Below are 144179 nucleotides of genomic sequence, written 5' to 3'. Positions count from 1 at the left end.
AAATGTTATTAAGATAATTCATTTATATAGGAAACCCGGCTGAAGGCCGAGCAAAAGCGGGCCGAATGCCCGCTCAAATGGTCTCTGGGTAGTGTTGTTAAACCGCTCAATTTGAGCCAATTTTTAAAACGGCTAACTCAATAATTTAGCCAGAAAAATATTGTCTAAGCCTCGAGATTTCACTAATTGATGTCCAAACTAGTATTGTTAATTGGTTGGTTGTATAAAACCAGACCTGGGGTTTGGGTCTAAAAAATCGACCAAACCAGCTCTGAGCACAGACCCGGGGTCCAGACCCGGGGTTCAGACCCGGGGCCCAGACCCGGGCTCGTGTCGTGTAACGATTTAATAAACAAGTTAATAATTAAATATTTTTTATTGCAATAATAATAATGACTGAAAGAGGGCAGGGTGGGTCTACTAGGTCTTGGGGGGTCAGGAATAATTTATCAAAACAAAATATCGATATATGGGTAAAATATAATCTTCTAAACTAAATATCTTTAGATTGATAGTATTCATTTTTTATCTTGATGGGTATGAATGACTTGGTTTTGGAGGTGGATGTGGTAGGGGGGGGGTGAAAGTGGGGGGGGGGGTGAAAATTAATATTTTTTATATGGAAATAAAAATATTTTTTGTAATGATAATAATAATGATAATGATCACTCATACAGGGCGGGTATAGGTCCTGGGGGGGGGGGGGGGTCAGGTATATTTTTATTAACACAAAATATCGATATGGGTGTTGTTTAATTGGTTGGTCTTGGTTGTGTAAATCCCAAACCCGAGGTGGGTCTAATAAAATCACTGCGATCTAAATTAGCAATATTTATATAAGAAATAAGCCAGCATTAACTCGAGTCGAACCCCATAAATAATGTTGTTTCAAATATTTTAATTAAAATTATTTATCAATAATATCGAACTTAAATAGGAAAATCCTGCAAGCAACTCAGCTTATGACTAAAAAATTTTTAATCGGGGACTCTTAGGGCTTGGAAATAATAAAAATGAATTATTATGTAGGTTTGCTTATAGATTATTTCTATACCATCCTGATCTTAGTTCAGAATTAGATACGAACTTTCTGACCGGATTTATTTAATTTCATCAACTAGATAATAAAATTAAGTATCTGTAGCTAATTTTTTTAATAAAATCCCCTATTTTCTTATGTGATAAAAAAAGTAAATTATATATTTCTATATGATTTTAAAATCTAAAATAAAGATGTGATTGATATTAACGAGTGGCTGCGTCTCTTCTATAAATATAATAAAAAAATTTATTTTACATAAAAAATTCAACATAAATATGATTAATTTAGATCTATTTAAAAATATTTCCGCCAACATTCTCGATGGAAACAGTTATAATTATAAATTTAATGAAAATTAATTTCCATTTTTTTAGATTTCGGAAGAAAAGGAAGTTTTTCGAAAAAATTTCTAAAACACATTTGTTTTCAATTATAATTTTATTCGTATTCGTAAATATCATCATCATCGTCATAGCTTTTCTTATTATGTATAATATAATTATAATAAGCATATTAAAACTGAAACAGAAAATAAAATATAAAAATAAAATCACATAATTAGTAATCACTATTTTCAAACTTCAAAGATATGTATTATATATAGATCGAATTTCCTTTTCGATATATCATATCGTATCCGTATGTGAGTTAAAGAGGCTGTGAAATATATTAAATCAAAAAAGTAGTAATTAATTACCTCAATTATATGGATCTAGTTTTGTTATTTGGTTTGAAGAAACTTTTGAAAAATAAATATTTAAGTTAAATTACAGGAAGTTTTTAAAAAATAACAAAAATTTTCTCAACAATTTCTTTCAAGTTTTTAATAGTAAATTTTATTTTATTTTTGCAATAAAAATTTTTATATAAGGGGTTTTATTTTTGATAAAATCGTCAACATATTTCATTAAACATCATATTCATAACTTAATAACCCCCACTTCAAAAATATTAAAAAAATTTGAAATTGAATAATAAAATTATTTTTCTATTTAAATAATTAATTTTAACTTCAAAAAAACAAACGGAAGTTTTATTTTTAAAAACTATATATAGAAGAATAAAAATAGTAGAATTAAAAAAATAATTATTTTAAATATTAAAGTTTTCTTCTAAAATTTTTCAAGCTTTAATCGTTTTTTACAAAACTAAATAATTTTTTATAATAAAGTAATGTGTAACATTTTAGAAGATGAGTATTGGTCTGATTCTGATTATTTTAATGGTGGACAATCAACCTCAACACCGATTTCACCTGTAAACATTCCAAGCGAGGATTTTTCATTATCTCAGTCTATTGGACAAGAATTAGTTGTTTCATTTTCTGGGGATTCTACATCATCCAATTCTGTAGATATAAAAAATTCTTTCGCACTGACTCCCAAGAAGTCGAGGAAGAGGTGCCTCTATTGCACTGCAATATACAGCCATACTACTTCACAAAGTATATTACTTTTTATTAATTTTTGGATTACCTTTATTTTCTCAAAAAACATTTTGTTACATTTTCTTATCAAAAAATATTTTGCATATCATATTTGTAGTATTTTTGACATATATTTTGGTATTATCGTTAACATTTATTAGAAATAATTTAGCCAGAAATTAAATTTTATTGTATTTATCATAAAAATCTTATTTTTGTGTATGAAATTGCACAGAATAATAAAAGAAACATTCTACATAAATTCAAAAATATTAAATAAAATATTTACATAATAATATTTTTATTTTTTGTCAAGCTAATCTTAAGAAACATCTAAAGTCCGCGCACTCAACTATATTCACTGAGTTATCACAAATAACAACAAAAGATACGATGCCCGGGATTAGAAAGCCTCTAATACATGAGAATTTAAATATGAATAAACTTATATTAAACTTTTTGATAAAAACAAATAGTCCACTAAGTTTAGTGGATAATGAATCTTTTAAAAAGATGATCTATTATGCAAATAGTAATCTGAAAGTTTGGTGTAGGCAGACCGTATCCAAAAATTTAGACAAAATTTATAATATTGCCAAAATTCAACTAATAAAAAAATTTAATAATGTTAAAAATAAATTTGCCTTAACTAGTGATATATGGACTTCCCATAATGGTTCAGCTTACTGTTCATTAACACTTCACTACATCAACGATGACTGGAATATTATAAACATTGCCCTAGATTTATTATCGTTCGCCCACCCACACACGGGGGATGATATATCATCACTTTTGATAACCTCCATGAATGGTTTCGAATTTAAAAATAATATAATATCTATAACGCATGATAATGGCGCTAACGTGGTAAAAGCCGTAGAAATAATTAAAAAGTATTATCATTTAAATTATGAGACTGTTTTATATAGTCATCGTTGTATGGCACATATCCTTAACCTAATCGTTAATGAGGGCTTCATATTTTTGGACGATAAATTGGAAAATATAATGGCTTTCGTTTCCAGGTTACATGTGTCGCCTAAGTTATTGCAAACATATCAATCCTTTAATGGGGCTACAAAAATACCTCTTCCAGTGAAAACAAGATGGAATAGCATATATCTTATGATAGCAGCCATTAATAAAGTATAAAATAAAAATATTTTTGTATATTTATAATATTATTTCTTTTTATATCTATTTATAGAATATCAAGGCAATACAACATCTCAGTGAGCTTGGATTAATTGAAACCAATTTGGCTCCTGAGAATATAGAATTCTTCTCAAATTTAGAAGAATTTCTAAAGCCTTTTTATCAAATAACAGTTGAAATAAGCTCGCAGCTCCCAACAATAGGGATGGCGATATTGTTTTTCAACGATATTCTGGAGAATTTAAAAAATCAAGAAATAGGTAATTCTGATGCTTCAATACGAGAAGCAGCAACATCTATGATAAAAAAATACGACGAATATAGCCAGCATATATTAACACCAAACAACTATGCTGCATCAATACTGGACACTAGGATTAAAAATACATTAATCACTAATTTAAAGGAAGATGCAGCAATTAAAAATATGGCTATATTCAAAGGTATTTATTCAAAATATACGACGGAGCCATTTGATGAGTACTCATTCAATAATAATAACAATCCTTCCAACCTTAAAACTATTTCATTATTGCAGGGATTGAAAAGAAGGTATATTTGTAATATAATACATTTTGATAGAATTAATTTAAGTGATATATTTTATGATTTTTATTTATTTAAAATTTATCTCTTTAGAAAAGTATCATCAAATGGCGATAGTGACAATCAAATAAACACCTATCTTCTTGAGCCGGTAGCGCCCGAGACAACTAACGTGCTAGATTGGTGGAGAGGGAATGAAAATCGATTTCCTCATTTAGCTAAGATGGCGCGAGACTTTCTATGCCAACAAACAACTTCCGTGGCATCGGAAAGAACTTTTTCTCTTGCTGGAAATACTATTACTAAATTGAGGAACAGGATGGCTCCCTCCACCCTAAAACAATGCATATCGCTATCATCTTGGGATATAAATATAATGGGCCTTCATGACGATATATGGCAATAATTTGTTAGGCATAGTAATAATTTATTTTTTACTAAATAATTATATTTTTCTAAATATATTTAATAATAATTTTATATTTTAAATATTTTTTAGGCTGGAGTCTATATCCACAAGCAAGATGAGATGCATTCGATTCGTGTTTATGAAAAAATTATATAAATATAATTAATATTGTATTTTATATTCTATTGTATATATTTTTATTTAAATCAAATTTTAAAAATAAATTTATTTCTACTAGCACTTCACCCCCATTTAGTATATATATATATATATATATATAAATATGCATGTTTCTTTCACGTGGACAAAGCCGCGAAATCAAAATAAAATATTTTTTTAAAACCAAGCTTAATAAGCTGACATTAAAATTAATAAAAAAGAAAAACTATTATACCAATCGAGGGGTAATAATGGTATATTTCTAAGAACAATTTTTTTCTACGCTCGGCCTTCCAACTCTGTCAACATATTAAATTTAGATAAAGCATGCTGATTTGATTGTTGTTAATAATTATGGCAAAGTTTAAAAATAATGTGTTCAAGAGATAATTGACGATATTATATTTATAACTAAGAAATGAAAAATAAATAAAATAAAACATTTGCAATTTATAAAAAAAATTAAATCAATTTATATAGTTTATTTTATATAATTAAAGTTAAATAACTTTTTAAATAAATGTGTTATTTATTATAATTAATTTTACAAACAAAAAAGAAAAAAGAGAATAAAAATAAAGCTTTGAATTATTAATTTAGAAGGTATAATAATATTAATTTAATTTAAGATTAGATATGAGATTTATTTTATCTTACTTTACATATATCTGAACCCCGTGTCTAGATTCCGGAATAAAAAATTTAACATATAAAATAATATGAACCTCGGGTCTGGACCCTAGGTCTGAACCCAGGGTCGACCTGAGCACAAAATTTGGTCGTAAATTTTACGACCAAGCAAATTAACAACACTATGATATAGATCGAATTTCCTATTTGATATATCATATCGTATGTGAGTTAAAGAGGCTGTGTGTGAAATATATTAAATAAAAAACTAGTAATTACCTCAATTATATGGATCTTGTTTTGTTATTTAGTTTGAAGAACCATTTGAAAAATAATTATTTAAGTTAAATTACAGGAAGTTTTTAAAAAATAACAAAAATTTTCTCAACAATTTCTTAAGTTTTTAATAGTCATTTATTTTTATAAATAAAATCGAAATCCATATTTTTTTAATAATAATAATTAATTAATCATTCTGTCATATTGTTATTTTTATGCACATTCTGTTTATAAAAGTTTGCGATAATCTCTTCAGAATCTTTTTTTAGTGAATTTGGTGATATTAATTAACTTGACAGTTAACATCGCCGTAAACGTAAATTGATTTCTGATAAATAAGTAAATTTTGGTATTTCCAATAAGAAATCTTCGATTTATTAATCTTAAATATTGTTTAAAATTTTATTCAAATTTCATATTATATATGTTTATTATTTATTATATATAGATTAATGTTACTTATTTATATAAAAGTTATTTAACAATAAAAATATTTTATATACTTTTAGAATTGCAATAGAATTGAATATAAACTATAACTGATCATTATAATATATTTAAATAACATAAAAATTAGATATGATATCGGATCGGTAATCGGTCGATATCAATTTAATATCGGATCGGATAGGCCTCCAAAAAGTGATATCGGTATACACCTACTTAAAACCCAAATTTATTAGTTATACCTTTAAAACCCGTGGTGATCCTGGATAGTTGACATCCCTTTAAAAATTATGACATATATATTATTGGGAATATAACTTTAATATAATAAAGAAAAACTTTTTATTGGCCATTATTTTATCACAAATTATAAATTTACATTTCTTTTTATTATTTATACATGCATGAATGACGTTGAATTTTTATATTGGTCCTCCACATTAAATTACAATATCAATATGTGTTAAAATAAAATTTTACTTTTTTATTTTTATTCCGTCATGCATGGGCTACTCTTTTTGATTATTTATTACATATATTTTTATTTTACCATATAAATTTTTTATCAAAAGAAAGAAAATGGTAAGAAAATAATAATAAAAAAAGCTTTATTAATTTAGAATGAATAAGATAAGAAGAATAAGATTTAATTTAAGATTAGAAAATGAAATATTTTTTTTTTACTTTTCATTTATCCGAGCCCAACCCCAAGGTGTAAGTCTGGACCCCGGGTCTGAACCCCGAGTCTGAACCCCGGGTCTGGACTCCGGGTCTGAAATCCGGTCGGATTAATTTTTAAATAATAAAATCAAATCTAAATATAATAGTTAATCGAAATTGTTCATAGGACTATCAAAAAAATTTATTTTTTAGTTGAAGAGGCCATTAAAAAAAATTTCTCTTCAGGGGGCTATACAAATTTTTTAGGGGGCTCGAGTCCGTACGCGCCCCCTCCTATTGACTCCACTGGAATAATATTTAGCATTTTAGCAATATTTAATAAATTACACAATATTTATTTTGTTTGTAATTAAATAATAACAAGTAACAAAATTATAAGAAACAATATTTATAAATTATTTATTGCATCGGTATCCCAGTTATTTTGAATTAAAAAATGTCTAAGGCTGGTACCACCCTGTTTCGCTTTTTCGTCAAAAATAAATAGCCTTGTTGAAAGCAATCTCAATCAAAACACTTGATGTTTGTCAAGAAAGTTGAGCTCAAATGCTGTATTTCATCCACCAATCTAAAGAGTTAGTTTAAGTAGATACCAAAGGTTCTTCGAGATAATCCTTATTGATGATTCAAAAATAAATTATAATATAATAAAAAAATAGACTAACAAATTGTGCCGATTATTTATTCAAATCTAAATACTACTTCACCATAATAGTACCAAGATGAGCCTCGACTCGTGACGTTCGCGTTAGCTAAGCCGACGCTCAAAATACATTCCTTTTAATAATTATATTGGTTGAATCTTCAAAAAACCTATCTAATATTATTCTATAGAGTAACTAGTAACCTTTTATGACCTAATTAGTATTAAAAATGGTAAATAGGTACTTTCAAAAGTAACATCTAGCAATACTAACAAATTAAAAATACCTAAGAACACCCTATATGTATATAGAATTATGGAATGCTCCCTTTTATGGGATTGCCTAATATGTGATACAATACGCACTATGAATAGAACTTAAATAATCTAATTTAAAATATTTTTATTATCATAATAGAATATATAATTCATGATATGTTTTTATTTGTAATATGTCAGATATGACAAGTCATGTAACAAGTTACATGGCATCATTTAGATTTTACATTTATTAATTATGGAAAATGGTAATTATTTAGCATCGCAGGAGTCGTCGAATAATTCACCTACACTAAAATATTTTAATTTTTTTTTCTTGTCATCTCAAGTGATGCATATTATAATGCTAGTTATAATTTTTATATAGATACTTGGAGTTTTAGCCGTGATTATAACTGGAGCATGGATTAGTAAATTCAAAGGTGGTTTAGCTTGGCAAAGTGATCCAAGCAAAGAGTTCAATTATCACCCATTATTTATGGTCATTGGATTTATTTTCTTGAACATGGAAGGTATCCTATGTTACATTATATTATTATTTTATTCACATATATGTTCAATTGTTGGTAAGGAAAAGACTTTAAAATTTATTAGAATAAATAAATATCATTAATTAACTTTTATTTTCTGTTTCTGAAATAATTTATAGCTGCTAATAATATTTATCTATTAACATTTTATAATAAAATCCTTATATTTTATTAAAGTTTTTAGGATAATTTTATATTAATCTATAAAAAAAAATAACATATTTATGATCAAAATAAAATTGATATATGGATTTTTAATTAATATTTCTTACAAAATTTGGGAACAACTACAGATGAAATTATTCCAGACTTTTATTAGCCTGACATTTAAAATTTGATAATTTGTGATAAAATTACTAATTTAATTCAGAAACTTCTACACTCCCTTAATACAATTATAATTTAAATAAAAGGTTTAGATTTGATAATTTATGATAAAATTACTAATTTAATTCAGAAACTTCTACACTCACTTAATACAATTATAATTTAAATAAAAGGTTTAGATTTATATCAATTAAACTTAATATCACTTTTATCATTTATGTCATTAATGAACAAACAGTACCATGATATCTTTTATCACTTCTAAAGATAACCTTTCGCCTTGACTCTTGGATATCCTTAGACCTGTGCACTGGCCGGCCATTTGGTTACGCCGGCGCACCATCGATTGTAATTTTTTAATGTCAATCAGGATTTTGATGAATTTTTATTTTCTACTATTTTAAAATCTTAATTATATTGACGTCATTATAGAATTCAATCAATCAAAAATCTAAAATTCCAAAAGTTACCATAATTTTACATATTTTTAAAATGGATGCATCTACTTTAATAATTTTAGTATCCTAACTCTGGATAATAAAAAATCCATAGTCTGGAAATTTTTTGCAAAAGAATTAAAGAAATTATTACAACTCTTAGATATAAAACTGCATAGGTTGAATTTGAATTCGAGGAATATCAAAGAAAATGCCTAAGAACAATAGATTTAACATCAGACATGTTAGATCTTGACAGCATTGATCCATACCCGGATACCCATTTTCAAATTGGCAATTCCAATGTTAATAATAACAATAATTCCACGCATATGAAAACCTTAAAATTAAATATCCCAACTCGTTGGCATAGTATATTAATTATGCTAGAAAGCATATCTGGATTAAATAAGAATTTAATTAAAAATGTTTTAAAAAGAATTGGGAAGCACTTTCTCAAATTATGAATCTGATCTGGTAGAAGAACTATAAACATTTCTTTCAAAATTTAAAGAAACTGTTGAATTTCTTTCAGCTGAATTTCTTTCAGTACAAAAAGGGCCTACTTTAAACTTGACGTTACTTTTTAAAAGTGAAATTGAAACACATTTAATATTAAATGATAGTGATAGTTCTAAAATTATTTCACTTAAGGAAAATATACTAAAAAAACTTGTGTTACGATTTCCGGTTTGTAATCTACAAGTAATATTATATAAGTATATTCTTTTATTTAAAATTATCTAGGTATTGACTTCTCTTTTAGATCCAAGATTTTAAAAAATGACAATTGTGTCAAAGTATTTAATAGAGCAAAATTGCTCAGCTTCAGAATTTATAATAAAACATCTTAAACTTATAGAGAATGATGATAATCAGGTAGTAAATATAGCTAATGAGGATGAATTATTAAATTCAAGTTATTTGACAAAATTGGCAAATAAACATTCAACAAATATAAATTATGATTCCAAGTTAGGTGACTTAGAACAAGAATGCCACAGTTTTCTTGGAAAACGACATTGACAAGATATGGACGTTCTAAATTTTTGGAGAGAAAAGAAGAGTGAACTTCCCAATCTTTCCAAGCTCGCCAAAAAATTCTTTGCATTCCGGCGACTAGCACACCTAGTGAAAGAATTTTCTCTACCGCTGGATTGACGTTAAATTCAAGGAGATCATCATTATGTCCCAAAAATTTAAATAAAATGATTTTTATACATGATAATTATAAAATTACGAAATCGATTTTGGATATAATAAGTTTTCTATTAAATGAATATTAAAAAATATGCAGAGATATCTTTAGAATAGTGTATATTTATTTTATTTTTTTTAAAATAATTAATAAGCAATTAAAAAAATTTATATATGCGCCGATTTTATTGACGGCGGCTAAAAATCGGCGCGCCGCCGGCCGTCGATTAGATTTTTTAAAAATTGCGCCGGCGGCCGATATTTCGTCGGCGCACGGGTCTAGATATCCTTAATTTTATCTGAAGCTGTTTTACCCACCATTTTAACACATCAATTAATTTTTTAATCTTAAATTTTTAAAAACACTCATTTAACCCCCCATTGGAATATATTCAACTATTACAAAATGCTGATTTTACCAGGGGCTATGAATAGTTAGATTCATTTCCAAGTTGTAATTTAGATAACCTTATCAGATGAACCAAAAGAGTTGCCATAGGCCATCAAATTGGATGTAACATAGTTCAACCACATACATGCATAAAATATAAAATATCGGTTGATTTCAAAGGAAAACAGGGTCTTAGTTAGTGTTGTTAATTGACTAAATTTTTTGACTAACAGACGACTAACTAATAGTTTTAGTCGAAAAATTTGACTAAAAATTTTATCTACTAAGCCACTAAATTAGTCTGTCGACTAAAACGACTAATTTGGTCGACTAAAGCAACTAATTTGATCGACTAAAGCGACTAATTTAGTCGACTAAGTTGATCTATTGAGTCGGCTTAGTCGACCAAATTAGTTGTCTGTTTAGTCCACTCATTTAGTCGGCTTAATCGAATAATTTAGTCATCTAAATATAATTTTTGAGGCATTCTGAACCTGCATCACTGTATAGTCAGGGTTAGTGTTGTTAATCTAGTTCTTCTGACTAGTGTTGTTAAACGACTCGTTTTGAGTCGATTTTTAAAAACGGCTAACTCAATATTTTAGCTAGAAAAATATTTCCTAAGCCTCGAGATTTCGTTGACAGGAGTCTAAACCTTTGGGTCATCTATGAACAAACTCAGCAGGCTTGTGCAATATTATTCTGGATAGTTAGCCGTTTTTAAATAGCGAGTCATTTAACAACACTACTTTCGACTACTTGAGATATCAGAGAAGATGTAAAAAAGTAAAGTGACAATTGTCATAATCGTTATTTTTAATCTTTTTTGAATTTTTTTAAAGCAAATAATAGGTATTCACCCTCTATTGTGGACATCATATTTGAATACACACACTATAAAAAAGGTATAAATTTTAATATAAAATTTTTTACAGTTTAATACACATGATGTAAAATAGATACACATATATTTTATTTATTTCTATAGTACCATTTTTATTAAGTTTAATTACTTTAAATAATTCTTAAATATTATTATATTTTATAATAATTATGAAATTAAATATGATTATTATAATATGAAATTAAATATGATTATTATAATATTCATGTTTTTTTAATAATAAAAATTATATGCTATTATGAATTTTATTAGTTGTAATTTTATAATTTTTAGATATAATTATGGTTCCCTTTTGAGAACACTATTATGAAATAAATAAATTATTCATTACGCGATTAAAATTATATAAAAATTATTCTAATCATCATGTGAGATGAGGCTGCCAATGAAGCTGATGTAATTGGCCCTGTGAATTGCTATGGCGAGTCTTTGTCTTAAGAAGAAGGAGGTTCATCTGTTAGTTTGTGGATTAGTGATCCAAGTTCCTTGAAGAAAGAAAGAGCACGATTTCCAAAGGTAGTCAAGGTAGTGGAAATGATGGGAATGAATAAGTGATCTTGGGATATCTCTGAATATTTTGCAATTTTTAGAAGCTCCTTGTTCTCCAGAATGTTAAGGGATTGATTGGGAGGAGCCAATGGATCAAAAGAGTAATCCCAGACCAAGAATTGACCTCGCTTCCAGGGAATTTGAGAGATCCCGTCAGGGCGTTTCCCATCAGATCTGAAAAGACCAGAGGGTTCGAGAATAGAAGGAATTTGAGCGGATCTCAGAGCTCTAAGAATTATAGAATTGCAAATGTTATGTCTAACGATGCGGCCTTTACATGAACGACAATATAGAATATGCCTTCCATTACTCAAAACAGCAGAACTGCAGCCGGCACAGATGTGGGGTTGGGTTACTATGCAATTTAAACGGATGCCTATTGCATGAGTTAGCTCATTTTGGGTTAATTGTTATTGTAAGTTCGCGGATGGAATGGCTTCGAGAAACTCATGTCCAGAACCATTAAGCAGAGAGGAGAATAAGGGACGGTCCAATGATTGCATACTGGAAAGGAGAGATTCGACGCAGCTTGCAATAATGGGCTTATCCCAGTCCCTCTGCTTGTTCGTTTCTGGAATTGGGTGGTCGGCAATGAATCGAGATTTCCATTCAATGATGGCACTATCAAAGGAAGGGTCAGAATTTTAAGAATTAGGATTGACTAAATTTTTGGTTAAAAGACAGCTTTATATAAAGGCAGTTAAGGCAAGATCGGAAGGGGATCTGATGCCTAGTCCTCCCATCTTGGTAGGAAGGGTGGCTTGTGTCCACGCTAATTCATGGAATTTTAGATTAAGGATACTTTCAATTAGGACTTTAATCCCATTTTCATAAATGCCTAAGGAAGTGGGAAATTTAAAAATAGGGGTAGAGCGGAGCGCGTAAAGAGTTTTTGGGATATTGAAGAAATTTTTCAGGAGAAAAAAGGTTTTTTAGAGGGGAGAAGGGAAAATAAGTCAGCCAACTCATTAAGGGTTTCGAGTGTAGATTGTAGGAAGGATGATATGGCTATGTGTCCACCAACGGGAGCACCTAAGTGAGATAATTCCTCCAGAGTAATCTGTTTTGAAATTATGAAAATTGTTTTCAGATGAATTAATTGGAATGAATTCTGATTTTTCATGGTTGATTGATAGACCAATGGATAGCCCTGCATCCTTGATTATCATTACAGCTTTATTAATTTCGTCGTTTGGACCACAAAGGATTCCATCATCGATGTACCATGCATGCAATGATAATGAACATGCCTCGTTAATAGATTTAACAATTTCATTAATCCCGAAACAGAAAAATAAAGAACCTAGAGGATCTCCCTGTTGTATGCCCTCAATCGAAGGAATTTTATAGGTATCAAATTGGAGAGTGGAAGGCTGTTGATAGCATGAATAAAAGAATTTAGTGTAACCAGGAAAGAGAATACTCGATGAGCTCAGAAAGGAATTCCGAGAAAGAGTGTTATAAGCATTGTTGAAGTCGATTTTGACTAAAGATTCGTTGGTTGGCTGGGTTTCTAGATGAACAACATACCAACACCAAGTTGGAAAGGACTTAGTATATTTGAAGCTTCATGCTTTATTCGAGAGGAAATCATTTTTGCTACTAAACGACGAAAGGTCGAGCCAATTGCAATCGGTCTTAAATCATTATTGGGTTTTTGAAGGGCTATTAGCCTGGCACCGAAAAGAATAGGGGAAACAAAGGTTGGCACATCACCTTTTAAGATTTTGTTGCAAAAGTTTGTAATTTTGGAAAGAATGGAAGTTTGAGAACATATTGAGGGGGAAGTAATGTCCTGGAGAAATATAGGACGGATTCCATCAAGGCCATGTGCTGAATCTCGATGAAAGGTAAGGATAGCTTTCCTCACTTCATCAGTGGTAAATTGTGATGCGCATGTAGAGTGAGGTTGTAGAGATATAGGGGTTATAGTTGTAGAGGGTGTTTTTTGCAGAGCTTCAAGTATGTGTCGATTGAAGGTTCGGCGAGGGAGCTTGAGTAGAAACCAATCTAAGTGCACCTTTGATGTTAAGATTGTCAATTTTTTTAGTGATTAAATTGGCCTTCAGCTCGATAGCAGAGGGTTTCATTTTATTTTTGACAACAGATGTCTTCCCGTGTTCGTATAGATGAGGGACAACTATTGAAGCAGAATCCTTGATTTGCTGGGTTAGGGATTTATGTGAAGTTTTGTCTGGCACCTTGAAAATATTATAGCCATAGAAAAGAAATTTAAGCCATTCGTTTTCATTATTAAAGTTTAGCAATAGGGATGATAGACAGTCTGTAAAGGATTTGGCCACCGTCAATCTTGCACCTTTGGGGATCCTTGAAATAATGTTAGGTTTTGGATGATCAAGGAAAAAATCTGAAAAGCTTGAATTCGAATTTTGAGGAGGTGGTTTGTCAAAAATGAAAGACAGCTATTATTATAAAAATTCTAAAATACATAGTTCAAAACTTTCGAATAGTTGCATATTTTCCATTTTATAAATTATGTCATTTCTCTTGTACAAATTTTTAAAGAACAGGAAGTTAAAAATCCTATTAAATAAAGGTAAAAGAAATGTTTTATATATAAATAGATTGTTATATTCATTAATAGTGTTTAAAATTTAAATTTTAAGGTACATACACCCAAATACATAATGCAATATGAATTTGGGCTTTTTTGATTATTTTTTTTATATTATTAAATGTTCTTTATTTTCTATCTATAGTCAAAATGTACTGTATTCCAGAAGTTAGTTCTGATTCTAACCTTAGGGGTTCATAAAATGAGGAAATTCTTGATTCAAGATCAGCAGATATTGATTCTAGTGGAAATGCATTTCAACTATTGGTACCACTACATTCCAATTTTAAATTGTGTTTTCTTAATTGGTTCTGTGGTATAGAACTTCAAGTATTACTCGCCCAAAAGGGAGTATTGCTACAGCCAGAGTTAATAGAATTTATAATTGCCAGTTTCCAACTGAAAAAAAATTCTAAAAGATGGAGCGTGGATTCATAAGATCACGTAAATGGTATCACCGTATAGGTCCATATACTTGATATGATCCTCATAAATCTTGGTTAATGTATAGGCGAGATTTTGTAGCTTTAAAAGTACCGGTAAAAGAACAGATGCCATTATTAACATTTAAAATTTCAATAATGTAACAAAAATATGAACGCTAGCGTAAAAAAACGAATATCAATTAACACCAAATATAAAGAAAAATCTAGCAAGGGGCCGACAAGTCTTATTACGCATAAAGAAATAAGACTGGATTTAATAACACCTGGGTGTAAATTGGTTACGAAAGTGATCCAAATATGGTGTATCATTATGTTTTACTACAAAAAACTATTTGTTTTAAATTATTTCATGAAAATAATATAAATTTGTTTTATTACATTATTTATCAAATATTAAAATTATATATCTTTATTTTATAATAGGTTTGAAATTGAAAAAATATGATACTTTTTACACGCATTTTGTATTTAAATACACACTAAAAAAAATTTTTTTAAAATTATTTTTAATTTATTAAGAGCCTTTTAAAGACAAAATAAGCTTTTTTAAAAAATTATATCATTTATTGATATGTCACGCAATAGAGGGTTAATATATATTGTAAAGATGTTAAGATAAAATTTTAATGAAGATGTACCATAGAAAAGTGACAATTATCATGTTATTTTTGAATTTTTTTGAATATTTTTATAGTAAATAGGTAAAAATAAATATTGTAAAGATATTAAGATGAAATATCAGTGAAGATGTACCATAGAAAGACAATTGTCATAATTGTTATTTTTTAACTTTTTTGAATTTTTCAATAGTAAATAGGTAAAAATAAATATTGTAAAGATGTTAAGATAAAATTTCAGTGAAGATATACCATAGATAAGTAACAATTGTCATAATCTTTATGAATTTTTTTAAAGCAAATAGGTATTAATATATATTGTAAAGATTTTTAATTATTAATTAAAATTTCAGTGAATAAGTACCATAGAAAAGTGACAATTGTCATAATTGTTATTTTTTAACTTTTTTGAATTTTTTAAAGCAAATAGGTAAAAAATATTTTGTAAAGATGTTATGATAAAATTTCAATAAATATGTGCCATAGAAAAGTGGCAATTGTCATAATCGTTATTTTTTAACTTTTTTGAATTTTTTTTATAGTAAATAGGTAAAAATAAATATTGTAAAGATGTTAAGATAAAATTTCAGTGGAGATGTACCATAGAAAAGTGACAATTCATAATTGTTATTTTTTAAAATTTAATATAGTAAATAGCTAAAATACAATTATGACATTTTAAAAAAATAACAATTATAAATTGTCACTTTTCTATGGTACATCTTCACTGAAATTTAATTTTATCTTAACATCTTTACAAAAATTATTTTTACCTATTTACTATAAAGATATTCAAAAAAGTTAAAAAATAACAATATGACAATTGTCACTTTTTTATGGCAGATCTTCACTGAAATTTTATCTTAACATCTTTACAATATATATTTTTACTTATTTGCTTTAAAAAAATTCAAAAAAGTTAAAAATTAACAATTATGATAATTGTCACTTTTCTATGGTAACATCTTCACTGAAATTTTATCTTAACATCTTTACAATATCTATTTTTACCTATTTACATAAAAATATTCAAAAAAGTTAAAAAATAACATTTATGACAATTGTCACTTTTCTATAGTAGATCTTCACTGAAATTTTATCTTAACATCTTTATGTCGTAAACGATACTTATTTTAATAGAAATGTCAATCAATTTTTATAAATATATATATATTAGTTTTTAATTAATGAAATGTCAGTCATTTCTGAAAAATAGGTTGTTAATTTTTGTGAAAAAGAAATCATTATTTTTTACTTGGTAATTTTTTCATGATATTTTTTGTAATGATAAAAACTATGAAATTTAAATAAAAAGTGTTTCCTTATTTTATAATTCCGAATTTAACTCTTTAATTCAGTAGTGTGTCTTTTTGAGTTTATTTTTATATTAGAATTTAGTCTCTTTTTTTTATATAATTAATATTACAAGCCATCCTTTCATAATAATAAGAATAAGAATACGACTCAAATTTCTTTATTAAAAAACACCAACAACAATATCTATACATTATCAAAAAAATTACAAATCATAAATATCTAATTATCTAATTCTTCATGTCCCAAAGGTCCATTATTAGTTCCTCTCGAATTAATCCAAACTCTTCATCCCAAAATGGATAACAAAAGACTTTACAATATATATTTTTACTTATTTGCTTTAAAAAAGTTAAAAAATAACAATTATGATAATTGTCACTTTTCTATGGTAACATCTTCACTGAAATTTTATCTTAACATCTTTACAATATCTATTTTTACCTATTTAATATAAAAATATTCAAAAAAGTTAAAAAAAACAACAATTATGACAATTATCACCTTTCTATGATACATCTTCACTGAAATTTTATCTTAACATCTTTATTACAATATATATTTTTACCTATTTACTCTAAAAAAATTCAGAAAAGTTAAAAAATAACAATTGTCACTTTTCTATGGTATATCCTTATTTAAATTTTAATTTAGCATGTTTACAACTTATAATTTACCCTATTGCTTCAAAAAAATTTAAAAAAGATTGAACATAACGATTATGACAATTGTCACTTTACTTTTGTACATATCTAATATATCAAGTAGTCGGAAGAACATTAACAACACCCGACTATACAATGATGCAGGTTCGGTAACGCCTCAAAAATTTTAATTATATTTAGACGACTAAATTGGTCGATTAACCTACTAAATGGGTTGACTAAATATACTAATTTGGTCGACTAAGCCTACTAAATAGATCATCAGTCGACTATACTAGTAGCTTTAGTCTACCAAATTAGTCGTTTTAGTCGACTGATAGACTAATTTAGTCGCTAAAGTTTTTAGTAGATTTACACGAAGAAATCGACTAATTAACAACACTAGTCTTAGTTATATATATATATAGTCAAGGCAGACCTGCAAGACATGCAGCAATTAATTCAGCTATTAGTCATTCTCTTGAGGGCCCAATTAAAAAACATACTGGAGTCTGCTAATTTATCATCAGATGATGGCCTATGCCCATATGGTTTAACTTCTGTTATTGGTCTTTAGTTATAATTTAGTCGCTAAAGTTTTTAGTCGATTTACATGAAGAAATCGACTAATTAACAACACTAGTCTTAGTTATATATATATCGTCAAGGCAGGCCTGCAAGACATGCAGCAATTAATTCAGCTATTAGTCATTCTCTTATGAGGGCCCAATTTCAAAACATACTGGAGTCTGCTAATTTATCATCAGATGATGGCCTAAGCCCATATGGTTTAACTTCTGTTATTGGTCTTTAGTTAAATCTTTAATTTGTGACTTCACATGCGTTTCTTATTTCCAAAAAATTTAAATTCTAATTTTTGATGTAACCAAGAAAAAATTATAAATGAATAAATTATGTATTTTACCAATCATCTCTTCCTTCGTCATTTATTAAGCAGAACTTTAAAATTTAAAAAAATATAAATAGCAAAATAAGAGACCTTTATATTATAACCCAAGAAGTTTTATTTATAACAAAAAATTTAAGTTATTATTTTAAAATATAATTATTTGCCTTTTTTGGGAACTTGTAGTCCCAATTTATTATATCCTTTAAAAAGGACATGCCACGGTCTTAAATAAAATAATATTTTCTTTAAAAGGGTAGGTGGCATAGTAACAATTTGCATTAAATTCTTTAACGCTATCTAATTTAAATTATTATTAAAATTAAACATCTTATTATTCATTCCATAATGGATGTAATAAATTAGATATTTCTTCTCTTTTTTACGTGTTTTTAGGAAAGCTAATTTTTTCTTCTTGAAAAATAGTTTTGAGTTAAATTTTTAATACGAGTATATTTTTGATATTATTACAAACTACTATTATTTTAAGATATAATATACCAACTCAAGGTGGTGCGACAATTATATATAAAATCTTATTTGCTTTCTTCATATCATACTGTTTCTTATTATATAGTTACAAAATGTTTCATTTCTTTTATGGCATCCTTGCCATGTAAATAACTCAAGGATTCAATATATTTGCAGAATTTCTTCTAAAGATTTTTAATGTTTTTCTGATATGAGTTAAGTTTATGTATCATTAAAAATGGAAGATAAATCTTTTAGAAATTTAATATCTCAATAATTTTCTCGGCTACTTATCTAGCTTCCATCATATCATCTAAGAGGAAGCTCTAACCCCAATATAATTTGATGATTTGGATTGGTGGTTTATATTATCTATTTAAAAGATGGGTTGATTTGTTGTATAAATTTTTCCTTATTTATCCATTCTACAAAACATTGTCTAAAATGGTAACAAAGAGTTATATTAGTTTCATGATCATATTATGTGGTTTTTAAAAACCATTATCAATTGAAGCATATGTATGAATTAATTAACTCTTTTTATCACTTGTAATTCTTTAGATGCAAAATTTTTTATATCAGCAATCGAAAATATTTTATACTGTAATAAATAGATTTTATATTAAAAAATATTATTTTTAGAAATGTCTTTATTGTTATAATTAATTATATGCTAGTTAAATTTGTTATAATATGATAAATGACAAAATATGAAATTCAGAATAATTGTTCAGAGTTAGCAAGTTTTAAAAGTTTGATATATTAATAGGGGCTATGGGGGGCGTCCCCCCATAAAAATTTTTCTAATTGATTTCTCTGAGATTGCAAAGGCTAGCGACGCCCCTGGATCAATACTTTTTTTGGGAAAAACTCGTTACAAAATGCTCTTTCCATTAATAATTTTTTTTATTCTAATGATGATTCAGTGAATATTTTTAATAATTATGTTAATTAAAAAAAACATTTATTGAATATAACACACCTTTACCATCCGCTCCTGTGGAGCGCTTGTTTAGTAAAGCTAAACATGTATTTAATGAAAAACGTGGTTGTTTAAATGATGATAATTTAGAAAAAATTTTATTATTAAAGGCTAATTTAATTATAAATAAATATATCCTAATTGTTATATTATTTAATTACAATAAATTTATACCATATTTATTTATTTTTTATATTTGCATCGATCAGAAATTTAAATAAGAAAAGGATCGTGATCGTGATCGCGATCCTTTTTTTAAAAAAAATTTCAATCCTCTTTTTTTTCAAAAGATCATGTTCGGGATTCGATCTTTTTAAAAGGATCGATTAACAAGCCTGTGAAAAATATTTGGATTGGCACAGCCCTATTATTTTGGAAGATATTTTAATAATTTGCTAAAAAAAGTAAAAATCATTTTTATTTTTAATTTGAAATAATCTGATTTTTTAATAAAGGATTTCATTTTCTCGGCTGTTTCCTTTAAATATTTTTAAAACCTTATTTTTGTCTGAATTATTTTATTCAACTGGCCGCCGATATTTTTGGCCCTGCTGAAAACGCCGCCGTTTATTAAAATCACACTGATACACATCACAATTTTTTTAAAAAAAATACCATATTTTATGCATTTTTACTATTAATTGGTCAACATCATGTTGTAAATTTTTTATGTCAATCAAGATTTTGATGAATTCTTATTTTATACCTATTTTTACATCATAATTATTTTATTTTACAATTCAATCAATCAAATCTAAAATTCCAAAAGTTATAATAATTTTTCATATTTTAAAATGGAGACGCAATGCTAGAGAGGGTATTTGATTAGGTGAATATGAATCACTTATGCTTGGGTCAAGGTTTACATAATATGGTTGCAATGGATGCTATTAAATCCCTTATGTTGAATTTCTTATCTAAAGAACAAGAGAAATTATTAGTGCTTTAAACGAGTTCCTCGCAGATTAAAGAAAATGCCTAAGTACAATTATAACATAAGATATGCTAGATATTACCACTGATCTCTACCCTGATACTCGTCTCTAATTGGTGATATTAACAATAATGCTACACGTATGAAAATGTTAAAATTGAATATCCCAACCAGGTGGCATAGTATATTATGATGTATGTTTGAAAGCATGGCTGGGGTAAACAAAAATTTATTAATAACGTTTTGAAAAGAATTGGGAAACACTATCTCAAACTACGAATCAGACCTAGTAGAAGAACTATTAGCTTTTCTTTTAAAATTTAAAGAAACAATTTAATTTCTATCTGCACAAAAGGGCCTACCTAAACTTGGCATTATATTTGAGAAGAAATTGAAACAAATTTAATAGTAAATGTAATGATAGATCAGAAACCTATTAAAATAAACTTACGTTAAGATTTCCAGTTTGTGATTTGCAAATAATATTATATAAGTATGTTCATTTTTTTAATTAATTTTTTATTTCAAAAATAATCTAAGTGTTGACTTCTCTTTTAGGCCCAAGATTTCAAAAATTAAAAATTGCGTCAATGCATATAATAGAACAGAATTACTTAGCGTCAGAATTTATTATAAAACATCTTAAACGTATAGAGTATGATGATATTCGGGTAGTAAATATAGCGATTTGGAATCAAGAAGAAATATTATTCAAATATTTTGACAAAATTAGCAATAAACATTCAACAAGTACAAATTACGATTCCACTTTAAGTGATTTAGAACAAAAATGTTATATTCTTCTCGGAAAACGCCATTCACAAGATATGGATGCTCTAAATTTCTGGAAAGAAAAGAGGATTGAGCTTCCTAATCCTTCCACATTAGCTGAAAAAATGCTCCATCTGCATTATATCCGAAAAATTTAAATAAAATTATTTTTAAACATGATAATTATAAAATTACAAAATAGATTTTGAATTTATGAGTTTTTTCTCTTCAATATAATTCTAAAAATATGCCGAGATATCTGCAGTGTGTAGTATATATTTTAATTTTATTTTTCTTAAAAAAATTCATTAGCAATTAAAAAAATAAATGGGTTATTGACACTTTCGGGGGATATTATTTTTTTTTAGTTATGTTATTTTTTAAAAAAAATTTATTATATAGTTTTTCTATATTTTGGTAGATGAAACTTTGCATTTTAAAAATTTTTTGGTGATAATAGTATAATTAAAGGAAGATATTATAAATAAATTAAAATTTAGCAACTTTAGGAAGAACTATATTTGGTGATAATGCCTACAAATTTTTTAAAGGAAGCATAAGGGGTTTTTGCTAGATGAAACTTTGCATTTTAAATTTTTTGGTGATCACATAAATAAAAATTTTTTTAGCAACTTTAGGAAAATTTCTTTTTTTGGTTATAATGCCTACAAATTTTTTAAAGGGGGCATAAGGGTAAGGTAAATTTTTGGTAGTTGAAACTTTGCTTTTTAATTTTTTTAGTGATAATACTATAATTAAAGGAAGATCCCATAAATAAATAAAATTTAAGCAACTTTAGGTAAATTAGTGTAACTTTTTTCTGGAAATAAATAATAATTTAAAATTTTATATTTATTAGGAGTAAAATTAACCCCACCTTTGAAGTTTAAGTGATTTTTTTAACCTTTGTAGTGAAGGGTTAAATCGGAATATAGTATTAAATGACGCAATTTTATTCATTAAATTGAAATATAGTATTAAAATTTATACACGAGAATGACGCAATTTTATTATTAAATTCAATTATAGTATTAAAATTTATATAAGAAATATACTATTAAATGACCCAATTTTATTCATTAAGTTGCTTATTTTCCTAAAGTTGCTTAAATTATATTTATTTATGAGATCTTCCTTTAATTATAGTATTATCACCAAAAAAAATTTAAATTGCAAAGTTTTAGATATCAAAAATTTACCTTACCCCTATGCCCCCTTTAAAAAATTTGTAGGCATTATCACCAAAAAAGTTATTTTTCTAAAGTTGCTTTTTTATTTATGGTATCTTTCTTTAATTATCTATTATCACCAAAAAAAATTGAAAATGCAAAGTTTCATCTGCCAAAAATTTTGTAGAAAAAACTATTTTAAAATATCTTAAATAAAAAATGATATATTAATTTTAAAAAAAATAACCAATAAAATTTAAAACGGTGCGCCGATTTACTCCGCCGGTCGTCGATTAGATTTTTGAAACTCGCGCTGGCCGCGGATAATTTCGTTGCACACAGATCTAGATATATCTAATTGAGTGAATGTAAAAAAGGCATCCAATAAATAAATACGCTTACGTTGAAAATTCTTTTTTTTCAAAAAAAAACAAATTTTATTCAAGAACGCATTATTCTAAAACGCTTTCGTTTGCAACACTAATTTTAAGGTATAAAAAAATAAATATTTTAATCATTACTAAATATTCTCAAATTCTAAAAGACCAAATTTAATAATTTTCACATCACATGGTCTTGATGCTGCATTAATGCGGTTAATGATGCATACCCTATCAAATTTGTATGTTTATTCTTCATTTGGATAGGCACTACCAAATTTATTTATAATATATATATCGTGAATTTTGGAAAGCGTCTGTGGCCTAGTCGGCAAGTACGTTGCTTACCAATCCGATGGTTATGGGTTCGAATCCCAGCAATGATCATATTTTTTTTTAATCTAACTTGGTGGTTCCGTCCTTGGGAGATGATATATAGGAGGCCGGACTCGACCACGTGATTCCGTTATAATATGTTAAATAATAAGGGTCTTATTACATTTTAATAAATTTTGGTATTTGGTAGTATCTATCAAATAAAAATTGTAAAATCACGATTCGCTCGGTATTGCCTTTGGTAGTAAGCATCATTAACTCATTAATGCAATTGTAATTTTTTTAGAGACAGTGAAAGTTTATTTATTTTTTGATAAATATGATGGGGATTGATGGTAATGTGTTGAAATTGACCCTTAAATATTATTTTGTGCATAGCTTTTTAGACTTAAAAATGACATGATTTTTTTAAATTTTCAGGCACACCGCCACTTTGACAGGGCATTGGGCCCAATTTCATAGCTCTAGTCCTTAGATATCGTTACAATTTTTGAAAATGTTAAATTTTTAATAAATAAATAATAAATTGTTAATTATCTTCATATCTGATTACACATAGACATAAATAGTAAAAAAAAATTTATTTTCAAATTTTAATCTCCCTTATTAATTAAACATGACTTTTAAGTTGAAAGGTTTTTTAAAAAGTTATCGAATGTTAACCCAAGCTACCAATAACATATTTAAGGTAGGATTGCCAAAACTATTTTTTTTAAATGTTATTCACCCAAAATAACACATAAAAATTGACAGAATACAAGAATCGATCCATTTTTCTGTTATTACCTAATTTAATAGGAAATATATTTAAATATTTTCTCTTTTAATTATGTGTATCTTTTATAAGATAGATTTTCAAAAAAATACTTTAAAAATTTTTGCTGTTTAGACTTTTTTAAATTAAATGGCTTCTAAAGAAACTTTATTGTATTTTGAGATATAATAACATAGGCTACAATTTCATAATTACATTTTTATATTTGAATAGATATCGATTTTATTTCATTAACCACCTAAATAATAAATATATCGATCTATAAACGATATGTTTGTATTTAATTTAATAGATATAATTTATGCATAATATCACCATAACCATTCTTTTAAAAAATTTTTTAAGAGTATTAATCATTGTGCAATTATAAAAATGATGTAACTAAAAACATGGATGGATGCGATTTAACAGAGAGAAATGTTTAAAAATTTATTTTCAAGAATTAAAAAAAAAATTTTTTGATGATAATTTATTACTGATATATTAATATATTTTGTAACTTTGCTAGATTTATAATAATGATATTTATTCCAAATATATATCCACATCAGATTTCGTAGTCTAAATTATTTTGAATATTTAGTCCTAAAATCTATTTTATGCAGAGTTGTTAAGGAGCGGCGCTACACTTTTCAAAATACCTAAAAATCAGGAGCGGGAGCTAGCTCCTTTTAAAGCTGGAGTGGAGGAGCACCGCTCCACCGCTTTTAATTTAATATATAAATTAAATTATTTTTTTAAATGAAATATTATTTTATTTAAATTTATGCAATATTAAATGTTGAGCCGAGTTTTATATTGGTTATTCATTTAATCAGTTAAAATATTACATCAAGTTTTTCTTTCTTTTTATTTGAAAATTTATTGGAAAATCTTTTAAGTCATTTTATAGATATATGATAAAAAATAATTTTTGATAATATGGATCCAGACATTAGAGTTCTGCATTGGGCGGGTTTTTGGACCATAAGCCCGCCTACCCAATGTTTTTAGAAAATTTAACCCGCCCGCCCATTAGTCTAAAATTTTTTATCCGCCCACCCATTATTTATAAAAAAAATTTTTTATTATAAAATATAATTATGGCCATTCTTTCAATTTTTTAATATCTAATAAAAAAAAAATTCAGCATTAAACCTCCACAAAAGGTTTTTAGGAAATTACTAGGGCTGTGCCGATATTAAATATAGGATCGGCACCGATATTTAGAGTTTTCCAAAAATATCGAATCGGGCCGATACCTGTAAAAAAACCATCCGATCTGATCTTTTTTTTATTTTTATTATTTTATGTTTTGTATATTTATTTTACATTATAATATTTTCTAAATATTTTTTTAAAACAATGTAAATGTACGTAACCCCCTAAATTTTTATTTTTTTAAATAGATTTATAGTATTTTAAAAGTTTTTTATAAAAATAGAAAGGAACACCCAAAGTTTTATTTTTTTTAAATATGATATCTGAATTATGGAAATATTTTACAAAAGACAAAGATAATTTTGCAAAATTCGTTATTTGCGGAATTCTAATTTCACGAGGAGGAATAATGAAAGATTCATTAATTCGATTTTTTGCATAAAAAATATTGATTTATTATTTACATTTGGTGCAAGGGAAGGGGGTGAAAAATCAATTAAATATCGGATCGGTTTTTGTTGGGTTTGGACCGATGGGTTCCCCGGTCTGAATGGGAATAATACAGTCCGTGATTGGGGGGTCCGGGATGGTCAATGACTGGATCCAGGGGGCCGGGTTTTATCGATTTAGTCAAGGAATCACTTGGACAACGTAATTTTCAAAGTTTATTCGAATAAGTGAAATTACAACAAAAAAGAAAAATTCAATTTAAAAAGCACGAAAAATAATTAATGGTGTTTTGTTTTCCACCTTTATAATTTTTAAAACAAAAGGAAAAAAGTTGTTATTTAATCGCGATATAATCATTCACGAAACTGGTAAGAACCAGTTTCAAATGCAATATAAAAATAAGTTATAATATATTAATGTCATAACAAAATTAGAAACAAAAAAAAAGAAATAAGGGGGGATAGAACATAACAGTTTTAAACCAATATCGGGAAATATCGGATCGGGGAAAATATGTGGATCGGCACAGCCCTAGAAATTACTATATTAAGCTTAAAAAAATATTCAATTTAAATTATGGATAATTTATTTGATCTTAAATAAAATATTCATGAAAATAAAATAAATATAAAATTGATACTATATGTAATTAATAATCCAAAAATAATAATGAATCGACATTTTCTGGATTTAAACACGTTCTTCTTTGTTCTAAAAACCTTCCAGCAATGCAAAATCCTCGTTCAGAAAAAGCACTAGTTGTAGGAATTGCCAATATATTTTTTGCTAATCTTGATAGCTTTGGCAAATCTCTTTCTTGTCGTTTCCACCAAAGTAGTTTTAAATATACAAAAAAGTTTATTTATTTTAAGAAAAAAGATTTTATGATACCATAAAAGGACATTTTAATTTTTAATATCCTAAAAACATAGGAACAATATTTTATTAATATTTACTTAAATGATTAAAAAATTTTGAACCCATCAGCGCATTGTTTAAATTTTTTAACCCGCCCACTTACTCGCTCATAATTTATATTTTTTAACCCGCCCGCCCACTTATATGGGCGGGCGAGCCGAAACCCCGCCCAATGCAGACCTCTACCAGACATCATAGAAGAAGAAATCGAATTTCCATTTCCATCATACAAAAAATATTTTTCTCTTCTAAATCAAAAATAAATGACAGCAGATACCAACCTCTTATAGAGTCTCTTATAAGCGGTATTAATAAAAGGTGTATAATAAAAAAAATAAATTATCTAATAACTTATTGCAGATTTTCAAATGTTTATAATAATGGAAATATCATTGCTGCTATTATCCATCCTGCATTCAAATTAAATTGAGAATGGATAAAAAATGCACAAAATATGGAATTAAAACACATTAGTTAATTTTTTAAGAAAACAAATTCTTGATTCATACCTACTAGTTCACAGGAATCCTGCAGAGATTTTTTTTGGATTCCATAAAATTGATTATCAGGAAGATAATATATTGGACAAATATTTTTTAAATTATAATTTTCCTAAATTAAAAAATATTTTTATAAAATACAATACCCCGCTTCCCTCTAGTGCTCCTGTTGAGCGACTGTTTATAAATGCTAAACAGGTTTTAGAGGAGAGGCGTGGATGGTTAGACTCAAATTTACTTTTTAAAGCTAATAAAAGATTAAAATTTGATATATCATTTAATATAAATAAAACTTTTTTGGTAAAAAAATATAATTTTATTTCGTGTACTTTTTAAAAAATGAAAATCATTCCATTACTTGGAGCGGGAGCTAGCTACCTTTAAAAAGGAGGGTTAACAACTTTGATTTTGAGTATATAATTATCATAAATATAAAAATATCTTTAAAGGATAGGTTTGTTAGAATAGATCAGAAGATGATAGTTTATTCCCAGTGGGACCAGTTTTTTTTCTGAAACCTATATTTTTAGACGTAAGAGTAAGGTTATAAAAATGTGAGAAATGTATGGGTTAATATAAATTTTAGCATAAATAAAATTTTAGGACTACATTTCTATAATATTTTTGAGTACGAAATTAGATATATATATCTTTCATTACCCTAGATTGCATCGATATCTCCTAATATAATGTATCTTCATTTTTATATATAGACATGTAAATTATCGTGTATATTTTTTTTTATCATTATACTATTGCGTTTCTATTCAAATGATACCAATTTGCTTTGGATACCATTTCACTTATGCAAAAACGACCACAATTTTTTTTAAAAATTAAAGAAATAATCTTTTTTATAAATTAAAGAAAAAAAATATAATACTAAATATTTGTTTATTTTTCGAAATTTTTTTTAGTCCGATATGTTTATTATTACCTTTTTTTTGAAACGGACTACTATCTTTAGCCTTACCAAGTAATGTTAATAATTTTATTTTTTGAATTTTAGCTGCTCTTATTTACCGTGCTTTTAGAGACATGCGTAAACCTAAATTAAAGTTGATACATGGAGCTATAAATGCCGGAGCTTTAATTTTTTCTGGAATTGGACTCAAAGCAGTTTTTGATAGCCATAATCTAAACAAACCACCCTTTCCCAATTTGTATTCACTACACTCTTGGCTAGGAATTATAACTACCATAATGTTTGGATTACAGGTAACCAACGATTTATATAACAATTAGTAAATAAATGCATTTTTTTTTCTTTAAAAAACAAGTTAACCTTATATAACCTAATCCTATATTATTATTTTACCAATAAATCTTCGTATTAATTATACTTTCTTGACACTGATTCAATATTAATATTCATAAACATATTTAAACATACCTTTCTTACGTAAAAACCATAGATTAATATTAAAAAATCAATAATTTTGTGATTATACAATATTTTGTTAATTTAATTTCTTTTAAATGTACTAAATTGTATTTGTCCTTGATAATTTAAGATAAACCAATTCATAAAGTAAAATTTCGAGTAGTAGCTTTTAATTTAATATGAAATTTTAAAGTATCTATTTTTTATAGCTAGCTAATGTCTATATAGATCTAGAAAAATAGTTATCGATGTCATAGATATAAATGAGAAACCTTTCTTTCAGTTCCGTATAATATTGATAATTATCATTTCTTAATATAAATTTCCTTCTCTGTATGAGGACATCAGCACATTATCAGCAATAATTCACCCAAAATTTAAGCTTAATCATCCTTATATCAATCTGGTATAAAATCTGCCGGTAAAAGAAAGCTTAATTACTCATTTGGAAAACCTGCAGGTTCAACCTTATGCAGATGCTTATTTAAATGACTATATGAAATTGAAACTTTCAAGGGGAAAAATTTATCGCAAGATGCATTTTTCCTTGATATTTTTTTATTCAAAACAAATATTTTTAAAACTTATGTAAATTTCAAGGGCTTCAGTTACAGGTAGTGTATTTGGGTGGGATCGAGTAGGTGCCATAATAATATTAAACTTTTATTAGGTAAAACAAATAATTAGTCCCTTTTATAGGGAAAATAAAAAAGTGCTTATAAATTAAAACAAAATTGGCCCAAAGTAATAAAAATGTTTTTGCGAAAAGGAGTTGTTAGTTTTATCTTACATAATTGGGCAGCGTCTACATGACAGGATTTTCACTGCATGCAAACCCCCTTCAAAAACCTTTGCCTACCCCCCTAAAAAATCCCCGCCGCCTTCGGCGGCGATGTCCTATTTATTTATTGATACTCTTTTTTAAATAATTTATAAAGGATAACTTAAATTAATCTATCTCTACTACCAACTATCGATATTTTGTGAATATAAATAATTTATTTTTTAGATAATAAATTTAATTAAAACCTCCATTATTTACAATGAATTAATTATTATGGCATTATGAGCTTGCTGAAATATCTAAACCTTTTAAATTATATTTAAAAGGATAGTTTATTTGGAAAACAATGTGTATGATTGTTTGCAACATATAGATTTGGTCGAAAGTATTAATTTTTAATAAATTTTGTCTTATTTCATCTCAAAATTTAATAGATAACCCCTCAAAAAAATTTATCTTACCCCCATTAGCAGCTTACCCCCTACCCCCTCAAAAAAATAGGATGCAAACTGTTCCTACCCCTCCCGCTCATGTAGACGCTGTAATTGGGGATAAACCCAACCCTCCTATACTTTTCGGAACTCAAGTTATACCTCCGGATTCAGTACGATCTCCGGGTCCTAAATTTCTAATTACTGAACACTTTACTAAGTAATCCAAAACTATGAAAAACCCTTAAAAGAAAACACAAAAACCATATGTTACTTTTAATGTAATTAAATCAAACAAAAGAGGGGCCTAAAAAAACTATATTTCATTTTAATATATTTAAGGCGAAACAAAAGAGGGATTAAAAAACTATTTTTAATTTATGTGCTTTTACGACTAAACAAAAGAGGACACCAAAAAAAACTAGTTTAAGATAAAATATGGAAAATATTTATCAGAGACCTGCAGAAGTACTATTTGTGGCCCCGCCCTGATTTTTTTTAAAAAATTTTCAGCCCCAGCCCGGATTTTTTCAAAATATATTTTTTTGATTTTTATAGCTGACTTCAAATATTTGGTTTTAAAATATACGGCCCGGATATTTTTTAAAAAAATTAAAATAGCCCGTGTACCCGGGCTTAGGGCCGGATCGCAGGTCTCTGATATTTATTGAATATAATACATTTTTCGTTTATTTAGTATAGCTAAACATATTCTTAATGAAAAGCTTCGATGTTTGAATGATAATAATTTAGAATTTTTTTTTATTAAAAGATTTTGTAAATAAGTATGTTATTCTATTACAATAAATTTACGCTATATTTAATTTATTTTTATATTATCTAATTTTGCATAGAGCATAAATTTTCTTCAGAAATTTATGATTAAAAAAAGTTTATTTTTTGAAAATATCGTGATTCGATTTAATAGGATCTATTAACAAGCCTGACTATCGTCCTTAGATAATATCAAATTGAACATTAGAACCAAACCAAATAATATTAACCCTTCAATACTCTGGTGGGGTATATGAAACCCGAGGCATGCTAGAAATGATATTACATAAAAACGGTTAAATATTATGATCTGGATTCTTCAGTAGCTTCATCAAATATATCTTAGAATCTATATTCCAAATTTAATATATTTCGGTTGAGTAGTTTTTAAGATATAAGCATTTTGTGACTGATTGGGGTTTGTGAGACCCCACTAGAATAAATTTGTAATTTTTTAAGAAATTTTTTTTTTAAATTATAAATATATACTATTATATTATAAAATTTATTAAAACAAAATTAAATATCTTTTATTTTGATTGAGATATATGAAAAAAAACATTTTTTTGTTTAAAACCCACTCAATTATTTAATTTAACGTTTTAAAATAAAATAATGTATCCATTCATATTTTTTCAATCATAGGCGTAGCCAGGATTTTCCTAAGGGGGGGGGGGATTAAAAAATTTCTGAAGGCAAAGCCCCCAGACTTTATTTAGGACGGGCCTTCGGTCCGCTTTTGACCGGCCTTCGGCCGGGTTACCTTGGTCTATATATAGTCATAACATATTTTTACAAGATAGGAGGTTTATTTTAATAAAAAAATCAGCCTGGAACAAATATGAAATATAATTTTATTAGTTTATATAAAATATAATAAATTACTTGTATATACATTAATATAAAAGCATAGTAATAATTTATTCCAAACAAGTATAAGAAATTTATTCATAAAAAGTAGACATATAGTTGATATTCCTCTATTATATAGAATTGGTTATAAAATACTAGGTAAAATTCCACTTTTACAGACATATTTGACAGTTAGACATTATATTACAGTTAATATTTTAACAAATTTTACTAATCAATGCTCTTGGTAATAAATATAGCAACAACGCCATCTATTTCTTTTAAATAAAAAATGATATTATTATTCATCCCACAATGTCTTTAAAAGATATTTTCTGATTTCCTTATCAATATTTTAGTTTTCTGTAAAATATATAATTCGCTATATTGGTATAAATTATTTGATTGTCATATAATTGATAAAATTAGATATACTGTAAATCTACGACATATAATATTCCACTGTTATGATTTAATTTTATCAATTGTTTTATAATTATATTTTACTTTTATTAAGATAATAATTATAAAACATTTCACTTTTGTCTTAAGACTTATCTGGCTTGTATTCCATTTCTTAAAAAACATTTTTGGTTTACTTTTTTATATATATAAATGCTTTTTTCCAAAAATTTATAAATTATGATGAATAGTTTTAGTTTAAAAAAATATCAACTTTTACATTCATTATTGTTTAAGATATATGCACACATTTTGGGGGGTCAGGGAGGGGGATATTTTTTATAAGCTTAAAATGATATTTACAAAAAGTGATAAATTTCTGAAGGGGGGGGGGAGGATTCCCCTTGGCTGTGCCTATTTTTTCAATAATAAAAAAAAATACGTTTGTTTTTATTTTATTATCACGTAACTTTCGACTATATTTCCGTTTCGATTTTTTCTAAATTACTTGATTTTACATATTATTTAAATATTTTAATAGAAAAATTCTGTAAACTGTTAATTTTATAAAGAAGACAAAATATTCAAGTATGTCTTTATGAATTTATATTTTTTTTAAATTTTAATAATTTTTGTAAATATAATTTTAAAATTATGATCCCAAATTAATTCATTGGGAATTTAATAAGTTATTTTATTAACATATTTATATAGTCAAATAAAATAATTATAATTGAAGGTGATATTTCGGAAACAGATATTGATGATAGTGAGGATAATTTTAATCATCCTATTGTCAATATGGATATAGATTCGCCCACAAATGCACTTCACACCAATTGCCTAAAAGATTGTAATGTGAAAAGCGATCTCGATCTCAAGAAAAAGGGGAGAGGTAGTTTCGGTTACAAATTTGTTCATGTTATCATCCTTCAATAGTATCGACCCAATAGAAGATGTGAAGCGATGGTTCTTGACGGGAAAAAATTTTATTCGATCCCTAGGCCTTATATTTAAAAAAATATAATGAAGGAATGGGAGAGATTTACACTATGCTAGTGGAATACTACAGAGTAGATATCAAAGGTAGAAGGTTTTATCTTCGAATAATATTTCAATTGATACTGTGAATGCATGGTTATTGTATCGAAGACATTTACTTCAAAATAAATGAATATAAAACTTATTTTTTTAATTCTCAAATAGTTACTGCAAGCTTCCAACACTCGAAAAAGGTGTAAACTATGTGTTAGAACATATTCAAAAGTGTGAAATTTGTTTATTTAACCAGGATATAAATTGTTTTAAAACATTTCATAATATAGAAATAAATATTTTTTTATACATGCATTGAGAGCTCAATGATGTCAAATTGTATCATGATTTTTTTTTACATGTAAGTTTTATTTTAAAAAGTCGAGGTATTTGAGGCTGTATACAAAATATCTAAGAATCGTGCATCTTGAAAAGGGGAAATTTATATAAAAATATGATAAATGAAGCATTGAAATTTTTAACAAATTTTTTTTTATTTAAAGTTATTGTTTGGGGCTGCTATGTTTCTAATACCTTCTTCTCCCATGAATCTCAGAAAATTATATTTGCCTTTTCACACCTATTTTGGAGCTGCAATGTATGTAATGGCTGTGGCTAGCTGTTTGATGGGCATAACAGAAATTGCCATATTTTCCATGTAATAATTTATATACAATCAAATTTTATGATAACCGATTTTATTTACATTTTAGGAAAACTCCAAGTTATTCGGATAAATCTGCAGAAGGAATTTTGATAAATTTTCTTGGAATTATTTTAATTATTCTAGGGACTCTAGTTCCTTTTTTACTTATAAAAGAAAATTATAGACGTATACCCAAACCTGAAGAAATAGCTATACAGTTAAGTAACTCTAATTCTATGGATGAATAATCAATATATTTAATCATTTTACTTTTAGTCATTGTTCTCTTGATAAAATTTTTTATATAAATAATAGATATTTAGATTAAAATAAATGGTCATTATTATATCTTTGTTATTGAAAATAAATTCATTAAATTAATTAATTTACGGCATAAAATTTTAAATATTATATAAGCTAGTCTTACAAATTATTTTATTATATTTATATAAATTAATTTAAATCATCATTTTTATGTTTATTAATACTATTTGTGCTAATTTTGGATTAAAACTATATTTTAGACACTTGAAATAATGCGATGTTTCCTCAGAATTCATAAAAGCATGATTGTACAAAACGCAAATTTATGTTAATTTTATTTCGCACATCTTATTTATATTCACTGTGATTTTTGTACCCATATAAATATGTATTTTGGCAGTATTATAAATTTATTGGTATTTATATAAATCATTGAGCATGTTTATGTAATTATTTTTTTTAAAAAAAGAATAAATATTATGTAAAAAAATATTTTGATGAGATTGGGGTCTCCTACAATTCAAAGTCGATGTATTTTGTTGAGTTCGTTGTCTGATATTAATAATTCATCTAAATTACTCCACCAATCAAACAAAAAATGTTTTGCAATCAATTTAAACCAGGGTGAAATAGGTGATTTGATAGATTTTTCGTTGTCTATTATTAATAATAAAATTGACTTATATTAAATTTGTAAATTAACTTATAATATTTCTCAAATCAGTTTGAGTAAAGTATTTAACACGTTTAACTTCTTCGGGGTTCGGATCTAACATAACATCTTTCTTGACAATGAAAACGTAATCAATTTCATTTTCACCCCAAATATTATCCGACAATGCTTTGTAATGGAAACGTGCCATAAATTTTAGATCATCGACAGAAATCTTTTATGATTTTTTAAATATAATAGAAAAATAGACAAAGGTATTAACCTAAATCAGAGACCTGCAGGCCCCGAATACACGGCTAGGTCATATTTTAATTTTTTAAATATACTGGATTGTGTAAAGTATATATTTTTAAAATATCCTGATCGGGCCAAAAAAATTTTTTAATCCAGGTCAGGCGCGAATGATACCTCTACAGATCTCTGATTTGCATAAAATTCATCAAAAAAATTTAAAATTTATTTTATTCCTTACAAAAGTAGGGGGGAAAAATTAAAGAAAGCATGGTAAAAATTTTAAACCAAAATTTTCACTTGGGTAAAATATTTTTCATTTGATTACTAAGATCGAAGGTCAAAAATTAATAGAATGATTAACAATTTTTATAATAATAAACTAATTTTGTATACATTATTTAATTGCATTTTAAATTTATAAAAAAATAGGCTAATTTCGGGTTAACAGGTGCGTGTTGAATAAAATCCATGAAGCACCGTAAATTAACTTATTCCTGCTTTCTTTAAGTTGGGATATATTTTCAAAAAAAATAAGGCTGAGGTGATAGTTTTAGCTAAAAATTGATTATTTAAATAAAATAAACCAAACATATCTCCATTAGGTGATCATTGCAAAAAATTGGTCCTCCATTAAGTTTTTATTTATATTTCATCTTAGTTTTGATTATTTATTTTAAGTGGGTCTGGATTTCTTGATTCGGTCCAGGTCCACAATAAAAAATTTTTATAGGAGCACATATTTAATTTTAAAAAATTCCTTGGCCCATCTTTCAAAAATTTTGCCTAAGCCAGGCCGATTATCTAAAAATTAAATTTATTATATTCAATGAAATTTCAGTGAATTTAAAAAATGATTTTGTTTGCAATACTGAAATTTACTATTAAAAAATTAGTTAGCAACTATTAAATAAGCTAAATTTAAATAATATTTTAGAGGTATATTAAATTTTTTCAAAAAAAGGCCTGCTAAAAAATATATGGGGTGATTTAACTGATGAAAGCCTAGTGTGGGTTCTATCGGTAGGAAGTCTACCATTAATCATATTTTATATCACTTCGATTTGTCCCTTTTTTCTGAGTAATACCTTTAGATTTTCTTAACCAAAGGGAAATGCTATTATATTACCCTGTGAAAAAACATAAAGTTTCCTGGGGGGCAAATTATATGTATTCGAGAATAAGAAATGGGAAAAGGGTCGTATATTGGAGAAGTTAAGAAATAAATTGAATTGTGTAGAATTTGTGGACGGAATTATGGGAATCCGGCAATATAATTATGTAAATAAAGAATTGAACTTAATTAATTAATCAAAATTTTTCTTACTCAGATATTGATCTTTCTTACTCGGATATTGATCTATTTGGTGGAGTTAATGAACAAATTTTTTCCATTATTTAACTACTGATCATTTTTGTTTTATTACTGATTTAAAGACTGTTTTTTTTTCTTACTTAGCTAGTGATCATTTTTGTTTTAGCACTGATTTAATGATCATATTTTTTCCGAAAAGAAAAGAATAAAATATTGTTGTAAAAAGAAACTATTTTATGAAAGTGATTAAAATGTTTTAGAAAAGAGATAATATCATAAGTGAAAATATTTGTAAAAAAAAAAATATTTGTAAAAAATGATTAAAATGTGTTTAAAAGGAGATAATACACTAATTGTTTTGATGGTGAGGATTAAAACAAAATTGTGTTTGTAATCAAATATATAAATCAGCTTAAGTTGGTTGTTTACTAATTAAGTTGATAGAGGAAAATGGTGTTTGTGTTAATCAAATATATGAATCAGCTTAAGTTAGTTGTTTACTAATTAAGTTGATAGAGGTATAGAAAAAAATATAAAAACCATAATTTTTTTTTGTGTTAAATTATATAATTTAATAAATTAACGTTAAGATTTAAAATTAATTATAAAGAAATATATATATATATATATTTTTTATATTAAATTCATACAAAACCGAGTTACCTCTCATGGACTGGTTCCTTTTACCTTCAAATAGTGATTATTTTAAGATACCCGAACAAGTGATCAAGTGTTTCGAATCTAGGAATAGGGTGACTAATATTGATAATAAAAACGGAATTTAAAAAGCTAAATCTACTATTGATTGGCAATGTTTTCGGTGCCAATCAAAAAACATTTGATAGCAGATTGTGAGGTGCCGTCCTATTTATTAAAGAAAAAAATTGTATTTACCTAAAATTCATAGTGATGAATTAGAGGTATCTATTAATATACCGAGTTGTTCTAAAGACTATGATTTAAAGAAAGAAAAACAATTAGATTTTGGAAAGACTGATTATCATAAATTGAATGAATTGGAATCGCGGAAAAAATGTTATGGAAATAGTGTGGCCGCCGATACGATATCAGGGAACAACAAAATTTTTAACGAAGGTTCTGAAAGCTGCCACAGTCTATACGATTAATCAAAATCAAGGAAGAATACGCATGGATATGATCCCAAGCTAAATGACGGTAGATGAACATGAAAGTTTGTAGTGCAACACAAATATTGAATATACTGACAGCGAAATGGAGGAAATTAAATTGCCAGAAACAGAATGAAGAGAAATCATATGTAATAACCTTTAATGTATATTTAAAATGAATAATAAATTAATATATATATGGAAATATATAGGTATATTAAAACATTAATTATTAGAAATGTCAATCATAGGAAAATAGATAAATAATATATCGGATTATTGATAAAAATTGGATTCATTAATGAATTATTATTTTTTTTGTATTAAATCATTAATTTTTTTCTTGTGAAAACATTAAATAAATAAACTTATGAATTAAAAAGTGTTGTGATTATTTTATTTTAATTGGCAGTTATTTTACTTTCATGTTCATCCTTTCAGGATCAGGTACCGTCATATAGCTTGGGGTCATATCCATGCGTATTCTTACTTGATTTGATTAATCGTATAGCTTGTGGCGGCTTTTAATTTATCAGTTCCCTGATATTGTATCGGTGGCCACACTCTATTTCCATAACATTTTTTCAGCGACTCCAATTCATTCAATTTATGATAATCAGTCTTTCCAGAATCTAGTTGTTTTTCTTTCTTTAAATCATAGTCTTTAGAACAACTCAGAATATTATTAGATACCTCTAATTCATCACTATGAATTTTCGGTAAACACATTTTTTTACTTTAATAAATAGGACGGCACCTCACAATCTGCTATTAAATGTTTTTTTGATTGGCATCGAAAACATTGCCGTTCAATAGTAGATTTAGCTTTTTGAATTCCGTTCTTATTATCAATATTAGTCATCCTATTCCTAGATTCGAAACACTTGATCACTTGTTTGGGTATCTTAGAATAATCACTATTTAAAGGTAAAAGGGACCACATTCCATGAGAGGTAACTCGGTTTTGTATGAATTCATTAATAAAATCTTTATGATTAATATTAATTTTATTAAAATCTTAGCGTTAATTTATTAAATTAAATAATTTAACACAAAAAAAATTATGATTTTTATATTTTTTTCTATACCTCTATCAACTTAAATAGTAATCAACTAACTTAAGCTGATTCATATATTTGATTAACACAAACACCATTCCGTAAACATTCTATCAAAACTATCGTAACAATTTCATTAAAATAATTTTATTTATTCTAAGACAATATATAATTATCAATTCAAAATCTTAAATAAATAAAAATGAATATCAAAACTCAAAAGATAATGTTGTTTATCAAATTTTTATTAAGTTTGATGATTAAATCTATAGTACATTTGTCCAACTTATTTCGTAATGTGGTTATTACTTAATCGTAATGTACTGAATAATCTTCCATCAATACTTGCGAGCAAGGAACAACTAGAACTACTCACTAGAGGGCATATAATACAGGTTCCTGAAATATTTTGGATAATTGTAAAAATATTTTGATGGGAAGGCAATTTTTGGCTATATATTAAGCAATTATTTTTTGTTGTAATGTCCATTAGTGAATTAGAATTAAACAACAAATAAATACATTTCGGCTCAAAATTTAAGTCGAGTCAATTATTGGGACAACTAGAACCAACTCCTGAGGTGACTAAAACCAACTCATCTATGGTTTGAGACTTAGTCAATTCAACTTTAGGGCAGATCCCAAAAGTTATTAATTAAGTAAACATATATTACCCTCATTATTTGATGATATATGAATTATATATATCTAAAAATTGATAAATTCGATATCAAATTATTTAATTAATATGGAATTGAATTACTTATCCTCTAGTTTTTAATTTTCAAATTATAAGAAGAGAACAATTTTTAAAAAAGAAATCTAATATTATCAAATATGATAATTTCTATGCTAATATTGAAATAATGATTGAGTAAAATATTCATATAATATAATAAGTTTGTTTGGAGTTAGTGCTCAGGTTGATGAGAAGAGAACAATTTTTTAAAAAAGGTATCTAATATTATTAAATGTGATAATTTATATGGTAATTTTGAAATATTTGTCCTCTATGCATAAAAATAAGATTGAGTAAAATATTCACAATAAAATAATAATAAATTTGTTAGGAGATGGTGCTTGGGTCTAGGATTTGGTCAACCACGTCAACCCATTTATTATCAATATTAGTCATCCTATTCCTAGATTCGAAACACTTGATCACTTGTTTGGGTATCTTAGAATAATCACTATTTAAAGGTAAAAGGGACCACATTCCATGAGAGGTAACTCGGTTTTGTATGAATTCATTAATAAAATCTTTATGATTAATATTAATTTTATTAAAATCTTAGCGTTAATTTATTAAATTAAATAATTTAACACAAAAAAAATTATGATTTTTATATTTTTTTCTATACCTCTATCAACTTAAATAGTAATCAACCAACTTAAGCTGATTCATATATTTGATTAACACAAACACCATTCCGTAAAAATTCTATCAAAACTATCGTAACAATTTCATTAAAATAATTTTATTTATTCTAAGACAATATATAATTATCAATTCAAAATCTTAAATAAATAAAAATGAATATCAAAACTCAAAAGATAATGTTGTTTATCAAATTTTTATTAAGTTTGATGATTAAATCTATAGTACATTTGTCCAACTTATTTCGTAATGTGGTTATTACTTAATCGTAATGTACTGAATAATCTTCCATCGATACTTGCGAGCAAGGAACAACTAGAACTACTCACTAGAGGGCATATAATACAGGTTCCTGAAATATTTTGGATAATTGTAAAAATATTTTGATGGGAAGGCAATTTTTGGCTATGTATTAAGCAATTATTTTTTGTTGTAATGTCCATTAGTGAATTAGAATTAAACAACAAATAAATACATTTCGGCTCAAAATTTAAGTCGAGTCAATTATTGGGACAACTAGAACCAACTCCTGAGGTGACTAAAACCAACTCATCTATGGTTTGAGACTTAGTCAATTCAACTTTAGGGCATATCCCAAAAGTTATTAATTAAGTAAACATATATTACCCTCATTATTTGATGATATATGAATTATATATATCTAAAAATTGATAAATTCGATATCAAATTATTTAATTAATATGGAATTGAATTACTTATCCTCTAGTTTTTAATTTTCAAATTATAAGAAGAGAACAATTTTTAAAAAAGAAATCTAATATTATCAAATATGATAATTTCTATGCTAATATTGAAATAATGATTGAGTAAAATATTCATATAATATAATATAATAAGTTTGTTTGGAGTTAGTGCTCAGGTTGATGAGAAGAGAACAATTTTTTAAAAAAGGTATCTAATATTATTAAATGTGATAATTTATATGGTAATTTTGAAATATTTGTCCTCTATGCATAAAAATAAGATTGAGTAAAATATTCACAATAAAATAATAATAAATTTGTTAGGAGATGGTGCTTGGGTCTAGGATTTGGTCAACCACGTCAACCCATTTGGTTGAATTGGTTCTGGTTCAAATTTTCAACCAAAAACCAGGGTTGTGATCCTGTAAAACCAACTAATTGATCATACACTGTTCACCCATGTTCTCTTTAAAAATTCATCCACCCATCCATTTATCTAAAAATTTTGTTTAACCTGCCCAGTTTAAATATAGTTTTAATGTTTGGTTTGGTTATTTATTTATACTTATGTAATATGCAATATTATGAAATAAAAGGTGATTTTTAATAAATAGAAGTCTGTACTTCCTATTTTGATCTAAAAAATTTTAATATTTTATGAATATTTTTTAACTCAACTGTTCACTCTTTCAGTCTTTTTAAAATATGGGTGGGATAAAAAGCCCATTGCAGACATCTAGTGGTAAATGGCGAATTGAATTGTGAATTGAACTAAACACTTTTTCAGTTTGATATTTAATTTAAATAGAAAATATTAATTAAATGATTATAAAATAATAATATTGTTAGCTTTTTTTAATAAAGCATTTTAGGAGTTTTAATCACTGGAAATTTTAATCATACTAAAAAATATTTCAACTGGAATGCAAGAAGATAAGGTAGTGTATGAATAACATCTTTAAATATAGTAAATTCATGACACTCATTTCTAATCACTCAGTTTGATGAATATTAAAATTTATATCCTTATTCTGAGGGTGTTGAAAAAAATACATGAATAAATTATTTTCTTTGGTTAGTATCATTCTAAAACTTTGAATGTATTAACTAAATGCAGTTTTAATTTTTTTAATAAAAATTTTATGGCATTTGAAGCCAAGTCCAAAAGAAATAATTTTTTGATGCTTTATTGGTTGCTTCTTCTTCATCAGTTTGATGATTCAATTTCTGTGCAAAATAAAATTGGACTCTTGGACAGATATTTAATATAAAAAACAGGATTAAATAGTATAAAATTTGATATATTCCAAAATGGGGGGAAAAATTGTATCAAAATTTCTCTATAAAAAAATTCAAAAATAATATTTAAATAAGATACAACATGTTTGAATCTAGATGCTTAAACTCTGTTAGAGATTAACAATCAAAACAAATATAAAAAGAATTATATTATTCTCTTTGAAAGATATTGAATAAAATTGTAATAAACAACTGACAACTATATCATTAAAAATAAAGATTTTATGAAGAGGATATTTAAGAAAATTTGGGCATGACTAAAATACACACCCCCAAAAACTAAGCCCCCTATCAAAGAAGCTTAATTTAATTTATATTAATACAGAATCGTATTTAGCTTTATAAGATGAGTTAGAAAATGTTTTTTTTTATTTAAAAATATGGCAACATAGTAAAATTTTTAAAAAAATTTAGTCAAAAAAGAAATAATTAAGTGTTTTTTCAAAATCTCAATAAGTTATATATAATTTTTTAACTTAGTATAAACATTTTTTGATTCCTTTTAATAAGTTATATATGATTCTACTTTCATTTTTTATATATTAAGCTTTTGATAGGGCACCTAGTTTAGTCACGTAAAAAAATAATTTTTTAAAAATTTTACTATGTTGCCATTTTTTTTAAATAAAAAAAAACATTTTCTAACTCATCTTATGAAGCTAAATAGATTCTATAATAATATAATTTAAATTAAGCTTCTTTGGTAGGGGGCAGATAGTTTTCGAGGGCACATATTTTAGTCCCGAAAATTTTATATAAATTATAAGTTACTTTTGATTTTTAAGTCTATAAATAAATCAAGTTATTATGTTGTATTATTACTTAAAAAAAACCTATAAATAATATTAATTTAAAGAATTAACCTGTCCAATTTTAACACCAAGTTCATGTTTTAATTTTCGTATCGCAGCATTCTTAATCCCTGTTAAAATATCTTCTGTCATTTCATTATTATTATACAAAGGGTGACTACAACAAGTGTTTGTTAAATATCCTTTATAAATATTTGATTACATATAAATATTAAATAAATATACCAGGGAATGTTATTTTATCATAAGATCTTTCTTGCATAAGTAGTTGATTCAAATTATTAAAAAGAAATACACTAAATGCTCTATGTATCATACCTTTAAAATTATAAAAATATTAAATTTATAATATTGAATACCTTTATTAATGTTAGAAATTAAATGACAATTTTCTTTTGAATCTGACCCGAGAATTTCATCGTTTTCATTTACTATTATACATTTTTCTTTTAAATATGATCTTTGAATTGCGTCAATATTCATATTAGGTTGTTTTGTGTGATATAATTTAAAAATTAGAGAAACATCTTCTAAGCCTGTATCTTTATATAAACAATATAACTTTTTACTTAAAAATTTAAATGATCGCCTTTTCATAGAATATGTGAAAATATTGATAACCGGTTATGTTATCTGATGCTAATATAATATTCTTTTGACACGAGTCAATTAATAACTGTAATAAATTGTATTTGCCGTAATTTTTAAAGTGATCAAAACTATCCCGGATCATTTTTAAAGAGATAACTTAGGGTTTTAATTTAAGGATTGATAATACGGTATTATCATGTTTTAATCGTGACAAAAAAAATTTTTATTTTTGATATGGCTATCTAATAAAAGGTAATTTAAATATTTTTTATTGTAATAAAAATAATCAGTCATAACGGGCGGGTCTAGATCTTAGGGAAGGGTCAGGAATATTTTCATCAGTACAAAATATCCATATTATTATTAAATAAAACAATTTAAATATCTCTCGACTGTAATAATTATACTCTAAATAGGTGCGAGATCTTAAGCGGTCAGGAATATTTTCGTAAACACAAAATATTGATATAGGAATCAAATATAAGGTATTCTAAATATCTTTTGGCTGAAAGAATTTATTATCTTAAAGGGTTGGACTTGATCTGGGAATTGGGGGGGGGGGGGGGGGGGGTAAAAATTTAAATTGATATGGGCATCAAATAAAAAGTAAATAAAAAACTTTGATTATTTTATTATATTTTAAGTAGGTGTGTTAAGATGTCATGAATATTATTATTAACACAAAACATCAATATGGGTTTCAAATAAAATTAAATACAACATATTTAGACTTCAATATTAAATATCGCTATAAGCAGGGGTCATATATAGTCAATGCTCTTTAAAAACTCATTGTAACTTAATGATAAAATTATTTTCTCGCAGCTTAATCTAATATGTAATATTTTAAATAAAAAGTATCAAAATATATTACAAAAATATTTAAACAAAAGCAAGGTTACAAGCTAAAATAATCAGTAGCCTATCCAGGATTTTCTTATGGGGGGGAAGGGGGGGGGGGAATTTTTTTTGTGTTAGGTATGTTATATTTAATAAAGTTTTTTTAAATCTAAAGTTGAAATAAAATTTTATGTCATTTTATTTTAAAATTTGATTTAAAGACTAGCAGCTTAAATTCTCATACAATATAAGTAGAATAAATTTTTTTTTATTGTGCACAGTGTATAAAATATTGACTAGAAAATAATTTAAAAAGCAAGTTTTTATAACTTCTATCAAATAAAATATTATCAAAAAGTATATTAAACACTATAACTATAATTTAATTTTCGTGTGGATGTTGCCAATAAGTGAAGGTCGACGGTCCGGTCCTATCGGTCTTAGACCGGGATCAGACCGGACCGATTGTCAGACCGATCTTTTTTTGAGAACCGTGGTCCGGAACGGTCTTTTTATTTTTAACGTTTATTATTGTTCAAGTTTTCTTTACTTTTTGTATATTATATTTTATGTTATTTTTCTAGAGGAGTTATTTTAGATTTTGTTAATTTTTATATTACAATATGAAAACCATAAGTTTGTCCAAGAAACATTTTACTTATAGTCCCAATAAAAAACATAGAGTATGTGTTCACTGCAGTACCAAATTTAATGTATCGTCAGCAACTAGTAACAAAAAAATTGTTTATAATTTTTTAAGCAATAAATTAATCAAAATAAGGAGTAATATTATTATAATATTTTGGTTAAGTTCTATTTTTTCTTAAGAAACTGTCTGTATAATTTATTGTAAAAATTACTTAACCTTATTCTTAATAAAATAATTAGGTACCTTAAGCAGACATCTGATAAAACATAAAATATAGACTTCTAATGATGAAAATGAAAATATCACAAAAAACACAATCTACTCTTAATTTTAATATGCCCTCCACTAGCACAAAATCATTTTCTTCAATTCTATTGGATAAATTTTATTGTTTATATAATACTCTTATATTTAATAAAATGATAAAACAAATCAAATTAGGTTAAAAAAAAAGTTTTTTAAACAAATAAAAAGATCGGTCCAGGACCGGTTTTTTTATTTAGGACTACGGTCTGGATCGATCTTTTTCTTAAGGACCGTGGTCCGGTCCGGTCTGATGATATCGGTACGGATCAAAGATCAGACCGTGACCTTCACTATTGCCAATTCATCTAAAATTTTGTTCGTCGTTGGAACTAAATCTCTATGAATATTTAACATAGCTAATCCATTTAACCGATATTCTGAAATAGTACTTCGTAAAAATGTCTTCAGCCTTCTCAAGTTTGAAAATGTCCTTTCATTCGTGCATGTTGTAATAGGCAAACATGCAAGAATATAAAATAACTTCAAAATATCGGAAAATTTAGGCAACATGCTCAGATATATTTAAATTTTGAATATCTTATGTTCTAAAGAAAAATGAAAAATATAAAATTAGAAATTTATTAATAATTAAAATATTATTAAAAATTAATTCTAACTCACTAACTAATAATTTTGAATTTCATATAATGAATATATTTAATAATAAATTATATACCGTTTGATTTCAATATCTTTGTCTTTGACTAAAAATTTCTCCATTTTTTATTAATATTTTTGAATAATGTTAATTTACTCACAAGGAAAGGAAATTTTAAAAATTTATTTATAAAAAATAAGTTTTATGTTGAAAAATTGATATTCAAATATTTGTAAAATTTTGATTGGGGGGGGGTGGGTGGGGGGGGGGAAGTAAAATTTTTATTAGCTTAAAATGATATTTATGAAAACAGTCAAATTTGCGATGGGGGGATTTTCCCCTCCCCCCTTCCATTGGTTACGCGCCTGAAAATAATCGTAAGTTTTTATCAGCATATTAAAGGAGGTTATATTCAAATAATACCAATTAAAATTATATAAAATATAATACAAATTTGAATATAAAAATTTAATTCCATTATATAACATACTCCCTTTTCTGAGATGTGAGAAATTGTTGTTCAAATGGTCTGTAATTTTGGGTATTTTCGTAGTAGTACCCATCATGCGTTATCGTTGGCTTGATTCTATCACGTTGGTTTGTTAACATCGTTAGCTTGTATCCTTATCGTAAGTTGCCTTCTTCAATCATAATTTTGTCATATAAGCTTGGTGGATTTAGAATATTTTGTAAATCATCATTGGTTTCACTATATAGAATTCATAGCTATTGTCTAACTTCCATATTGGTTCTTGGTCATCATATAGTTACATATTGGTTATTGGTCATCACATAGTTACTTATTGGTTATTGGTCACATTCATAATATAATTACATATTGGTTAATGGTCATCACATAGTTACATATTGGTTATTGGTCATCACATAGTTACATATTGGTTATTGGTCATCACATAGTTACATATTGGTTATTGGTCATCACATTGTTACACATTGGTTATTGGTCATCACATAGTTAAATATTGGTTATTGGTCATCAAATTAAGTTATATATTGATTAATGATCATCACACTGAGTTACATAATTAAATTTTATTTAATAAATGTAGTAGAATTATTTTTAAAATCATATCAACATTATCTGTCTTGACCATATGTTTTATTAATTTATCTCTAATTTAAATTTAAGAATTTTATTTCCCCCAGGTAAAGAAGACCTGAAGAAATTTTTTTCTCCAAACATGGTTTTCCTCACCCGGGGCACTATGTTAATATGGTGCAAAAAGTTAATAAAAGAAAATAAAAAATTGCGTTTATTGAGTTTATTATATTTTTACATTAATCTAAAAAACAAATAATCTATTATCAAAAAATAAGGTATATTTTTTCATATCAAATAAAAATTTGATTAAACAAAAATAAAAAGTATCAAAATATATTACAAAATATTTTGAACAAAAGCAAGGTTACAAGCTAAAATCGTAAGTTTTTATCAACATATTAAATAAGGTTATATTCAAATAATACCAGTTAAAGTTATATAAAATATCAATATAAATTTTAATATAAAAAACCAATTCCATTATTTAACAATTATAAATCATTCTTATTACAGTTATAAATTATTATACTTCTTTACAAGCATATTATAGGCGTAGCAAGGTGGGGTCAAGGGGAAATCCCCCCTTCAGAAATTTATCACTTTTTGATATCATTTTAAGCTAATAAAAAATATCCCCCTTAATCCTCCCCCCACTCCCTGACCCCAAAAAATGTGTGCATATATTTTAAACAATAGTTTGAAAGAAAAAATGTAAAAGTTGATATGTTTTTAAACTAAAACTATTCATCATAATTTATACATTTTTGGGAAAAAAATTTATATATAAAAAAAGTGAACCAAAAGTGTTTTTAAAGAAATGGAATATAAGCCAAAGATAAGTCTTAAGACAAAAATGAAATATATTATAATTATAATAATAGATCCATAAAATTACTAAATAATATAATATATCAAATATAATTTTTTATAAAGTGAGTAATTTTTATTTATTTATCTTAATAAAAGTAAAATATAATTACAAAACTATTGATAAAATTAAATCATAAATTAAATAAAAAAATTAAAGCACAATACAAACCGTGGAATATTATATGTGGTAGATTTAAAGTATATCTAATTTTATCAATTATCATATGACAATCAAATAATTTTTACCAATATAGCGAATCATATATTTTACAGAAAACTATAAAATATTGATAAGGACATCAGAAAATATCTTATAAAGACATTGTGCGATGAATAATATGAAGATTAATTTTTAATATCATTTTTTATTTAAAATAAATAGATGGCGTTAAATAATTGTATGCAAATTGTTGATATATTTATTATCAAGAGCATTGATTAGTAAAATTTGTTAAAATATTAACTGTAATATATTCTCTAACTGTCAAATATATCTGTAAAAATGGAATTTTACCTAGTATTTTGTAACCAATTCTATATAATAGAGGAATATCAACAAATTTCTTATATTTGTTTGGAATAAATTATTATCATGCTTTTATATTAATGTATATGTTAGCGGCAATGTGAAATATTCGGCAATGTGAGGTAGTGGTAAGCAGGGTAATTTTGTTATTTCGGCAATGTGCACATTGCCGGTGTAACGTGATATTTTAACTTAAATTTAAATTAACTCCCTTTAGTAATACTGACATTTAAGATTGACGTTATAATATATTTTAATAAAATATCATTTTTAACTTAAATTTAAATTAACTCCCTTTAGTGATACTGACATTTAAGATTGACGTTATAATATATTTTAATAAAGTATCATTATAAAATTTAGTAATACTGACATTTATGACTGACGTATAATGTTAAAAGTTTCTATTATTTAGTAATACTGACATTTATGACTGACATGTAATGTTAAAAGTTTCTATTATTTAGTAATACTGGCATGTAATGTTAAAAATTTCTATTATATAGTAATACTGGCATTTATGACTGGCATATAATGTTAAAAGTTTCTATTATTTAGTAATACTGACATTTATGACTGACGTATAATGTTAAAAGTTTCTATTATTTAGTAATACTGACATTTATAACTGACATGTAATGTTAAAAGTTTCTATTATTTAGTAATACTGGCATTTATGACTGGCATGTAATGTTAAAAGTTTCTATCATATAGTAATACTGGCATTTATGACTGGCATGTATAGTTAAAAGTTTCTATTATTTAGTAATACTGACATTTATGACTGACAGTTACTGCTTAAAATTTATATATAGCAATATTGACACTTATGACCGACAGATGATGCTTAAAGTTTGTAATTTTTCCAATATTGACACTTATGAGTGAGATAATTAAAATTTATAAGATAGATTATAATTTCTAATATTTAGTAATATTAACATCTAACTTTCAACCTTTTTAAATTTCTTATGCCTATAAATAATTTAACGCCGAAAACGTTATAGCTTAATTTAAAAAAGGTTTGATCAAAATTTATATACACATGGTAGGTTAAATTTATTCATATTTAAACATAAATTACATATCACTCATCTAATGATTCACTATTGTGACTTTATATAAAAATAACTAATTATAAAATGCTATATAGTATAAATTCGCAATTGAATAGAATTGAACTCATAAAAAAGATGCCAACCTATTGTACCTTTTATAAAATTAACTATTAATAAAAAATATAAAGTGCAATAATATTTAATAAAAAAATGCTTATCGATTATACTTTCAACTAAATTGCGATAAATATAATGAAATAAAAGTATAAGAATAAATATTAATTACATTGATAAAAAGGATGCCAACCTATTGTACCTTTTATTAAAATAACTATTAATAAAAAATATAAAGTGCAATAACATTTAATAAAAAAATGCTTACCGATTATACTTACAACTAAATTGCAATAAATATAATGGAATAAAAATATTAGAATAAATATTAATTACATTGATATAATTCTAACAAAATGATTGTTATTTTCATTACATAAATATATATTTTCTTTAAAAATTTTAATATTATTAAAAAATTTCATGGGTGAATAATAAGCCCACTTATATTGGGTATAAATTAATATATTTGTCTGCAACAATGTGGCCATAGATAATATTTCCACTTCTGTTGCCCAGACACCATTTCCTAATTTCTGTCAATTAGGTATTCTTCTACAAGATATCCTATGAATTTTTCCATTTCCAATTTGAAATCGTTGCTCCTCATAAAGGCAACGCATTTCTCCCTCAGGTAATTATAATTATCCTGACTATTTGATATTTCTTGACTTATACACCTATAAACATGTTAAATAATTAAATATTATATAAAGTAACTAACCTAAAAAACAGTTTCCATCACCCACAATCGGTTGTGAATATTTCCTTTAATATACCACTTTCGATCTTGGGATAACGGCCAATTACTTTGAAATTGAACCGTTTAGAGTGGTATACTTTCCAATTCCTAGTTGTGGGCAAAAAAACCTCACCAATTTTCTTTGGTATTATTGTATCAACAATAATTTCGTCATCTAAATTAGATAATTAAATAATAACATATTTTTAAAATATATTACCTTTACCTTGATCTTGTATGCCTACATATCCTCCCTTTCTTACTATACTTTTATAAGCTTTTGTTGGATCTTCACCAAATGTATCTGCATATAAAAAAATAATTTTATATATTATACCCTTTCTCTTGACATGGTTTATGTTGGTGTCCTCCTTTCCAATTTCCAACCCTAGGATTTTAGCTTTATCAAAAATTTTCAATTTTTTAAAAATAAAACTTTCTTCTGCAACATTTATTTCACAGGACATCTCTTCAAATAGTGTTTCTTCTAATGGAAATATAATAATAAAAAATATATTTTCCTTTTTTCCAAATGCATTTGATTACCTTCTCCTTCTCCAACTATAGATTTAAGAAGCCTACAAACTTAATTATTTGTTTAATATTATTTTTATGAATTAACTGTATATATTACCTTGATCTTGAACACCTACTATAGTTTCACAATGTACCATATTATTAGGTTTTTTAACTGTTTCTTTACCATTAAAAAAGTTATATTTGTATGTTTAAAAAATACCTTTGTTCCCCTCGATATAGTGTTTTAAATTACTGAGGTTAGTCTTTATACGTAAAATTTTTCCCGTTAAGGAAGATAATTCAACATTGCCTAAATATGTATAAATATTTTGTTAAAAATTAGGATTTTACTATTAACAATTTTAACAATTGTATATGGGCCTACCCAAGGCTGCAACATTTTCCCTCCTTTCCTGTCAGCTCGACGATTATTCCACACAAGCACTTTATCATTTATGTGATAAAGTGCATTCTTAGCAGCATTACGAGTTTTATAATCTCGTTGCTGCTTAAGCTGAGCCTTTGCAATATTTTTTATTGCAGTATTGAATATGACTTCCATATTCTCAGCTGTACTCTTGTAATTGCTTTCATAATCAGTGTCAGATAGATCATCAAGATCTGTATCTGGTTCTCTATCATCCTTAAATAATAAAATATTTATTATGTAAATTTATTTTATACAAATAGTGATATATATCATACCTCACAGGGCAGTAGAGCTTTTCTGCCATACATCATCTCATATGGCGTGAATTTTGAGGATTCATGCGTTGATGTATTGTAGGCAAATACAATACCAGGGAAAACTCCAGGCCAATCCTTCTGATTGCCTTTTGTACACTTCAAAAGTGAATTTTGAAGAGTACGATTAGCTCTCTCTACCATGCCATTAGCCTGAGGATGGTAGGCGCTTGTCACTCTCTGATGGGTTCCCACGAGTTTGTGATATTCATTACTCACTTGATTTACAAACTCGCGTCCCTGATCATTGATTTGGACCTATAAATATGATAAATATCATTATATTATAAAAATTTCATCAACCTTGACTCTGCCATGCCTGCATAACAGTATATAAAAAGAGGGTCACTGAATGGGCATTCTTATCCTTTAAAGGTTGTGCTTCGATATATTTGGAAAAATAATCAACAGCAACTGCTATATATTTAAATCGCTCTATTTTGGATAAAGTATTCTGTATTATGTTTGGAAGTCATCAAGGAAGCATGCAATGGACTCATAAAGGTGCAGATAGCTGGAATAATTTAGTCAGGGATATGGAGAGACATGAAACATCCCCTGTTCATGCAGATTGTGAATCTGCACATATGGCATGGATTTCTCGGGGGCGTATTGATGACCACATTTTATTCAACCGAGAGGAAATTATAACCCAAAATCGTTATATTATTTAATAATATAATTGATGCTATTATGTATTTAATACGGGGCAATATTGCTTTTTGGGGAAGCAATTCTCATGATGGTAATTTTTCAAGACTTATAACTTTGATCTCAAAGAATGTTCCAGTATTAAGAGCATATCTAGAGAAAAATATTAGTTCACGAGGAAAAAGTGGTAATAAAATATTAAGGCAATAAACTTCATTTCCTATGGCCATGTTAAAAAATTGGCTGAGATAATAAAAATATTGAATGAAATAATTAAACAAATTGTGCCTTTAGCTTAATATTAGATGGTACATATGATATTTCAAAAAAGGAATGTGTTGCCTTAATTATAAGGTATATACAAGAATATCCACACCCACACCCAGTAGAAAGAATCATTAATATTTTACAACTTCTGACACAACAGGATAAAATATTAAAAATAATGTTCTAACTAAATTAAAGGCATTACATATTCCACTAGAATACATGATTGGGCAAAGTATGGATGGTGCTAGTAATATGAGAGGTGTTAATAAGGGAGTACAGGCTTTAATATTTAAAGAAGCTCCTAAAGCTACTTATGTCTGCATGCTCATAGGCTTAATTTAATTGTTATTCGTATATGTGGATATGGGAATGAAATTAAAAAAACTATGGGAATTTTAGATGAATTATATAATTTTATGAATGGAGTTAAACGCCAGGGTGTTTTTACCAAATTTCAAATGCAAAAAACCAAAAAACTCTCAAAAGAATAAAAAACAAAACAAGGTAAATAAATATAATTTTTTTAAGAATTTTATTTATTTTCAGAAATTGGGCATCATCTTTCAAAGCATTATAAATTTTTTTAGATGTTTATGAATATATAATAGCCTCCTTGACAGAGTTAAGCAATTCTGATGACGCAATCACATTTTCAATTTCTGAGGGATTGCTATCTAGAATAAAACGATATGATTTTATTTTAGGATAAGAATAATCTTAAAATGTACACATGAAACTTGCATTGAAATGCAGGCAATTGGAAATAATTTAGCAATGATGATTAAATTGATCCAACATACAAAAAATAAATTCCAAAGATTAAGGGGTAAATTATGATTCATGTATTTTAATTACATTTTCTAATTAAGCAAATGGTGATAATATATTAGCATCATTACATACCGATGTTAAATCATTTATGGATAAGAATAATGTTACAACCGATATTTATAATATTAAGTCAATATTTAAATTGGATCAAAAAGAGTTTGATAATTATATTGAACAACAAAAAGAAAAGTTTATGAAAAGTATATTTTAAAATAATATATATTTTTTTAGATATAAAAATGAAAAATTTTACCCAGTGATTAATATGATCATTGAACAATTAAATGAAAGATTTAATTATGAATCATTAAACTTTTTAAATCAGCTATTTTTACTCCTGCGGGATTAGCAGATAATGAGAATATAGAAATTTCCCAGATATCTGAAATTGTGTTTATATAATTTTGATGCACAGAAAATTATAGATGAATTTTCCAATTTTAGACCATCATACTTAGATTCCTTATCAATCATTTATAGTAAAGATTTAATCAATATTAGAAAAAATGATACCTTATATGATGAAAGTTATTAATTTTATTAACAACTTAATTTTAATATATGTTTACAGGTGAAAACATTATAAATGATAGTAAAATGACCGAAACAAAAAGATGGCTGAAATATTCATTTATTCTACCATATAGATTATTAATTAAATCAAGTTCTTTTCCTTATCTTAAAACGTTATATAAATATCTTATAACCCTCCCCACCACCTCATGCTCTGCTGAAAGAGCTATGAGTAAAGTCAAAATTGTTAAAACACGTATTCGAAATAAAATCTCTGATTCTTTTTTAGAAAATTTATTATTAATATCAAGTGAAATTGATATATATGATACATTTAAAACAGAAGATATTATTACAGATTTTGCGTTAACTTCTAAAAGACTATCTAATCTTTTAATTGGATAATCCTTTTTTTTCCATATTAAACAGCAATAAATTTAGACATTTGGCATTATAATTCCCTTTTTTCAATATTTGAATAAATTTGGATTACTAATCCCTTATTAGTTAGTCATTTTTAATTAGTCTTTTTCTGCACATATATTTATATTCCTTATGTTATATCTTTAACATTAAAAAAAATTATTATGTAGCAATTATAATATCCATTTTTTTTAAATATTAAATAGCAATATAGACATTTTGCATTATAATTCTCTTTTTTATTTGAATAAATTTGGATTACTAGTATTAGTTAGTTATTTATAATTAGTCTTTTTCTGCACACATATTTATATTCCTTATGTTATATATATTTTTAACATTAAAAAAATTATAAATAAAATAAAATTATTATGTGGAGATTAAAATATATAATTTTTTAAATTTCGATAATTTTTATACCAAATATTTTTCCTGTAATCTATATATCATTATTTCATAAAATATTCAGACTTATATTTATAAGATTATAATTTATTCTATCGTAATAATGTCACCGAAGGTGGCAAATTTTTTTAGGGGGGTAGGCTGAGGTTTTTGAGGGGGGTTTGCATCCAGTGAAAATCCTGTCATGTAGACGCTGCTATCAGTTAAAAGAAAGAGTATATTGGTACTATGATTTTAAAGTCATAAATTCATTTTGAGAAGTGGTGCAAGCTTTTTGGGCCATATCAGGTTAATGGCCTATATTTAAAAATATTCTATAAATTGAAACAGATTTTTATTTTGAGTACATCCCTGCTTATAAATTGCAAAATTAAAAAAAGATGAGGCAATTACAAATTCATTTTGTAACATAAGTATCAAGCATATAAAAAAATATTTAAATAAAAAATATGAGCAATTACAAATTCATTTTGTTATAATCATCTATATCTTAAGGTAGTTTAACCCTTATTCTGATATTTATTTCTATGTTTTTCACAAAATACAATACTTTAACCCGTTTATAAAATTATGTTAAATAGTGTAAATATACCTTTCAACTAATTTATCATATGTCTTGTTGATTCCAAAATGACCTGATAATGACATTTCTGTGATATTTGTGTCACATCCTCCATGGAATGAAACTAAAATATTATGTTGTTGACTAATGAGTGAGATTACCTCAGCATTATGTAGGTGATGGTAGAGTTTGCCATTCTTTAAGGAAAACTTGGCACATTTAACTCTAAGGTTTCTTTTCAACCCATGATCTCCGATATAGGAGGTTGGGTAAGTTTTGGATTTAAGGTAATTATAAACATTGACAATATTGATATTCACTATTTTATATATTTATAATATAATAATGATAATGATAATATTTACTTGATATTTTGAAAATTTGAAATTTTACCCACCAGGAGTTGAAGCGTGCATCATGTATTTTCACTAGTATATAGATCCCATACATGATGTCTACCCCTTTTATTATAGTGGACGGTACCACTATGTAGCCTGTTAGCAAAGTGAAGAAGGAAGAAGTACAATAATGGTGATGTATTAGTTCCGTTTCCGGCAGAATAGTGTTAAGGAAAAAATAAAAATAATGTCATATAAAAAAATGTACCTGCGTCCTTAAGTGGTATTTAGTGAGGCAACAAAAAAATAACCCTTATATCTTGTTAAGTATTGAGAGTTTATGTTAAGTTTGCATTAAGAGTCTCTTCCTTGTTTGTTGTTCGGTGTGCCAAAATATTGTATGTCCTGTAGATCTTATATGTTCTGTGCCAATGGTATTTGGGTTCGTCCGATATATTGCGTTATTATTATAGCCAGTTTATCTTCTCATTGCCTGTTATACAGCTAATATTTTCGTAATTGTTATCGTTATCGTCGCCGATATCGTGTGTCCAGAAAGGAAGGTCGTGGGTTATTAAAGGAAGTTAAGTTATGTTGTTGTTGTTCAGGTTATTATAAATACACTTATTCCATTTATTGCAAGAACGTAAAGGTGAAGAACGGTTGCGATATTATTTTAGGCCATATTTTAGCATGTATTGTAAATGTTCCTTTAGGTGTTTCTTGTTTTTGCTAAGTGCCATGAAATCTGCAAACGAGAGGTTAATCAGGTCCATATCTTTCAAACATTTCGCCAACCAATAGTATTTAGGGGTTTTCCTCCTACCGTCAGGGCACCATTTCAAGGACGAGAATATCATATTTTCCTGCGAGTGTCTTAAGCTATGGCCTAGTAATTCTAGTCTCCTCATGGGTATGAGACGATTGATTGGTAGGATGTCGCATCTATTCCAGAGCGTTGTATTTGATGTGTTGTATGGGTAATACGTTTTGGTGATTCTTCTAAGGCATTTGTTTATAAAAGTCTGAATTGTGCTGATGTTACTTTTTGAGTCTTGCCAAGTCTCCAGGCCGTAGGTAAAAATGGGTACAATTAGGGACTTGAAGAGTCTTATTTTTAAATTAGTTGATATATGGTTGGATGACCATAATTTCGACAGTTGATGATAGCGGAGTCTAGCATTATTCGTTCTCGATTTCGTATCTAAAAAGGTGAGGCCTAATGACGTTATCCTGGTTCCTAGGTATTTAAAATCTGACACTAATTCTATCGTATTACCCTCAAAGTTAAAGGGGTTTAAGTGACTCGCGAGGTGATTAGTTTGGTTTTTGTGTAGTTTACTCTTAGACCATATCCATCACAGTTGTTGACAAATAATGATAAAATATTTCTTAATTTGTATTCTGAGTTGGCTAGAATACATACGTCGTCAGCATAACATAGAAAGTTTAAAGAGTTGTGCATATCATTGAGGTGTTGTTGCTCACTGTTATATGTGTTGAGTGCATATTCATTAAAAATAATCGGTGAAAGGATGCATCCTTGTTTGAGGCCTCTATTTGCTTTAAAAGGTTGCGACTTCATATTTAAATGCTGAGGAACTACGCTAAGATTGTCGTAAATTATCTTAATTAGCGCTATCAGATGTTTATCTATTCCAATGTTTTCCAGCAAGGGCCATATCTTATTCTGAATTATGGAGTCAAAGGCTTGACTTAAATCAATCATCAGGGCAAAGATGGGGGGTTTATGCATTCTGGCCTTTTCCAGAATGACCTTAAGTGCCATGGTCAACTCCGTAGTATTTCTGCCCTTCCTGTATGATGTGATAGCATTAGAAAGGAATCTGTTAATGATTGGTTTAATCCTGACTGATATGTATGTGAACATTTTTAGTGTGACTGGAATTAGTGCAATACCCAGTGGCGTAGCTACGGGGGGGGTTTTCGGGTTTGAACCCCCCCCAGAGCAATTAATTTTTTTTTTAGAATATTCGTTTAAAAGACTCAAAAGTGACTTTATATCAAATAAATACCATGAATATTTATATTTTTCTGGTTTTGATGTTTGTGGAAGGATATTATTACTTTTAATTTTAAATATATATATAAATTATTCTGTATATTATTTTAAAGTCATTGATAATAATCTATTAATTTTAATAATATATTATTGATGCATTTTTAAAAAAATATTTATTATAAATTATCCAAGATATGGTTCGATAATAATAATATGAAATAAAAAAGTGCATAATCTACCCCCCCCCCCTCAGAGCAATTTTTTTTAGATTATTCGTTCAAAAGACTCAAAAGTGACTTTATATCAAATAAATACCATGAATATTTATATTTTTCTGGTTTTGATGTTTGTGGAAAGATATTATTACTTTTATATATATATAAATTATTCTGTATATTATTTTAAAGTCATTGATAATAATCTAATAAATTATAATAATATATTATTTATGCATATTTAAAAAAATATTTATTATAAATTATCCAAGATATGGTTCGAAAATAATAATATGAAATAAAAAAGTGCATAATCTACCCCCCCCCCCTCAGAGCCATTTTTTTAGATTATTCGTTCAAAAGACTCAAAAGTGACTTTATATCAAATAAATACCATGAATATTTATATTTTTCTGGTTTTGATGTTTGTGGAAGGATATTATTACTAATATATATATATAAATTATTCTGTATATTATTTTAAAGTCATTGATAATAATCTAATAAAATATAATAATATATTATTTATGCATATTTAAAAAAATATTTATTATAATTTATCGAAGATATGGTTCGAAAATAATAATATGAAAATAGTGCATAATCTACTTTCTCTGCTTTTATTTCTAATAATATATATTTGGTTTATATTTTGTAGCATTTTTATAAATGAAATTATTAAAGAGATTAAATTTATGACTAAAAAGTAAAGATTGTTATTTCCTATTTACGAACTTTAAGATTGAAGGAAATGGACATTAGAAAATATTTACTAAGTAACAAAAAAAATTTACCAGCTAATATCTCATGCAATTTATGCCCTGTTGAAAATGATAAGCATGATATAAATACACGAGGTTAAAAAATATTTAATCCAGTGTACTAATTAATATCTTATGCATTATAGGCTCTATTGAAAATAATAAGGATGATGTAAATACACCAGGTCAAAATAACATTTAATATAAAAGATATTTAAAATTAATAGCTAACTATTTTTATTTTAGAATTTAAAATTAAACACCTAGTCATAGTTTTAACTAAATTAAAATTGCCAGTACAAACCACTTTGGGTAATTTATTATTTTAAATAATATTGGCTAACCAAAATATTTTGACATTTATAAGATATACCCAAACGTAGGAGGGAAGAAAATGATCTTGATACACTCATTTATATACCCAAAGACCATATAAAATCACTACCTAGTACAAGTAATATAATCTATTAAGATTTAAATATTTTTTATTATAGATTTAGATATATCAAGTATTACATTTAATAAAAATGATGATAGTCAACAAAATGAACATACCAAATCACTAATTAATATAGAAAATCAAAATTTTAATGATGAACTTGATATCATAAGCAACAATTTACCACCCACATCAGGTATTTTATAATGACCTTATTTAAATGAATCACTAATTAATATAGAAAATCAAAATTTTAATGATGAACTTGATACCATAAGCAACAATTTACCACCCACATCAGGTATTTTATAATGACCTTATTTAAATGAATCACCAATTAATATAGAAAATCAGAATTTTAATGATGAACTTGATACCATAAGCAACAATTTACCACTCACCTCAGGTATTTTATGAACTTATATGACCTTATTTAAATGTATTCATTTAAATTTTAGAAATACCTAGATACTCTATAAAAAATTATGATAAAAATAAGCTAAATACACTTGATCACTTCAAATCTCTACCTAGTAAAAGTAATGTTAACTATTACCTTTAAATATTTATATCATAATTTTAGGTATATCAAGTATCACATTGAAGAAGAATGATAGTAGTCAACAAAATATTATAGGCTGTATCAATTTAGAATTTAAAGGTTATCTAATATGTTGTTTTATTTTAATTTATTTTTATAGGAATATCTCAATTAATATTCACACCAAGGGGTAAAAAAAATAGTGATAACAAACAAAAAAATACACTAAGTCACAACAAATCACTATCTAATAAATGTAATGTAATCAATTACTTATTAATATTTACATTAAAATTTTAGATATATAAAAAATCTAGGGAGAATTTAAATGGAAATGAAGTTCCACTCATGTCAGGTATTAGTCTTATTTAAATTATATTTATATAAAATCTTAGCAATTCCCACATACTCCAGAAAACTAAAGGATAATAGACAACCAATTATACTAGATCATTTAGAACCATCACCTACTACAAGTGATATAGTCTATTACTTTATACTTATAATAATCAAAAGTTGGTTCCAAAGCTAACATGTCATCTATGATTATTAGCCTAGGTTTCTCAATATTAATTTTAAACATCTATCATATATTGGTAAAAAAATATTGCCAACACAATTTTGATTTTTTCACTTTGAAGGATATCGACTTAAATTTACAGTTTAAAAAAAACATTTATTTTTTAACCTATAGTTTTAATGTGTTTACTAATTATAAAATATATCATTTATAATTAAGGCAATATAATATTTATAATTAAAGCAATTTATATGTGTAATACTAATATTTATAATTAAGGCAATACAATATTTATAATTAAAGCAATATAATATTTATAATTAAAGCAATATAATATTTATAATTAAAGCAATAAATATTTATAATTAAAGCAATATAATATTTATAATTAAATCAATATAATATTTATATTTTAAATAATCGCTTTTTATTTGTAAATAACTTCTAAAAGTATAATAAAATGAAACGTATATCAATAAAATTGTGTCAATGTGTTATTTTAATTAAAATTAGTGGCTCAATTTTAGCCGATATGGCTAACTCAATATATTAGCCAGAAAATTTTGCTCATGGAGATACAAGTTTTATATTATTCGAGAAATCTCTAGGCTTGAACAATATTTTTTGGCAAAAATATTGAGTTAGCTGTTTATAAAAATCAGCTCAAGTCGAGCCGTTTAACAACACTAATTAAAATAATTAATAATTCTAGGACTTTTATATTATCTTAAAAACCAATATCAGGCTTTTATATATGGGCCCCCTCTAAGGAAAATTCCTAGCTACGCCACTGCGTACAACTTATTTCTTTTTTTTTCTACTTGTTTCTTTTGTTTTCCCATCCTTTATTTTGTTATGAAATTGATATATTATACCTTATTTTTATATTGCATTTGAAACTGGTTCTTACCAGTTTCATGAATGATTGTATCGCGATTAAATAACAACTTTTTTTTCCCTTTTTGTTTTAAAAATTATAAAGGTTGAAAACAAAACACCTTTTTGGATCATTAATTATTTTCGTTCGTTTTGTAAATTGATATTTTTTTGAAATTTTACTTTGTTGAATAAACTTCGAATATTATTTTAACTACGTTGTCCAAGTGATTCCAGGACTAAATCGATAAAACCCGGCCCCCTGGATCCCGTCATCGATTATCCCGGACCCCCGATCACGGACTGTATTTTTCCCATTCAGACTAGGGAACCCATCGGTCCAAATATTACAGTTACATATATTTTTTGATTGATATTTTTCTTTTTGATCGGTAATTTTTTTATTTTTTGTGTTATATGTTTTTTTATGAAATTTTTTTAAATATATTTTTTTGATTGATATTTTTTTTAAAATTTATATTTGATATATATTTTGATCGCTAATTTTTTTAATTTTTGCTTATATGATTTTTATAATAAATTTATATTTGATATATCTTTTGATCGCTAATTTTTTTAATTTTTGCTTATATGATTTTTTTAATAAATTTTTTTGATTGATGTTTTTTAATATATTTTTTTAATAAATTTTTTTAAATTTATTTTTTTGATTGATATTTTTTAATATATTTTTTTAATAAATTTTTTTAAATATATTTTTTTAATTGATATTTTTTAATATATATTTTAAAAATGATTATAATATATTTATATTTTACGTAATTTTATCTATTATATATCTTTTGATAGATAATTTTTTAGGTAATAGTGATAAATATCATAATCGTTATTTTTGAACTTTTTTGAGTTTTTTTAAAGCAAATAGATAAAAATATATTTTGTAAATATGTTAAATTAATATTTCAGTGAAAGTGTACTATAGAAAAGTGACAATTGTCATAATCGTTATTTTTGAACTTTTTTGAGTTTTTTTAAAGTAAATGGGTAAAAATATGTTTTGTAAACATGTTAAATTAATATTTCAGTGAAAATGTACTATAGAAAAGTGACAATTGTCATAATCGTTATTTTTGAACTTTTTTTAGATTTTTTAAAGTAAATGGGTAAAAATATGTTTTGTAAACATGTTAAATTAATATTTCAGTGAAAGTGCACTATGGAAAAGTGACATTTGTCATAATCGTTATTTTTGTACTTATTTAAGTTTTTTTAAAGTAAATGGGTAAAAATATGTTTTGTAAACATGTTAAATTAATATTTCAGTGAAAGCGTACTATGAAAAAGTGACATTTGTCATAATCGTTATTTTTGAACTTTTTTGAGTTTTTTTAAAGTAAATGGGTAAAAATATGTTTTGTAAACATGTTAAATCAATATTTCAGTGAAAGTGTACTATAGAAAAGTGACAATTGTCATAATCGTTATTTTTGAACTTTTTTTAAAGTAAATTGGTAAAAATATGTTTTGTAAACATGTTAAATTAAAATTTCAGTGAAAGTGTATTATGGAAAAGTGATAATTGTCATAATTGTTATTTTTGAACTTTTTTGAGTTTTTTTAAAGTAAATGGGTAAAAATATGTTTTGTAAACATGTTAAATTAATATTTCAGTGAAAGTGTACTATAGAAAAGTGACAATTGTCATAATCGTTATTTTTAAACTTTTTTAAGTTTTTTTAAAGTAAATTGGTAAAAATATGTTTTGTAAACATGTTAAATTAATATTTCAGTGAAAGTGTATTATAGAAAAGTGACAATTGTCATAATCGTTATTTTTGAACTTTTTTAAGTTTTTTTAAAGTAAATTGGTAAAAATATGTTTTGTAAACATGTTAAATTAATATTTCAGCGAAAGTGTACTATAGAAAAGTGACAATTGTCATAATCGTTATTTTTGAACTTTTTAATATTTTTTAAAAGTAAATCGGTAAAAATATATATTGTAAAAATGTTAAATTAAAATTTCAGTGAAGATATACCATAGAAAAGTGGCAATTGTCATAATCGTTATTTTTGAACTTTTTTGAATTTTTTTAAAGTAATATATAATGTAAATATGTTAAATTAAAATTTCAGTGAAGATATACCATAAAAAAGTGACAATTGTCATAATCGTTATTTTTGAACTGTTTTGAATTTTTTTAAAGTAAATAGGTAAAAATATATTGTAAAAATGTTAAATTAAAATTTCAGTGAAGATATACCATAGAAATATGACAATTGTCATAATCGTTATTTTTGAACTTTTTTGAATTTTTTAAAAGAAAACTGGTAAATATATATTGTAAACATGTTAAATTAAAATTTTATTGAAGATACCACAGAAAAGTGACAATTGTCATAATCATTATTTTTGAACTTTTTTGTTAAAGCAAGGTAAAATAATATAGAATTTACCCCTATCAATTAACTAAAAGTGCGTATATGATGTTACAAAAATATAAAAAAATAAATAAAATAATGACCTTATAAAATTTGTGAGAAATATTTTAAAAAAAGATTATAAACCCGAGGAAAATTTAAAACATAAATTGGCCAAAGGCCTTCAAAGAGAGAGCCTAGCATAATTCAATAAAATATAGTGGAAAATTTAAAACATAAATTGGCCAAAGGCCTTCAAAGAGAGAGCCTAGCATAATTCAATAAAATATAGTAAAAAAAAAATATCTAAAGGCCTTCATTTTTCGAAAAAAACTTATATAAACTTAGAATGTTATGTGTATAATCTTAGTAATTGTTTAAAATAAATATAAATATGAGGGCTAACTTTGAAAATGCCAAATTTAATTTCGTAATTATATTCATTTTTGAAAAGCTATTTAATACTTTGATAGATTTAAATTTCAATAGTAGCTCTAACTTGTAATTTCAGATCGTTCACTAAAGTGAATTAATATTCAAAATGTATTTACTCACAGAATTGAAATAAATAAGTCAAAGATATTATAGTTAGTTGATATACAAATAACCGATGCAGGATTCTATATTTAAATATATTTCGTAGTTAACATGTAGGAAAAAATAAATTAATCTTACAATTATTTTAATCTTATATTGGCCTACTATTATAAATTATATTAAAAAAACATTTCCGGATGTTATGAAGATTAAAGTTTAATCATAATAGTGGAATTTATTTTCATTTAAAGTGATAAATGTTTTATTAATAAAATCTTGAATTTAATCAAATCAAGGAATGACGATTTGCAGGAAAATATCTCATCATTAATTTTGAATATATAAATAAAAGCGAATTTAGGAATTTTATTGTTGATATTACTGTTAGTGACTTAAAAATATAAAATATATCTAAACTGAAATTTTAATTTAATATGTTTAAAAAACATATTTTTACCCAGTTATAAAAAAAGTTGAAAAATAACGATTATGACAATTGTCACTTTTCTATAGAACACTTTCACTGAAATATTATTTTAACATGCATACAAAACATATTTTTACCGATTTACTTTAAAAAAAGTTCAAAAATAACGAGTATGACAATTGTCACTTTTCTATAATACACTTTCCCTGAAATATAAATTTAACAGGTATACAAAACATATTTTAACCCATTTACTTTAAAAAATCTCAAAAAAGTTTAAAAATAACGATTGTCACTTTTCCATAGTACACTTTCACTGAAATATTAATTTCACATGTATACAAAACATATTTTTACCTATTTACTTTAAAAAATCTTAAAAAAGTTTAAAAATAACGATTATGACAATTGCCATTTTCTAGTGTTGTAAACGAACGCGTTCAAAATGAACGCGTTCGTGAACGAAGTTCGTTTTTTTTGAAAAACGGCGTTCCTTTTTTTTGACAAACTTTGAACGTGAACGCGTTCCTTTTCTTTGATGAACGCGTTCAATTTTACGTTCGTTCAATTTTAAAAACACTTTTTATTTTTATTTATTTGAAAAATTAATATTAATCCACATTTTTTAACAAAAAAGTCTTATATTTTTATTTTTTGAAAAATTAATATTTAATCCAATTTTTTAACAAAAAAGTCTTATATTTTTTAATCAGCTGTTTCTTTTTCGTCTTTCATATTGCAATTAACGTACCATAACGTGATAATGCTAGAGAGGATAAGATTAAAGTTTATTAATTTGAATATTTTATATTTTAATTTAATAGATTAGCATTTGCATGGATATAAATATTTCATCATCAGATTCTGAAAATCAAAATTCAATATTAGATGAATTAGAATTACCATGTCCCAAATATCAAAAATATTTCACTGTTTTAAAATCAATTCCGAGATATCCTTTTTTTTGACGAGGAAGAAGAGGGCAGATTGGAGGATGATAACATAGCTCAATTTTTTGAGACAATGGATAAAACATTAAATGTTTTTAATAAATTCCCCCTTTTAAAAGAATTGTTTATCAAGTATAACACCGCAATCCCTTCATCTGCCCCTGTTGAGCGAGTTTTTAGTATAGCTAACGCTGTATTAACTGCCAAGCGATTATTAAAAATTAATAAGAAAATTTTTTTATAAATTTATTTTTTTATCGCTCTATTATATTGTATTTATAATTGTATTATCAAAATAAAACTATTTTTTATCATGGCTAATATATTGTGTTGAAAAATATAAGGCATTTATTTATATTAAATTAAAAAAAAAATTTATCATAAAATTTTGAACGCATGAACGCGTTCATGAACTTGAACGCGTTCCTTTTTTTGAATTTGAACGTGAACGTGAACGCGTTCGATTTTTGTCAATGAACGTTGAACGCGAACGCGTTCGATTTTTTTAAAAATGTTTACAGCACTACCATTTTCCCATAGTACACTTTCACTGAAATTTTAATTAAACATGTTTACAAAACATATTTTTACCCATTTACTTTAAAAAAATTCAAAAAAGTTCAAAAATAACGATTAGGACAATTGTCACTTTTCTATAATACACCTTCACCGAAATATTAATGTAACATGTTTACAAAACATATTTTTACCAATTTACTTTAAAATAACTTAAAAAAGTTCAAAAATAACGATTATGACCATTGTCACTTTTCCATAGTACACTTTCACTGAAATTTTAATTAAACATGTTTACAAAACATATTTTTTCCCATTTACTTTAAAAGATCTTAAAAAAGTTCAAAAATAACGATTATGACAATTGTCACTTTTCCATTGTACACTTTCACTGAAATATTAATTTAACATGTTTACAAAACATATTTTTATCCATTTACTTTAAAAAAAGTTTTAAAATAACGATTATGACAATTGTCACTTTTCCATAGTACACTTTCACTGAAATATTAATTTAAGATGTTTATAAAACATATTTTTACCCATTTACTTTAAAAAAAGTTCAAAATAACGATTATGACAATTGTCACTTTTCCATAGTGCACTTTCACTGAAATATCAATTTAACATGTTTACAAAACATATTTTTACCAATTTACTTTAAAAAAAGTTCAAAAATAACGATTATGACAATTGTCACTTTTCCATAGTACACTTTCACTGAAATATTAATTTAACATGTTTACAAAACATATTTTTACCCATTTACTTTAAAAAAACTCAAAAAAGTTCAAAAATAACGATTATGACAATTATCACTTTTCCATAGTACACTTTCACTGAAATATTAATTTAATATGTTTACAAAACATTTTTTTACCCATTTACTTTAAAAAAACTCAAAAAAGTTCAAAAATAACGATTTGTCACTTTTCCATAGTACACTTTAACTGAAATATCAATTTGATATGTTTACAAAACATATTTTTACCCATTTACTTTAAAAAATCTAAGAAAAGTTTAAAAATAACAATTATGACAATTGTCACTTTTCCATAGTACACTTTCACTTTAATTTATTATGTTTACTAAATATATTTTTACCCATTTACTTTAAAAAATCTAAAAAAATTTCAAAAATAACGATTATGACAATTTTCACTTTTCCATAGTGTACTTTCACTGAAATATTAATTTAACATGTTTATAAAACATATTTTTACCCATTTACTTTAAAAAAACTCAAAAAAGTTCAAAAATAACGATTATGACAATTGCCACTTTTCTATAGTACACTTTCACTGAAATATTAATTTAACATATTTACAAAACATATTTTTATCTATTTGCTTTAAAAAAACTCAAAAAAGTTCAAAAATAACGATTATGACATTTGTCACTATTACCTAAAAAATTATCTATCAAAAGATATATAATAGATAAAATTACGTAAAATATAATTATATAATAATCATTTTAAAAATATATATTAAAAAATATCAATTAAAAAAATATATTTAAAAAAATTTATTAAAAAAATATATTAAAAAAATTTATTAAAAAATCATATAACACAAAAATTAAAAAAATTAGCGATCAAAAGATATATCAAATATAAATTAAACATATAAACACAAAAAATAAAAAATATAAAAAAAAATATCAATCAAAAAAATTTATTAAAAAAAATCATATAATACAAAAATAAAATATAAAAAAAAATATCAATCAAAAATATATATTTAAAAAAATTTATTAAAAAAACATATAACACAAAAAATTAAAAAATTAGCGATCAAAAGATATATCAAGAAAAAAAATATATATTTAAAAAAAAATATCAATCAAAAAAATATATTTAAAAAAATTTATTAAAAAAACATATATCACAAAAAAAAAAAATTAGCGATCAAAATATATTAAAAAAAAATATCAATCAAAAAATATATTGTAACAAATTAAAACATATTTTAAAAAAAATATAAAATAAATTTATAATAATAAATTAATATTAAATAATAATAAATAAATCTGAAATAAATAATAAATTTAGTAATTTGTAAAATAGAATACATTGCCTGATTTAATCCGGTGTAGCGTGATTAATTAACTCCCCTTATCAAATACCTCTGAGTTAAGTTGTAACTATGATAGATTAACTCCCCCTTTGATAAACAGTGTTAATGAGGGAGTTAATTATTAACAAAAATCTTAATTACAATGTTAATTGATAGAGAGAGTTATATGATCATACTGTTTTTTTTTATTACTGAAATTCTTATAAATTTAATTTTTGATTTTCCTAATTTTCGAAATGAAAAATGCAAAACAACCAAAATAATTCTAAAGTGGATTTTTAAAAAAAATTGAGATCACTTTTTAAACAAATGGAAAATAATTTTTTCAAAAATGGATGTCGAAGCTTTTTCAAATCGGGCAATTTGATAGTCGTAAACATTACAAGTAGAGAAGAGCAAATAATAATATATATAATGATATGATCTTTACAAATGGATGTGTCTGGAAAATAGTATTACTTAATGTATAGATAGAATTTGTTTTTTAGGATTGATGGATTGATATTAAATACCAAATGATTATGAAAGGGGATATTAACATGAGACAATGTAATGTTCAGTCCAACTCTTTTGAATATGATGGAACAAGAGTCAGGTTATCAAACTTTTTTTCTTTATGTCTCAGGTTAGTATTTACTTATTTCTTATAATTATTTCTTCAATATACTTTATTCATTTTTCATATTTATGTTTATTTACTTATTTCTTATATATACTTTATTTATTTTCATATTTATGCTTATTTACTTATTTCTTGTATATACTTTATTTATTTTCAGATTTATGCTTTATTTTCATGTATATTTTTTCCTGTATATACCTCTTACATATATATACCTATGCTTTATCCATTTATGTATATTATTTTTATCTCTCATGTATATATTTCTCATATTTATGATGGGAAGGAATTAAATTCACTTAAGATTAATACAATAATTAGCTTTTGTGTCAGTAGATTAAACTTTATACTAGAAATTACATTATTTACATAGCATTGAGACAAGTTTTGTCTACATCCCCTTATACTTAAACAATTTAAAACTTTAACCTTAACAATAATCATAGCAATAACATAAAACATGTTAGTAGTTTTAAACTCTACATCCCCTTATACTTAAACGATTTGAAACTTTAACCTTAACATATAATCATAGCAATAATATAAAACATGTTAGTAGATTTAAACTTTTATACTAGGAATTATATTATTTATAATTGTTTTGAGACAAGTTTTGTCTACATCCCCTTATACTTAACACTTTGAAACCTTCAATCTTAACATATAATCATAGCAACAATATAAAACACAAATTTAGGATCAGTTTACCATGCACCTGACTAATTTCTAGTCTTTCCTTAGGCAATAAACCCTTAAACATAAATTTACTTCCCTGGTCAACCTTCATAAAATCTTGAATTTTTATAAATCTCCTTTTACTTAGGTTATTTTCTTATTGACTATTAAATATTTTTTATCCCCCTTATCCTTTAATACTTTTCTATAATTTATCGTCCATCTTTTAATACTTTTCTATAATTTATCGTCCATCTTTTAATAATTTGTTTCTTACCCCTTGGATAACTTATTATTCTTCCACCTCCATTTTGAAATTTTTCCCTCCCTTTTTATGACTTATTTTTACTTTTTATTTTATTTATTTCTAGTTTCTCACGTTTTTGTTTTTCCCTTTCAAAATAAACTTTTTACATTTTACGCCCTCCATCTTTTAATAATTTTTGTTTTACCCCTTCTTGCATAACTTTTATTCTTTTCGTCACCATTTTGGATTTTTCCCTCCCTTTATTATTTATAGTTATTTATTTATTTTTCCCCTTTATTTTTTATTTTTGTCTCCTTCTAGTTTCCCATATGGGTTTAGCTTTTCCTTTAAAATAAATAAGTAAATTTGTAAACAATTTTAAATAATACGAAATAGGATTTAATTGTTTTTGGAAAATAAATTAGTATTGTTAAGATTTATAAACATGTATATCTCTCATGTTTCTAATTATTTTCATTGTGTTTTATTATAAACAAACTAAAAAATCATTAAAAAAAAACTTTAATAATTTTCTGCAAAAATTTTATTTCGCTAATTTTACTGTTATAATAATTTTTGCCTTATCTTGTTGCTTACCCAATTGTATCGGATCCAAACTTACACATCGAAACAGGTTAATTTCTTTTTACTACTTTACTTCCCTTAATATAATTCCTTCGTATTTTCTTCCCCTGTTTTTGGCCCTATTAATTTTTTTTTTCTTCTAGTTTATCTTAGAATCCATTATAATTGGTATTAAGTTCTATTATGACGTTTCCCTATGACCTTTTATTAGTTCTTATGTGACGTTTCCAAAGGACTACACCCTTTATTGATGACTTTTTACAAGGTGACCCAATTTTTCTCTAAGCTTGAATGTATAGCTACACTATTTGCTCCTCGACAAATTTCTTTTATCCCCTACAAAATATTTACTTGTACTCTAGTGTATACATTAGAATAGAGGTTTCGTAATCACGTTAGAAGAGGCAGCCTGAATCTGGGTCAAAATTTTTTTTTACTTAGCTAGGTAATGGCATTTAATGTACTTCCGTTCGTATTTTTTTCTACCCCTGTCTGCCCCTCTCAAATTTTTCTTTAATGCCTGTCTTTTCTTCTGAATTTATTGATCTTCAATCTGTTATGATTTCTATATAGTTCCATGTACTTTACTCTCTGCATTGGTGCCTCTATATGTGATCCAATTTCACAGCTATCCTATCAGCTCCTCGATTTTCTATCCCCTAAAAGACAAACTCTGCTCGGTCCAAACGTATACCTTTGAATAGAGGGCAATATAATATAATATTACTTTTGCCACATTACTATAAAAGGCCTCTATCTTCTCAAATCTGCATTTTGTAAAAGTTTTACTTTTATTTTTCCCTTCAAATTTTAAATCTTTTTCTACTAATATGTCTATGTCAATTCGATCTTTTTCAAAGAGCAGTAATTGGATAATCTTGGGCGACTTGAACATTAGGATTGGGAAGGAGGAATCCGACAGTATTTTGGGAAGTTTCTCTTATTATAAAACTTAAACTATTTATGAAATGTTATATACCTTCAAACTACAGTTATACAGGATTTCTCATTTATTACTTTAAATAGGTAGTTGTTTAGGTTGTTAATAATATATTTCAGTCTTTCTAATCTTAGTTTCTCCGTATTGTATAATAAAAAATAAACTTACAAATTAAATAATTTCTTTTTAATTCTTCTAATGTATTTAATATGAACAAACTACAGTTATACAAGATTTTTCATTTATTACTTTAAATGGGTAGTTGTTTAGGTTGATAATATATTTCAGTCATTTTAATCTTAGCTTCTCCGTATTGTATATTAAAAATTAACTTACAAAAATGGATGACATCAATTATACTAAACTTCCCTAAAAATAAGTCCCCAAACTGCCTTAAAGATTACAGAGGTATTGCCAGTGGCGTAGCTTGGAATTTTTCTTAGAGGGGGTCCATAGTTCACGTTCACGTTCAAATTCAAAAAAAGGAACGCGTTCAAGTTCATGAACGCGTTCATGCGTTCAAAATTTTATGATAAATTTTTTTTTAAATTTAATATAAATAAATGCCTTATATTTTTCAACACAATATATTAGCCATGATAAAAAATAGTTTTATTTTGATAATACAATTATAAATACAATATAATAGAGCGATAAAAAAATAAATTTATAAAAAAATTTTCTTATTAATTTTTAATAATCGCTTGGCAGTTAATACAGCGTTAGCTATACTAAAAACTCGCTCAACAGGGGCAGATGAAGGGATTGCGGGGTTATACTTGATAAACAATTCTTTGAAAAGGGGGAATTTATTAAAAACATTTAATGTTTTATCCATTGTCTCAAAAAATTGAGCTATGTTATCATCCTCCAATCTGCCCTCTTCTTCCTCGTCAAAAAAAAGGATATCTCGGAATTGATTTTAAAACAGTGAAATATTTTTGATATTTGGGACATGGTAATTCTAATTCATCTAATATTGAATTTTGATTTTCAGAATCTGATGATGAAATATTTATATCCATGCAAATGCTAATCTATTAAATTAAAATATAAAATATTCAAATTAATAAACTTTAATCTTATCCCTCTAGCATTATCACGTTATGGTACGTTAATTGCAATATGAAAGAGGAAAAAGAAACAGCTGATTAAAAAATATAAGACTTTTTTGTTAAAAAATTGGATTAAATATTAATTTTTCAAAAAATAAAATATAAGACTTTTTTGTTAAAAAATGTGGATTAATATTAATTTTTCAAATAAATAAAAATAAAAAGTGTTTTTAAAATTTAACGAACGTAAAATTGAACGCGTTCATCAAAGAAAAGGAACGCGTTCACGTTCAAAGTTTGTCAAAAAAAAGGAACGCCGTTCATCACTTTTTTTCAAAAAAAACGAACTTCGTTCACGACACTAGAAAATGGCAATTGTCATAATCGTTATTTTTGAACTTTTTTAAAGTAAATAGGTAAAAATATGTTTTGTATACATGTGAAATTAATATTTCAGTGAAAGTGTACTATGGAAAAGTGACAATCGTTATTTTTAAACTTTTTTGAGATTTTTTAAAGTAAATGGGTTAAAATATGTTTTGTAAACCTGTTAAATTTATATTTCAGGGAAAGTGTATTATAGAAAAGTGACAATTGTCATACTCGTTATTTTTGAACTTTTTTTAAAGTAAATCGGTAAAAATATGTTTTGTATGCATGTTAAGATAATATTTCAGTGAAAGTATACTATAGAAAAGTGACAATTGTCATAATCGTTATTTTTCAACTTTTTTTATAACTGGGTAAAAATATGTTTTTTAAACATATTAAATTAAAATTTCAGTTTAGATATATTTTATATTTTTAAGTCACTAACAGTAATATCAACAATAAAATTCCTAAATTCGCTTTTATTTATATATTCAAAATTAATGATGAGATATTTTCCTGCAAATCGTCATTCCTTGATTTGATTAAATTCAAGATTTTATTAATAAAACATTTATCACTTTAAATGAAAATAAATTCCACTATTATGATTAAACTTTAATCTTCATAACATCCGGAAATGTTTTTTTAATATAATTTATAATAGTAGGCCAATATAAGATTAAAATAATTGTAAGATTAATTTATTTTTTCCTACATGTTAACTACGAAATATATTTAAATATAGAATCCTGCATCGGTTATTTGTATATCAACTAACTATAATATCTTTGACTTATTTATTTCAATTCTGTGAGTAAATACATTTTGAATATTTATTCACTTTAGTGAACGATCTGAAATTACAAGTTAGAGCTACTATTGAAATTTAAATCTATCAAAGTATTAAATAGCTTTTCAAAAATGAATATAATTACGAAATTAAATTTGGCATTTTCAAAGTTAGCCCTCATATTTATATTTATTTTAAACAATTACTAAGATTATACACATAACATTCTAAGTTTATATAAGTTTTTTTCGAAAAATGAAGGCCTTTAGATATTTTTTTTTTACTATATTTTATTGAATTATGCTAGGCTCTCTCTTTGAAGGCCTTTGGCCAATTTATGTTTTAAATTTTCCTCGGGTTTATAATCTTTTTTTAAAATATTTCTCACAAATTTTATAAGGTCATTATTTTTATTTATTTTTTTATATTTTTGTAACATCATATACGCACTTTTAGTTAATTGATAGGGGTAAATTCTATATTATTTTACCTTGCTTTAACAAAAAAGTTCAAAAATAATGATTATGACAATTGTCACTTTTCTGTGGTATCTTCAATAAAATTTTAATTTAACATGTTTACAATATATATTTACCAGTTTTCTTTTAAAAAATTCAAAAAAGTTCAAAAATAACGATTATGACAATTGTCATATTTCTATGGTATATCTTCACTGAAATTTTAATTTAACATTTTTACAATATATTTTTACCTATTTACTTTAAAAAAATTCAAAACAGTTCAAAAATAACGATTATGACAATTGTCACTTTTTTATGGTATATCTTCACTGAAATTTTAATTTAACATATTTACATTATATATTACTTTAAAAAAATTCAAAAAAGTTCAAAAATAACGATTATGACAATTGCCACTTTTCTATGGTATATCTTCACTGAAATTTTAATTTAACATTTTTACAATATATATTTTTACCGATTTACTTTTAAAAAATATTAAAAAGTTCAAAAATAACGATTATGACAATTGTCACTTTTCTATAGTACACTTTCGCTGAAATATTAATTTAACATGTTTACAAAACATATTTTTACCAATTTACTTTAAAAAAACTTAAAAAAGTTCAAAAATAACGATTATGACAATTGTCACTTTTCTATAATACACTTTCACTGAAATATTAATTTAACATGTTTACAAAACATATTTTTACCAATTTACTTTAAAAAAACTTAAAAAAGTTTAAAAATAACGATTATGACAATTGTCACTTTTCTATAGTACACTTTCACTGAAATATTAATTTAACATGTTTACAAAACATATTTTTACCCATTTACTTTAAAAAAACTCAAAAATAACAATTATGACAATTATCACTTTTCCATAATACACTTTCACTGAAATTTTAATTTAACATGTTTACAAAACATATTTTTACCAATTTACTTTAAAAAAAGTTCAAAAATAACGATTATGACAATTGTCACTTTTCTATAGTACACTTTCACTGAAATATTGATTTAACATGTTTACAAAACATATTTTTACCCATTTACTTTAAAAAAACTCAAAAAAGTTCAAAAATAACGATTATGACAAATGTCACTTTTTCATAGTACGCTTTCACTGAAATATTAATTTAACATGTTTACAAAACATATTTTTACCCATTTACTTTAAAAAAACTTAAATAAGTACAAAAATAACGATTATGACAAATGTCACTTTTCCATAGTGCACTTTCACTGAAATATTAATTTAACATGTTTACAAAACATATTTTTACCCATTTACTTTAAAAAAACTCAAAAAAGTTCAAAAATAACGATTATGACAATTGTCACTTTTCTATAGTACATTTTCACTGAAATATTAATTTAACATGTTTACAAAACATATTTTTACCCATTTACTTTAAAAAAACTCAAAAATAACGATTATGACAATTGTCACTTTTCTATAGTACACTTTCACTGAAATATTAATTTAACATATTTACAAAATATATTTTTATCTATTTGCTAAAAAACTCAAAAAAGTTCAAAAATAACGATTATGACATTTATCACTATTACCTAAAAAATTATCTATCAAAAGATATATAATAGATAAAATTACGTAAAATATAAATATATTATAATCATTTTTAAAATATATATTAAAAAATATCAATTAAAAAAATATATTTAAAAAAATTTATTAAAAAAATATATTAAAAAATATCAATCAAAAAAATAAATTTAAAAAAATTTATTAAAAAAATATATTAAAAAACATCAATCAAAAAAATTTATTAAAAAAATCATATAAGCAAAAATTAAAAAAATTAGCGATCAAAAGATATATCAAATATAAATTTATTATAAAAATCATATAAGCAAAAATTAAAAAAATTAGCGATCAAAATATATATCAAATATAAATTTTAAAAAAAATATCAATCAAAAAAATATATTTAAAAAAATTTCATAAAAAAACATATAACACAAAAAATAAAAAAATTACCGATCAAAAAGAAAAATATCAATCAAAAAATATATGTAACTGTAATATTTGGACCGATGGGTTCCCTAGTCTGAATGGGAAAAATACAGTCCGTGATCGGGGGTCCGGGATAATCGATGACGGGATCCAGGGGGCCGGGTTTTATCGATTTAGTCCTGGAATCACTTGGACAACGTAGTTAAAATAATATTCGAAGTTTATTCAACAAAGTAAAATTTCAAAAAAATATCAATTTACAAAACGAACGAAAATAATTAATGATCCAAAAAGGTGTTTTGTTTTCAACCTTTATAATTTTTAAAACAAAAAGGAAAAAAAAAGTTGTTATTTAATCGCGATACAATCATTCATGAAACTGGTAAGAACCAGTTTCAAATGCAATATAAAAATAAGGTATAATATATCAATTTCATAACAAAATAAAGGATGGGAAAACAAAAGAAACAAGTAGAAAAAAAAAGAAATAAGTTGTACGCAGTGGCGTAGCTAGGAATTTTCCTTAGAGGGGGTCCATTTTATTATATTTTTTGAAAATTTTATAAAAAATTAATTCAGATCTATGGGGAAAAAAATAAATAAAAAGAAAATTTAGATATAATATTTAATATTTTTTAAGTAAAGAATGAATTTTTTTGAATAGCGAGTAACGCCTCCTTTTGACAAGGTAACGAGTAACGGTAACACGTTTCTTTTTTATGGTTAAAGTACTAGAAGGGGGAGAGAAGGCCAGGTAAAAGGGGACCAAAAGTCCGCAAAATAAAATGGTATGAGGGAGGGGAATACAGCTATAATAATGAGGCCATTAAAAAATTACTGACGAAACTGAAGTGTCACCAATTCGCCCCTGGATTAGTCTATACCTATTTCTTGCCTTTAAAAATCTTTAATATTTTTAAAAAAAGGTGGTGGCTTAAGTTATGTTCGTTTTTGTTGTATAAAATTCAAAATTAAAAAAAAAAAAATTCCTGCCGTGAAGTGTAGAGACGTTGTAGTAGACAATTAAAATTTTTACTTCTAACTTTTATTATATTACACATCATGCATTCGCCCATATTATATATAGCTAGAATTGATTTTAAATAAATTAACCCTAACTCGTACCTTTTTAAACCTTTATTTTAATCCTAAACCTTATATCTCTAACCCTTTAATTTTAACCCTACACTCATATTTATTTAATAATAAAATTAGACGAATTTAAGGTTTTTCTTTTTGAATAAATTAGCAGTGTTGTTAAAAGCTACTTTAAAAAGTAGCGCTCTATTGCTACCGCTTTTAAAAAAATAGCAGGATATTAGCCATTTAAAAAAAATAGTAGTTAAGCTAGATTTTTGTTAATTATTTATTGTAATTTTTAATTTATATAACACTTGTATATATCTTATGGCCAGTTTGAACTTACCATGTTTGAACTGCGCTAGAAAATTAACTTTCACATGAACTCATCTAACTCAAACAAGATATCGCTTTGATTCAATTTTTATTTTAAAGATTAATGATTTGGGTTACACAATCTAGATCGCTAAAATAACGATCGCTAAAAATGGGAATCTCGCTTATATCTCGTAGAAAATTTTAAAAGTAAAATTGAAAATAATATAAATAGATGCTACACTTGCATTTAAATAAAGTTTTTAAAATGGTTAAAAATAAAGGAAATATTATCATTGTTCCCAAAATTGGGAACAACATTTGGGGAAATTGATATTCCCCTCATTTAGCGATTTTTAAAAAAAACTTAATTTAAATACAAATGTTTACTTCTAAATAAAATAAATAGATTATAATTAATTATAAATATATTCAAATAAATTTTATGTGAATTTATTATAAAAAATTGAAAGCTACAGCTACTGAAAAAATTAGCGCGCTACTTTAACAACACTACGAATTAGTTATTGTAAAAAATAAATAGTTCCTAATTTTCCAATTATAAAAAATAAAAATCACCTGTAAACGTTAAACTAAAATCAAATAGAATATCCGTTATGAAGTCCAATTAAAGTCATTAAAAATTAAATAATTGAAAAATATGTATAATTTATTTTAAATTAAAACGAACATGCAATGTTTGTCAAATAAAGTTCTTCGTTATTTTATATTCAAATTAATATTATCTTTAACATTAAATAAAATAGAATTAATAAATTCAATGGTTTCATCATAGATGCTAAAAAAAAAATTATCTTTGTATAACAAATCAGGTTCATCATTATTAACTTCAGCCAAATGATCATAATTAAAATAATCAGTTTTAACTATTTTTATAAATTCCAAGTATGGATCCAGAGTTTCAAATCTAAAAAGATCATATTTATCCTTTTTCTGGATGTTAAGGCACAAGATTTTATTAAATTCTTCAGATATATCTTCACCTGGGCAGCCTATAAATTGTAAGAATATGAAAATATTATTAAAATTTTCAATATAATTTATAAATTATATCTTAAATAATTGATTTCATTTAAAAACAAAATGTTAAAACAATTCTTACAGGGTCGTAACTAGTAGAATATTTGGGGGCCATGATAGAGCCCTAAAATTTTTAAAAAAATTGACTCAAACCCGGCCTAAAATTTTTATTTTGTCCAAATCCCGGCTCAAATTTTTTTTATTTTAGACCAAGCAAAAGCATGAAATTTTCAACTGAAAAATATAAATTAAACGCACTCCTATAAAGTTAAATAAACTTTTTAAAAAATCACTAATTTTTGTCATAATCCCATAGAAATTTTTATTATCATTTTATTTTAATATTTTTAAGCCCGGACCCAATCTTTTAAATTATAGGCTCGAACTCACCCAAAATTATTTTTTAAAATCAAGGTCGATCCTAGTTCTGTAGGTATGTGGAAAGTATACGCATATAGTTATTATTGATATTATGAAATATATGCATGAATATATGAATTAATAAATTCGTTATTTAGATATATTTTATAATGATTATATATATATATGATTAATATAATATTGGGTTAAAGTTAACTACCTAATATCCATAGCATCTATTATAATGTGATATTATCTCAAATATTATATTGGCGCTGTCAAGGATGTAAATGTAAGTATGAATTTAATCTAATTGATTAAATTAGAGTCGATGAGACAAAGAACCTATAATGAGAATCTATTGGATGTTTTATGAAATAAATTATGGGTAATGATTGGAAAATATCATGGTAAGTATGAACTATTTTGTAAATGTGATATTTGTTTGAGCAATATAAATATATTGGATATTTCATGAAATTAATATGGATAAAGATAATTGGGAATCAGAATTAAGTCAATGGAATAAATTATGGAGAATTTGCAAAATATGATAAAATTATGGTTGATAATAAACTTAATTTGAATATATATTAGGTTATGATATTAAATGAATTTGCAAAAGAAAATAATAAAATCAGTTATTTTGGTACAAATTAAAATGTTCATGCAGATTAAATTGAATGAAATTGCAAAAGAATGAAGGATAATTCTATTATGATTATTTGTGATATGAAATATATTTTGGGAAATTGATGACCTAGTAAAAATGGAACATTATGGGAAATAATATTGTGAAAACATGGATACTAATTTATGGTCCAAACATACAATACATTGTACAAAAGATATCCAACGCAAAAAAATAAAGTAATAATGTGTTCTCAAATAAATAAAAAGGGTAGTATTTGAAAATATATTTTGTCAATAATTTAACTTGATTGCTTATCGGCTTTAGCATTTTTATATAGTTCCATATTTCCTACATGTGTTGGTAGGGGGTCCTTATCGTAATAATATATTGAAAAAAATTAGAATATTTAGTCTCTAAAAATTAAAACGGTCTTGTCTTATCCTGATTACTAAATTGAAAGACTAGAATAAGAAAATTTGCGAAATAGCAGGCGGTTAATTCCAAGATATGTGTTATAGATTTTAATAATATATATTATATCATATTTTTTTATTATTCAAAAATATATTCTTCTATCAATGATCTCTGTTCATTTGAAAACTTAATAGTGTAACTAAAGAATTTACAGGTTTATTGGTAGAAAGAGAATTTAAGGGTATAATTTTAAAAATGAGTTCAATAATTTTAATAAACATAAATTTTAATTTTTTTAATGAAACCTTTCTTAATTACTCAGAATTTACCGAATCTTATTAGGGGTTTATAATCCCAATCACTTTTGATCCATGTCAAATCCCTTCAAAGGGTATCTAACATGGTTATCGTTAGGTCCCCTTCTATTTTGTTTAGGCATTCATGATTTAGTACAAAAATTTAATTTAGACAAAAATATATCGTACTTAATGATGGAACATTATGCGGGGTGGGTCTTCATTTAATATTCTGAATAAAAACAAATATTTCGACAACTCTTGAATTTTGGAGTTTTATTTTTAATAAGTCCAAAACTGGAATTTGCTTCTTAATTAATAAACTCTCTGATATAGTCGGTTTTAAAATAGTGTAATATGATAAATTAATTTTATCAAGTTTATCATTAGCTAATATCTCAATGTCAGAAGCTTATAGTAAAATTTTTAGATCTTTTTGAAATGTCTGCAATTCAACACCTGCCTGCGCATCAAAGTGTATTTCGAATTCGTAAATATCCATATACCAAAATTTTTGATATTTTTAAGTCATCATCCAAAAATAGTTTGCTGATAAATTGCAGTTAAAATTTTAAGTCACTTTAAAACATTTTAAATATTAAATTAACTGGTTTTAATCTCTTTTACAGCACCCTGTAAAATCTGGTGGTATAGACATTTTCCACTCCATCTTATTTACTAATCATCCTTTATGCCCCCAGATTGATGATTAATTCTTTATAAGATTATGCAATAAATAATTGGAAAGTAAGTATCCCAGTAGACACTCCTTTTCCTTTACTTTAGACATTAGCCATAAAAAAATTTTAAACCCCTTATAGAAACTTGATGGCGAAATTCAATACAACTCTTTTCGTCCGACAAAAGACTAGGAGGTCACGAATAAAGAGGCCCTTCCATTGCAAACTTGTTTGATAATGTACAACCTCATAATTGATAGATTACAACACTTTGGTTAGCTTTAAGTGGGGACATAACTCTATATAGTCAAGGCCAACACCAACGTCATACCTCAATTAATCTAATAACAAGGGACCTAAAAGTAGCTCACATCCCAAAAATTCTAGAATTCCAATCTATCATCAGAGGATAGTCTAAGACATGGATTGTCTACAGTCCCTTGGGAGATCGAAAAATCTCTTATTTGCAAAATCAAACCGCCAATTCATGGAATTTCAATCGTTAATAGATTTGCAAAAGCACAACGGTTTAGATATGGGACATATTTTGCATTCAAGACATTCTGCCTGGTTAATAATTCATTGCCAATCCGATAAAAATTGTAAAAAATAATACAATTTACAACCGAAAGTTGCTATCGTGGTAGATAAACCTACTACTTATCAAATAAACAGGTCTTGGTTATTTACGTAAAATAGGAATTTGTGCCCTCTTTCATGATCCTATTTTTAAATTCCTAGACCAATTGAGAATCAAAAGATGCAGAGGTGATAGTTTCATACCTTACTAGATCTTCTTAAATCCTCTGGTTTTTCTGAAAAAATTTTGCAAAAAATATGGATTTCTTTTGTAAACGATGGTGCAAGTGCCATGATTGGGAAGAAATCATATGTAGCAAAAGGCCTTAGTGCACTATAGTGAAAGATATCACCTTGGCATTGTTTAACCCTCTAGCTACATCTGAAACCACCAAAATATTGTATTCCAATTTACTACACAAGTTATATAATATTAATTTGAAACAGGAGTTAATCATATATATATTATTTTTAAATTTACCAATATTAAAATTTTATATTTTTTAATGCTATAAAGTTATTTAATAAGATAAGCTTTTTTTATCAATGCAGAGTTCCTCTTATTTAGTACTTTTTTAGAACTGCTACGCCTCTTGATCCTGCTGGGGGAGGTGGTATCAATATGATGCCACTTATTTTTTTAACTTTAAATTACATTTTATTTATATCAGAGACCTGCAGGCCCGGCCCTAAGCCCGGCCCGGGTTGTATTTTAAAATATCGGGCCGGGTCTGAAATTTTTTTTAAAAAAATACCCGGGCCGGGCCAGGCCGTAAAATTTTTTTAAAAAATTTATACAACATGAATAATTACATTCGTCAATTAGATATGGTTATAATGATTATATATAGTTATGATTAATATAATGTTGAGTGAAAGTTATCACTAGCTAACACTATAATTATAGTTTTCCTGCCATGGAATAAATATGCGATTAAATACATTATTATATAATATATGTTATATTTTTTATTACAGTTTTATTTTTTTTATAAATACAATTAATATAGTATATTCTCCACAAATTTTTTTATAGCATCATTTGTAATATACTAAATATCTGCTTAGAATAAAAAAAAATATGTAATTTAGTGTTTTTAAACGGCTCGTTTTGAGCCTTAGCTACTTGCTTATTAAATGATAATACTCACCGAAAAATATTATAAAATACCAAATAGGTGAATTTTTTGTATTTACCAGGTCGTATATAATTTTAAAAAATTCCGAGCCGGCCTAAAAAAAATTTTTTCTAAATCCAGGCCAGACCCAAAAAAATTTTTTTAAAAAAATATCCGGGGCTCGTAAAAAATTTTTGAAAAAAAAATCTGGGCTGGGCTGAAAATTTTTTAAAAAAAAAATCCGGGTCGGGCTTTGCAAATGGTATCTCTGCAGGTCTCTGATTTATATAGATAAAAATAAAACTTTTCACTATAATAAAAACAAATAATTATCGGCATTTTTTTCAGTACTTCAAATATATCACCGTTTAAGATTAACTGCGTTAGATTATATAAAAAGTGATAAAGATTTTAAGACCTCTTTCAACTTTTAGACCTTTAGGAAAAATATATATATTATATCGGATAATAATAAATAATATTTAGTGTTTTATCGGATCTAGTTAGCAAGCGTTTAAATAACATTATTTGAAATTGAAATCAAACCTATTCTATCTAAATTCAGAACGTCTTATAAGATAAACATGAATAACATTAATGTAAGTTTATATATTATTTGCATAGAAACTTGCAATAATCATATCATGTCATATCCACTGAATAACTTTCTCATTTTAAATAAAAATTATTCCAAAATAAAATATATTTTTTTATGTCACATAAAAATTCTTAGTAGACTGGAGGCATTCATAAGGGCCCAGGGTTTTACCACATATTTTATCTCATTTGAAAATACTTAAAAACACTAAAATATGGTTTTATAAAAAGAAAAAATACATCTGGAGAATTAATCCAAAATTTTCCGGTTGGATCAAGTTGTAGCATTAACGAAGATATAATGATTCTAGCTTGAGCCTCATTAATCCTTTCAATTTTATCTTCTGGCTAAATATAATTTCATAAATATATTTAAATTGTCAAGTCAAGACAATGTTGTAAAGTCATGCATGGTTTCTCATCCAAAAAAAAAGGAAAAAGTTTCAATGCAATTGTTTTTTAATCGTATGTATGATATTTGCTTTATAATATTGCTATTTCTTTCAATAAGTAATAGATGTTAACTTGGTTTTAAAAAAATATAAAAATTTGCAGAATATTGAAAAATTTTATAAAAAAATTATAATAAATTCAAAATATTTTAAAATTATAACCATACTGGTAGATGATTTTGGGAATTACCATAAAAAATATAATGATATAAATAACATTTTTGGCTGGAAAATCATATCAAAATTGTTATGGTCAAACAAAATAAATTTGTAAATGTTAAAATAAGAATTAGAAAAAAGTTATGTATTCTTATCAAAAATAATTGACACGTCTGAGATTTCCTTATAAAGGAGGGTGTTTAACATGAAGATTAAAATATTTTTAATCATAAAAGTATTATATTTATTTTTTAACCATTATTCCTTTAAGATTGAAAAGATTTCTTTTTTAAATGAGAAACTTTGCATATATGTATTATTAATGTATGAATTAAAAGTTTAGGACATGGTGAAGAGAAAAATATACCATTTCGATCCACGTGTTTATTGATATTGTAGGACATTCACTTATAGAAAGCACCATATGCCACCAATGATGAGGTAGATAGAGAACTTGTCCTGGAGACAAAATACATGCATATGGTTTGCATTTCTAAATATTTTAAATAACCATAAAAATTGAGAAACTTTTAAAAGCATCACATAAAAATCCTTACTTAAGATTTACTTTATAACTAATTCATAATTCCTAAAAAATTTGTTACTACAAGTTTACAATTATCAAGCCTAAATCATAAGCAAATATTTTCATAAATATACTTTAAAATTCGGATATTTGATTAAATTTGGGAATAAAGGATTTATATTAGAGAATATCGAAGACTCTTCGTATGGAATGCGGGTTGGGTATAAATTAATTGTGTCACGTGGCGGAAACATTATCCAAAGCTTCCTGATTAATAAATACAATATATTTTTGTTAGTTTGAAATACTATATAGGGGTCGAAAAAGGAGTTTATATAATTATCACATGAATTTAAAAATATAACCGACAAAAGTTTTTTTTTAAACAAACAAAAATCACCCCCACATAATTAATATAATATACGTGTATAACTAATTGGTTACTTTTATAATTTTCACCAGATTGGGTCAAAAGTTTAAAATATTACGTTCTTTTAAATTTTAAATCTCTCCGAAAGCCTTTATAATTTCACAACGAAGTGTAGTGGATACTTCTCACCACTTATTAACTACTCACTTCCCTTTCAGGCGACATCTCGGGAAATATAGCATCCAAATGAGAGAGCATTTGGGCTCAATTATCATCCAGATAGATGCATTGGGTATAGCTTCAGACTCAATGGGCAAATCAACCTTGAGAAACCCACTTACCCCCGGAGCAACCACTACAAACGCCTACACGATCACGTCCAAACTAAGTGGGATCAACCACCAATACCGATACAGGACACAGACGTTCCAGATTAAGAAATGATAGTACCCAGGGTTGGCAAGGGTCAATTGAGGGGGAGTATTTGACCTGGTCATAAACGGTCAAATACTCTTTAAAAAAATCTAAAGAAAAAATAAATAAAAATATGTTTAAAAAAAAGAAAGATATAAATACACGTGAACACAATGTTGCTTATTTTTTTGGGTCCCCAATATCAAGAGGAGCATCTCACTAGTTATGAATTCAATAAAGTAATTAGCCATTTTACAATGAGGTGATGACCAAAATATTTTAAGTTATATAATTAATTTAAGAAGCAAAAGCAGCATGTTTAATAGCAAATTATGCAGAAAACAGTGATTTCCATAAGAAACAATCAATTCCGACCTCAAGTTAATAGATTAAACTTTGCCCACCACATTAAAAGACTAACAATTCCTAGTTTTACTTCTTCTTTAGAAAGAATCGATTTGGGTTAATATTCTTATGAAAATATAAATCGAAAGATCTCGACATCAGGAAAATTATTAAAAAATATTAAAGAAAATGATTATTGAATATGAATCAGAACAAGAATCTGTTGACAATGAATTTAGAAAATTAATATTATACATTATTATATTATTTAAAATAAAGTTAATATTGACTTAAAGAAACATATATTTATATCGGTCAATTTACCGAAACGTATTTGACCGGTCAAATGCACAACCCTGATATTACCTATGCTCCAGCGCCTTCTCTAGCTCAAGGAACACTTGCTGCCCAGGCTTGCAGATTTATCACATATGAGGAATTAGCATACCCGATTATCTTTGAAAATAACAAAAGACCCTCCTACGTATAGCTAAAAACTCAAAAGACCCTCCTACGTATAGCTAAAAACTACGCCAAAGGTATGGCTAGTACAGAGTATCCTCAAACGTGGTAACACAGCCCAAGAGACAAGAGGGATTGGCTAATTCCATACTGTATGTATTAAATTGTTATTAGTTTATTTTCATTATTATATATTATCATATGAATTTGAATAAGAAGATTATTATTTTGATATGAAATAAAAGAAATAAAATAAAATAGCAAGAATTATTAATTGATTTATATTTCTATTACTACTAAAATTACAAGAATATTAATTGACTTATATTTCTATTACTACTAAAATACACTACATAAATGGCGCAGTCGATACTGCATTAAGAGATAAATTTATATTCGGAATAAAAAATCTAAAATTTTACAAAGATTATTTCTGAAGATGATATAGACATAAATAGAGCTATTCAAATAGCTACTGCAGTCGAAACAGCTATAAAAAATACAAAATGATGAAACTAAAATCGATCAGTTAAAAGAGGAGCATAATGATAATATAAAAAATCATAAAATAATTATAATAAGAGCTACAAAAAACCTAATCCCTGCCACTCCTGTGGTGAAAACCATAGAAGGAAAAATTGTCTTTTCAAGAAGCCACTTGTTATAAATGCAACAAAATTGGGCACATTGCTTGAGTCTGTAGAAAAAAAATAGTAATTTTATTAATAATACAACAAACGAATATAATCCAGAATTTTAGGCGAATGTCAAAATAAACAAGAGCGATATCAGAATTGAAATAGATACTGGAGCTGGGGTAAGCATAATTAACGAAATAGATTGGAAAAATAAACTTAATCGTCCTGAATTAACAAATTGCATGCTAAAACTTAAAAGCTATACAGGAACCAATATACCACTATTAGGTCAGACTGTAGTAAAAGTACAATATAATGGGCGAACATTAGAACTACCTCTCATAATTACAAAAGGATATACCAAAAATCTAATTGGAAGAAACTGGATAACTAAATTTCCCAAAATGACTGAATTACCTGAAAGGACTATACAAATAAATAATATTAATATACAAAATAAATTTCCTCAATTATTTATCAAAGAATTAGGCTGCTTGAAAGATTTTAAGGCACAAATATATATAAAAAACGAGAAACCAATTTTCTGTAAATCACGTCCCGTACCATACGCATTAAAAAATAAAGTTGAAGAAGATTTAGATCGATTGCAAAAAATAGGAGTAATAGAGCAAATTAATCATTCACTTTATGCATCACCCATAGTAATTGTTCAAAAGAAAGATAAAACATTACGAATTTGCGGGGATTTTAAAAGAACTATAAATCAAAATATTAATATTGATTCATAAACCAGTTTGGAAAAAGGAGAGGAATTTTCAATATTGGATCTCTCAGGTGCAGAGTTGTTAAACACTACTTTTAAAAGTAGCGCGCTACCGCTATTTGTCAAAAAATGTAGCGCGCTACTGCTATCGCTAATCATCAAAAAAAAGTACGCGCTATTAGCTACTATTCTTTAAAAGTAGCTTTGGCTACTTTTTATAAAAAAAAATTTTAAATAAATGTTTTATTTTTTGCTTATAACATAATTGTTTAGTAAATAATACTAAAAATCAACATTTATAAATATTTAAATATAGTTAATTTTGATTATAAAAAATTTTATGTAATAGAAATAACTATTTATGGTAACATTCATTTTGTTGCATTTTAATAATAAAATCATTTCAATATTATCATCCCCAAGTCTAGTGCGACGATCAGAAAGTATAAGTTTCGCCTTACTAGATAATCTCTCAACACTAGCACTTGATGGCAAGGCAGTATTTAAATTTATATACATTTTATTTTCAATATAAAGGTTATCCAAAATACTCATTTGAGTCTTTTAGATTTAAAAAAGCGTCGAGGGGATTTTCTATTATATTATCTTTTATTTCAAAAAATTATCAGTGGAAGTCACGTGGTTGTAACAATGCCTTTTTTGTTTGGTATGAGACCATTCAACTTATTGTATGTCTGGCATCCCATTATCATTTTGAGGGCTAATGCTACAGATCTTCTATTTAAAGTCCTAGGGACTAATCAATGGCCTGATTCCCAAATAAGCTCTAAAAACATTTAATCAGATCAATTTATGAATATAAATAAGTTTTTACCTTCTATTATGTGTCCAACTATCTGTGATACATATATATATATTATATTTCTGACAAATCCAATATTAGAGCATCTTTCATAACTTTAAAGTTATTTGCTATCTTATTCATTAGTGTCTGGCTACATAAAATTGTTGTACCAGGGGATAGTTTAAATCATCATGGTAAATGGATTATCAACCAAGGACATTGGTACTAGAGATCTGCAAAGTTAGGCCCGGTCCGTACCCGGCCCTAACGGGCTTCGGGCCGGGCCTAATTCTATTTAAAATAATCGGGTTCGGGCCGAGCCGGGCCTAACATTTTTTAAAAAAAATCGAGCCGGGTCGGGTCCGACCTTGGAAATCTTTTAAAATGAATCTAAATTTATCAATTTATATTGAATTTTTTATGTAAAATAAAAATATTTGATTTTATTTATTGAAACTAAACGACATATAATATATGTCTTTTATTTTGAGTAATTATAAAAATTAATTTCTATATTTATATAAATTTGGGCCGAGCCGGGTCGGTAAATTTTTTTAAAAATAATTTAGGGTTCGGGTCGGCAAAATTTTTAAAAAAATTTCGGGCTAAGCCGGGCTTGAAGAATTAGGCGCGATGCAGATCACTAATTGGTACTGTATCAATTATTAAATCAATAAAGAATTTTATCAGCTAGTTTCTGAGAAATATTGGCCTTTGCATTATTAATCAATTTGGTTTGAATTGAATTAGTCTTTTTGGATGTAGAGTCGCCTATACCAAAATTGTTTAAATGTTTTTCTATCTCCTTAAAACTATTGGCATGAACATTCTTATAAAATAAATACTATTAGAATTTAAAAATGACAATTTACCTTTAGGCGTTTCTTGAGGTTATAGCTATTGGATTGATTTGAGGGAATATTTTTTTACATTTTAAAGAAATAAATTTAAAGCCAGTTTTTGGTTTTTATATTAATTTTAAAAAAATTTTAAATTTAGGAAATGGGAAATTTGTATTATTGCTATTAAGAACATTTTCTTCCTTGGTATCTTCCATTTCATTAATATCGTAGAGTATCATACACTGGGGAGACATCCCACAATTACGTGGGCACTTCACCGCTTTATAGAGAGCGTTTCCAGTGCAGTGAATTGGCATCCACTGTTTGGCAGTAAACCCTACTGTCAGGGCCCGTTTAATTTAAGAGGACTGACGGTACCTCTTGTGGATAAGCTAGGATCCATTGAAAGTAATTTACCCTGCTGTGAGAGCCCTTTTAATTTAAGAGGACTGACGATACCTCTTGCTTGTGGATAAGCCAGGATATTGATTGACAGTGATTTACATAGATTATTGGTAAGAATAGAGAAATAAGAAAATATACAATAAATAGTGTGGTTATCTTTTTAGAGAATTTGTTTCAATAGATTAGTAAATTTTTGATGGTTATCATTATTTGTAGGTTTTAAAATGATTATGTGAATCCATAGTGATTAAATAATTGTAACAAATCAAGTGTATTTGAGATGGTAAATCTTGAAATAAAATTAATAAATGATTATAAAAAATTTAATTAATTATTCTGCGAAAATTAGAGTGGTGTAACATTGCATTTAATCATTAATAGTTTCTTATCATATTAAATATTAATCTTGTAGTTTTCGCAGACGATATTTTTTCCGATAAAATTTGGCCAGAGAAGACATAAATATATCATCTTGCCATTTCATTAATATCATCGTCTAACTTACTTTCAACGATTTGGATATCCATAGGCAATGACATATTAAATTATTACACGTGATTTAGGTTTATAATACAAATTGAAAATATAAATTACAAATTGAAAATATAAATTACAAATTGAAAATTTATTTTCTAAATTAAATAATAAATCATAAAAATTATAATTTTATATTATATTTAAATTTTCATGTTTATATTTACATTCATTATAATTTTAAAACAAAAAAATAAGCGCGTTAAAAAATTAAATAATTACAAAAAAAGTAGCGCGCTATTAGATATAGCTACCAAAAAAGATAGACTCTGCTCAGTTGCCTATTTTCAAATAGTGGGGGAAGAGTCTCAAAAATATCTTGTAATCAATACGCATTAAATATACAAGACTACCTTTTGGTATATCGTCTTCTCCCGCAATATTTCAACGAGCCATCGAGAATTTATTAAAAGGTTTAAAAGGAGTAGCTTGTTATTTAGATGATATTATAATAACCGGGAAAAATAGAGAGAAGCATGAAACAAATTTAAAAAAGGTACTAAAATGTCTAAATGAAAATGGAATCCAAAATGTCGAGTACTTAAGACACAATATTTCAAAAAACGGGATTTAAACTACCGAAATAAAATACTAAGGCAGTAAAAAAACACCAGAACCAATAAATTTGAAACAATTAGTCATTTCTAGGGTCAGGAACACTATTCAAAATTTATTTCAAATTTTACCGGCAAAGCCAAACCATTATACAAATTATTAGAAACATCAATTGTTTGGAGATGGACTAATGAATGCAAAGACGCGTATAAAAAAAAGAAATATGTAGTACTCCAATATTACCAGAGTTGTTAAAGTGCGCTACTTGTAGCGCGCTAACTTTTTTGGTAGCTATAGCTAATAGAGGCTACTTTTTTTGTAATTATTTAATTTTTTAGCGTGCTATTATTTTTGTTGTAAAAAATATAATGAAGGTAAGTATAAACATGAAAATTTAAATATAATATCATAATTAATTATAATTTTTATGATTTATTATTTAATTTTAAAATTGAAATATAATTTCAATTTGTAATTTATATTTTCATTTGTATTATAAACCTAAATCACGTGTTAATAATTTAAAATGTCATCGCCTATGGACATCCAAATCGTTAAAAGTGATTCAGACAATGATATTAATGAAATGGAAGATACCAGGGAAGAAAATGTTCTTAATAGCTATAATACAAATTTCCCATTCCCTAGATTTGAAAATTTTTTTAAATAAATATATAACCAAAACTGGTTTCAAATTTATTTATTTAAAATGTAAAAAAATATATTTCCCCAAATCAATACAGTAGCTATAACCTCAAAAAACACCTAAAGGTAAATTGTCATTTTTACATTCTAATAATATTTATTTTATAAGACTGTTCATGAGTTTTAAGGAAATGGAGAAACATCTAAATAATTTTGGTATAGGCGACTCTACATCCAAAAAGACTAATTCAATTCAAACCAAATTAATTAATAATGCAAATGACAATATTTCTCAGAAATTGGCTGATAAAGTTATTGTTGATTTTATAATTTATACAGTTCAGCCAATGTCCTTAGTTGATAATCCATCATTTACCATGATGATTAAAACTTTATCCCCTGGTACAACAATTTTATGCCGCCAGACACTCATGAATAAAATAGCAGATAACTTTAAAATGATGAATGCTCTAATAGTAGAGTTATCTATCATATATATGTACCTCGGGAGATAGTTGAACACATAACAGAGGGTAAAAACTTATTTATATTTATAAACTGATCTGATTAAATATTTTTGGGCTTATTTGGGAATCACAGGCCATTGGCTAGACCCTAGAACTTTAAAAAGAAGATCTGTGGCATTAGCCCTCAAAATGATAATATGCCAGACATACGATGTACTTGCAAATAAAATTATTGTTAATCTATCTTATATTAAAAATATGTATATAAGATTAAATACGCCCTTACCCTTAAGTGCTAGTGTCGAGATTATTTAATAAGGCAAAACCTATACTTTCTGATCGTCACTCTAGACTTGGGGATGATAATATTGGAATGATTTTATTATTAAAATGCAACAAATTACCATAAATATTTATTTTTATTACATAAATTTTTTTATAATCAAAACTAACTATATTTTAATATTTATAAATGTTGATTTTTATATATTTACTATAAAATAACATTATAAGCAAAAAATAAAAAATTTGTTTGTAAATTTTTTTTACAAAAAGTAGCTAATAGCAAGCTACCTTTTTTAACAAATAGCGATAGCGGTAGCGCGCTACTTTTAAAAGTAGCGTTTAACAACATATTACATTATGATCCAAAATTACCCATTATATTGGCAACAGATGCGTCAGCCATAGAAATTGGGACAATTATAACATATAGAAGGGGGTAAGGAGGGACCAATTGCATTCGCTTCAAGAACACTAAATAAGGCGAGAAAAATCATAGCCAAATAGAAAGAGAAGCTCTTGCCATCATATTTGGGGTGACAACATTCATAGCATTTATATATGGAAAAAAATTCACATTACAAATAGACCACAAGCCATTAATGAGTTTATTTCATCCAAGAAAAAATATAACAACATCTATTGCCAGAATACAAAGATGGGCTTTATTATTAGCAGGTTAACAATATGAAATAGAATTCAAAGTAAACAACTAGCCAATGCTGATATGCTATCTCGATTACTTATACATGGAACCACAATATCAAAAGAAGAAACATTAAATCAAATACAGGTGGAACAAACACCTTTAAATGCAAGTGAGTTTGAAAGAAAAACAATGCAAGATGATGTACTCTCTGCGGTATACTGGAGTACAATAGACAGATGGCCATTAAACTATGATACATGTTTAAAGGAGGAGTATAGCCAAAGGATAGATATAATTACAACAGAGAGAGGTTGTTTACTGTGGAGAACTAAAATGATAATACCACAACAATACCGAAACAACGTGTTAGACATGATGCATCAAGGACATATTGGAATGGTAAAAATGAAGATGAGAGCAAAATACGCGTGGTGGCCTAATATAAACCAAGATATAGAAACATGAGTCGAAAAATATAGAGAATGCCAGAAACAACACGATATGCCTCAAAAGTCATCAATCTAAAATTGGCCAAAACCACCAAAAGCATGCCACCGAGTACATATTGATTATGCTGGACCATTTCAAAATCATTTTTGGTTGGGATAGATGTTAGCAGTCGCTGGCCAGAAATAATTTTAATGACTAGTACTACAACCGAAAGCACGATTAAAATATTAAGAAATATTTTTGCCAGATTCGGATTTCCTAAGATAATCATCTCTGATAACGGCCACAATTCAGCAACAAAGAATTCAATGATTTTTACGAAAAACGGAATACAATTAGTGCACGGAAGTCCATATCATCCTCAGACAAATGCTATGGCCGAACGTTTGATTCGAACCTTTAAACAGAGCATGAATAAAGGAAACGAGGGGGATTTAGAAACCAGTCTAACTATTTTTCTCTATAATTACCGAAATACACCAGGTGCAGAAACTGAACAAAGTTGCGCCAAAATACTACTAAAAATTAAACCTAGAGGATTGTTAGACCAAATATTCGAAAGGGGGATAAAACGTTATACTGATAAATTAAAAAAGAGAACCGAAAATATATTCACTGAGAAATACGAATTAGATGAGAGAACCGAAGTAGAAGAGCAGAGGGATAGAAATCAAAGAGGATGCAATAAACAATAACGATCAACTGAATCTAAAGGAGAGGGAGGAAGAAGATACAATCAAGATAGTTATCCTAAAAGAGTATGAACGAAGCCAAATAGATGGGGGATAAATGATATGTATTGAATTGTTATTTTTGTATTTTATATAAAATGTTTATTTTCATTTTTATATATTATCATATGAATTTGAATAACGAAATATAGAAGTTTATTATCTTGATATGAAATAAAATTGCAAGAATTATTAATTGACTTATATTTCTTATTGCACATACCATAATTACTTTTCGGTCAGACCTTTAATTTTGATAAAATTTTACATACTAAGAGAATATCATTAAAAGGCATCGAATTTAAAATTTTAGCCGCCTAGTATATGGTAAAAAGTACTCAAAATCACCTATTTTCAATAAATACGATTATAAAAGAATAAAAAATAATGATGCCAAAAATAAAAATTACGTCATTTTGTAACTCTATTAAGGACCATTTAATATTAAGGATTTTAAAATAATGATGTTGCAGTTTTTATTTATATTATAATATTTGAACCTGAAAGTTCCAGGTATTTCGTTTTCGGAATTTCTTTAAAATTAATATTTTATTATTTACTTAAATTATATCTATTTGCAAAAAAATTTAAACTTTGGATAGCCATATTCTAGTTATTGCGATTTTAAAAAAAGAAATAAATATAAAATAGATGACGCTCCTTGTATAAAATAATGCATTTTTGTTAAAATTATTATTTTTTTAAATTTTTTCCATTTTTAAACATAAATAATAAGATTTTTCAGCATATGAAATTATTTATATGGTTATAATCATCTTTTTCTTGTAAAAAATTTAAATTTTTGAAAAATTAAATTTATTTAAATATAGAAATTAATTTTTATAATTACTTAAAATAAAAGACATGTTATATAGCGTTTAGTTTCAATAAATTAAATCAAAAATTTTTATTTACATAATAAATTTAATTTAAAATTGATAATTTAGATATATTTAATAAAATTTCCAAGGTCCGATCCGACCCGGCCCAAATTTTTTTTAAAATATTAGGCCCTGCCCGATTTTTAAAAATTATAGGTCCGGCCCGAACCCGATTATTTTAAATAAAATTAGGCCCGTTCGGGCCGGGTCGGGCCTAACTTTGCAGATCTCTACTGTGAATTATAATATATTTTAGTATTTAGCTTAGTTAAACCGATTGGAAATACTGCGTTTATGTCCCAGATATTGAGATAGATTTACTAAATTAGTCTTATCTCTTCTGCCTTATATGCTGGCATGGGGGCAAAAATTTATACATTTTATACACTCAGCATATTTGTAAAATTGTTCTGGTATATTTGATCTGACTAAGGTCTTTGTAAGCTTGCTTTGGTAACTAACCAATTCTGAATTGTTAATTATTAAATATGAATAACTTTTGATATTTTTTATATCTTTTTGGATAATTTTTTTCAGTTAGTTTAATTTTCTTAAATAAAAAAAAATTCAAATTTCATTCAAAGTATTGATTCTTGTGGTGATATTATTTATTTCATAATCACTGTCAGGACTTATTTTTAGATTTATTTGTATTAAACGCTTACAACATTTATCATAAATATAGTATTCAGCCTCAATATTTGGAAATTGAATCATCCATGTCATAATTTTCACATATTCTTTTTATAATTAAAGTGCTTAGATTCTTTAAAGGATTTAAGCATTTATACTTATACATTATAAATAATTTTATGAAAATATAATTAATATCAAAATATTTATAAAATTAATTATAGCAGGGCAGGTGCATGAAAACTGGCCTATTTTCTTGCAGGAATGTCGAAATCATAACTATCTTTTTAGGCAATTTAATCAATTATTATAAAAACAATAATTTTAACACGATATCAATAGTGTAATAATTTTATATTATCTTGTTTGTATTTTGTTTTGTGGCTATAAATCTAATATTTAAATTATTGATAATTGTAAAAGTTAATTTATTTTTAAGTTATGGTAAATTGGCATCAATATTTGTCTTGTTAAATAATTAAACATACAACTATATAAATGATATTATTTTAATTCCTATAAATAGTAATAACAATGAATAAACCTATAGACAGCGACTAAATAATATTTTTCTTAATGCTGAAAATATTATTATTTATGTTTAAAAATGGAAAAATTGAAATGGTTGAAGCCACGATCGTTGGTTGTTTAGCCAACGGGGGGGCCGGAGTTAGGTGGTCCAGGATTGTCGGAGAGTTGAACTGAACTTGGCGGGCATTTTGGTCATCGTAAGAAAATCGTGAATTTATTGAATCTAGAGTCTTAGCCGTAACAATTAGGTACATAATTATTTAATGATCATGACTATATATTTTTTAGTTCATATATATTAAATATTTTGTTCACAAAAAAATATCCATCGACGTATTTTTATAAAGATTTTATATATTAGCCATTCTTAAAACTGGCTATGACCAGATTCAAGTGAAGAAAATATAAAAACAAGCTTTCGTTATAATTTACAATCGTGTATACCTTTTAAGTAATAAAGAAATATAATAACAATTTTTTTTTGCTTTGTTATAATTTACAAATCGTGTAAAACAGAGTAAAGATTTATAATGGATAAGGGGACAAAATGCAAACAATGTGGGAAGGCTTTGAAAGAGTTAGTATTATAAGAGTTTTTTACATGGAGAACACAACAAAAATACGTTATTTTATATAGGAGCGCCATTGGTTTTTGAAAAAAATATTATTTTATTGTTATAAAAATTGCAATAACTAAAAAACCCATGATTTTTCCAAGTTTATATTTTTTTGAAATATATACAGTGGCGTAGATTTTTTTTATAAAATAAAAAATTATTATTTTTTTATTGCGAATAATTATATTTAAAAAACGGTTTCAATTTAGAGAAATAAGATAATATATTATATATAATACAATATGAATATGAATATCACAATGAAATATATTTATAAAAAAAGGAGTTTTAATTTTAAATGATCACATCGTTTAAAAATATATATAAATTATATGAACTAAAATATTAAATAACAATAAAAGAATAAAGATATATTGTATGTAAATAATTTCTGGCATAGTTAAATTTATTAAATAACAATAAAGATATTTTGTAAATATTTTCTGGCTTGGCATAGTTAAATTAGATATTTATAAATTTAATTATTAAATATATATTTTTAAACTATATAGATAGTTTGTAAATTTTAATTTTTTATAATTTTTAAATATGGATATCCGTAAGTTTTTTCGTCAACAACAAAAAGAAAAAGGTATATAAAAATTTAAGTTGTGTAATTTGAATTAGAAATATATATAGATATAGATGTTGCTCAACTATCCATAGCAATAAGGTTTATTGATATGGAATCAGGTAATTATAAAGTGAAGGAACTATTTGTTCAATTTATTGAATTACCTGACACTAAGTCAGAAACGATTGCTAATCAAATTATTAAATCACTTCAAAACCTGGATTTAAATTTAAATCTACTGAGAGGCCAAGGGTAAGATGGAGCTCCCTCGATGAGTGGCCATGTTAAAGGGGTCCAGTCAAGAATTAGAGAGCTTTATAGCACAGCTCTTTATGTTCACTGCAGTTCACATTGCCTGGATTTGATGATAACTCAGGCATGTGAAATTAGAGACATCCGGAACAGTTTACGTAAAAAGATTTTGATTTAATTGAAATTTATTAGATTTTATTATGTATTATAGATATCTTTATATAATTTTTATATATTTTTCAAAATTTAGAAACAATATCGTCGGTTTGTGACTTCTTTACCCCACCCAAGAAGAGGGAGATTTTTACTATAACGTTCGATGAAATTGATTCAAAAAATTCAAAAAAAAAATTAAAAAGATTTTGTCCCACAAGATTCATTGAAAGACAACAATCGGTGAAGGTTTTCATCGAGTTATATGAGGTCATTTTTGCGGCACTGGAATCATACATATTACGCAAAGAAAAAGATTCCGCAGATGCGGAAAATCTTTTACAGGCTATTACGAAGCCTCAATTTTTAATTTCAATTCAATGTGTTTATTTTTTATTTAATTATACATATGATTTTAGCAAAATGTTACAAAAAATTGATTTGGATTTAAGGGAGGTTATGAATAGGGCAAAGGATATTGTTAAAATATTAACAAATATCAGAGATAATGTGGATGAAAAATTTCACGAAATATATGAGAAAGTAAAGGAGATCGCTAATATGTTTGGGATTGAAATTTTTAAACCTAGAGTAGTTTCTAGACAATCCAATCGCTCAAATATTGATGCATCTACGATTGAGGATTTTTATAAAATTAACATTTTTATTCCATTGATACATTTTTATTTCAATTAAAGGAAAGATTTATAAGTCACAATTTTATTTTAAAAAGCTTTTATTTTCTTTTGCCGGTTGAGTCTGAATTGTTGATTACACTTGAAACGCGAGGAGGATATTAAGAACATCTCAGAGTTTTATTCTGATGATTTATTAGGGTCGTATGATAAGTTACTTTGTGATGTCGAATTTTGGTATAAAAATCTTGGCAGAATAGAGTACTGCTTTGCAGGCCCTTTCCATGTGTAATTGCACCTTAGATTCCCTGCCCAATATCAAAACATTGTTTTTTATTTTAGCTACTTTACCGATTAGTACCTGCACTAATGAAAGGTCTTTTTCAACTTTGAAAAGGTTAAAAACCTATTTAAGAAATAGCACCGGTGAAACCGTTTAAATGGATTAGCCCTATTAAATATTTATAAGGAGATTATTCTAGATAAAAATTTTATTCTAGATGAATTAGCCAAATCTCAGAGAAAAGTAGACCTCTCTTTATAAATTCAAATCATATAATTGTAATATTTTCTTAGTCATAAAATTTTTATATGTAAAACTTAATTATAATGAATTTAGTCATGATATTTTTATACTATATTTAATAATAGTATTGCACCTACAATAAGAATTATTTATATAATATACTCATTTGTATTAAATATAACTGTTAAATTATATTTTTTTAAATTGCATACAAGAATTACTTATATTTTATTGTAATTTTATTTTTTTAAAATATAGATATTAACAATCAATTTTTAAAATAGTAATCTGTATAAAATTTCTAATTTTGAAATTTATTTTTTGTATATAAAATAAACACATAGTTAAATAAAGGGTTTATACTAAATAAAATTGTAAAATTGTATTTTTTTAGCAAGAATTACATATTTTATTGCAATTTTATTTTTTTAAAATATAGTTATTTACATTCAATTTTTAATATAATAATCTGTATAAAATTTATATATTTTGAAATTTATTTTTTTATATATTATTAAAATAAATACATAGTTATATAAATAAAGTTAATAATAAATAAAATCTCTGCAAAATATTGTTATATGCAAAAATTTAATTAAAATAATTATTTTTTAACATAGAATAAGATATATTGAGTTGATCATAAAATTGGAAGGTTTGGGGGGAGGCAAATTTTTTTTACATCGAATAGATTGAATTAATATACAATTTACTAAACATTGATAACATTTTCAAAATAATGCTTTCAATCGCTTATTAATTATGAATTTGGCAAAAATTTTAATTCTAATATTTTTTAATATTTATGCTGGCCTGGGTATAATACACAAAATATTGGCAAATTTTGATAAGGGGGTTTGGGGGCGAAGCCCCCCAAGAATTTTTCAAACCCCCCCCCCCCTTGGATCAATCCTGGCTACGCCACTGAATATATATAATGTAATTGAATAATAAGATATCAAATTCAATGAAATTTTGAAAGCAAAACATCTGGAACTTTCAGGTTTAAAATTTATAATGCAAATAAAAATCTTTGGTATGGACCCAATTGTGCCTTCTTTATGCAAGTGATGGGGGTAAATCCCCCTAACCCCACCCAGGTTTAAAAAATTAATGTAATATTTTATTCCTATATATATGAATTTTAATAAAATAAAAAAGTTTTTTAAAAAATCAGGTGGGAAATTTTTACTATTCATTTTCATATCATAACTTGTAATAAATATTAATAAAATAGATAAGCATTAATTTCTCAAGGTTATTGATTTATTTAATATATTGCTTTTATAATTGAAAATAAAAAATATTTTTGAATTAGAGATTTCTTCCATATAAGCTTTTCAACTTAATTTTCTGTAGAGAGTAAAAAACCATTTTATTAAGTCTAATAATAAAAATTGTTTATTATTCAACTACTTAGAAACTTTATCAATATAGTTAAGTCCCAATAGGTCAAAAAATTAATTTAACATTAGATAATTTAACCAGTCCAAAAGTTATTAATTAAAAATAATGTTAAAAAGAATATAATGGTAAATTTTTTTTTCTAAATTAAAAGATCAAAAAATTAATTATCTCTTTCAAACTAAACAAAAATTAGGTATTTAAAAAATATTTATTTAAGAGTTTAATATTAAAAGATTTTTTTACAGAAGAGATATTTAAAATTAAAAATAGCGTATTTCTAATTAAGATTTATATAATATTTATCAAAGCTGAATAAAACTCCATAAAAAAATCATTGTCAGCTATTCCATTGAAAATATCAGTTAAGAAAAATTGAGTTATAGTTATTTTTTTTAAATAAAATTCTAATAGCTGGTCAAATAGACAATAAAAATGGGCCTACTCAATTATTGCTTTTTATAGTCCTCTTAAAGTATGTATTCTTTTGTAATTAATTTCAAAAAGTATCTGATAAATTTTTTCTTATCCAGTAATCACTGAATTGAAGTTTTACATGTAAATAATAAAATATTGTCAATAGGCTTATTAATGGCACTAATACTTATATAAATTAAAACAATTTACACTGGCCATGAATTTGTGCTATTAAATTGTAACCATATGAATCATAGTGACAAGGGGTGTAAGACCCTTGAGTACCCATCCAAAATGTTGATTGTTCACCATTCCTATTCATAAATCCAAACGGGGTCCAATCTACTGCCTGTTATGCTTTTACAATAGGTTAATAATATAAACGTGTAACCTCAAGAAATTGTGGCTTGTCTTTAAATAAAAAGTTCATATATTTGTAAGCAATATAAGCAAAGGGCAAATTTTTCCCATGTTTAACAGGTTTATTCAAAAACATCTGACGACAATTTGAATTTGAGATATCATAATATTTACAGGTATTTTCCCAAAGATTAGTTGCTTATTAAGAATATATATAATAAATAAATAGTAAATTACCATTAATATGCATTTCAAAATTTCCAAGCCTAGCTTTTGTATTGGAAATATTATTTAAGATATAAGTTGGATTCCATTGCAAACAAGCCCATTCGTTTATAATATCATTAAAAATGAATGGCTCCATAAATAAAGATATTTGCAAAATGCAATATAAGATTTAATGATTATAAGAATTATGATTTGAATATTAAAAATTATTTATAGGTCACATGCCCTGGTAGCTCAGTCGGTAGAGCGTTAGGCTTTTAACCTAACGGTCTTGGGTTCGAGCCCCAACCAGGGCGCTTTTTTAGATTTTTTTTTTTAATGTTGTTTAAATTTTGCTATCAAGTGCTATTAAAGTGCGCAACATTTTTCAGTAGTGGTAGCTTTACTACTTTTTCAGCACCGGTAGCTTTAGCCTACTTTTTGGTAGGGGTAGCTTTAGCGGGCTATATTTTTAAAAAAATAACCATCCCTCGCTATTAATTTAGAAAGTAGGAAAGTAGCGCTACGAATTTAGAAAATAGCGAAGTAGCTCTACCAATGATATATTCATTGAGGTCTACTTTGCTATTTTCAATTTTATATAATAAACGGAATTTTCTTATTTATTTAATGATGGATGAATAATAAATTTTCCTATTTTTACATAAAACTCATTTAGCAAGAATATATTTTTTATATTATAAATTACAAATATAAATGAATAAAAATTTAGTTTAAAAGATTTTTTATTGTGCACATAAATTAAAATACTAACCATATACTTCATAAACATAATTTAAAAAAAATAATGGAAAATTTTAGATTAACTCCTCATCTAAATAAATAGAAATTTCTGAATCACATTCATAAGATAATAAAATTTCTGATTCATTCATCATCAAATAAAGGAAAATTTATTATTCATCTATCATTTAATAAATAAGAAAATCTGATTCCCCGTCATTCTTGATATGCAATCAGCTAATAAATTATATTTTTGATAACGGGTTCTTAAAAATCCCTAAAATATATGTAAAAGGAAAGGTCACAATAGGCATTATTTTTTTTTGTTATTTATGTTAAGATAAAAAAGAATTAATATTTCTACTATATATACACTTCATAATGGCTTTCTTTATTACCTTGTGTACAACAATTTCTTGAATCCAGAAATTATCAGAAATTTTTTGCAAATGATTTAAATAAGGCATATCTGTAGTTTGATTATTCCTTTAAGTTCAAATAAATTCAGATGGAAAATGATTCAGTTACTGAAATTAGAGACCTTCAAGTGATTTGATTTTCAATAGTTTCCAGCCCAGGTCAGCAGTAAAAACAATTTGCAGGCCCAGTCGATATTTAATAAAATATTCAAACCCAAGCTCATCATAAGTTTCAAAAATTTTGCCCAAACCTATATCCAAAATTTTAATTTATTGTTTTAAATGAATAAATAAACAATATTTAAGTGTATTTAGGCTAGGTATTCACTTTGTTTGCAATACTGACATTTATTATTATTAGAAAAAAAAAATGCAATATATTTTTAAGTTAGGAACAGTTTAATAGGCTAAATTTAAATGAAAAAATTTTAGGCTTTTTTATCAAAAACCTGTCCTGGCCCAGGCAATATGGTATAAATTTAGGGAGGGCCTCCTTTGATCGTATTATTTTGATCGTAAAATGGTACCTTTGTCCATTTCAGGTCAAAATGGTCGATTTTTTAATTCATATGAATTTATATGCACGTAATTTTTCTAATTCTTTATATCAGATTAATGTAGTAATGTATACCTATTAATAAACATATATCAATGTATTATTTATTAGATAATGAATAGGTACTGATTTTGAATGCCTTTAATTGATGGAAATAGAAGCAACTATAAATATGATTACAATGTATACCTATTAATAAACTGATAAAAATGATTAAAATTTATTATTTATTAGATGAAGAAAGAAGAGCTACTGATTTTGAACTCCTTTAAATAATGGAAATATTTTTCTAATTCTTTATATTAGATTAGTGTAATAATGTATACCTATTAATAAACATATATCAATGTATTATTTATTAGATAATGAAGAGCTACTGATTTTGAATGCCTTTAATTGATGGAAATAGAAGCAACTATAAATATGATTACAATGTATACCTATTAATAAACTGATAAAAATGATTAAAATTTATTATTTATTAGATAATGAAAAAAGAGCTACTGATTTTGAACTCCTTAAATAATGAAATATTTTTCTAATTCTTTATATCAGATTAGTGTAATAATGTATACCTATTAATAAACATATATCATTATTTATTAGATAATGAAGAAAGAAGAGCTACTGATTTTGAACTCCTTTAAATAATGGAAATAGAAGCAATGGATAAATATGATTACAATTTATTATTTATTAGATAATTATAACTTATAAATAAAATTAATTGATAATTTGGTCAGAATATTATATTTTATTATACATCTATATTATAATTATACATAAGTTTTAAACAAATAAATATTTATTTATAATTTTTAAATTATATTGAGTAATTAGATTTTGAATATTCTTTTCTTTTGTTATATATTATCCATCATGATACAAGCACAAATTCCCTTTTGAAGTTGGAATATATTGTATATCTAAAAATTACAGTGTCAAAATATAAATTATTTATAATCAGATTATGTAAATGTAATAATCAGATTATGTAAATGTAATAATATAATTTATTTACTTAAATTTTCATTGTTGGAATTATGTAAGTCTAATAAAATTCCTGCATTGTTAATGTCTTCCAAGTCTAATTATATTAAAATATAATTTAAAAAAAATATTTGTAATCTACTTGTAAAAGTAGTTTGATTATTAGTGTGGTTAAATGCAAAACTTTGTATTTGGGCCACATTTGTTAATATATCTAAAAAATGTTTATTAATTTATACAATTATTTTTGTTACTTGAAATTGGAGGGTAAAAGTAGAGAACTGCAAAGTAATTTTTTCGCAACCCGAGCCCGACCCGAGCCCGAATTAAAAAAATTTTTTTGTCCGAGCCCGACCCGAGCCCGAGCACACATTTTTTAATCCAACCCGACCCGAGCCCGACCCGAATAAAATTTTGCAATTTAAGTTTTAATATTATAATAACCAAAAAAAAATTTATGTGTATTTATTCAGTTCAGCCACCTTAAATAAAAGTTTATTTGACGGCCATAATCTATTCAAGATATTTGCATTTTTAAAATTTGTAAAAAATATTATAAAACGATTAATATACAAGCGAATTTAAAAATTATAACGATTATATAATAAGCATCATTTATGCGAATATAGATATGATGTAAAAGTTAATAAATATATAAAAAATATAATGAACATATTATATTATATATTGACCTCATCAATATCATTATCAAAATTATCACAAAGTGAATAATTATGATATATAAATAAAGAGGCGTCCAGTTTATCTGGCTTTAAACGAGTCCTTCTCTCCTCAAAGGCCCTACCAGCAGCTGAAAACGCCCTTTCACTGCTAGCCGACGAAGCAGGGATAGCCAGGAATTTAAGAGCTAAAATACTTAAATTTGGAAACTCATAATGGTTTGTTTTCCACCATTTTAAAATATTATCGTCATCAACACATAATTTCGGATCTAGATATTTTTTTAGCTCGTCAACTTCGGCGCTAGCATCAGAATACGCATTGTCAGCCTCCCATAGAGAGAAGTCCAAAAACGTATCTACCACCTCTGTAGTTTCTTAAGAAAAAAATATTCAATAATAATATTAAGATATATATTTACATTATTATTTTTTAATAATTTTACATATTTGATGATTAATATTTTTTTTGATATATGATATTTTTTTATAAAATTTATGTAATTATCATTATTCAACATTGATTTAATAAAATTTGAATTTTTTGAATTTTATTTAGTGATAATAAAATAATTAAAGGAAGTACTGAAAAAGAAAATTTTATTTCAGTAATTTTAGGAAAATTTGTCTAACTTTTTTTTGGAAGTAAATATTAATCTAAGATTTTGTATTTATTATCTCCAATATTTTTTAAATATATACTCAAAATTTTAGATCTCAATTTTTAATATGTTTTGAGATATATCTAATCAAAATTTGGGGTAAAATAGACCCCACCTTTGTAGTTAAGGGAGTTTTTTCTACCTTTGTAGTGAAGGGTTAAAACAAATGTTAAAAAAGACAATGTATAGGCTAGTTAAATAATAAATAAAACTTACATAAAATATGTCTTATCTTGTAATTTACGAGAAACACAATTTAGTAATAAAATAGTTTGGTATCGGGTTGTTAGGTTTATAAAATAATAATTAATAATGACATGACATGTTAATATGATTGACATTTTAATCCTAAAATGTGATAAATATTAAATAATATGATTTTATAATTAATATTATAAATTATACTAACTATTTAAGATATTAATATTATTATATATATTTTCGGGTCGGGTCGGGTCGGGTTTTCGGGTCGGACAGCTTTTACAACCCGACCCGAGCCCGAACCCGAGAAATTTTTTTTTGATGTCCGAACCCGACCCGAGCCTCGGGCCGGGCCGGGCCGGGTCGGGTCGGGTCGGGTCGGGTCGGGTCGGGTCGGGTCGGGTCGGGCTACGGACAGCCCGTGCAGTTCTCTAGGTAAAAGTTATCTCTAGTAATATTTGGGGCTGTATATGTTGTGGTTGTATTTGTTGAATTGTATTAGCTTGTTTATTCAAAAATAATTATTTTGTTTGTTACTTATTGATTACTAGATGAGCTACTGGGTTGGCTAATATTCTGATCTATATTACACTGAGAATCTTTATCTAAATTAATGTATGTAATCTAGATAAGTTTAGTATTAAATATACCTTCAGCTGTTGGATGATTTTGTGTCACTCTAAAAAAATATTTTTTTAAAAATCAAATTAAATATATCATACTTTGTAATGATTTATTTCTTCTTTTAAAAAATAGTCTTAAATTATCAGCTACAGTATTAAGCATAATGTTTTTAAATGATTTTAATTTACCGCGATTAAATAGACCAATCAGAGAAAAATGGACAAAATTTACGATCAAATGACTTTACGATCAAAGTTAGGCAAATCTAAATTTATTGTAATTGAATAATATAATATAAATATAACAATTAGAATATATTTATTTATAATTAAAATTAGCCTTTAATAATAAAATTTTTTCTAAAGAGCTCTTGATGGTAAAGGTGTGTATTCAATAAATGTTTTTTTTAAATTAACATAATTATTAAAAATATTCACAGAATCATCATTAGAATAAAAAAATTATTAATGGAAAGAGCATTTTGTGACGAGTTTTTCCCAAAATAAGTATCGATTTCATCCATGCATATATTTAAAGGATCTGCATGTGGTTGACCCTGTGTATTTTCTAAATGGGCAATTAACCTTTCTTTTAGCAACAAATTGTGGCAGATTAATAAAAGGCTAATTGAGCTTAAACTTTGGGTAAATTATTGATGCCAATATATTAATGTCATCATATAGTGAAGGAAATTAAAATTAATAAATGATAATTAATCTATTATTAAATAAGTGTACATTCATATAAATCAGGTATCTGTAAAAGTTAGCCCTTCAAATTTTACAGTCAGGCCTGACCAATCTTCGGTATAATAGGGTAATTCCATGACAAATCGACCAGCGAATCGGCCGACCATATCTTATTAATAAATGAAACTTGGTATGTTAGTTATTTATGTTGTAAATGTTAATAAAATCAAAAATTTAGAGTGCTAGCATAACCAGATCCAAAGATATACGCCTTCAAAGTGGAAAATCTCGAAGTGTTTGATTACATTAAATCTTGTTATTTTAAAAAACACTTAAGATAGAGTTTCAAATTATATATCATTTTATAGCCCTTAAAATTTTACGTTGGAAAATATTTAAAAAAATTTAAGTGTTTTCTTATTTCCGGTAAAAATAAAAAATTAACATTGTTAGGAAGGGATTTTTTTTGGCTGTTAATATTTACTAAAAATGTTTATTACCTTTATATTAAACGATTTAATGAAAAATCTCGATAGCCATTTTTGTTTTTTTAATTTTATTTAAATTATCATTATTTATAAATAAAAAAATGTAATATATATGGCGTTATATTAATTTTTTTTATAATATATAATTTTTAATAAAAATATGAATAGTATTGTAATTAAAATTAAAAAATTAAATGAGTATAACCAAGAATGATGTCCTGGTGCGACATGTAAGCAAATATTATTTTATTGACGCTATATTATAAAATAAACATATTTTAAAATTTTATATTCAAACTATTATATTTTTGCGCTTATTAATAGAAATTCCTCCATAATTTGTAGATATATCCTTTCATTGTTGTGGATCTACTATCGTTATTATTTGAAAATAACGATTTTATCAGCTTATTTTTTTTTATTCCTATCATCGCTACCAATCAATCGTCATATATTTCAAAACAAACATTTTTTAGAACCAAATGAATTTATGATAATTTGTGATTTCTATGAAAATTATGCAATAATTCCACTGGAATAATAATCAAGCCACTATCCATCCTATGATAGCTTATTATAATATTAATGGCAATATAGAAAACCTTAATTATATGGTAATATCAGAGTCACTTTAACATATTATTGCAGTACATTTATACCAAACTAAAATGATAAAATTTTTAACCAATCAATTCAGCAAAAAGCTAAACAAAATATATTACTGCTCTGACGGATCTGCTGCCAATATAAAAACAGATTTTTTGTAAATATGTGTTATCATGAATCAGATTTTGGTGTAGCAGGTGAATGGCATTTTTAAAGTTAAATCCCATGGAAAAGGTCCATGTGATGGCCTTGGCACATTAAAAAGATTAGCAGCACGTTGAAGCATTCAGCGCATCAGTTCTGGACACATTTTAACGTTAATTTATATCAATTTGCAAAACAAAACATACCATCGGTAAATTGTACATATATAACCAACGAACAATACAATTTACAAGAGATTAAACTACGAGAGAGATTTAATATGGCTCGTCCCATTCCAGGAACTCTGGAAATACATACTGTATTTCCTTTGAGTTTAAGTAATCTTAAATCAAAAATATATTCATATGCAGAGGACTTTCAAATTAACAATATCTCAAATGTCGATAATTTGTATTTTGCAATTTGTCTAATGCCGATATTAAAGGATCCGTAACATGTGTATATGACGATTTTGGGTAATTAGCCACAGTACTAAAAAAGGATAAAATTACTGAGGAGATATATATTTCCTTTTTACATCCCCATGGCCATCCTTCTTTTACCCTACAATTGCGGAAAAGATATGGTTACCCATTAATCAAATAATAACAATAGTAGATCCTATTACAGTGATAGCCGTACTTACAAATTATTGTTTCAATAAATTCTATTAATTAGAAATGGGATAAGATTAAAACAAGAGGTATTTATTTTCATATTGTTTGTGTATAAAATTTTAAATTATGTTTATTTTACAATATATATAGCGTCCTAATAAAATCATATCTGTATGGGCTGCCTGCTTACATATCTGCCCAGGATATCATTCTTGATTATACTCAATTGATTTTTTAATTTTAATCACTATTCATATTTTTATTAAAAATTATATATTATAAAAATCTAATAATATAACGCCATCTTTATTACATTTTTTTTATTTATAAAAATAATATAAATTCAAATAAAATTAAAAAAACAAAAATAGCTATCGAGATTTTTTATTAAATCGTTTAATATAAAGGTAATAAACTTTTTAGTGAATATTAACAACAAAAAAAATCCCTTCCTAACAATGTTAATTTTTTTTTACCTGAAATAGGAAAACACTTAAAATATTTTATTTTTCTTTTAAATATTTTCCAACGTGAAATTTTAAGGGCTATAAAATGATATATAATATGTAACTCTCTTTTGAGTATTTTTTAAAATAACAAGATTTAATGAAATCACGGACTTCGCGATTTTCTATTTTGAAGGCGTATATCTTTGGATCTGGTTAAGTTAGCACTTTAAAATTTTGATTTTATTAACATTTACAACATAAATAACTAGCATGTCAAGTTTCATTCATTTTTAAAATGGTTGGCCGAATCGCTGGTCGATTTGTCATGGAATTACCCTATTATACAGATGATTGGTCAGGCCGGACTGTAAAATTTGAGATCCTTTTATTAAAAAAAAGTCAATCCAGGAATTCGATCCTATTTTTTTCAAAAGATCGTGACCGGGATTCGATCTTTTTAAAAGGATCGATTAACAAGCCTGGTTGTTATAGTGAATTATTTATAAAAATACTTATCAATAGGGGATTTACATTGTTCTAAGGTATGATCCTAGGTTTCTGTTAACTTACCTGATTGGGAAATACCCCGTCCAGAACTACTTCTTTTTCTACATCGGTAATATGATGTGGAATTTATTACCCTATGCATAGAATATTCCAAATCATTAAAACATAGAATATATCCTCTTTTTGGATTTTTTATTAGTAGTTTTGTTTTCTAAAATTACATTACTAAATTGATTATATCTAGATTGTTAACTTTGAATTAAATTGGGATTAATTCTTTTCTCAAGAACAATTTCAATTATGATTATAAATAAATCTATTTTTAAACTATTACTTTTCCCGCACTTTAATGAACCAATCACAGAATTGTACGAAATTTTACGATGAAGAGTCCATACGATCATAGGCACGGAAATCATTTAATTAGCGATAAAAATAAATATGGATGCCGTAAGTTAATATGTTTTGAAATATTATATTGCTTTTAGACCAAAGATTATTTAAGAAGAAACCATATCAGGGTTACGGGTATTGATAGCTTCTCCCCAATATTTTCTCTTGATGACGCACCTTTTGATAGTATTGAAATCATTTTAATATATGTTAATGTTTTTTAAAGGTAGAATACTTGAGATCATGAAAGCACAATCTATAATCTCACCTACACCCATTCAAAGTATATGCTGGCCTATTGCTTTGGAGGGTAGAGATATGGTAGGAATAGCTCAAACTGGATCAGGAAAAACATTAGCAGTATTATCTTTTTAGGAACAATATATATTAATTATTTTTAAGTTTATGTTACCAGCGCTTATGTATATCCTAAAGCAACCATCCCCGGGAGTTGGTGATGGCCCAATAGTAATATATTTAATTTATAATTTTTTAGCATATTAATTAAATATATCAAATTACATTATATGATGTTTTAATTGCAAGTTAATTAAGGCAAATAAGCAGATAGCTTATAATAAACCTAACTTTTTAAATGAATAATTTATAAGCCATAAATTAATAAATAAAATTTACCTAAATATTTAAGTTTAGGCTAAATTGATTTATTTTTGCAGAACCTTTTCTCTTTTTTTGTTTTTAGTTTTTTATAAATTTAATAAATTAGATTTTATAATAATGACAATCATTTATAGATATGAGTTAAAAATATTAATTATATTGCCAAAATGATAGTTTATAGTCTATAGAGTATACTTTATTAAAAGTAATATTTTATTTAAACTTATGGCTATGTTATATTTTTGCCTATATTTAATTACCTATGTGTAGATCTCAGATCAGGCAGTTTTTTTTTGTCCATAAACATCTTGGAATATTGATATATTTAAACTCATTATAAAATAGTTATAAGGAGAAATTGGAAATTTTTTATTAGGATCAGAAATTTTTTTTAAAACCCCTATTTGATTTACCATTACTGACCTCTCCATGATATATTTTTGTTACATAACTTATTTTAATTAATCCAAGATGGTTAAAAATTTACTCCTATCTTGTGTAAAAGCTGATATCTACACATTTCAAATTAGGTCATTTTAATATAAGCAAAAACATTTGCACAGCCATAATTAAACTACAACACAAAATTTAAATTCACCTAATTGTTATTTTTTTCCTACAAAGCCTAATCCTATTTTTATTGGATTTCTTTGAACCAAATTAGTTTAGTTGCTAAGCAAGCCGTTAATATTAGACAAAAATTAAATTTAGGAATACCCATTTTGATGTAATATAATGTGAATCTGTTTAATAAATATTTTATATTAAAACAAAAACATTGCTCCCAAATCAAAAATGCTGCATATAATTGTTAAAAATCTATTTGATCATTGAAACATTTAATCACACTCAATCATCTACTCTGACTAAAAATTGTTAAACATGAATTTAGTGTTTAGTAATGTGCCCCACCAGAGAATTAGCCCAACAAGTTCAACAAATTGCCTCAACATTTGGTTCACCATTGAACATACATAATGCATGTATATACGGAGGATCTACTCAAAAGAAACAGACAATGGAATTGCATAACAGTAAGTGAAAGATTGTATTATGATAAAATAAAGAGTGTTATTTGTGAAATTAATACCAAGGATCTGATCAATCTCCCATTTCAGGTAATCACAGGTAACAAAAATACATGGAATGTTTTAAATTTGGTATAAAGTTTATCTACTCAATCCACATTATATTGATTTTGCCAACCTTTATAGATGGAATATATCAGGTTTGCGCTTAGCTTATGAGAATATGCCTCTGGCTTGGTTTAGTTTACCCATGTTTATTAATTTTAAAATATTAATAAAACATGTTATTACATAATAATATACAGGACTTATGCTTCTCTCATTTGTTTTATTTTTTTAATTTATACATTTAAAAATTTTAATAATAAAAACAATATTTATAGGTCCTCATATTGTCATAGCTACACCTGGTAGATTGATAACCTTGTTGGAATCATGTGAAACATCACTTAACCTTTGTTCTTTTCTGATTTTAGATGAAGCAGATCGTATGCTAGATTTGGGGTTTGAACCTCAGATCAAAAAAATTATGGAATACATAATGGTTGGTAATCTTTACTTTTTTGTATAGTCATTTCATTCTAATCAAAAAATAAGATATTTATATTAATATTGGTGACATCAATTTGGGCCAGTATCACCTAGAGCCCTGCATGCACAGGTCCAACTCTTGAACAGATTTAGACCTTGATTTTAAATTTTGTTTCAGACCAGACTGACTATTTTGTTTTCTTAATATTTTTTTAAGGATAACATCAAGATATTTACTATCTTTCAGTACTTATCATTTTAAATTTCCTACTTTTTAGCAGTCCATTAAAAATGATTTGGATCTGACTTGGGCATATTTCTTAAATTAAATTTGACTTGCTCAGATAAAAATTCTTGTATTAGCTGGACAAAAAATTTCTCTGGATAGATTGGCAACTGAAAAATATGTCCAATCCAGGGCTTTTATATTGGCTAAAAAGGTGGTATTGATGCATATATTGTTATTAGTTAAAAACTAAATCAATTTAAATATAAAATTTTTAATCGAAGTCAATAATTGATAATTATTGGGAAACACAAAAATGGAAATTTTGTTAAACATGAGCATCTTTTCCTAGTAGGTTTAAAATTAAATTTTTAAAATAACTTAAATGATTCATCAAAAAATTTAATTATGTTTATGAGCTATATATAGATATTTTAATACATTTAAAAAAGTTTTTTTGCTTGAAAATTTTTATTGCTACATAATATATCTAAAGGTAATATGTGAATTTTAAAAACAATTCAAAATGTTTTACTTCAAAAAAATTTATCTAAATATTAAATTTAAAATATATGTAGAAACACACTTTATTGCATTGAAACATTCATATATAGTGCCATCTATACATTATATCTATTCTTCATAATATTTTAAGGAAATTATGTAGCCAAGCTTTGAAGAAAGTTGTAGAAAAAAATTACAGCTCATATTTATTAGGAAGTATTAATTTTCTACTGGGATTAAAAAAATTTTGATTTATTCCTTTTAGTATTGATTTTAATTGTTAATATTAGATTCATTATTTATATATTTAATTTTTAATATTAACTAACTATTTAACATAAAAGAGTAGTCAATTTTTATATTTTTAATCTTCATTATCTCAAGTAATATAGTTGTTGATGAGTTAAAATTTTATTTTTTATCTAATTAGAACATTTTGTAACTGAAATAGGTGAGGAGAATTCTAATCAAAGTTTCCAAAATTTACATTTACTATCAATCAAATTGCTTTTAAATATGAATAAATTAATCATTAACAAACACAAAAGTTTATCAAGACCATTATAAATTTTTATAGCCCAATAGAAGAACCTTAATGTTTAGTGCAACTTGGCCTACAGAAGTTCATTCGTTAGCCTCTGATATGTTAAATGATTATGTAAAAGTTGTCATTGGGGAAAAAGAGCTTACAGCCAACAAGAATATATGCCAAATAATCCACATGTGCCAGGTTATTTTTAACACTTAAAACAAATATAGTATATAACTTTTAATGGCTATTCTACTGTGATAATATATTTATTTTTGAGCCTAAAGATTTAAATATTAGTCTTTTAAATTAAAATACATATTGCTTAATAAGATATAACACTGCCATTTTTATTGAAAAGCATTATTAAGCACAAATAAATATAACATTAGATGGGTAGTGTTTGCAATGGTCCAGTCCGGTCCCTTTTTCCTAAAATAAGACTGGACCAATGGGCCATTAAGTCTAATGAGATTGGACCGTGGGACCATTGGTCCGGTCCCATCTAATTTTTTTATTAAGCTACAAAAGTTTATTTAGCATTAATTTTATTTCAATATTTTTAATTATATCAAAATCATTTTTATTATATTATACAATACATGCCTAATTATATAAAAGAATATTAAAATAATTTATTTCATTTGATTTACATAATTAATTAGTTATATATATATATTGCGATAGATATTTGATTATTTACATGTTTTCCCAGCTTTATCTTTTTTGAAAAATAAAGATCTTTCACATCCTGTAAAGAATTTTTTTTCCAATGATGAGTGTTGTGGTTCATCAATAGTTATTATTTCATTCATTTATAAGTAAAATACTAACTAAATATTGAAACGGAAGAATATAAAAGTAAAAGGTGAATGATATATTATAGTGTTAGGCATTAAATAATCATGTTTATGTGTTCATAAACATGGCAATGGGCATTAACTAAAAAACAATTCATAGTAAAGTAAGTAAACTTTTATCTTCTTTAATGGGTCTTCGGTTGGACCCAGACCATAGGACTGGGTTGTGGGTCAGACCGGACCATTGCAAAGATACATTTCCATTTTTTTCACCAATCCAATATTTACCATCTTTTTTTACCTTTGTTTTCCAAATATCATTCTTTTTTAATTCTATTGGTCCATGATCATATATTTTTAATTACTTACATTTCATCAAATTTTTCCCAAGTGTCTTTTCCGTGATGAAAACAGCACCACTTTTCTGAAAATAAATGATTCTATAATGATAATTCCATGATTTCTTTTATTTCATAAATCTATCACTATAATAATAGTGCCACATGATACAATTCTAAAAAGAACTAAGATAAAAAAATGTTATATATCTTTTATTCGAAATCAATTGAAAAACGTCCATAAATGCCACTTATATATCAACAGATAAATAGTAACAATGATACACCAACAATATATAAGATATATATTCAATCCTCTAACAAGCTCCTATCAACAAAAACCCAACGGGCATTTCTGGTGGTCTCCTCACCCTCTGAACCAGGATTTAAAGGACTTCTTCCTAGTGGCTCCCATCTCAGTGTCATTTAATATCACACCCAGACAGTCTCCAGACTCCCTAAATCACCCAGCCTGGGCTCCAGATTCCCCAGATCCATCACTTCTCGCTGACTGTTCCCCTATTCAGGCTACTCTGGACAATCTTCATATGATGGGCATCAATCTAACTTAGCCAGGATCGCCAACTAACTCGCATCTCTTCTGGTCAAATCCACCACTGGCCATTTCCGCCTCTTCCCTAATTTATCTCTTTAGCTACTGAGCACCTCTATCTTCTGTCGCTTCCTTTCTGATTCTTATTTCTCGCACCTCCACCATTGGTCTGGATTGAGAGCCCATTAGAGCCTGAATATCCAATACTCCCTCCCCTCACTGCCCATTTCCTCACCTCTCCAAATTGCATGGACATAGATATTGTGCATGCCCACTTTCATGGCTTCAGTAACATCGACTGAGTCTCATATAGGCTGCACTTGATAGAATGGTGTGCCTCTGGCTTGTCTATCTTTCCATCTTCTTGCTTACACAATGAGCTGTTCGAACTTGCCACATACCAAATTCAATTCACTTCCAATAAATAGCAAGTTACTTTTTTTTAAAAAAAACATTTACATATCAACTAATTTTTACAAATTAAAAAATTTTTTTTTACTTTGGAACAAAGGAGCTAATATTAGTTTCAACTATGCCTAACACAAAAAATAAATATATATAATTTTTACAATTTTACAACAAAAAAAATTGTAACTAAAGCATTAACAATTTATTCTTCTTTTCTTAGCTCACGCCTCCTTTCAATAAGCATAAATAGTTTTTAGTTGGTACACTCTTAGGTAACTAATTATCTCCCAAACAAATATTCATGGGTAATTAATTTTCTTTTCCCCAACATGACGCCCCATTTTCTACTCTCCAACTATTATCAAAAACAAAAAATATTTTGCATATAAACCCTCTGGGAGCAGGGGTACAAATGACACTTAATGAGGTGAGCTCAATCCAGTCGAATTATATATGACAAGGAGACAATACTCAGGATACGAAGCATTTATTGGTTGTAAATATTGGAAATATGGTGTCGTAAGTATCAGAAAGACGGGAATAGATATTATAAAATATACATATTGGAAATTCAAGAGTAGATATTAAAAAAAATATATTGAAAGTTCAGGTATAGTGCGGTTTTCATCCATCTGGTGTCTCCAACAAAATTAAACGGAAAACAAAAAGAAGAGTTAAAAGCCTAGTCACTGATTTGGAAAATAAATATAATATTTAAATTTTTCTATGGAAAAGAAATTAATTAATTTTAGGGAAAGGAACAAATGTCAAAAAATTAGTATTCGCATATATATTTATAGAACGTTTGGTTTATATGCATGATTTTTTTGCTTTAGACTATTGTTGGAAAGAAGAGAATGGAGTGTCATGTTGGGGAAAAGAAAATTAATTACCCAAGAATATTTGTTTGGGAGATAATTAATTACCCGAGAATGTTACCTTATAAAAAGTATTTATGCTTATTAGGGAGGCGTAAGCCATGAAAAAAAGGAGCATAAAAAAATATCAATGGAAACGATTTAGTAACAATTTTTTTGTTATTAAATTGTAAAAATTATATTTTTTTGTTTGAAACTATATTAGCTCTCTTGTTTCTAAGTAAAAAAAAATTTGAATTGTAAGAATTAGTTTATATGTAAATGTTTTTTTAAAAAAAGTAGACTTAATAGAAGTGAATCGAATTTGGTATGAAGACGAGTTCAAAGTACAGCTCATTGTGTGACCTAGAAAATTGGAAGCCACCCGAGTGAGAGGCACACTCTCCTCTTGAAGCCTATGGGAAACTCACGGCAGTGTTACTGGTACCATGAAAGAGGGCATGTACAATATCGATGTCTGTGGAATTCGGAGAGAGGAAATGGGTGAGGATGAAGTAATTATAGCTAGAGAGAATAATTGTGGAAGAAGCACGGATATGACCAGTGGTGGATTTGACTAGAAGGAGAGCAAGCCTGGGTGGTAGTAATAACTGAAATAGTAAAACGCCCATTGGATGGAGATTGAGGGTAGCCAGTGTATGTGACGGAATGTAGTCAGCGAAAGTGACAGATCTCGGGAATCTGGAATCTGAGCTGGATGATTAGAAGATTTGGCGATGGAATTGGGAGTCTGGATGGGTGATATTAAACGACAAATAGGTGGGAAGCCTCTTAAAGGAAGAGGGAATTACAGTTAGGAGAGTGAGGAGATTACAGGAAAGGTCCTACATTTGGGTTTAATCGGCGGGAGCTAGTTAGAGGTTAGAATATTTATTTTATATTGTTGATGTTAAATCATTATTACAATTGTAATATTTGTAGTTAATCGATTATTATTATGTGGATTTAATCGTTTATTTTATCTATTCTGAAAGAAAAATAAAAAAATATTAATAAACAAATCTTTAATAAATTTATATTTATCAAGGGGGAAAAGAAGTATAAAAATTTTGATTTTTATATTATTGATGATTATTTTAATTATGATTTTTTTTTACTTGTCTTTGGATTTGTAATAAAAGGTATATTATAATAAAAGTTTCAATCACTTTCCCCTTAATTAGTTAAAAAGTTAATTAAAATAATCATTAATAATATAAAAATATTTAGGTTTTTATACTTCCTTCACCCTTGTTAAATATAAATTTATTAATGACTTGTCATATTTTTTTCTTTTCGCGATACACTAACTTACGCGATTTCAATACAGTTAATAATAATAATCTATTAAATACAAATAATAATAATCGATTTAACAAAAATATAGTAATAATCGATTAATTACACATAATAATAATCGATTAACTAGAAATACTACAATTGTAACAATGATATAATATATTTTAATGTCTAACAATTTATTTTATCAATATAAACTCTTTCTCCGTCTGATACAACCTTCATAGTTGCATGTGATTATAACTGCCTATCACTAAAATTCTCTCTACTATCATCATTTTTCCATCCTCCTCACTATGATTTCCATTATCATTCAAAATTTATTGATACTGTTATATAATGTTTATTCTTCAATATCTAACAATTAATATCTGCACAATGTGTTTTACAATTAGTTATAACAGTTATTATAGTAATGTGATCCGTTTTAATTTAATGATATTCAAAGATTTTAAAGTTATTATGAAAATTAGGCAATATTGTAAGAAATTTTTAAAATAATTAATACTCGTTTGAGTTTCCAATGTTCTAATATTGGAACATGAAATAATAAATTATTTAACAAAAATTGCTTAATTAATAATGTGTAAAAAATAAATTTGTAAATATTTTTATAAATTATACAGTTTAAATTTAAAACATTTACCTGTTCTTAATCATTTTTTAAAACAAAATGGACTTAATACAAATCATGATATCTCATTTTAATTTCTTCCCTAATTTTTGAATATATGTCTTAAAGGTCTGCATTTTACCGGGTTTTAGCCCACCCACCCATGTCCACTCATCTAAGTGGGTGGATGAGCATGTTAAATTTTTTTAAAGAATGGGCATTCAGGTGGGTGTGTTAAGTTAAATTTTTAAACTATGGGTGAGTTAGATTTGTTATTTAAAATCATTTAATATACATTAAAAAATAACCTCCCTTAAATTTCTACATTTTTAATATCTATGTACTGATCCAAGGATTTTGTCATTGGAAGAAATTAGGTAAAAAATATATCTAAAACATGTTGGATTTGATTTGCATGGAAAAAATAACATCACCCAGAAGAAAGCATTACCTAATGACATAAAATATTTTAACGAGTTTTTGTATAATTTAGCAATATTCTAAAGTGAGGGGATTCCAGCATTGCCTGTCCTGCCCCTCGCCAGCCTACCTAGTTAAGTTTTAATTTCTTTTTTAATTTATTATTAATGGTTTCACTTTTTATTTAAATATCTCACTTGAGTAGAGGATAAACTTCAGACAATATCCTACTTTGATGGAAATGAAAAGAAAAAGATAATCAACACTATCAAGATTAGCTAGAAAAATATTGACAATTCCAGCAACCAACTTTTTGTAGGGTTGTAGCTTAGAAACTAAATCATTTTTTTTATTAGATTAAAAAATTGAAAGAATGAACTTATTTAAATTTATATGAATCACTTGGGTTAAAAATTTTTATGAATATAATGGGTGGTTGGGTAAAAAATTTAAACAAAGGAGTGTGTTACGATTAAAATTTTAAAACAATAATGAATTTTATTTATAATTCTTATATATATATATATACTTTTATATAATTATCAAATTTAACTTATAATAATATGCAATTTGATTAACCTCGATAATATAATATTAAATGTAGGAAAGTTATAATATTCTATTACAAATATAATATTTAAATTATAACCATTTAAAATATATAAGATATTAAGATATAACAGGGTGGATGGGCTTGTAGGCTAAAAACCCAGTCATTGCAGACTTTTAATTTGTCTTCCATTTTTATTCTTGTTTTTAAATGTTTTATATAATTTTTTACCAAATTTGCATATTAGTATAACAGGTATGTAATAAATATTAGCTAGTGGAAAGAAAAATTTTGCTAAAATATTTAATAGAAAAAGTTTCCAATTAAAAAATGAAAGTGTTATAATATTTAAGATCCCCACATCCTGAAGAGTTTATAAAGTTTTGTAAATATTAATTGTTTTATTACCATAAAAATATATCTTCAAATTTTTAGTGTGCTTAAAACATAAGATACACAACTTGGCACAGCGATAAAAGTTTTGTATTGGGTGTCATACGTTACCTAATTACCTTCTAAGATTCCATGCCAAATCGATAACTTTTTGTGCTGACTTTTTTAATTTTGATAAATTTTGAGTGAACATCATTAGAAAGCATCGAATCCAAAATTTTACCCTCATAGTACTCATAGTTCCTGAGATATTAATTGTCAAAAATGCTGACCTTTTTTTGAAAAATAAGATTTTTTAAAATTGAGATAAGTTAAATAATCTTGCTAAAAATAAAAAATTATGTCATTTTGTAACTACTAAAGGCCTTTTACAGGGTAAGTTATTAAAATAAAAACAAAAAAATTAAAAGAATGAAACAATATGTCTCTTATTTTTACATAATACTTTAAAAATTAATGACAATCCATTAATATAAAATAAAAACAAAAAATTAAAAGAATGAAACAATATGTGTCTTTATTTTTACATAATACTTTAAAAATTAATGACAATCTATTAATATATAACAAAACAAATACTACAAAAATACATATGTTATAAATTTTAATGTAATTTTTTTGCATTTACAATTTTATATTACATAAATTTTTTTATAAAATACAGTTTAATATTTTTTCAAATGTTTAATATATGACAAATTTTATCTAGTAAGTAACACAAATAATAAAAATTTAACTACATCAAATCCTGATCCTGTTATCTAATTCATTACCTAATATATCTGCTACAAATAATTTCCATATTATCAATTCTCCCTCTTTAAGTGGTGATTCGAATATCCATCTGGCAAATTTAATCTTGCAATTCCAAGAGGGAAATATAAAAACTGGAATAAGGAAAAAATAGAGCAAAAAAAATATTATCTGTACCTGAGAGAGAGAGCGAATGAAAATGAAAGATATCGCTAAGTATATAGAAATGTCTTTATATTCTATTAATAATTTAAGACGCGAAACATTTCCCGAAATCATGGGAGACTCTTTGAAAGATTATGTACTTGGAAAGAGAGGTAGAAAAAAAAGACAATAGACAGAAAAATAATGGATCTTTTAATGGCCTATAATACATTCACTATTAAAGATATAGAAAATTTACCTCCTGGATTTCCTAAAAATGAAGGAACTATAAGAAAATATATTTAAAAATAGGATGGTCCAAAAAACATGCAGGAAAGGAACCTGATAGGACGAACACACCAGGCACAGTCTATATACGCCAAATTTATTGTATAAAAATATTGAATACAGCCAAAAAATATTTTTCTTAGGCTAGACAGGCATAACTTTACATTTTGTACCTGCTTGCACCTGGGCACCATACAGCGTTATGCCAACTGTTGAAGTCCCATCACCTAAAGATAGAAATTTAAGTATATTATGTACTATAGGAATTGAAAGTGTGTTACTTTATCGCATCATTGAGGGACCTTATAATAGTTACTATTTTAAGAATATATGATAGAACTTATTAATTTCATACCAAGTGATGCAGTTATTGTTATGGACAATGCCTCGATCCATAAAAGCCATCTCATAGATAGTTTAAAGAGCGAATAGAATATTTGCCAACCCTGCAACTAAATCCAATAGAAAATTTCTTTGGGGTATTAAAAAACAAATATAGGTCAAGAAAAGAAATCGTTCTCATAATGTAACATCAATTCGTAATGAATTTACTATTCCTTATGACTTTCAAGTTGTTAAATAAGATGCATCAATATTTGGAGATTGGTTATCGAGGACAACCATTGAATTAAGGTAAATTTAAATTTATATTGAAAAATATTTTAAAGGAATATAGAAAATCGGAATACATAAAGAAAAAACGAAAATTAAAATATCCTATTTTATCATTTCAATGTATTTTTTAAATCTGTTTTGTTATATATTATATATTTGATCGTCATTTATTTTTTGAGTATTATGCAAAAATAAAAAAACATGGTTACATTTTTTTTAATTTTTTGCTTTTATTATATTAACTTACCCTGTAGTAAATTTTAAGGATTTTTATAAAATATTAATTATTTACATTATAAATTTTGACCTTGAAAGCTCCAGGTGTTTTACTTTCCGAATTTCTTTGAATTTAATATTTTATTATTCAATTACTTTATATCTTTTGGCAAAGAAATTTTTTAACTAGGGGCACCTGTGGGTTTATTAGTTATTGCGATTTAAAAAATAAGAAATATTTTTTCAAAAATAAATGGCTCTCCTATATAAAATAACACATTTTTATTAAAATTTTTTTTATTTTTTTTTTATTTTTAAACATAAATAAAAAAAATTTCCAGCATTAATATAATGAAAAATATTATTTATTACTATTGATAACTTATAAAAATTAGTTGTTTTTATCATTCTTTATCTTTATTAACATGTTGGTCATAGACCTGTCTATTGTGAGCGTACGTAAATTATATGAAGGTCCATCCTCCATATAATTATGCCGATTTTTTTAAGGTTGGCAAGGAGAAGAACAAAATTAAGAAAGTATTTTAAAATTTTTATTTATTTAATAAAATATTTGATTAAAAATGCAATATATTATCAAGCTTACAACAAACCTTGTAACTTAGATATGAAGTTATATGAGGGTGGAACTACACCTGAGCCATATATATATAAGTTTAATAATAAGTATAGCAATGAAAGAAGGGGAATATAATATAAAAAATCCTCTTTCCAAAAAACTTATAAAATTAATTCTTTTTAATTAAATAAATTTCCAAGATTAGATATAATAAAATTTAGTAAAAAATTTAATAATAAACATAATGGATTTAGAAACATGATAAAACGTGTTTTGGGAAAGTAAATTTATAAAATAAATAAAGAAATCTAAATAGGGTAAAGTAAATAAAGTAGTGTTCTAATTTAGAAAATCATTTTATATATTTTTTAAGATATTGGAATTAGAGGTCAGCATTGGGCGGGTTTTTGGATAATATGCCCGCCCACTCCATGTTTAAAAAAATTTTAACCTGCCCGCCCAGCCTGCCCATAGTTTTCAAAAAAAATATACCCGCCCACCCATTAATCTAAAAATTTTTACCCGCCCGCCCATTAGTCTAAAATTTCTTGCCAGCCCACTCATTAGTCAGAAATTTTTTACCCACCTGCCCATTATTTATAAAATTTTTTTTACCCAATCCCGCTATTTTAAGCATCTAATGAAAATAGTTTCGACATTACATCTCTATAAGTTTTATAATTTAGGAAATTACTATATTAAGTTTAAAAAATATTCAATTTAAATTATGGATAATTTATTTTATCAAATAAAATGGGACTTCACCTGCATTGACCCAAATGCACCATCTAACCATAACGTCGATGCTCGCTGAATCCTGCAAAACCATAAAGTACAGTTCCTTATACACTTCTTTCTTATTCATACCCATCGATTGCAATATTCTCACCACCTTCGGTAGCAAAGCTCAACGTTTTTTCAAAGATTTAGGCAAACGGATCCGCGAAAAAACCGACCAGCCTAAGGAATCCCTCTTCTTATGCCAAAGACTTGCTACAGCCATCATTCGTTCTAACTATCTAGACTTCATCTCTTCCATTGAATAACCTTCCATTTTCCAAGCTTCCTTTTTTTATCCCCTATCCTTTCCCATAAATTCTATTTCTACAATTTTTCACCTTTATTTATTTTACCTTTTTAAAAAATTAATTATTTGCTAATACATTTTGACATCATATCATATCAGTAAATATTCAAATAAAGTAACCCATGACTGGAAAAAAAAAATAAATATTATAAGTAATTATAATGCAAAAATAATAATGAATCCACATTTTCGGGATTCAAACACGTTCTTCTTGTTCTAAAAACCTTCCGGCAATGCTAAATCCTCTTTCAGAAGTAGCACTAGTTGCAGGAATTGCTAATATTTTTGATAGCTTTGGCAAATCTTTTTCTTGTCGTTTCCACCAAAGTAGGACATCCTTTTGAAGTATATCCTCTTCCTCTATTGAAATCTTTAAATAAAAGTGAACCAATAATAATAAATTTATAAAAGTAATTTAAATTTATATTAATTGTAATTGTAATATATGCATCTTAAAATTATGCTAAATTATACTTATCAAAAATGGTTACTTTATGATTTAATTTTGTTATGTCATTATGTACGGTACTATCCTCAGTAGGCCTATTCAAAAATAATTCGTATATTCGATACGAATAATAAATTATTTGTTTTATCTGAATACGAATATAATCATTTATTCGATTTGAATAAAACGAATTATTCGTAATATTTAATAAATTGTTTAATAAATCTAACATCTGTCATTTCTATTTGTTGACCTGCCAATCTGACAGGTGATGTGTTTATGTTTATAAAGATTCTAGCACAAATTTAAAAATCTGAAGTAAAAATTTAAATTTTTATTTGCCACATTTTTTGAATCTAACGAAAAGTTTATTTTTTGAATCTCATAATAAATTATATTAAAAATTACACAAACCAGATGTACATAAAAATATATTACATTTCTACAATAATTATTGTTAGCTAGCCTAATTATGTTAGAGGAGATTGCTTCTGATGAAATTATGCTTGATGTTGAAGATGAGAAAATTTCCTCACAAAAGAGAGCAATCATATGGGATCAATATCAAATCCTTAAAGATAGTGAAAAGGCTGCTTGCAATCATTGCAAGAGTATTATAAAATGTAAAGGCAAAACAACATCTCCTCTTATTGATCATTATAATAGGTTTCATTCACACCTTAGTAAATAATGAAATTGACATTTTTTTAAAGTCTTACACCAAATTCTTCAAAAAAAAAAAATTAATTTTAAGGATAATTTATTAAAATTATTGATAAATAATAATATACCTTTTAAAATTATTAATTCAATTGATTTTAAAAATTTTATAAGTGATCTTGATTGTTCTGTAAAATCATTAAGCTCCAATACTTTTAAATTGCACATGTATAATATATTTGCAGATAAAGAACAGTTGGTAAAGGAAAAATATATAAAAATAAAAGTCAGTTTAATTTTTCATCTGACATTTGGACTAGCAACACAGGTTCCTTTTTTAAGGCTAACAGTCCATTTTATTGATGATAATTTACAATAAATAACATAATTTTGGATGTCAGTCCAATTAATGAAACACATTCAGGTGAAAATATATTTAAAGCCTTTGTTAAAATAATTAAAATTTATAATTTAGAGAATAAAATTTTTTATATAACTTTTAGATAATGCAACTAATAATAAAACATTTATTGATATATTTTCTTTAAAATATCCATTAATAAAAATAGGGCACATCCGATACTTTGCCCATGTAATTAATTTAATATCCAAAGAAATTTTAAAAATTTTAGATCCTTCAATTCTAAAACTAAGAAACATTATTAGAATAATTCGCATGTGGTGGAAGGCAAATGCATATCGGATCCCCATGCTCTCGAAAATGGCAAGGGATTATCTATCTATACAAGGAACATCAACTGCTTGTGAAAGGCTTTTCTCAGTTGGAACTAATTTATTGTCAAAAAACCGCATGTCATATAAGGAAGAAAATAAAAGAAAAACTCTTTGCCTTAAAAATTGGCTTAAATTATAAAATAAATTAATAATATACATTTTAATTTTGTTTATAACTTGATTATATATTATTTATTATCAGATTATTGATTACATATTATTATAATTTTTTCTGTTTAAAATCAAATTTGTAATAAAAAAATTTGGCAATATATTTGAGTATGATTTATTTTATTAAAAAAATAATATTAGATTTGTTTAAACGAATCGAATATGAATAATGCACTATTCGATTCGAATTCGTTTTTAATAGGCCTAATTTTCAGTAACAACCTCATCCTCCCATCTGTTGGGGTTTAATTTTGATGTGGATGCTATTTATTTCTAATGTTACATTTAACAAGTAGCTAAACGAATTTATTATTTATTAATATCTTTTAATTGGATTCTCTTTGCTTCTACGTCGATGTTACATTCTTCTATGCAAATCAAATCTAACAAGTTTTCAATATGTTTTTTTACTTCATTAATTTCTTCCGACGACAACATCCTCATTTGTCGGAACTTTGGTATTAAAAATGTTGAAACTTTATGGAGCATATGAATTTTAAATTTTTCAATTATAAAATTTTTAGCTCTTTTCTTTATTATATCTATTTCTTTTTCGCATTATGTTTTTCTTTCCATTATATTCATATTTATTTCATTATGCTCATGTAGAAGGTTATACCTAATTTTTTTATAAATTAAGAAAAAATGGGCATAAATCCCAAAATATTAATTTTCATACCATATAAGAACGTTCTGTAGTGTAGGCCTGCAATCACCCTCAAGAGCATTAGTTGCATCTTTATATGGTTCCAAATAATCTATCAGTGTTTTTAAATCTTCCTTTCCCATAGATCCCATTTTTTCAGTCATATCACAAGATTGTAAGAATAAAAAAATCTCATCAAACATTATATAAATGCCTTGTAGCATGTTATGCTCTGTATTCCATCTTATATCAATATTTTGTAGTAACGTCTTGCTTAGATATTTTACGTTGCCACTTTGTTTGAAATAAGTCGTCAATGATTTTGCAGCTACCAAAATATTATTAATATTGGGAGCATTTTCTAAAATAAAAGTTGATACGATGCTGAACAGTTTAGTCTGTTAAACCTAATGTTTGAAAAAATAAAAGGAAAATATAGTTCTTTAAATATAAATGTTTTTTCTTTAGGTGTATACAAAATCTCTCAGAAATTATTATAATATCTACCTAATAATTAAATTTTATTTAATAAAAAATTTACCCTTCCAAAGCTTTTTTAATATTTGATCCGTAACAAAGACTAGCTTAGAAAAATATTATCGGGGAACACAAATTTTTAAAAATTTTTTTAATAATTCTTTAAGAATATTTTCTCCCATCTTTTTTTCATCTTGAAATTTTGAAATAAAAAGAAATTTTTTTTCTAATTTCCAATTTTGTATATAATGGATTCATAGAGATATGTAATCGGTTTTGGTAAATTCTTCCCACATATCAGTAGTACATGAGCAAATGGAATTTTTTATCATTTCTACAATTTTAGGAAATAATATTTCCTTAAGATCCTCAGTAACTTTGGATACATTGCGGCTAACTGTTGTAGCACAAGGGATGATCTTATTAACATCCAATTTACCACATGTTTCCCCTAAGTCGGCAAATCTTTGTAAAATATTTATAAATCCAGGTCCTTGAACTGCCTGAAATGTCCTAAAAAAGATAAAAGAATAATTAGTTAAATTAAAATACCTAATGTCTCTAGCGCAATATTCTACAAAATTCGCTATTAGACCAGATTTTATCGTTTTGTTTAATTGAGAATTGTCTTTTTCAAAATATCCAGTTACTTTTTTATTAATTATCAAATCTTCATAATTTGCAGATGGACATTGATGCCGAAGGAAGAAGGAGGTGCCACTTTTCTTATTATATTTAAAGATGGACTTGCAATCATTGCAGCAAATCCAATCTAGCTTTTTGTCATTTTCATCAAAAATAATTTTAAATTGTTTCCACATGACGATTTAAGTTTATTATTATTATCTTCATTGTTTTTTATCTTATAAAAAATATTATTTTTTTAAAATTATGTTATAAAAAATAAAATTTATATATTATATAAGAAAATGAAAATAAATGGGCAATATAAAGATAAACAATCATTACTAAAATAAAATAATACAATGGAGTAATTTCATTATTCCCATAAAAGGAAATTTTAATTTTCAATATCTAAAAAATTATTTATTTTAAGAAAAAAGTTTTATTTCATTACCATAAAAGGAGATTTTAATTTGTTTATAGAAAAAAGTTTGTTTTTATTTGTAGAAAAAGTTTTTTAATTGAAGAAAAAAGTTGATTTATTTTATAAAAAATTATACCAGAAAAAGGCTTTTTATTTTTTAAGTTCGTAAGAACAATTTTAAAATTTAATTTTTTTAACCCGCCCGCCCATTGTTTAAATTTAATAACCCGCCCACCCTCCCATGTTAAATTTTTTTTAAACCGCCTACCTTCTCGTTCTTAAAAATTTTACCCGATGGCGGTCGGGCAGGAAACCCGACCAATGCAGACCTCTAATTGGAATAACTTGTAAGAGTATTGTGGTAAAAAATAAATATGGAGTTTTTAAAAAAAATGGCTGTCAAAAAATATTATTTGGAATAAGAAAGGTTAATTGAATAAAATATAAAGTCAGAAATAGAGTTTAATAAATGATTAGATTTTCTAAAATGATAGTTACTAATGATCTGCATCGGGTCTAATTTTTCTAGCCCGGCCTGGCCCGAAATTTATTTTATAAAGTTTTGCCCAGCCTGAACCCGAAATTTTTTTTAAAAAATTTGGCCGACCTGGCCCGAATTTATTTAAATATAGAAATTAATTTTTATGATTATTCAAAATAAACGATATATGTTATTTGGCGTCTACTTTCTATAAATATAATCACATATTTTTATTTTACATAAAAAATTCAACATAAAATTGATAATTTAAAAAAAATTTAAGGCCCGACCCAGCCCGAATTTTCTTAAAAAATATGGGCCTACTTTTGCATATCTCTAATAGTTACGATTCCGATATTTCCTGCAAGAAAATTTAATAATTTATTGTTGAAAGATAAAAACCCAGTTTTCATGCACTTGCCCTGCTATTAATTAATTTTTACAATTATTTCGATATTTATTATATTTTTTCATAAAATTATTTATAATGTATAAATATATATGCTCAAATCTTTTTAAAGAATCTAAAACTTTAATTCTAAAATGAATCTGCCAATGTAAAAATTTATATTCCAGCTGGAAGCTTAAGAAAATTGGGGTCAAATTTTTTTCTTTTAGACATTTTTTTTACCTACAAAATGATATAATTGTATTTTTTTACCTTGAATATTTTTGATATATAAGCAAAAATTTTATACCTGCGAAAATCGCCATTTTTCGCACCTCTAAGGCTTTGTTTACCGGGAATTAGATATGCTAGCTAGCAAGCTAAGATAAACAGCTTTTTCATTTTTTTACCGATCTAGAATTTTTTAACAACATGATTGATTTGACATGTTTGTTTTTGACTATAAAATAAGAAATGTACTAGATTAATTTTCTCATAATCACTTTAAAATATTTGAGACACGTCACTATCATTTTAAAATAATAGCTCGGATATAATTTTTGAAAAACAAAGAAATATGCCAAAATATCGTTATAATTGATCATTAAAAATTATATATATAATTATTTTTAGCATTGGGAAAAACAAAATTTGATGTTTTCGTTGATCTCGGATATCATTAATAAGAATCAGACTTACAAATTATTAATATTCGTCCGGACAAAGAAGAAATGCAACATAATGAATAATATACTCACTAAGAAGGGGTAAGATTTATATTATATATTTTTTTAGATATAACTGGGCCAGTCCTAAAAAATTTTTTAAAAAATATCCAGGTCAGGAATATTTTTAATAGCCATTAATATCTATAAAAATTAAAAATAAATATAGTCTGTTTTTAAAAAAAATCCGAACACTGCAAATGATATCTATGTAGGTCTCTGATATATCTTTTAATCGGCTTAGGCGTTTCATCCTTTCCAATATTTCTTGCTAACAAGCCTATTGCATCTTATTTCTAAACATGTATATTGATTCTTTCTTTTTAATTTTTTTTATAGCCATACTTTTTACGTTTTAAGACATATTATATGATAAAAGATGAATAGTTTCCATTTTGTTTTTTATTCCCTTTTTTCTTCATTTTTTTATGAATAGGTTCAGAATCTGCAATAAATTTCATAAGTCTTATTATTTTGCTCTCTTGTTGCATGTCACAGAAGGCTTTAATCAAAGCATCTTATTATTTTTATGTATGGACGATCATTATTAATATATTTTGTGGGTGTATTAGATATTTTAATTTTGAATTTTTGTTATGGACAAATCTTTTATAATCAGACATCATATATGTCTGTGTAGATTCATGTACAATAATATCCTGATTGATATTCTGCCATTTTTCTATCTCTTTTCAATAAGTTAAATTAATTTTATAATAATTTTTTTTAATTACCATCGTTCAAGGATACTATATTCTAAAAAAAACATTCAAACAAGTATATACCTCCTTTTAAATTTTAAGAAGCAGCTGCTTCATACCCCCATTGTTGTAGAGGCCACTGTTCTAGGTGTCTTTGCCCTGACTCAATAAGTATAATGATTGTTTAAAAATTTAAAGAAATAGTCTCAAGTTTTATAAATAATTAAAATCCAGTATAACCAGACATACGATAACCTTACATGGTGAGGGGCACATAGGTTCTCAAGACCCTCAGAAAATTTTGAGTTTTTCAGTCATTTTGAAATTGTTAGCTTAAAAAAATCAGAATTTTAGAGCCCACTGAGACTGTAAAGGCTAGTGGTGCCACGGCATTGAAATAGTCAATATTCTGACCATCACTAACATTTTATTTTAAAAAAGTTGGTCAGTATGCTGCATTCATGGTGACAAACAACAGTTAGATCGAGAACAAGTTTTAAACGGTATATTATCAGTTTTATTAATTGAATTCAGTGTAAATATTATAATTATTTTTGCATAATTAAAAATTCTATTTTTTTATAAGTTTGTTTTAAAAATCATGAAAATATAATATATAATGATCTCGATTTAGTTCTTTTTCATAGTTTGTTATTTTTTTCTAATTCCTATTTTAAATTTAAGTTAAGACCTTAATAATAATAGCTTGATTATGGTAAGATTGTAAGCACTGCTTAAGATTTTATGAACTATTTACATAAAATTATTGTTGATTGGATTTAGAGTTAATAAAATACCCTTAAGGATATGATCTTGATCCTAGATCAATTTTGACACAAAATATAATTAGAACTTTATAATAATCGCACGACATAATGTTAATCACGATTTATATTTAATAGATTTTAAAAATGGGACTACACCAATAATGGTTGCGACAAGTGTAGCTTCACGTGGATTAGGTAAAAAAAATGTTAAATTTTTTCTAAGCCTAATTTTCTGCAATATTTTATTACAATTGATTAATTTGGAAATAATATGAATTATATTTTTCAACATAAATGATTACATTTATATCCTAAAGTTTTCTTGTTTCTTTTTTACTATTCGTCACTTTCATATATTCTCAAAATATGACATATTTCCCTCCTTTGATTTTTCTATCTTCTTGATTCTTTTTCGTCTAATTATGTCACAAATTCATTTTACATTTGTCTATTAACAACTAACTTGGGAACATAATCCACACCATGAATTCTTCACTGTCTGCCACTTCTGTTTGATTTACAAAGTATGTAGATTCTAGCTTTGTAATCACTTTTCCACGGGCTAATATTTTTTCCTCCCCTTTCAATTGATGTATTCATACACCTAAGTTATAATTGTCCCAGTCCTTTATAATATCTCGGCGTTCAATAATTTAACCATGATTTCAATTTTTTACATCCTAGGTTAACTTAAAAATCTTCCATTTTAATCCTCATCTCTTGTTCATTTTTTTGTATACTAACATTTCTTTCTATACTGTTCATTCTTTTCTTCAAATAATTATTCCAATTTGTTTATCCTTTTCCTGCTTCTCACCTCTGTTGGCTGCTCTTTATTTCGACTATAATTTTTATTTAATTATTTGTGTGTAAAATTTTGATAGAGAAAATAACTTAAATTTATATTTAAAGGTATAATTATTAAATATGTTTCAATTATAATATGATTTATCAATTAGTGAGTCTCATTTATTTCAAATATTATTCTTTGAACACTCCTCAATTCTCTTCTATACCCTTTTATTTACTCTTGGTTCTTCTCATCCCTTACTCTCCTTTCCCATTATTCCAATTCGAATATTTCAATATTCGAAATGTTCTTCTATTAATACTCAAATTATTTTTTGTATTAGTCATTTATTATTTCTTGTCTTTAAATTAAATCTTGCGAGTTCATACTTTTTCAAATAATTCGACGAATTATATATCTACCCTCGATTCGATTATTCTATTCGAATTATCTGAACTGATATTTATATTAACAAAATTCCGGATTGAATTTGAATATGAATTTAATCCTTCTTAGATATCGGTCTCTGTTAATTTACCTTCTTATTCTCTGCGTCTTAATTGTTCCTCATGTCTTGCCATACTAATCTCATTAACTCACAATGTGTTTGACTTCCTGTCACTATATATCTTTCCTTCTCCAATCTATTACTCCTGTGTTACCCAAACTGCTTGACTGTATGTATCACGCAATAAAAACCATAATAATTACTCCAAAAACCTTTAAAAACATTATTCCGAAATATTAAATTGAAACATTTTAATTTTTTCAAATATATTCAACGTAACTATAATCCTTAATTATTCCCTATATTTTTACATTATTATACAAATCTCTCACTTTATTATTATGAAATTATATATAAAATTTTTTTATATGATTATATAATAAAACCAAAAACAATAAAAAATATCGGATCGGTTTTTTAAAAAAGATTGACCCTATCATTTTTTGAACTAAATATCGGTACCGATCCGTATTAAATATCGGTACCACCCTAAGTTTTAACTATTTTATGCTAAACCCCATTAATGATTTTCTAGCTTGTCTTATATTATATAATCTTATTAAATTTCCTCTTGTGGCTTGGTGAATATTAGCTTATTTGAATTCCATTCCATATGGGGAATTTGTTCATCATTTTTTAACCAAATGTTGATTTACAGAAGCTTTTTATTTCAATTATTAATGTATGAATTTTCAGTCAATAAGCCAGACAATATTCACATGTCTATTCTCTTAAAATGCTTTTATATGTATATTAAATGAAACTTATAAGCTCTAATTTTTTATGTGAATTATGCTAAATGTCTTAGGTTAATATTTATATATAAATATCAGCATCCTAAACAAAATATGTAAAATATGATTTTTCTAAAAATAGATACTATAAACAGTTTAAGATATTTTTTTATTGAATTCCTTTAATCAATTAATGAACTAAGGTAAGGTACATATCATAAATATACACATTTTTACTAATTTTGAAAGAAATTAGTCAAAAAGTTAGTGTGGTGGCCAGTCATCAAACATGGCCATTTCTGCCACATCTCCTCTATTCATTTTTCTATTTAACTCTTAAAATTAATTTCTAGTGAGGTATTTATCTACCCTCACGATGTATTCCTCTCTGTTATCCCCTTCTAAATAGCGTAAGTTCATGAGAAATATTTCCATCTTTATATTATTTTCCCAATTAAATTCATAAATATTTATGAGGAATCTATAAAATTAATCATTTTGATTTCACTAATTTACCTTTAGATTATTTCTCCAATTAAACTCATAGTTATTATCTGTGAATCTATAAAAATTAATCATTTTAATTTCCATTCATTCCCCTTAATTTCTAAATTTTATTATAAGAAATACCCATATAATTATTATCCCCCTTAATTTTTATAAAACTTCCAATGTTAATGCTAAAATAATTGAGTTAATAAAATATATTAATTATAATGTTTATTCGGTGGTTAAATTTGATTCCACTTAAATGTAGACTTTTTGTGCTATGATGTATGCATATTTAATTGTTCAAACCAGGGATTCGAACCGAACCCAGGTTTTTAGAAAAAAAATCTGAACCCGAATCATAAAATTTTCAAAACCCTGAACCGTGGGAATTTTATTTAAACCCGAGTTCAATTGGGTTCCGTATTGTTTAAATTAATATAAGATATTTGTATAATTGTATACAAATATTAATTATTTGCTTGAGGTTTTATTATATTTTCAAATTTCCAATTAAGTAAACAACTTAATTCATTTACTCCATTTTTGATTTTATTCTCAAAGATTTCTATTGGATTGTTAATAAATGTTAAACAATTAAATTCATTTACGCCATTTATTTTTAATTTTTAACTTATTCTCAAAGATTATTAATTAGAGGGAAATGAAAGTGAAAAAGTCAAAGTAAAAATTATTTTATTGGATATTGTTAATTTAAAGAAATTCGTCTAAATTAAATTTTTAAAATTGACACGACTATGCTTTGTATTTTTAACTATATTTTGCCCATAAATAAAATAAAAAATTTATTTTTATACCAAATTTATGTCTAGTTTTTTAATTATGATTTAAATATAGAATTTTTTTTTATCAATTCAAAAATTCTTAAACCCGAGCTGAACCCGGAACCAACACAGGTTCAAAAATATTTCCCTAAACCGAACCACCTATTTTTTTTAACCTTAAACCGAACCAGGGCAAAAATTTTGACGGGTTCGCAACCCTGGTTCAAACAATTATAGCCATGTAGGTTTTACCTTAATTTCAAAATATAGGCTTATACATGTTTGACACACGCCTAGACAATTTTATACAAGTACAATTATAATAATGTAGGCTTATATATATTCTATGATGCATGTCAAGTACATTGTTTTATTTGTTAGTAAAAATAATTTTTTCTTTATTTTTGCACCCTTTTATTAACTTTCGGAAACTTCTCTATTCCCTTTCCTTATCTCTTTATATTCGATTTTAACTATCAAATAATAAAATCATTAATTTTGTTAAGAATTATAGTTTGGAAGTAAAATATATTATATTTTTAAAAACTCGGCACATTGATGATTTCTGTTATTATTCTATTATTGACATTTGATTCGAATTTTTGAATCGACATTGCATAAATTTTAATATTTTACAGATGTCGAAGACATAAATGTTGTCATAAATTTTGATTTTCCCGATACTATGGAAGATTATGTCCATAGAATAGGTCGTACTGCCAGATCCACAAAATCTGGAACTGCTCACAGTTATTTCACTCCTAAAAATTATCAAATGGCCTTTTCTTTATTAGACATGCTTAAAAGTTCTGGCCAAGAAGTTCCACATCGTTTGTATTCTATCGCTTCTAGATATGGTGGACAGATTAAAAGAGGTTACACTATAACGTATTATCAAATGGCATAATCCTGTATTCATTAATTTTTTTAGACTTGAGCGTTGCTTTTATAATACTATTTATCTTGCTAGAATAATCAAGAAGGATATAAATTATAATTCAATAACCTTTTGTACACCTTATAAAATTCTACCATATTAAATTAACTCAGATGATCGTGATTGGAATAGTAAAGGTAGAAGGCCATCAGAAGATTCCCACGAGAGAGTAAAAGACAGGCGCGTAAAGAGTGGGAGGGAAGAGTCAGACGATTCATCCACCTCTGACATCAATGAATCTGGTCATCAGGTTAAGGTCATTTTTTTTTAAAAAAGAATAGCTTTATCGCATTTTCACGTTATTTTAATAATGATTTATAATAAACCAGGTCTCATTATCAACTAAACAACCTCGTGAAGTCGCCACTTCTACTAAGCAACCACAAGAATGCCCTCCCATTGTCCCTATTCACGACCCACTTGTGGAGGCCATGAAACTTCAATTGCAACAACAGCAGACAATGATTTACACTTCTGAGGCTTCTGCAACTACTCCTTCTGCTGGAAATGCCTATGATACTTATTTGGCCCTCCAAGCCAGCCAACTATTTAAGCAACAAAACCCTGAACTCTTTAAAAAAAATGACGATAAGCGTGATACCAAGGACAGAGATGATCGAGGTGCAAAATGGAACAAGAGTAAAAGTCCTAAAAGAAGACGTAATAGCAAAAGTCCTAAGAAATCTAGATGGGACAGTAAAAGTCCTAAGAGATTGATACGTGATAGTAAAAGTGGTGAACGCAGATTGGAAAGAAATGCTGCTTCCAGGGATGAAGATAACAATCGTCATCGAAGTGATAGGACCCGTACTCGTAGCCATGACAGGTCAATAAACTCTAGTCGTAGGAGAGAATATAGGGACGATGACAGATACAGAAATCGCGATCGTTCATATAGGGACCGAGATATAAGTAGGACAAACGAAGACCTCAATTCCTCTCGCAGAGGGGATGAAAGACGTAGAGACAGAAGAAGAAATAGCCAAAGCCGTAGCAGAGACAGGAGAGATGACAGATATAATGAAAATCGTAGGCATGATGATAGGATCACTCGAGGCCAAGGAAGAGAAGAAAGGAGGGATAGAATTGATCAAAAAACTTCTCGTCCTTCATCGTTTTATAAAGAGCAACAAATGCCTCAGCAATCCCAGGAGCTCACTAATTTTCAAGCACTTAATGCTTCTAACATGGCCATGGTTAATAATTTGATGTCTATGATATCAGGGGTCAATAGCTACGATAAAAATATCCAAAGCAACTTACTCACAAATAACACAGGTAATGTAGATCCATCATCTAACCTGATGATGAACATGATGTTAGCAGCTATGAAAACTTGCAATAACCCAAACAACAATCAATCATTACAAGTTAGTAACTTAAATAATTCAAGCTATTTAAATGATGTTAATCGAAACAATGTTGGTTCAGTCCTCTATGGTGATTGCTCAGCTATTGCCAACCAAAATTTTCAATTGTCACCCAATGATATTTCTAAAATGAACAATGACCTATTTTCATATAAAAATGAAAATTATCAACAATACTCAACTTTTGTTCCAGAAGCTTCAAGTAATTTTGAAAGTAATTGTGACCAAAATTATAATAATAAAAGCAATGGATCTTATACTGATCGAAACCAAAATATTCCAGCACCACCTCTTAATGACTATAGGGATTCACACAGAAAAGATTTTAATAATAGATACCAAGAAAATAATTTTATTAACAGACGATAAAGGGTACTATCTGATAATTATGTTGTATATTCGAAAACACAGTTTTTGGATTCTTTTATAAAATTGTATTGATTATTAAATAATATTGCTATAGTTAACAATATATCATTTTAAAAAATAAAGTTGTTAAATATTTAATGATTATGAGAAAGTCGTTTTGATTGATCCCTTTAGATTTTGGTTAAAAAACCAATTAAACTCCCTACAAAGTGTTTTTTCACAACCAAAACCCGACGCGAGCCCAAATAAAATTTTACAATTTTAGTTTGGATTAGTGTTTATAAACTGCTCGATTTGAGCCAATTTTTAAAAACGGCTAACTCAATATTTTTGCCAGAAAAATATTGTCTAAGCCTCGAGATTTTGTTAATAGATATTCAAACCTTTGTGCCACCTATGAGCACAATTTTAAGACTTGCAGAATTTTCTTAATAAAATATTGAGTTAGTCGTTTTTAAAAATCGGCTCACAGTGGTTGATTAACAACACTAGTTTGGATATTATAATATTTAAAAATATTTATGTGTATTTATTCATCTCCAGCTTAAATAAAAGTTTATTTGACGGCCATAATCTAATCAAAATATATATTAAGTTGCATTATATTTAATTTGTAAAAAATATTACAAGAAAAGTTATACAATCGAATTTAAAAATTGTCATTATATTAAAAAAACAATAAGCATGATTTATGTCGATATAGATGATATAATAGTTAATATAGAGACTAAAAAAATAAACATATTATAATGACAGATTATTATCAAAATTAACACAAAGTAAATAATTGTGATATATAAATAATGAGAAGTCCAGTTTATCTGGCTTTAAACGGGTCCTTTTCTCCTCAAAGGCCCTACCAGCAGTTGAAAACGTTCTTTCATTGCTAGGCGACGAAGTAGAGATAGCTAGGAAATTAAGAGCCAAAATACTTAAATTTGTAAAGTCATTATGGTTCGTCTTTTACCAATTTTAAATATTAGTTTTAATACATATAATTTAGCATCTATTTGAAGTTTGTCAACTTTAACGCTAGCATAAGAAAAAATATTCATAATTTAATAAACCTTTATTCACTACGCTAGAATGGTGAGTTGGTATTTATAGATTTTTGCCCACTCAAATCTGTTGATATTATCAGCATTAATCAACGTGTTAATATGTTGGCACAAATCTTTATAATGTTCTCGGGATAACAATATCCCGAAATTTTGGGTACATAAATGTCGAAATTTGGTTAAATATATTTGAAATTTATCCACCATTATTTCCCGACATTTTTTCGACAGTTGATTAAGCAGCAAGTTTAATGTGCAAAACAACAACTTTGTGAATGGTGGGTTTTAAATCACCCTCAAGTTCATCACTCGCAATTTTAAAAGGCGTCAGAATCTAGATAAGATCTCATTTCATAATCTATATTTTCGAGCCTATTTTGAATTGACTAAAATCGATTCACATCTTGAGTCTGCTATTCCATCGAGTCTCAATACACAAATGGAGTGTTTTACAAAGTTGATTAACTAATCTAAATATTTTAATAAAATGTTGATTTAACATACCCACTTCTGTTTCATATAAGGAACTAAACTTTACAATAAAAAACATTGATATATCTGAACCTTGAGATTCAACAATTTTATTATTAAAGGTATTCCTTAATACTGTATTTAAATGAAGAAACAGAATTCAATCGTTTATGATTTCAAATGTTTTTAATGTTAAACAGCTCGATTTGAGCCGATTTTTAAAAAGGCTAACTCCATATTTTAGCCAGAAAAATATTGCCTTGTTTTGAGATTTAGCTAATAGATATCCAAACCGTGTCATTTATGAGCAAAATATTAGGGCTTGTATAATGTTTTACCGAATAATATATTTAGTTAGCCCTTTTAAAAAATCGGCTCAAATCGAGCCGTTTAACAACACTAAATGTTTTAATCATTAGCTCCTTGGTCAGTAATGAATGGCATTTCAGATAGATATGCCCTATTGTATCCGATATAAAAAATACTGATTTTTTAAATTATTTATAATGAAATCAATACCTAATAAGGTGAATTATATTTTTTAATATTTTCACCTTATTTTTTCTTCAAACTTGCATGTATTCGTTTAAAAAATGTAGTAGGAGTTACATAGGATAATTTCTTATAATCATAAGACCAAAGGTTTGGGGTGGCTATAAAAAATTATAAATAATTTAACCATATATTTGTTACCAGCACATCGATGCTTTTTCATATATGCGTTTAATTTCGGAAATATTAATTGCATATACCATCAACAGTATCTATTAAATTCCTAGAAATTGTCGTGAGATTTGGAATGATGCTTTAACATCAATATTTCCATGTATCCAATTTTGGCAACATAAAGAATTATATCAAATAATCTTAAATCATGTTCACAAAACATGGTAAATACATTTGTACACTTCTTTTTTTTATAATTTGGCAAGTTTTTTGGAAGCAGTACCAAAAAGGCTATCAATTATTAATTGGGACTTTTTACTATGTATTAAATATACATTTATTCCTTTTCAATTGATTTGTGCCTATATTTAATATATAATATACTAACCTTTTGTGGAATTATAAGATGTATGTATATTTGCAAAAATTTAAACTCAGATAAGTTTATCTTTATTCATCATATATAAATGAAAACATTTTCCAAACCTCAGAATTGCCATTGTTTAATCGTGAATGAATTTTATAGCGAAGGTAATATCGCGAACCCTTTACAACGAATATTGCACGAAGTCATTAGCGAGCGCATTACCGCGAAATAATAAATATATTGTGATTGCATTTATTTAAAGGAAAGCAACAATTGAATTAAATTTATTCACAAAAGTTCCTAAAATGCAAAATGTTTTATGGATCTTTTGTTACCTATTGTCTATTAAGTAAGCACGTAACCTTTATCTGATATGATAAAATATAAATTAACTAATATCTTTCTGGGCTCTTCTCGCGCATGGCTGTAAGTATGGAGTGGATATTTTGTTCAAGTTATTATCCAAAAAATTCACCCCCTACCCCACATCCCCCCTTCAACGTAAATTTTTAAAGTGTGATTTATGCCATTAAAAGTATTTGAAATATTTTGAAATTTCTCCAATCAAGATAAAATTTCCTGATTTTCTCAGATTATTTTTAAAAATCATACAACATCTTGCTAACTATTTTTTTTTTAAATTTTCTCAGTATTTTATTCAATTTTCCGAGTTAATACACAAAGTAATGAATAATTTAAATACTCAAGAAATCATGCTTCACTTAAAATAAATATTTCTGAGCAATTTATATATTCTAACTAAGAAATTCAATTCTGAGAAAATTAAAATTTTTACTTAGCAAAATCATCTTTTGGGAATTCAGTAAAAATTATTTTAAATAGTTTTAATTCTGAGTAATTAAGAGGAAAAAATAACATGCTGTAAGCATTACAATATTGGCTTAAATTACAAAATTAGTGTATGAAAAGTTTGGCAGGATTCATGCTTAAGGTTGTCTCAATATTCAGATTCTTATTAAATTTTGAACTAATTATTTTTAAGAAATGACAAAAAAATATATAAATTAGAAAAATTCCTTATTTCACTTAGATGTAATTTATTTTTGAATTATCATTTAAAATTCTATTAAGACAGTCTAATAGCTTATAACTCCTGGTTAGTGACTATATTAAGATACAGACAATAAATATCGGCGCAACCAAGATTAATGTTATTAAAAAACCGTTGGCTTAGACTCAACCTGGCTCAGGAGTTGGCTCAAGTCGGCTCAGGAATTGGCTCTAGTCTAATTTTGAGCCAAAATTTATTTATTTAAATATTTTAAAAGAATAAAGTTCCCTCATATATATTCTTTTAATAATATTTTTATTTTTTTTGTTTTTTAAAAATTTTTTTAAACATATTAATTTATGTTATATTATGAAAATAGATTTATTTATTTGATGTTTTTAAAATAAAAAAATGAAATACTGTCAGGGCCGTAACCAGAAATTTTCAGTTAGGGGGGGGGCAGCTGCTTACATAGGGGGGAGCACTAATTTTTTAAATAAAACAAATAATAAGCATTCATAGAAATTTTTTGTTATTTTTATTAAAAAATTATTAATGTTATATGAATACTTAATACTATGATATGAACATACAAGACGATTTTTATTTTTAAATTTTAACATAAATGAATTAAAGGATAAATTTTGTGTTAATCTTTTTTCATAAGCCATCAATACTAAATTTTGCTTACTTTGATCTTTCGAGAAAGAAGCCACCCAAGAAGCCGTTGGTACCAAAATGATGACGGCTGCTGAGTAGCATTTATACAATCTTTAAATGCATGATGATTTTTTTTAATACATAATATTTAGGATATTTTCAAAATTATATGTTTCTTTAACTTCTGCAGCTATAATAATCCTTTAGCTATTTTCATTTCATGATGTAAAGTTTCTTTAATAATTATTCTAATCGGGCCATTTTGTCCGATATAAAATAATCACTTTCAAAGGGGGACAATGCATTAAAACTTGATAGAAGATTATAATCATCTTGTGTAAATCTATCTAAAAAATTATCAACAAAGTAATCAATGATTTCATAATAATTCCATTTTAAAAAACTCATATAAATTTCGTAATTTTATTTAATACAGGATCTTTTTGGATGGTGTATGAAAACATTGCTATAAATAGTCCAGAAAGAATAAATTATGTGTTCTACATTTGCAGCATCCGTAATTTTTGTTGAACCAGTCACACAGAAAGGTAGCTCCTATATGTAGGCCTAAAACGAATTATTTGTTATTTGATATTCGATTCGATTCGTATTTTACTAATACGAATAACACAATTATTCGATTCGAAATTTCGAATCGAATATGAATAATGAGGAAAATTATTCGTATTATTCGAAATTATTTATATATAAATATTTGTAATTATTCGCAAATATTTCATTGCAAGTAAAATAAATCTCGATTTTATAAACTCTATCAGTGCGATTGAGAAAATAGAAACTTATTATAACTTAACAAATATTCACATTATAATATCAACAATACTGGATCCTAGACTAAAAATGGAATTTTTTGAGCAACTACCAACTACATATAACATAGACACGACAAATCTATTAGAAAAATTTAAAGATGTATATAATGATTACAAAATAAAATATAATATCAAATCAACATCAGTTAACCCAATATTACAGTCGAACATGGATAGAATTTTTAAACAAAATAACATCGCATCAGTATGTGAGGTGGAGACATATCTTAACGAAATAAGAATCAGTTCAAATAAGAGTCCCTTAGAATGGTGGAGATTGCATGGGGATCGTTTTCCTGTGTTGTCGAAAATGGCAACTGATATATTGTCAATTCAGGTATCTTCGGCTTCATGTGAGCGGTTGTTCTCAATAGGAACAAATATGATAATGAAAAATAGAATGTCTTTGAAGGAGGAAACTATTAGAAAGACTTTATGCTTAAAAAATTGGATATTATCAAATTCGGATTTACTATAATTTTATATTTTTGTGTATTATTTTCTATTTTTATAAAATGAGATTATTGTACATTTTTAAAAAATTTTAATAAAATTTGAATATTAGATTGAAGAAATAGTTTAAATATTTTTTTTAAGCAATTCTAATTCTAAAAATCGGATATTTTGGTCAATCTGTTTGGTTAACGTTATATGAAATCATTGGGTTTTATTTCGTTTATTTTCTATAAATTTTTATATTGTAATGACAATTAGTTTAGAGAATCCTTAAAAGTGTCATCTTTAAACATCTGTAAAATTTTTTTTGCAAAATATTTTATAAGCTTTAGAAAAATTTTCGAATCGAATCGAATATTCGACGAATCGAAACGAATAATGATTTTATTATTCGTACGAATACGAATAGTGCAATTATTCGATTCGTTTTTTTGTAGGCCTACCTATATGTCAAGAAATCTTGATTGATCGTAAAGATTATGGTTAATTTGTTGGCTTACCAAAATTGTTGTCATCTCACTATTTTCTTTATAATGCTAAAATATTCATTGCTGTTTTAGATAACTGGTTATATCGGGCTTATATAATATTATTTTATCTAAGATCTTAATCGGACCATTTTTAAAAATCGGCCCAAATCGAGCTGTTTAGCAACACTGCATAATAATTACCAAATTTTATAAAAAAAAATTTATTTTAATAAATATTTACATCGGTATCAATCTGTTTCCTTAGATTTGATATATATATATATATATATATATATATATATCAAGCCTTGAGTAACCACTTGATTAGCTTCAGAAAATCCAGGTTTTTATGATTTGCACCCAGATCTATATCAGAGACCTACAAAAGATAATAATATTGTGATTGAACCATAATAAATAAAAAAATTATTATTAAATTAAGTACTATTAAACGTTATAACAAAGCGCCTATATAATGTTACTAGTAGAGAGCCCGTCAAAAATGACGGGGAATGAAAATTTTCTTCTTACTTTTATGCTAGATGTTACCTGTTATTTGAAAATTATCCAATTTATATTCTTTTTACCCCCTCCCCCCTTCAGTCCAGGTTCAATCCATTAAAACTAAGTGCTATGGTTTGATTAAAAATAAATTTAATGCATTTATTTGATAATACCAATATTATTTGTTAAATATTACTGATTACTTATATCTAATATTTAATATTAAAAAAAATTCCCAGGCAAAGTCCAAAGTCATATTAATTATGAAAAATTCTTCCAAGCCCAATGAAAGATCATAATAATTTTGGTAGTTGAGAACTGAAATAAAATATTTAAATAATCATAATGAATATAAAAATACAATCAAAATTCAAATTTTCATGGGCCTTTGTTTTTTGATCAGGTCAAGCCCAGGCCTGCAAAAAAATTTGTTTTGGGCCAATGTTTGACCTATAATTAATAATAAAAAAATTCTCAGCATCTAAGCTCTTAATAATTTTGAAAAATTTTCCCCAAAACCAGCCCAATATAATTTATAAAAAATATTTTCCAAGCCCAGCCCAACCCATAATAATTTTATAAAATAATTTTCTCAAACCTGGCCAACAGATAGTAATTTTCAAAATTTTTTTTCCAAGCCTAAAGATAGGTAAATCTCTAAAAATCATATCTATTTTTTAGTCTATTTTAACTCAGCTCACCCCAACCAAGGCCAACCCATTAAGACTAAGAGTGAATACTATTTTTTTGAATAAAAATATATTTAAATTAGATTTTACCTGAGGGACATATAAATATTCTGTGTTAAATATTACACCTATGCCTGATATTAAAAAAATTCCCAAGCCAGGTCCTCGCACTTGGTTTTCTCAAACCCGCAAAAGACCATAATAATTTTGATAGTTGAGGACTGAAATAAACTATATAAAAAGTCACAATGCATTTAAAAATACAATTAGAATATGAAATTTGCATGGGCCTTGGTTTTTGATAAGGCCTGGCCATGTCTTCAGAAGAAATTTTCAGGCCAATTTTTAGCCCACATTTAAAATTAAAAAATTTACAGGAATCTTAGACTATAATAATTATGAAAAATGATATTTATATGAAATTCATGAATACATATTAAAATAGCATTCTGAATATATGTTCATCCTAATTTAAATTTTAAACAAACCAAATGATTTATTACTTAGTTATAAAATTAAATTTAAGAAATTATTATTAAATTACAATAGAAAAAATAAAAAGATATGTCTAAGTTAACAAATAATAGGAGGTAAACTTCAATCATAGTCAAATTATATACAAGTAAAACAGGTTATACATTTAATCAAAAATGTTATAAGTTATGAATAACATACATTCTACAATTATGAAGTTATGAGTAAATATACAAAATTTTCCTAGAGGTTTTATTTAAAAATTTATATTTATTTTGGGGTTATTCTAAAATTTTCCATTATTTTTATAAAATATGTTAATATTATATTTAGTAATTTTATTTATTTGTATTTGTAATTTATAATCTAAAAATTTATTCTTGCTAGATAAGAGTTTTGTTTTACCAAGGTGTGCTTTGTCCCTTCCATATCTCTCTTATCTTTTCTGAAACCCCATTATAATGGTATAAAATCCCAAATTATACATAAATTCAAGAATTAAAATAGTATTTAAATAAATCTCTTATTGCTATTGAATGAGTACTTGCCATTTAAAGTTCTACCTTATTCCTATTGAATTGGTACTTGATGCATTTAAAATTAATTAATATCTATATAATTAATATTTTAAATTTAATTATATTCAAGTAGGTGAATGCGTAAAGCATATGCCTTTGAAACGGGAGGCTTGTGTTCGATTCTCGTTGAGAGTAAAAAATTAACATTACACTATATAGTCTCCTTAAATTTAAAATACATTAGTGAGATACGAAAACGATCGTGTTTTGATTATGGAGATAAAATTAACATTACACTATATAGTCTCCTTAAATTTAAAATACATTAGGGAGAAACGAAAACGATCGTGTTTTGATTATGGAGATAAAATTAACATTCACTATATAGTCTCCTTAAATTTAAAATACATTAGGGAGATACGAAAACGATCGTGTTATGATTATGGAGATTATATATATTAGATACACAAACACACATGTAAATGATAAAATATGAATGAATGATTTATTATTGGTAAAAATAAAACAGGATAAGAAGAAATTTACAAACAAGACATTTTTTTTTTGAATAAATATTTAAAATTTATTTTAAAAATATAAAAATAATCAATTACAAAAAAATTTTTTAAATTTGGGGGGCCGGAAAATTTTATGGTGCCAGGTTTGGGGGCCAAAAAATTTTTGCCTACCCCCCCTCCCCCCCCTGTGACTACGGCCCTGTATGTTGCTATTGTAATATTATTT

General features: G+C 26.0%; 7 protein-coding genes, 3 long non-coding RNA genes and 1 other non-coding gene across 15 annotated transcripts; 6 read left to right on the top strand and 5 right to left on the bottom strand.

Moving 5' to 3' along the window:
* Window positions 1-4075: 4075 nt before the first annotated feature.
* On the top strand, window positions 4076-4715 carry LOC135922313 (uncharacterized). Its single transcript, XR_010570845.1, has 3 exons — window positions 4076-4178; window positions 4266-4591; window positions 4672-4715. It is a non-coding gene; the product is annotated as an uncharacterized LOC135922313 (long non-coding RNA).
* A 3193-nt stretch (window positions 4716-7908) lies between these two features.
* LOC135922731 (transmembrane ascorbate-dependent reductase CYB561-like) lies at window positions 7909-34370 on the top strand. 2 transcript variants are annotated; one of them, XM_065457181.1, is made up of 6 exons: window positions 7909-8027; window positions 8067-8211; window positions 28373-28581; window positions 33529-33683; window positions 33739-33888; window positions 34196-34370. In XM_065457181.1, exons 1-6 carry the CDS (start codon window positions 7938-7940, stop codon window positions 34206-34208), a joined length of 762 nt encoding a protein of 253 aa, XP_065313253.1. In that variant the 5' UTR covers window positions 7909-7937; the 3' UTR covers window positions 34209-34370. The 2 variants fall into 2 exon arrangements, with proteins under 2 accessions (XP_065313253.1, XP_065313252.1); XM_065457180.1 differs by lacking the exon at window positions 34196-34370 and having other exon boundaries at window positions 33739-34049.
* Window positions 34283-43146, bottom strand: LOC135922730 (isopentenyl-diphosphate Delta-isomerase 1-like). Of its 2 annotated transcripts, XM_065457179.1 has the most exons (6): window positions 43105-43145; window positions 42895-43062; window positions 42761-42853; window positions 42587-42717; window positions 34639-34822; window positions 34283-34592 (listed from the first exon to the last, which is right to left on the bottom strand). In XM_065457179.1, the coding sequence occupies exons 1-6, from the start codon at window positions 43130-43132 to the stop codon at window positions 34456-34458; spliced, it is 741 nt and encodes a 246-aa protein (XP_065313251.1). In that variant the 5' UTR covers window positions 43133-43145; the 3' UTR covers window positions 34283-34455. The 2 variants fall into 2 exon arrangements, with proteins under 2 accessions (XP_065313251.1, XP_065313250.1); XM_065457178.1 differs by having other exon boundaries at window positions 42895-43146.
* Window positions 43147-50471: 7325 nt separating this feature from the next.
* Window positions 50472-50845, bottom strand: LOC135922042 (uncharacterized). Its single transcript, XR_010570707.1, has 3 exons — window positions 50797-50845; window positions 50632-50721; window positions 50472-50589 (listed from the first exon to the last, which is right to left on the bottom strand). It is a non-coding gene; the product is annotated as an uncharacterized LOC135922042 (long non-coding RNA).
* Window positions 50846-50864: 19 nt separating this feature from the next.
* Window positions 50865-51485, bottom strand: LOC135922733 (uncharacterized). Its single transcript, XM_065457184.1, has 4 exons — window positions 51459-51485; window positions 51117-51413; window positions 50918-51054; window positions 50865-50883 (listed from the first exon to the last, which is right to left on the bottom strand). The coding sequence occupies exons 2-4, from the start codon at window positions 51297-51299 to the stop codon at window positions 50865-50867; spliced, it is 339 nt and encodes a 112-aa protein (XP_065313256.1). The 5' UTR covers window positions 51300-51413; window positions 51459-51485.
* A 4334-nt stretch (window positions 51486-55819) lies between these two features.
* LOC135922726 (uncharacterized) lies at window positions 55820-57039 on the bottom strand. Its single transcript, XM_065457174.1, has 2 exons — window positions 56491-57039; window positions 55820-56428 (listed from the first exon to the last, which is right to left on the bottom strand). Exons 1-2 carry the CDS (start codon window positions 57037-57039, stop codon window positions 55820-55822), a joined length of 1158 nt encoding a protein of 385 aa, XP_065313246.1.
* Window positions 57040-58137: 1098 nt separating this feature from the next.
* Window positions 58138-59775, top strand: LOC135922716 (dr1-associated corepressor homolog). Its single transcript, XM_065457164.1, has 12 exons — window positions 58138-58243; window positions 58294-58332; window positions 58394-58459; window positions 58515-58601; window positions 58642-58782; window positions 58828-58887; window positions 58933-58992; window positions 59045-59125; window positions 59170-59247; window positions 59288-59383; window positions 59428-59482; window positions 59523-59775. The coding sequence occupies exons 1-11, from the start codon at window positions 58138-58140 to the stop codon at window positions 59433-59435; spliced, it is 822 nt and encodes a 273-aa protein (XP_065313236.1). The 3' UTR covers window positions 59436-59482; window positions 59523-59775.
* Window positions 59776-75000: 15225 nt separating this feature from the next.
* On the bottom strand, window positions 75001-100118 carry LOC135922925 (HSPB1-associated protein 1-like). The gene is made up of 10 exons (XM_065457459.1): window positions 99937-100118; window positions 99731-99897; window positions 99552-99688; window positions 85585-85686; window positions 83533-83665; window positions 83240-83365; window positions 82502-82609; window positions 78881-78947; window positions 77431-77555; window positions 75001-76052 (listed from the first exon to the last, which is right to left on the bottom strand). Exons 1-10 carry the CDS (start codon window positions 100061-100063, stop codon window positions 76032-76034), a joined length of 1113 nt encoding a protein of 370 aa, XP_065313531.1. The 5' UTR covers window positions 100064-100118; the 3' UTR covers window positions 75001-76031.
* Window positions 100119-100150: 32 nt separating this feature from the next.
* Trnak-uuu (transfer RNA lysine (anticodon UUU)) lies at window positions 100151-100223 on the top strand. The gene has a single exon. It is a non-coding gene; the product is annotated as a tRNA-Lys (tRNA).
* A 1335-nt stretch (window positions 100224-101558) lies between these two features.
* On the top strand, window positions 101559-102264 carry LOC135922694 (uncharacterized). The gene is made up of 4 exons (XR_010571003.1): window positions 101559-101689; window positions 101988-102059; window positions 102111-102186; window positions 102232-102264. It is a non-coding gene; the product is annotated as an uncharacterized LOC135922694 (long non-coding RNA).
* A 6402-nt stretch (window positions 102265-108666) lies between these two features.
* On the top strand, window positions 108667-135323 carry LOC135931223 (uncharacterized). 3 transcript variants are annotated; one of them, XM_065468187.1, is made up of 14 exons: window positions 108667-108732; window positions 108771-108861; window positions 108902-109035; window positions 109078-109143; window positions 110189-110330; window positions 110708-110868; window positions 112163-112315; window positions 127716-127849; window positions 128950-129011; window positions 129411-129470; window positions 133220-133330; window positions 133376-133456; window positions 133632-133774; window positions 133848-135323. In XM_065468187.1, the coding sequence occupies exons 1-14, from the start codon at window positions 108724-108726 to the stop codon at window positions 135255-135257; spliced, it is 2757 nt and encodes a 918-aa protein (XP_065324259.1). In that variant the 5' UTR covers window positions 108667-108723; the 3' UTR covers window positions 135258-135323. The 3 variants fall into 3 exon arrangements, with proteins under 3 accessions (XP_065324259.1, XP_065324257.1, XP_065324258.1); XM_065468185.1 differs by having other exon boundaries at window positions 108668-108732; window positions 133220-133456; window positions 133848-135322; XM_065468186.1 differs by having other exon boundaries at window positions 108669-108732; window positions 133220-133456; window positions 133632-133768; window positions 133848-135320.
* Window positions 135324-144179: the final 8856 nt, after the last annotated feature.

This window comes from Gordionus sp. m RMFG-2023, chromosome 1 (assembly GCF_954871325.1).
Source record: "Gordionus sp. m RMFG-2023 chromosome 1, tfGorSpeb1-WG-v2, whole genome shotgun sequence".
Classification (NCBI taxonomy): Eukaryota; Metazoa; Nematomorpha; class Gordioida; order Chordodea; family Parachordodidae; genus Gordionus; species Gordionus sp. m RMFG-2023.
Note: the sequence above shows the minus strand (reverse complement) of the source record. Positions and strands in the feature narration are given on the sequence as shown.

Bases quoted from the DNA above. Each gene is read 5' to 3' on its own strand.
- LOC135922726 (XM_065457174.1), bottom strand. From the start codon at position 57,039: ATGTTCACATACATATCAGTCAGGATTAAACCAATCATTAACAGATTC. The intron at 56,429-56,490 runs GTAAACTACACA...TTTAACTTTGAG, and splicing joins GTGATGGATATGGTCTAAGA to GGTAATACGATAGAATTAGT.
- LOC135922716 (XM_065457164.1), top strand. From the start codon at position 58,138: ATGGACATTAGAAAATATTTACTAAGTAACAAAAAAAATTTACCAGCT. The intron at 58,888-58,932 runs GTATTTTATAAT...CAATTAATATAG, and splicing joins CAATTTACCACCCACATCAG to AAAATCAGAATTTTAATGAT. The intron at 58,993-59,044 runs GTATTTTATGAA...TTTAAATTTTAG, and splicing joins CAATTTACCACTCACCTCAG to AAATACCTAGATACTCTATA.
- LOC135922730 (XM_065457178.1), bottom strand. From the start codon at position 43,132: ATGAAAAGGCGATCATTTAAATTTTTAAGTAAAAAGTTATATTGTTTA. The intron at 42,854-42,894 runs GTATTCAATATT...ATAATTTTAAAG, and splicing joins AATTTCTAACATTAATAAAG to GTATGATACATAGAGCATTT. The intron at 34,593-34,638 runs GTTAATTTACAA...TATTAATAATAG, and splicing joins TGATTTGAGAAATATTATAA to ACAACGAAAAATCTATCAAA.
- LOC135931223 (XM_065468185.1), top strand. The intron at 110,331-110,707 runs GTAAGTGAAAGA...CAATATTTATAG, and splicing joins GACAATGGAATTGCATAACA to GTCCTCATATTGTCATAGCT. The intron at 129,471-133,219 runs GTAAAAAAAATG...AATATTTTACAG, and splicing joins TGTAGCTTCACGTGGATTAG to ATGTCGAAGACATAAATGTT.
- LOC135922731 (XM_065457180.1), top strand. From the start codon at position 7,938: ATGGAAAATGGTAATTATTTAGCATCGCAGGAGTCGTCGAATAATTCA. The intron at 8,028-8,066 runs GTGATGCATATT...ATTTTTATATAG, and splicing joins TTTTTTTCTTGTCATCTCAA to ATACTTGGAGTTTTAGCCGT. The intron at 33,684-33,738 runs GTAATAATTTAT...TTTACATTTTAG, and splicing joins GAAATTGCCATATTTTCCAT to GAAAACTCCAAGTTATTCGG.
- LOC135922733 (XM_065457184.1), bottom strand. From the start codon at position 51,299: ATGGTAGAGAGAGCTAATCGTACTCTTCAAAATTCACTTTTGAAGTGT. The intron at 51,055-51,116 runs GTATGATATATA...TTATTATTTAAG, and splicing joins AAGCTCTACTGCCCTGTGAG to GATGATAGAGAACCAGATAC.
- LOC135922925 (XM_065457459.1), bottom strand. From the start codon at position 100,063: ATGGAGCCATTCATTTTTAATGATATTATAAACGAATGGGCTTGTTTG. The intron at 99,689-99,730 runs GTTACACGTTTA...AAAGCATAACAG, and splicing joins ACAAGCCACAATTTCTTGAG to GCAGTAGATTGGACCCCGTT. The intron at 78,948-82,501 runs GTATTTTTTCTT...TATTACGATAAG, and splicing joins TTTGGATTAATTCTCCAGAT to GACCCCCTACCAACACATGT.